This window comes from Dermacentor variabilis, chromosome 11, assembly GCF_050947875.1.
Source record: "Dermacentor variabilis isolate Ectoservices chromosome 11, ASM5094787v1, whole genome shotgun sequence".
Classification (NCBI taxonomy): Eukaryota; Metazoa; Arthropoda; class Arachnida; order Ixodida; family Ixodidae; genus Dermacentor; species Dermacentor variabilis.
The window spans coordinates 65,479,453-65,617,904 of record NC_134578.1 but is presented as its reverse complement, the minus strand read 5'-3'; the positions used below and the strand labels follow the sequence as shown (position 1 = coordinate 65,617,904).

General features: G+C 46.2%; 1 protein-coding gene across 2 annotated transcripts; it reads right to left on the bottom strand.

Moving 5' to 3' along the window:
- Positions 1–26,435: 26,435 nt before the first annotated feature.
- LOC142564942 (uncharacterized) lies at positions 26,436–102,337 on the bottom strand. 2 transcript variants are annotated; one of them, XM_075676156.1, is made up of 10 exons: positions 102,183–102,337; positions 94,041–94,105; positions 92,406–92,492; positions 85,175–85,235; positions 83,400–83,437; positions 80,171–80,260; positions 77,492–77,570; positions 75,572–75,648; positions 67,928–68,014; positions 26,436–26,545 (listed from the first exon to the last, which is right to left on the bottom strand). In XM_075676156.1, the coding sequence occupies exons 1-10, from the start codon at positions 102,229–102,231 to the stop codon at positions 26,471–26,473; spliced, it is 708 nt and encodes a 235-aa protein (XP_075532271.1). In that variant the 5' UTR covers positions 102,232–102,337; the 3' UTR covers positions 26,436–26,470. The 2 variants fall into 2 exon arrangements, with proteins under 2 accessions (XP_075532271.1, XP_075532270.1); XM_075676155.1 differs by lacking the exon at positions 26,436–26,545 and adding an exon at positions 65,034–65,130.
- Between the last annotated feature and the right edge of the window lie 36,115 nt (positions 102,338–138,452).

Genomic DNA, 138,452 nt, shown 5'->3' with positions numbered 1-138,452 from the left:
TCCGTTGATATTTCCAGAGATGACTGGGCATGCTTGCTCTGTTCACTCAATTGTTATGCTACGCCTCCATGACTACTGGTATCTCAAGAAAGGTGTACGTAAAATAACATATCGCGGAGATAGTTGGTACATGACGTTGTTCTTACTTCTTCTTTCGTGCTCGTTTGTTTCGCGCTAAGGTGCTGTTATTTATAGCATAAAAGAATTCGGATGTTGGTGAACGTTTATTGTATAGGAGGTATCCAAACTACGCTCCTAAGAACGGCTCCTTGGGAGACGGAAGTCAATTTCGAAGGCTACGCTTTCGTGTTGTGCAAGCGCCGGAAGCGGTTGCAAGAGCCGGAAACACGACGAACAGATGGCGTCCATCGACGAACAGATGGTGTCCAAAACATGGCGTTTATACTGTGTTTCTGGCTCCAAAATTGCTTCAGGCACGTGTAGTTTCTAAAAGCATAGCCTTGGACATTAGCTTTTGTTACCCAGAGAGGGCCGTTGCTGGGGCCTGGATTTGGGCACCGCCTATGGTCATTCCTGTAGCCAGACTGTCATCCGAGCTGACTGAAGCCAAGTGTCGCACTGATTCTAATCACAATTGCGTTAGCGAACATCTTGTACAACACGGAAGGCAAGCTAATAGACGAGCAGCTTTTCAAATTTGTATATTAGATTTAGGCGCTTGTTCAAGAGGCCTCGATAGTCAAAGCTAACCCGGATATCCTCACTATACGGACGTAAAATCTGCAGTGTTGTTTTGAAACGCTAACTCTAATCGGTAGGTGATCCTAACACTGCTGTCGTTAGCCGCGAGCGAGATTCGACAAGTCTGTGTTGTCATGCGCTGCCGAAAACGTTACTGACTGCCTTCGATACACGTGAACCCTCTGACAGAGCTACGTCCTCTGCATCTTGAACTTGTTGGCCCATAAATTCTTTATCGTGGGTGATCCTTGCGATTGGCTAATTTCTCCTTTGTTTTCTAGACGCTCAGTCAATTCCGGACAACGTACATGCACTGCATCAAGACATTGTTGTACACAAGTGAAACGCTCAATCCGGTAATTATCACCGTCACTACTATGTCGCAGCAACAATATGCGACAACTTGAATACATATGTTCAAGTTACAGTAGCAGCTTCTCTATACATTTTGTGACGCTTGTGGAGAGAGACACGTTGATTGTAAGATACTCAAGCACAACGTAATATCAGCTTTGACACTGCCCTTGCTTTCATTGTGCGCTGAGCAGTAACTTATGAAACACGAGCTTTTAGAGGGTAACAGCTACGGTAACAGAAAAAACATAATTTCTAGAATGATATGCTTGGAAGCAGTAGAGATACGAGAGTGTCTGCTGGCGACTGACCGCCTAATAAATTTCTCCGCTGCTTATCGATAATGGGTGGCTCTAACCGGAGAAAGGCCTCTCTTGTCAAACTGTACATGATTTATGGAACAAAATTATCAAATTATCGCGGTGGGCTCCGGCTTTAATAAGGGAACGCTGAATAGAAGCGGTAAATCACTTCAAACAGATGAAGCTTTTTCTAAAGTTGTATTGTCGTTAATTTCGTGGGTAAAAAAATGATTACTACAATTGAAAACGAAGGTTTCATTTCTTTCTCGACTTCGTGCCGAAACCCCAGCCCCAGTATGGGGGAACACTGTCGTATACGCAAGTGTGACTTCACAGATACTTTTGTTTTTCCTCTTTAGGCCGTTACATATCAGTAGAAGTTTATAAAACGTGCCAAGTCTTTGGCTCTATTGAAACACAATGTAGTCGATATTTACCGACAAAAGCTTAGCTAGGCCGACGCAAGCGCCGTCGGAATCCATGACGTCGCGGTGGCGTCGTGTGGGAACTTCGAGGCGGCGTCGACGCTTGTTTTTAGTTCTTGCGCTTTTTCTAGCTCATCAAGACCTTCCTCACGGTAAGAGTGACTTTTCTGGTACTCGAGAGAGAAAGAGAGCGAGAGGCTGGGAGGTTAACCCGAAGGAAGTCTCCGGTTTGCTACCCTGCACGTGGATCATGAGAAATCGGGTTAGAAAAAGAGGAAGGGGAAGAGAAAGCAGTAGCCTAATGTATCGTACTAATATCCTGAAATTATTCTTATCTCCGTGACCGCTGTTGCTAGTTCTTGTTTTCCTTTGTTTTGTACACAAATTTTGAAAGGGGCGCAGATCCTTGTCAAGGTAAATTGATTTTGGCCTTTTGTCTGTGCCACCTGTATCATGTATAGATGTGAAATAAATTTGATTTGATTTGATCTTTAGTGCCCCTTGACCGCACTATGGAAGGAAACCAACTGTAAACCGGTTTGTTCAATTTGACGATGGTCGACCGCGTTACGCCTCATCGCTTCCGAATGTAATTACAATTATTCTTCTTATTCTTGTGTAATGATTATTATTGGACATGCAAACATCGTTTTCTGACCTCACGCACTCTGCAAGCTGGAATAATTATTCCACACTTCCGTCACTTAGCGGAAGCAGTAGTCGTAGCAACGTCCCGTTTTTTCATTACCAGAATTATTTTGTGCACGAAGCTACTACCTTGTGTTCATAGAAAAAAGTTTCTGGGGCGTTGAACGCCAAAACCACGACCTAATTACGAGGCACGCAGCAGTGGGGGACTCCAGATTAATTTTGACCTCCTGGTGTTCTTTAACGTGCATACAATGCTCAGCACACGGACGTTTTCTCGCATTTCATCCCAGTCAAAATGCGGCCGCCGCGGCCGGGATTCGAACCCGCGTACTCAGGCTTAGCAGCGCAACGCCAAAGCCACTACGGCACCAAGACGGGTGCAGAGGCCACTAAGAGATGTAGCTTTTTAATGAAGAGAAAGAATATAAATTAGAGGAAAACAAAATGCCAGCCGCAATAGCTGTAGTAAGACTTCGTTAGCTCAAACAGGTTGCGTGACTATTTGTTGCCACTCCATTTCGCAGGGGACGTAATTAGAAATAACGAATCCTTGGAAGCTATCACATGACTTTTGTTCCCGTCTCGCGTGACACAGAAATTAGGATTTCGCTGTTTTGCACGATTCTGGCCTCTTATTTTTTTATGCTGACACATTTCACATTTTGGCTGATCCTACTTTCACGCTAGTGCATTCATTCGTTGCAAGAGTTTATGAAATCGGCTACCGTTCACTATTACTTCATGAATTGTTTGCAATATTGCCCATTTCAGGAAACGAAAGCCTGAGCAGCTTCTTAGAATTGGCTATAGCTTAGGTGTGCCGTGAAAAAGAACTTTTGGCAGGATAGCCGCCGTGGTGGCTCACTGGCCAAGGTGGTTTCGTGCTGAGCACGGAGGTCGAAGTTTCCATTCATTCCCAGCAGCATTCTGATGCCGACGGAATGCAATAACCCTCGTGCACATACACGCAACTTCCTGTCAAATAACTGCCCTCAGTAGAAATCATTCCGGAGCTCCTATCACGGCGTCCCTCATAGTTTGGTGATTCTTCGGAAGGTCATACCGTACATTTTTTTGACAGGAGGCAAGTTCTTATTTTTGTTTGCTGAACCCACCGCCATGTCACCCGAGGCCTATCTTTCGTTACGTGGAAGAGTGAACGCTGGTTCTGCTTTCTTCTTTTTTTTTGTCTGCAGGAGCTCTTCAGGCAGTATCGTGCAAACGTTACTGCAATATTGGGCGCGTCAGCGGTGAGTATGATCAGCCGTGACTTGACTGCATGCCGGCCATGACCAAATTCGTGGACACCATCTGAGGCTGTTCGTGTGAGCAATGTAACATATGAGGTTTGACAATATTATTTCGGGACTGAAACTGGTACCCTTAAAGTCAAAGCCACTTCAGTATACCGCAGTGAGGATTTTTTCCAAATAGCCTCCTTTATATTCTATGCGCAGCGCTTCCCGCTTACCGACGTCTCTAAAACTGGCATGGACATCATTCTCTAAAATGCCTTTGAATTGTGTCGTCATGTATTTGGGGATGTCCTGAACAGTTCTGAAATGCTCTTACGTTTATTTATTTACATACTCTCAAGGCCCGAGGGCATCGCAGATAAGAGTGGCGAGTACGTATGTTGTCGTTGGCAATCTTCTTGAAATTAGTGACGTCACAGATGGCAGCGATGGAAGCGGGAAGGTGGTTCCAGTCGCCGGTAGTGCGCGGTATAAATGATTGAAAATAAGAGTTGGAGTTTCACGGTGGTAACCCCACCTTCGTTTGATGATCGATGCGAGGTGGAGTGTAGGATGGGTGAAGGAACAACTTATCTTTACAGAACCGAATTAGTGTAGTAAATCTTATGAAAGAGGCATAAGCGCATGAACTTACGACGTATTGCAAGGTCTGGCAAACCGAGATTCAGTTGAAGGTACGCTAGCGGGACGTGCATAATTTGATAAAATAAAACTGGTGGCCCTGTTCCGAAGAGATTCAAGAATGTTAGATTAGCTTCACCGGGGTCCCAAATGGAACGCGCATATTCGAGCTTGGAGCCTACCACTGTTTCATAAAGTTGTGACTTAACGTGAACAGTGGCACTAGAAAAACTGCGACGCATGAAACCGAGCATGCAGTTAGCGTTATTAAATATGTATTGGAGATGTACGTACCACGAGAGATTACCAGTGATATGTATACCAATATATTTGCAAAATGCTACAGAGGCTAATGGTGTGTTATTGAGGGTATGGTTGAGAGAAATAGGGCAAGAGGGAAGTCCGTGAGAATCGCATGCTTTTACATTTATTAATATTAACGGTCATTAAAGAATCAGAGCACTAAGAAGTTGTGGCGGTAAGGTCGGATTGCAGGGCAGCATGATCAGACGCGTTAGTGATGACGTGGTAAACTACGCAGTCGTCGGCGAAAAGTTTTATAGAAGAAGTAACGAACTTGAGCAGGTCATTACTAAAAATTAGAAAGAGTAGTGGACCCAAAACAGACCCCTGAGATACAGCAAACAGAACAAAAGCGATGGAAGAGTCATGTCCGTTAGCAGATACATATTGGAAGTGGTTAGAAAGGAAGCATTCAATTAAGCGGAACGTATTGGTATCGACATTAAGTTTACGCAACTTAAGGAAAAACAATTTGTGAGACACAGAGTCAAAAGCTATCGCGAAATCCAAGAATATACAATCTATTGTTAATACTTTGTCTGCAGCGCTAAAGAAATCATTAGCAAAAAAAAAAAAACAATTGCTGAGTGTCACATGCAAAACATTTTCTAAAACTACGGTGGCAGTTAGTGAAAAACGAGTTTGATGCCAGAAAAATAAGATACGAGTAAATCACATGTTACGTGAGCTTACTGGGTACTTTGGTTAACGATGTGGGACTATATTTAAATGGAGAGTCAGCGGAACCTGATTTATGCAGTGGAATCACCTTCCCTCCCTTCCAATAATTTAGGCAGGGTGGATGATTTTAGTGACTGAGAAAAAATGTGCGAAAGTATTAAAGAAGAGCACGTAACCGTGTTTTTAAGAAAAGCGGAAATGATGTGATCAATTTCTGCTCAAGAAGATATCTTTAGCTTTGTAGTTAAACTAACAATACAAAAAGCATCAAAAGAAACAGGGCTCATAGGAACGTAATCAGCAAACCGGATGTCACGATAAGCATGGGGTGACAGAGCAGAAAAGAATGACACCAACACATTGTTTAATACTTCGCAGCAGGCATCGGGGGCTATAGTGACACCATTTTCATAACAAAATTCAATCGAAGATGACTTCTTGTCACTGACTATACTCGAAATTTCTGCGGGCTATCATGAAGAATTGAAGGCAGAGTACCTTGATAAAATTTGCGCTTAGAAAGTGCGATAGCTTGCTTGTATTCGCAGCCAGCAGTGACATAGGCGTGCGAACACTCTGCATTATTGGCTGCCTTTGTGTGCCGAAAAATGATCTTTTTATTTAGCAGACGTTTGAGACGTGTATTGTATCAGTTATCAGCGTCAGTTTTCGTTTGAGAAACGGTAAAAAGTAGGCGGACGGCAAATATGAGAAATAAGGTGCATAGCTGAACCTGCGAAACGTACGCTTCGCCAAGAACTGCGTCACAAACAGGGCTGAATAAAGAGCAGCGTTGCAATCAGGGATCAACCTGCTGCCGCGCTCTCGCAGGAGGGGCCTCACGCGATCAACGCATTTCATCAGTCGATCAAGAACATCGCGATAGAATGTACCGTCGATCGTTCCGCACTCAGGAACCCATTCTAATGTAATTATGTCTTGATGGTCGAAAAAAGATCACGAACACGCACCGCAGCCTTCTCTGAATGACTGGTTCACGGATGTCCAGTTCTTGGGTCATCGCAGACACCTTTGCGTCCGTCGCATAGATTGTGCTTGTCGGCCAAACATACGACCACTCGCGGTAAACAATTCTGATCATTTCTTCGGTCTCTGGCGCTCATTTTCCTAACATACAGCAAAGCTTGGTGTTTCTTTTTTATTTCATGCGGGAATCCATGACGAATGCTAGAGTAGTGCTTCTGATTATCGTTAGTTATAAAGTCGCAGATACTCTCGCTACAAAATAGTTACGCATCCTGGAAAAGACGAATATTGTAGCTTTAATCTGACACGTTCTTCAATTTCTTTTTTTTTTGCCATTCGTAACAGAATGCCAACATCGGCCCGGAAATTCATAGCCAAACATCTTGCATGCCCTCTGTTTTCCTTACGTAATCGTCCTATACTTAAGCGTATTACGTTTCGGCTTATTTCAATGTTGTGTACGTGTACATAATAGCAGTAGTTTATCAATTTGAGCCCTGTTCGTTCCATCCTTATGACCAACTACTGTAACGTGTACATATAGGTTGAACGGGAAGACGTTTTTACTGCCTACTGGCAAGCATTGTGTACAAATTGTAGGCAAAGGATGTTGATCTCAAACCTCACGTGGCTTCAGTCGCGTGCGCCCCATAGAAGAGGGAGAAAAATAACGCAAGCAATCACACAGCAAGAGGAGAGCACTTTCTATATATAGAAATACGATTTAAAATTTTGCCGCTTTAAAAGGCTATGCTGTCAACATCTAACGCACGTGGCACTTAACTATCAATGATCGTGACTAGCGCAATAAAACATAATCGATGACCACGCCTGGCTTGTTTCCAGGGATGCGCTGACCACATGGTTCCTCAAGACGTGAGGTATACGCTGGGAGTTCTCGGATTCTTCAAGGACTTCATATCTGGCTGAACATTTCTCTAACTCGGCTCACTAAATATGTGACAAGGACCAACCGAATAAAGCCTGCAGCTTTCAATTTTCGAGAGCCGTTTATTCAACTAGTAAAAAAAAAAGAGTCCCTACAGAACGCTGAGTTGATCTCTTTCTAAGCGCACGGCCGCGCTCGCGAACACAGGTGCAATGGCTTCTGCTACGTTGGAGCGCCGCCGTGGCAGAGGAATCGCTACTTTTGTTCCGTGCCAAATCACAATATGTGGCACGCTTGACCACGGCCTCAACGGATGCTTAACGATTTTTATTCCCTGATGTTGCGCGTTGTAGTTGCCTGTAATGCTATATAAATGTGCAGATGGAATTCGCAGACCAACCAGAGTCAGTACGGAGGCCCAGGCGACTTCCTCGTTCGCTTGTTTTGCGGTTTCGGACAAAAACCGCCGATTTCACGAGCCGTCCAGCTACACTGGTACCTAAAATTTGTCAGTGTCGCCGGGAGGTCGCAGCAGTGACAGCGATGCCTAGCGTTGCCCTTAATGTCCGCGGGTGGTGTTCTAACCACACGCGGGTGCGACATGTTGGAGCCAAGGGGCACGCAAGGTATCTCGTGCTGTGGAGAAGGAACAGCACCCTGGCACATTGTTATCCACACGCCAGGTGTCGCAACAATACAACATTTGTCGCACGGTGCTGCAGGGCGTGATTAGCACCTTCAGTCAGGGCGTACACGTTTTTGGACGCGACTTATTTTTGCCGTTACTGTGCAGTGGTTGCAAGGAATAGACAACTAACCTTAATCCTTGAGTCAGTTAAATGTTCTGCTTTGCTAAAGTACACCCATTTCACTTCTGAGTGAAATGTATCGGTTCAGAAGACCGCTTTGGTGAAGTGTTGTAATCGCACCGCTGGTACGAGTTGTTGGGAACTCGGCGCTGACGCCCGTTGTTGCACCTGGGTCGCAAGCCCCAAGGGTAGCGTTGGCCTGGCGGCCTGGGGTACAACTGGAAGCATCCGAAGGTCCCGGCAAAGCATGAGTCGACTGGTAACAACAAAACAACTTGTTTATTCTAACATCGCAAAGAGTTGGCGGTCAGGTTGACCGAAGTAGAGAGACGGGAGTGCACTTTACTCAACAGAAGAAATCGGAGCCCTCCTTTGGCGTCCGGGGGCAGCTGCTTTTATACTCTCGCAGTTGAGGGCAAGAAGGAACCCCTCTATAGACGAGCACGTGACTGTGCCGCTCGGGTACAATGGGATAAGGTGACGCATACTGTCGTGTCGCCGCCTGTCAGACCCCCTCGCTTCACAGTTGTTGGGAGCTCCTCTCCCCGGCTGCCGCGCTTCGACAAGCGTGGGCACAATGGGAAGAGAAGGAGGAGCAGCCGTCGTGTCGGCGCCGCTCGGACCCCCTTGCTTCACAGTTGTTGGGAGCTCCTCTCCGCGGCTGCCGCGCTTCGACAAGCGTGGGCACAATGGGAAGAGAAGGAGGAGCAGCCGTCGTGTCGGCGCCGCTCGGACCCCCTTGCTTCACAGTTGTTGGGAGCTCCTCTCCCCGGCTGCCGCGCTTCGACAAGCGTGGGCACCAATATGCACATACACTCACACACGCACATGAAGACACGTGGCATCGGAACATGCCTGGACGCGCTTGGCGGGGAGGCGTAGCGGCGACGCCGAACGGGCCAAAATGTCTGCCGCTTTGTTGCAGCCGCGCCGGCTAAACCGCGCGTCGTAGGCGAAACGTAACAGACCGCCCCGCCGGGGGAAGGAGATCCCGATGGACAGGGGACTGCATCCGCTGTCCGGAGGGATGTCGCTCGATGATGCTCATAACCGAAGTCGGGCGTCCCTCGACGTTTCTTGAGCGCAGCGCACAGAGAAGGCCTCGTTCTCTCGTTCAGGTTCGCACAGGACACTGCAAAGTGACTTCGGGAGAGTTCACATTTTTGTTCTCGTTCCCGGCAAGCGTTAGAACTACGCTGAAACTCAACCGCTCAGTCAGCAAGCACGGCACAACCCTCACTAAGCCCTGCCAGGCTCTTTCCCCTTCTATACCACTGCCTAGTTCCTTACAGTAGTCTAGCAGCACTTAGAACGCGTCCACAAATTGGAAAATTACACTAGAAAGCATGTCATCACTTTGAAACACTAAACAAAAGCAATATGTTAAAAATCCTGCCTCAGGAAGAAAAACATCAGTAACAAACAATTTTGAGGCTGATTCCTACGTTAGGGCTTCGACTTAAGCCATCGGCGTTACCGTTGAGACTCCCCTTTTTGTAACGCACCTCAAAGGAATATTGTTGCAAAGCGAGGCTCCAGCGCAGGAGGCGGCCATTTTTGGGAGAGATGGTCTGCAGCCATTGGAGAGGGCAGTGATCCGTCTCAATGATAAACCTCGAGCCGGCTAGATAGCATGACAATTTCTGAACGGCCCACACGAGACATGCACACTCTTTCTCGGTGGCGCTATACGCCTGCTCACGACTGGTCAGCTTACGACTAGCATACAGGACGGGGTGTTCTACTTCTCCATTTTCCCGTTGGCACAGTACAACGCCCATGCCTCGCTCACTAGCATCGCACTGAACAACGAACCCTTTTGTATAGTCTGGCGATCGTAGCACAGGCTGGCTTGTTAGGGCACTCTTTAGGGCGCTAAAAGCTCTTTCCTTTGTCTCGTCCCAGACGACTGTTTGAGGCTCTGTTTTTCTTAGAGCATCCGTCAGGGGAGCCGCGATATCAGAGTACCTGGGGATGTACCTCTGATAGTAGCCGGCGACACCTAAGAACGACCGAATATCGGTCTTCGTGCGCGGTTGCGGGAAGTCTCGCACAGCGGCCACCTTTATTTCAGAGGGGCGGCGACGACCCTGACCAATCACGTGACCGAGGTAGACAACCTCGGCCTGTGCTAACTGGCACTTAGGAGCCTTGACTGTCAAGCCCGCTTCGCGCAGGCGGGTTAGCACTGCCCGCAAGTGTGCCATATGCTCAGACCTGGATGCGGAGAATATCGCTACGTCGTCTAGATACGGTAAAGCGAATTCTTGCTGTCCCCGCAACACTTTATCCATGAGGCTTGAAAAACAGTATGGCGCGTTCTTCAAACCAAAACTCAACACTTTAGGACGGAATGTTCCCATTGGTGAAATGAACGCCGCACACCTACTAGCCTCTTCTGTAAGTGGAACCTGCCAATAACCCCTGACAAGATCTAGGGTGGAAATAAACTGAGCGCTACTAACTTTCTCAAGGCGCTCCTCGATGTTAGGGATCGGATAAATTTGATCCTTAGTGATGGAATTAAGCCTGCGGTAGTCGACGCAAGGACGAGGTTCCTTGCCCGGTACCTCAACTAAAATCAAAGGGGAGGTATAATCACTCTCACCTGCCTCAATAACACCGAGCTGTAGCATTTTCTTTACCTCAGCCTCCATAATATCGCTCTGGCGGGGTGACACCCGATACGCCTTGGATCGTACTGGCTCTGGGGAGGTAAGTTCTATATCATGAGTAAGGACAGAAGTCCTACCAGGCCTCTCAGAGAACAGACCTTGAAACTCTTGTAAGAGCTGGTGTAGTTCGATTTTCTGCTCAGGCGACAGCGATGCTCCACTGACTAAGTCACTAATGACCTGATCGGTGTCTTCCCTGTTCGTCACTGAGCCTAGTCCCGGAAGCTCGACCGGAAGCTCTTCAGGAACGTTTACCATCATGCACACCACTGCTTCCCTTTGTCTATAAGGTTTGAGCAGATTACAGTGGTAAACTTGCTGTGCTTTCCGCTTTCCTGGCAGACTCACCACGTAGTTAACGTCCGACAGTTTCTGAACAATTCGTGCTGGGCCCTCCCACTGCACGTCTAGTTTGTTGTTTAGCGATGTGCGCAATATCATGACCTCATCGCCCACCTCAAAACGACGGGCCCTGGCGGTGCGATCATAATAAACCTTGGCCCTCTGCTGGGCCTTTGCCATTGCTTCACCTGACAACTCCTGTGCCCTTCTTAAGCGTTCGAGGAGCTTAAGCACGTACTCCACCACGACTGGGTCGTCGCCCCTGCCTTCCCACGATTCTCGAAGCATGCGAAGCGGAGATCGCAGCGAGCGACCGTACACCAGTTCAGCTGGCGAAAACCCCATAGCCGCATGCGGCGCGGTCCGTAATGCAAACATCACCCCAGGCAGACACAGCTCCCAGTCAGTTTGATGTTCAAAACACAATGCTCTCAACACGCGCTTCATGACGGAGTGGAGCTTCTCAACGGAATTCGACTGTGGGTGGTACACTGAGCTGTGTAACAGCTTTACCCCACACCTTTCGAGAAAAGTTGTCGTCAAAGCGCTAGTAAACACTGTGCCCTGATCTGATTGGATTTCCGCAGGAAAACCAACTCGCGCAAATATGGACAGTAGTGCATTGACTATCTCAACTGAGCTGAGTTCTTTAAGCGGCACTGCTTCAGGGAACTTTGTCGCTGGGCAGATCACAGTCAAAATGTGTCTGTACCCCGTGGCTGTTACCGGCAGAGGTCCCACTGTATCAATAACGAGCCGTCTAAAAGGCTCCGTAATGATAGGTACCAATCTCAACGGCGCCCTCGATTTGTCCCCTGGTTTGCCCACCCGCTGACAGGTGTCACATGTCCTCACGAAATGGTCTGCGTCCCGAAAACACCCTGGCCAATAGTACTCTTGCAAGAGACGGTCCTTAGTTTTCTTAACTCCTAGGTGTCCGGACCACGAACCCCCGTGCGACAAGCGCAACAGATCCTGACGATAGCATTGAGGCACGATCAGCTGATCGAACTCCACTCCCCTGCGGTCTAGATACTTCCGGTACAGGACTCCACCTCTTTCCACAAAGCGAGCATTTTTCTTGGCGATACCTTCCTTGACATTGCAGCGTATGTTTTCTAGGCTGCCATCCTTCTTTTGCTCGGCTATCAAAGCCGACCGGCTGACTTTTAGCAACCTATTAAGTCCGTCTGACGTAGGCGCGATGAGCAAATCTGCAGATAGCTCTTCTAACTTTCCCGCATCGGGATTTTCCTCTCCAGTATCTGGTGCCTTTAACGTTACAGACTCAAGTTTATTCAGTTCGGGCGTGCTCCGAATATCAGCTTGCTGCGCCTCTGACCCTTTTTCATTGTTCGATAACGTCGGCCCCGCAACTACCGCCTTTGCAGCGAGCTCCCGAACCTTCGATCTGGTTAAGGCCTGAACGCTAGCCTCACCAAACAAAAGCCCCTTCTCGCGCAGGAGGAGATCGGACCTGTTCGAAAATAGGTACGGGTACTGGGGGGGCAGCATAGATGACACTGCCGCCTCCGTCTCAAGCGCTCCGAAAGGTCCTTCAATAAGCACTTTTGCTACCGGCAGACACACGCTATGAGCTTCCACGGCTTGCTTGATCCATGCGCACTCGCCCGTGAACATATGGGGTTCTACGTAAGACGGGTGAACTACATCCATTGTAGCTGCGGAATCGCGAAGCACTCGGCACTCTTTCCCGTTCACGAGGAGGTCTCGCATGTAAGGCTCGAGAAGCTTCATGTTCTCGTCAGTGCTGCATATTGACAAAAACACAACTTTTGGTTTTGTTTCCGGACACTGCGCCGAAAAGTGACCCGGCTTCTGGCACGTATAACAAACGCGCGCTTGCCTCATCTCGACCCGCTTTCTGTCCGGACACTGCGCCGAAAAGTGACCCGGCTTCTGGCACGTATAACACACGCGCGCTTGCCTCATCTCGAACCGCTTTCTGCGTTCGGCTTCGGCTGCCGCCGTCTCCTTAGGTTCGGTCGCACTGCTTTCACTCGCATCCGCACTACGTGTGTTCCCCTTGGCTCTCATGGGTGTGAACTTCGGCCTCTCAAACTTCGAGCCAAATTCACCCTTTTGACCGTCCTTAGCTCCGCGAGCCCGACGCGTCACAAACTCTTCGGCTAGCTCGGCGGCTTTAGCCACCGTACAAACGTCTGGCCTATCCAAGACCCAGTACCGCACGTTCTCAGGTAACCGACTATAAAACTGTTCTAGCCCGAAACACTGCAGAACTTTATCGTGGTCCCCAAACGCTTTCTCTTCTTTGAGCCACTCCTGCATGTTTGACATAAGCCTATACGCAAACTCCGTATATGACTCACTTCTGCCTTTCTCATTTTCCCGAAACTTCCGACGGAACGCCTCCGCTGACAGCCTGTACTTTTTTAGCAGACTCGATTTCACTTTGTCGAAATCCTCTGCCTCCTCTCTATCCAAGCGAGCGACTACGTCGGCCGCCTCGCCGGGTAACAAAGTGAGCAAGCGCTGTGGCCACGTTTCCCGAGAGAACCCCTGCTTCTCGCACGTTCGCTCAAAGTTAACCGAACAAACCAATGTCCTCTCCAAGCTTAAACGGCCGCATCAGGTCAGTCATTTTGAACAATACGCGTTCTCCTGCACCGTGTGCCTGACTTCCATTACGAGCGCGTTCCATCTCTACCTCGAGACGCTTCATTTCCAAAGCGTGTTCGCGCTCTTCTTTTTCTTTCTGCTCTTTAAGTTCGCGCTCCTGTTTCTCTTTTTGCTCTTTAAGTTCGCGCTCCTGTCTTTTTGACCTCTCCTCAATAGTCTCAAGGCATTCCGACAGCTCGTCATCCTCAGCCTCTAACTCAAGAATAGCCTTTAGCAGTTCTGGTTTTCTGAGTTTGTCCGAGACATCCAGACCCAACTCTCTTGCAAGCTCCAACAATTTCGGTTTGCGCAACGACTTCAAATCCATGGCTGCTCTGAATGCTGCTTTCTCTACTGCCTATTATTGTCTTGCCGCAATCTAACCCGGCAGCAACGACAACCACAATTACCAGCTCTGTTTCTGACACTAACAAAAGCCTGGCAAAGCTCAGAAGAAGAAAGTCCCGCACTCACCAAACCTCGCAGCCAAGAGTTCAGCGAAGTCGTTCCGCTGCAGGCAACCAGTCATCACACAGGGCTCGTTGCACTGCTCCCGGATCGTCGTTGAGCTGCTCAGCATACAGTCAACTGCATCTCTTCGCTGCTGGCCTCCGTTGTCGCGATCTCACCGCTGGCAGACAGTTGTTGTAATCGCACCGCTGGTACGAGTTGTTGGGAACTCGGCGCTGACGCCCGTTGTTGCACCTGGGTCGCAAGCCCCAAGGGTAGCGTTGGCCTGGCGGCCTGGGGTACAACTGGAAGCATCCGAAGGTCCCGGCAAAGCATGAGTCGACTGGTAACAACAAAACAACTTGTTTATTCTAACATCGCAAAGAGTTGGCGGTCAGGTTGACCGAAGTAGAGAGACGGGAGTGCACTTTACTCAACAGAAGAAATCGGAGCCCTCCTTTGGCGTCCGGGGGCAGCTGCTTTTATACTCTCGCAGTTGAGGGCAAGAAGGAACCCCTCTATAGACGAGCACGTGACTGTGCCGCTCGGGTACAATGGGATAAGGTGACGCATACTGTCGTGTCGCCGCCTGTCAGACCCCCTCGCTTCACAGTTGTTGGGAGCTCCTCTCCCCGGTTGCCGCGCTTCGACAAGCGTGGGCACCAATATGCACATACACTCACACACGCACATGAAGACACGTGGCATCGGAACATGCCTGGACGCGCTTGGCGGGGAGGCGTAGCGGCGACGCCGAACGGGCCAAAATGTCTGCCGCTTTGTTGCAGCCGCGCCGGCTAAACCGCGCGTCGTAGGCGAAACGTAACAGAAGGCACTACCTCTTTGACGGGAGTTATGAAGTTGGGTGTTTCTGTAGTAATCACGAAATATTTTTTCCCTTGTTGTAAAACTTGCAGCCAATAATTAACCTGCCCATGTAATTCGAGCGGATGATTCAATATTTTTATTAAAGAAATGCATCTTGACCTGCTGCATAATAAATGAGTATTTAAGTACTATGTAATCATGATGGGTCTCTATAAAACGCACAGAGTCATTCTCATCCCACCTTGGCTTGCTTTCTATGGAGTCCCCAGCGCCTTGGTATAAAATAATGTAAATTTCGCAAATTTATCGACAGCCGATTGTAATTCGTGACGGAAGGGGTTAGGTGCACCGCCAATGGCTTTGCAGGCATCGCACCTCTATGGCGCACGAGAACAGACAGACGGGAAACCGTTGACGTCAGTCAGCGCTAAGTGAAACATTAGATGACGTTAACTTGGCGTTTACTGCGCAGACCAGAGCACACACACGCACAGCAAGACAGCAGTAACGCTCGTGTGCTTATAGTGCAAGAGTGTGCCCAGCGCTCACGCTAACGGGGGAACGCAGACCGCTGCCCATGTTCCACTACAGAGCCTATTGAGCGTAGCGTTCACGGTGCTTCCACTTTGATTCGTGGTTTTATTGCGCATGCATTCTTTGGCTAGTACTCCAGCAAAACCTGTCCGTAACGCGAGACGTTTCACACCCTTCATCTGCGAAATAAACGCATAATTGGCGAAGTTACGATATGTAATTGTTATAGTGGTGTAAGTGTTGGCTATTGGTAACCTTAGAATTGATAAGAAAGAAATGGACAATGAAAAAAAAAAGAGATAGACGTTCTCGTCACGCCCCCTTGAAACCTTACTTTTCGTGAAAGCTTGCTTTTCCACGTTATTTGTGTGAGTGCAAGGAAACCTGCTTTAGGACACTGGAGTATAATAAATGATAGAATAGCTCATTATATTTAGGTGGGATATTAGTCTAATATTGGATGACTGGTAGCGCTTAAAAAAAGAAAAAATGGTGACGTCACCACGATCAGGTAAAAAAATAACAAATAAAATAAAAGGGGAAAAATTACAGTAATAAAATTATACTGAACACAGCAATAAAAGAAGATTGTAATCCCATGATTGTACGAAATAGAATTGTGCAGAGGACGTTATGATATGGTCTGAGCAGGATAGACACAATGGGCCAGAAAAATACTTCGGAAATTCTGAGAATCGTCTTCTAACGCGTAAGAATTCTTTGGCATCGGGAAAGCGACGGGTATACATGTGTAAGCCAGGCAAAGCAAATAAGCGAAAGCGAACAGCCGAGCCAAAGAATGTTTTCGCGTTCGTAGAAAATTATCAGAATTTGTGTAGCATATTTTTTTAGCAGCCAAAAGCCCTTCGCTTATCTGTAGACAATTTAACTTCGGGACGCGAGCCGCGCATGCGCTGTCAGCGGGACAGGACATCAGCAACAGCGAGGGTGCGGACAGCGTGATTATACGCTGAGGGCGTATGTATAATGCGGTCGGTATACTATATAAAATGATTCGAGATCAAAAAATTAACTCTTGATGCATAAACATGACACCGCTAAGTAGCTAGTGTACCGCACAAATAAGCGTGGAAGACCCTAGGAGTTATGCTAGTAAGAATTCGCGGTCATGTTAATATATTACGGAATGGTGCGTCGGTCTACAAGTATTGGCCTTCCTTCTTTTACCTCTCCGCTAACTGCCCGGAAGCATTGTAAGGAAACAGGCAGTTAGAGCAGGATAAATGCGCGACGGCAGAACTTGCAATATAGCTTTGTCAAACGCAGAAATTATTGTAAAAGTAGCGTTGGCAAGGAACGCGGTTTCTCTCTGCATTGACGATGCTATGCTGGCGGCTTGTGGCGTAGCCGACGGACGAAGCACGCGCGAAGCTCGCGTAATGCAGTCGTAATGACCATGAAAGTTTATTGTAGGGAACTCTATCCATGGTAATTTTAGGCATCAGCCTATGGGAGGCGCCACAAGGTGCAACGCATGCTAAGCGATTTTAGAGTTAAACTGTTAACGGGAGTTCCGCAGTGGTTCAAGCCCAGACCCTGCGTACGCTTGCAGACGCCTGCAAACTCATCTCTTGCGTAGAACTCACGGAGCAAGAATCGAGATTTGCTGAGACGTTTGGTTCGCAGTAGCTATGCCAGTTGTTTTTATTCGGTGCGCACTTGTTCGGCTGCCCTGCCGCGGCTCTGCCTGCATAGCGGGGAACATTAAATCTAACGACGCAGTATGACGTGTAATCACGTTTTGGGCCACCCAGTTTGGCTTCAATCGCGTTGCGGAATGCTTCTTCAGATCGTTTTCTTTTCTCCATGGCAGGCCCACAGATAGTCGTTTAGGCAGACATCGTTTCGTACTGAGTTATTGACAGAGCTTCTAAATGCTCAAGCATGGATGAATGTCTTGTTTTCAATTCAAGGTTATTAAACCATCGCAAGAGCGAAAGAAAAAAAAACGCTTTCTCGCACGACATAAATCTGTCTCACTGAGAGTTTCTTGTACATCGCCGTTGCCGCGTAGTCGGGCGCACCGACGCAAGGAATCCCGATGGCACGACAACAGAGAGGAGCTGCTGGTCACCGGGACTGCGCGCCGCGCGCGTACGAATTGTCTTGCGCCTTCTGCGCACACATAGGCGCGCTGTCGCGCGCTTGCGCGTTGTACGGAAGCGTACGTGTGGTATAGGTTCTACATGCGGTGCCGGTGAAGGCCGGCATGCGGCGGCGGAGTGGGTGCTGAATGTCGAAGAGCGGCCCGAGAACGCAATCTTCTTGTCAGCCGTGAATACGCTTTCGAACGTAATATCAGGGTTGTAATACTAGAGTTAGAAAATGAAGGTTCCGTTGCGTACACCTCACTCGAGCAGACATCATTGCGCATCATAATCTGTTACGAATAATTTTTGTTTCTCACGTCGCGTTATCTCGGTACCATGTTTGAGGTCATCAGTGAGGGCTCGAATCGATAAACATAATAGTGAATTTGAAAACAGGCACGTCCAACGTAGCCTGTCCAAGTGTAGGCTGCACCTAAAGACTAGCGTCTATACAGTGCGCTTGCGTTTAACGCAAACCGCTTTTGGTTCACGCTCGGAGGCCCCCTATATGTAAGCTTTGCGTAAACAAACATGGTGGCCCTCACCGCTGCGTCAGTTCTCGCCTAGCACCAAAACAGACCCAATTGCTCAGAAACTGGTAATGTTTGCGTCAATCAAATGCAGTCACATGGTATCGCTTTCACTCATTTCACGTACTGTAGGACAAATTGAAGAATAAGTCACGGCTATTTTCGAGATGCGTGTGGATCGGAAGCATGTAGGTCTAAAGCGAGATGTTTTCAGCTAACGTAGGCTAATTTGCATTGCCTTGGTTGATGACGGCAGTTGCTTTGCGTTTCTTCGGACAGAAGAAACAAAAAATGCCGGTGCTGCAAACGTCAATTCTGAGGACATGTTATTTAGCAAAGTTCTGCCTCTTTGGCGATTGGTAGAGTCGTAACGATAGTGTTGACAGGGCAAGAAAGTGGATGGCACGAATGCTAGACTCGGCTAAGACGAACGCTGGCAGCGTTGGTTTTGTCGCCGTTATTGCGTGTGCCATGAGAACGCTACAGTTATTGCTTTAGCGAAGGACCATACTTTTACCTATGAGTTGATTTTCCCGCGAACTAGTAAGCACTTTCGCCTAGAGCGTTACACCTCTAAGAAGTACACGTTTTGAAATAGTTTCTGCTTTTACTTCCTAGGTACAGCGTCGAGAAGTTCCTTCTGCAGCTGTAACCGCATTCAAGCGCTTGACGTTAACGCAAGCCCGCTACTACAGGGTGTCCTACCGCAGCCCTATAGTAACAAGCCTTATCTACGAGTAATCCGGGAACGCAATATAGTCCCTGTTTGGGTCACCCAAAGTTTGGGTGAGCCTATTATAATGCTCCCGATTATGCAGGTGTTGCGTCTAGGCCTTCTGGCTAAGATTCGTGCAGCCAGAAAAGAAACGGCATAAAATGTTGAACAAGAGTTTGAGACAATTTAATGTTTGGTTATTCAGGGTCCGAAGTGGCAGAATACAATTCACGGCGTCCTGCTAATATTATGTTGGCCTGGTTTATGGGCACCGCGATTCCTATGATGCTGCATTATTACTACAGCGGAGCTGTTTATATCTAGCCCCAGTCCAGGGGTGGGAGGGTACCCTGGGCGGCTTATCCATATCGGGGATACGGCGCGTGAACCAGAATGGAGACGGGCAGGGGAGAGGGGAAGGAGTGCGGCTACGGTGCCTGTGCTTGTGGCCAGCGCTTTTGCGGCTATGACGTCATACACGTCGGAGGTGCCGGCGCGGCTGCAGCAGCGGTCGCGGCAGATGCGTGGGAGGTGCGGTGACCGCGGCGGAACTTGTGTCGGTGTAGTGTGGTGCCGTATTAAAAAAATGCATGATTTCGTAATGTATGCAGCCGATGTATGCAGCCTACACAGCTTCGTTGGTAATCCCTCCGCATATGAATGTTGCGGCCCCAAGAATTTTTCGCATGTAAGTATACATATACCTGCATGTGAACTCCTGTGACACAATGATTGTGCTGACCAAATGCTACGATGCGCTTAAAGAATGCAAGCTAGAAGAAGTTATGAGTCATATACGGCCATAATAAACGTACATTTAGTAATCTGTGAATGCGTTCGTTCCGTACCATTCATTAAAGAAAGACTATTATGGAAGAGAAAGCGCAGGTACGAGAAAAAACTCAGGTATAGTGAAGCCTATGAATATGCTCGAGAATAGCGAAAAACTTGCACCGGATATACTACCTGATACATAAAGTGCCTGAAACACCGGCTATACAAGTCATATGTAGATTTCGGGCAGTCCTCTAGGACCTATGAAAGGTTTAAATATTCCTTTGTACAGCTTCGCTGTTTTTGCTTTACGAGTGGTTCGGATTAGCATACACCATCGAAGGTTTTTGTATCATGAACATTTTTTATGGTGGGAAAATATCCTACAGCTGGTATCGGAATTCACTCAGTTCATTTAGATTACTTGAAGATGGGAATAATTATTGAAGAATAGATCGCAGTATGACGTTCGGTCATTAGCGAAGGTTAAATAGGTAATGTTTGGTTGCCTGTTCTTAGGGCACAAATCGCAAGTACGGAATAGAAATATGGCGCTTAGTACCACTTTCGAGAAATATGATCTCAAAACCCGTGGGCATCGAACTCATCTGGCAGTTAACACTTGCCAATACACGCTTTTTTTCACCGGATCTCTGCAGTGAGGCCACGTGGCTCGTAAGCCCAGAAGGCGATACGTGCATAGCTGCCTGTTCACATTGAAAGCCGGTATAGTTTCAATGGGCAACTCCGGACGCAAGAACCTCCCAAGTGTCCTATTTCCTTTATTATAGAATGCGATTTGCGATTTTAGATTACCTGAACCCCTTTGGCGCCAACTTGGTTTACTAGATGTGTACCACTGGATATATCATCATCATCATCATCATCATCATCATCATCATCATCATCATCATCATCATCATCATCATCATCATCAGCCTAGTTACGCCCACTGCAGGGCAAAGGCCTCTCCCATACTTCTCCAACTACCCCGGTCATGTACTAATTGTGGCCATGTTGTCCCTGCAAACGTCTTAATTTCATCCGCCCACCTAACTTTCTGCCGCCCCCTGCTACGCTTCCCTTCCCTTGGAATCCAGTCCGTAACCCTTAAGGACCATCGGTTATCTTCCCTCCTCATTACATGTCCTGCCCATGCCCATTTCTTTTTCTTGATTTCAACTAAGATGTCGTTTACCCGCGTTTGTTGCCTCACCCAATCTGCTCTTTTCTTATCCCTTAACGTTACACCCATCATTCTTCTTTCCATAGCTCGTTGCGACGTCCTCAATTTCAGCAGAACCCTTTTCGTAAGCCTCCAGGTTTCTGCCCCATATGTGAGTACTGGTAACACACAGCTGTTATACACTTTCCTTTTGAGGGATAGTGGCAACCTTCTGTTCATGATTTGAGAATGCCTGCCAAACGCACCCCAGCCCATTCTTATTCTTCTGGTTATTTCAGTCTCATGATCCGGATTCGTGGTCACTACCTGCCCTAAGTAGATGTATTCCCTTACCACTTCCAGTGCTTCGCTACCTATCGTAAACTGCTGTTCTCTTCCGAGACTGTTAAACAATACTTTAGTTTTCTGCAAATTAATTTTCAGACCCACCCTTCTGCTTTGCCTCTCCAGGTCAGTGAGCATGCATTGCAATTGGTCTCCTGAGTTACTAAGGAAGGCAATATCATCAGCGAATCGCAAGTTGCTAAGGTATTCTCCATCAACTTTTATCCCCAATTCTTCCCACTCCAGGCCTCTGAATACCTCCTGTAAACATGCTGTGAATAGCATTGGAGATATCGTATCTCCCTGTCTGACGCCTTTCTTTATAGGGATTTTGTTACTTTCTTTGTGGAGGACTACGGTGGCTGTGGAGCCGCTATAGATATCTTCCAGTATTTTTACATATGGCTCATCTACACCCTGATTCCGTAATGCCTCCATGACTGCTGAGGTTTCGACTGAATCAAACGCTTTCTCGTAATCAATGAAAGCTATATATAAGGGTTGGTTATATTCTGCACATTTCTCTATCACTTGATTGACAGTGTGAATATGGTCTATTGTTGAGTAGCCTTTACGGAATCCTGCCTGGTCCTTTGGTTGACAGAAGTCTAAGGTGTTCCTGATTCTATTTGCGATTACCTTAGTAAATACTTTGTAGGCAACGGACAGTAAGCTGATCGGTCTATAATTTTTCAAGTCTTTGGCGTCCCCTTTCTTATGGATTAGGATTATGTTAGCGTTCTTCCAAGATTCAGGTACGCTCGAGGTTATGAGGCATTGCGTATACAGGGTGGCCAGTTTCTCTAGAACAATCTGACCACCATCCTTCAACAAATCTGCTGTTACCTGATCCTCCCCAGCTGCCTTCCCCCTTTACATAGCTCCTAAGGCTTTCTTTACTTCTTCTGGCGTTACCTGTGGGATTTCGAATTCCTCTAGGCTATTCTCTCTTCCACTATCGTCGTGGGTACCACTGGTACTGTATAAATCTGTATAGAACTCCTCAGCCACTTGAACTATCTCATCCATATTAGTAACGATATTGCCGGCTTTGTCTCTTAACGCACACGTCTGATTCTTGCCTATTCCTAGTTTCTTCTTCACTGTTTTTAGGCTTCCTCCGTTCCTGAGAGCCGGCTCAATTCTATCCATATTATAGTTTCTGATGTCCGCTGTCTTACGCTTGTTGATTAACTTAGAAAGTTCTGCCAGTTCTATTCTAGCTGTAGGGTTAGAGGCTTTCATACATTGGCGTTTCTTGATCAGATCTTTCGTCTCCTGCGATAGCTTACTGGTTTCCTGTATAACGGCGTTACCACCGACTTCTATTGCGCACTCCTTAATGATGCCCATGAGATTGTCGTTCATTGCTGCAACACTAAGGTCCTCTTCCTGAGTTAATGCCGAGTTCCTGTTCTGTAGCTTGATCCGGAATTCCTCTAGTTTCCCTCTTACCGCTAACTCATTGATTGGCTTCTTGTGTACCAGTTTCTTCCGTTCCCTCCTCAAGTCTAGGCTAATTCGAGTTCTTACCATTCTATGGTCACTGCAGCGTACCTTGCCGAGCACGTCTACATCTTGTATGATGCCAGGGTTCGCGCAGAGTATGAAGTCGATTTCATTTCTAGTCTCACCATTCGGGCTCCTCCACGTCCACTTTCGACTAACCCGCTTGCGGAAAAAGGTGTTCATTATTCGCATATTATTCTGTTCTGCAAACTCTACTAATAATTCTCCTCTGCTATTCCTAGAGCCTATGCCATATTCCCCCACTGACTTGTCTCCAGCCTGCTTCCTGCCTACCCTGGCATTGAAGTCGCCCATCAGTATAGTGTATTTTGTTTTGACTTTACCCATCGCCGATTCCACGTCTTCATAAAAGCTTTCGACTTCCTGGTCATCATGACTGCCTGTAGGGGCATAGACTTGTACCACCTTCAATTTGTACCTCTTATTAAGCTTCACAACAAGACCTGCCACCCTCTCGTTAATGCTATAGAATTCCTGTATGTTATCAGCTATTTCCTTATTAATCAGGAATCCGACTCATAGTTCTCGTCTCTCTGCTAAGCCCCGGTAACACAGTACATGGCCGCTTTTTAGCACTGTATATGCTTCTTTTGTCCTCCTAACCTCACTGAGCCCTATTATATCCCATTTACTACCCTCTAATTCCTCCAATAACACTGCTAGACTCGCCTCGCTACATAGCGTTCTAACGTTAAACGTTGCCAGGTTCAGATTCCAATGGCGGCCTGTCCGGAGCCAGGTATTCTTAGCACCCTCTGCAGCGTCACAGATCTGACCGCCACCGTGGTCAGTTGCTTCGCGGCTGCTGGGGACTGAGGGCCGGGGTTTGATTGTTGTATTCATATAGGAGGTTGTGGCCCAGTACTGCACCAGGGTGGCCAATCCTGCTCTGGTGAGAGAGTGTGTTACCGGTTCTGGTCACCGGGATCAGGCCGCACTCCAGGCCTGTTTGTGCAATTTTCTCAACACACGTTTTTTTTTGTATTTTCCGGTGGAGAATTGCGCTGCACCGGGATTTGAATCACGGTCCTTATGCACTGGAGACGGATACTCTACCGTCCCCGCAGGAGTTAAATTAAAAATTGGAGAATGGGGTTTTGCGTGACAAAACCACTTTCTGATTATGCACGCCTTAGTGGAGGACTCCGAAAATTTCGACCACCTGGGGTTCTTTAACGTGCACCAAATTCTAAGTACACGGGTGTTTTCGCATTTCGCCCCCATCAAAATGCGGCCGCCGTGGCCGGGGTCCGATCCCGCGACCTCGTGCTCAGCAGTCTAACACCATGACCACTGAGCAACCACGGCGGGTCCCGCAGGAGTTGTACGCCTCATTTAACCTACAGTGGTGCCCAATTTGATCAGTCAAGGTGGGACAATCTGAGCTCGGTTATACTGCATGGATGGCACTCGGCTAGAGAACCTGGTATTTATGACCTGCACATGTGTGGCCACACATAATTGAGGATATATAATTTTTTTTAGGAGGGTTTCCGTACAGTGATAAAATGAAGGAAAAGACATTAAAAAGAAAGAAAAAAAAGGGGGAGAAAAGGAACATAACTTGTGATTTGAACTCGTGATCCTTCAATGTTGCCCGGAAAGGTAGCTCAGTCGGTTGGTTCGTCAAGCCAGCGGTTACTTTCAAGCGCCATAGCTCCTGCTCCGAGCCTCATACTTATGTGGAAAGGGGCTGGTGTCGTCCGCGACAGTCGATTTTTGGAAGGAAGGCATAATTTCTTGGAAAAATCGCCGCCAGAGGAGCAGCGTGAACTCGAGCGGCTTTAGAGACTAGGAAAACTGCCTTACAATATTTAGACTTGTGGGAAAGCTTCGTTAACAAACTATAACACGGCAATCAGCACTCGAATACGACGAGAGAAATTATTGAGACGTGGAAAATTCCCTTGAAATAAATCTGGTTTGCGAGACAAATGCTTGTATGTATTGAATCTCTTAAAAGATGAGGGGGGAAATATGCGCTCACCGAGAGGGCATCGTCAGCACGAGACCACCACCAGGCACCTTACGGGGATGTGGAGAGCTTCGCGGCCGGAACGAAGCCTCCCCTCTCCGCCGGCCAGGCGTGGAAAACGCGCTTTCCGATCGCTCAAGGTTGCGCAGGAATAGTATAGCTCTAGCGTCTAGGAAAAGCTTTAACAGGTGCGAGGGCGGCACGCATAGCGTGGGAAGCTAGCCGCCGGAATAGCTATCTTCGAGAGCTATTCTATATTATATTATATTATACTTCGAGAGCTATGACTGATGCTTTTCTATATATATGTATTCATCTCATCTATGCGATCGCATGCGCGCGCTGTTTCTTTGTCTCTGCGTGTAGTAGTTAAGAGAGCCAGTTTAAGGGCGGAGAAGAGGGAAGGAAAGGAAAGCAAACTTGCAGCGCCGTGGTTTTAAAGCGCAACCGTGGTAGAGAAACGGAAAGGCGATTTAAGCATGCGTGGCCATGATACGCACACGACAAACTGCCTTACAATATTTAGACTTGAGGGGTAGTTTCGTTAACAAACTATGACACGGCACTCTTCAATATCAAACAAGTAACTGAATTGTCTTCGGCGCATAGAGAAATACAACGCTGGTCTTAGATATTAAGACAATCTTGTCTAAATACATATACATACACGCGCCACGTGCGAACTTCAAGGCGGCGCCGCTAGCTGGCGCCGCGTGCCCAGAGAGAAGCACGAGTGAGAACAGTGATGGCATATGCGCCTCACACATGACGCGTCTCTGCGGCGACGAAGGCGGCGTGTCCCTACATCTCTTCAATGCTAATCGCAATAACGTAGAAATTAATTTTGAAATGGGTTCTGCTAGAGGCTCGTTTCTTCCGAAACCCTAATCCAGTTGTTTGTTCGCGTTAAGTAACGAACCCAACTTGCGTATGCTTTCATCCTCCTGCGTTGTCTTCATCATGCCACGGCATCGCGCACAATAAGATACTTGAAACATAATCTTCATGCGGCACCTTGCACAACACGGAAACTAGCATACCAGACATTTGTTCGTCCACAACTCGAATATGCATCATCCATCTACTCATCTCACCAAATCTATCTAATCAACTTAGAGGAATCTGTGCAAAACCACGCTGCAAGTTTCATCGCTCGAGACTATAACCGTCGCTCCAGTGTGACTAACATGAAGACATCATTATCACTATCATCCTTGCAATCACGTAGGAAGATAGCCACTCTCTGTTTAGCGCATAACATAGTTGACAGCGTGCACTCAAATACCTTGCCACTTTCAAAACCACATCGCATATCTGGCAGGCTTCATAATCAACATAGCTTTACTCGTCTTTTCGGCCGTACCCAAGCCTTTAACACATCTGCGCTTCCACGTGCAATGGTTCAGTGGAATGAGCTCCCTGATGATGTCGTCTGTATTCATGTCCACATGGCATTCAGCAATAATATACTAACCATCAATGACTGTTCTTGCTAACCACATGATCACTTGAAGTCAAGTTTATGGATTTTATAGGGATATCATGTAGGCCCACTCAATTTTGCATGAAACCTACTAAGTATTCTATTGTTACATTGTTGCTCCATATTTACTACATTTTAGCATTGTATAATACCTGGTTCTTGAATTTGTTTTTGTTTGTTTTCCTGTTCTTGTTAAAAAGCATTGTCTACTCCCCCTCATGTAATACTGCTACATGGAGCCTGGGAGGTATTTGTAAATATATAATTTTTTTTTATTGCTGTCTTTGAAACGCAGAGATGCATACGAGCTGCGTATCGAAGACCGTACAAGAATAAATGACGGACTCGTTATTCTCAATCACCGCCCGCGCTGCGGCAAACAGAAGGACGCCTTTATTCCTTTCGCTGGCAATCCGAGGAACGGCTGCGTCCGTGGCAGCACCAGCCGGGTATACGCTTGTCCGGGTGCTGAAGAAGAGAAGCGGTGTGCCTCTGTTCGATTGAGGAGTATTGCAGGTCAGCGGCCGAACGCACAAAGCTTATCACAGACACAAATTAGCTCTCAATATCGTGCTAACCTCTAGAAATTGCCTAAAATTCAGTGAAGATTTTGAGTTAATGCGAGGCAAACGCGTTAGAATTACACGCACCTGTTGGAGGTACCGAATGTATGACTGTAACCGCGATCACCACATTGCAATGTGTTGTTCAGGAGCTTACTCGACACGGGTCCTGCCTCTCCGAGGCGCGAAGTGCGACTGAAGCTGGCCTAGAGCCGATCACCGTCAGTTGCGCTACATTTATACACCTCTATGTCGTGGCCGCCTTTCCACATTCCACACGCGCTCTTTTGTCCGCTTTGACGCTCCAAATGCTTTACGCGTAAACCAGGAAACGACCCCGACGGAATCGCGACACAAGCCCATACCTAGACAACTTAGGCCACTGGGTGCGGGGTAGGAGGCGTGAAGACGGGCGGCATGACGAGAGTAACATTATGAAGCTGAAATGGCGATGACGGAACGAAGACGGCGGTATCACGACCGGAAGGACATGGAAAGCAACATCTCGGAGTCACCGCTTGAGCTCTATTGAGCTTAGCATGTGGCACTGGGAATTCCCTTCTGTTCATGTAGTAATCTCTCGTGATTTCATTATATGTAAGTAATTCGTCCCTGTTCTACTCCTGTATAATATTAAGGTCTTGGTCACGTAGTGCACGGATAGTATGTCCTCGTACAGCTGCTTTAGCCATCTTGTTTAATTTCTTCCGAGATGGATCGAAAGACCCCAAGTGCGCGGGAAACCAACGGATTACGATGCCTTGGCTGTCCAACTCACCTATTAGCTGGGCAGCCCTTTTGGTTACAAAGCCACTGGTAAAGTGTCTAATAGCCATCTTAGAGTCACTGTAAATCCTTGTCCAAGTATTATTCCTTAAAGCCAACGCTATCGCTACTTGTTCCGCGACTGTCGTGTCTTGCGCTTCGGGTGTCCGTAAAATATTTCTCTCGCAATAAAATTATGCATATCGCACGCACTATGAGAATCAGTGTTACGCGAAGCATTTTGCAGATAGCTGGCTCTCCAGCATTGTTTGAAGTTGCCCAAAGCGCTGCCAAATAGATGGACATGTTTGCGTGAGGCGATCACTTTTGCAGGTAGGTCTCTTCGATTTGGCTGCATTTTCATCTGTTAGCAGCTTACAATACGTAGAAAGTGTGCTACGTTGTACCGACTTTCTGATGGTCCAAGTAATCACGCTTTAACATTTGTTCGCCGGAGTGAAAATACCATCGTTGTTTTAACATGCACCACATGACAACCTTAGGTATAAGCACGACGGTATAACACGTAGTAGCTGATGACGTCACAATAGGTGTTATTTTCGCTCACTATCGTTCACTACTTAGGTAGAGCCCCACAATTTCCATGTCGTAAGCTCGCGTCGAACGACCAGCGTAGAAATCATGCCACTGCTGCCATACGATCGTCTTCAACGTGGTCATTGTTGTGCTGTTGTCTTGACACACACGTTCGCTTGGGACTCCCTCCCCCTCCCCACCAAACACACACACACACACACACACACACACACACACACACACACACACACACACACACACACACACACACGCACACGCACACGCACACACACACACACACACACACACACACACACACACACACACACACACACACACACACACACACACAAACACACACACACACACGCACACACAAAACTACTCAATTTACCGAAACACGTCGGTCCACCTGGTATCGCTTTTGGAAAACCCCGAGACACGCTGGGAGCCGGGGTACTTGCAGAATGATTCGCATAACGTCGATTCCCATAGTGTGTGGAATTTGCATAATTTTTCATGCAATGTGTAATATCGTGGAGTCTTTATGCACTAGACAGGTCAGTGAGAAGCTAACTTTCATGGAATCTTTATTGTTTATGCATTTGAGCGTTCGCAAGATAGGCCAGCGTACAAACACCAGTTCAGGCGAGTGCACACTGTGAGACGTTGACATGGCGATGTTACGAGAGTGAGCAAAAATAGAGAGAAAGAGAGATAAAAAATAAATTTTATTATAGTATTCATTCCCTAGTCCAGAGTTCTTGCTTCGAGATGGTCATTGCCAACTAGGTATCTCCCATCTCGTTACGAGTGTGCTGGACAAAGGGCTGTCGACAACAGAGATATGGGTTCGGGGAGTGCGCCGATCACTCAGAGAGGTGGGATGTATGCTGCAGGGTGAATTATATTAAGTGATTGCTGGTACCAGGCTCTTGGGCTGTGAGTCAGTCTCATATGGTGCGCGTGAAACACGGCAAGTACCCGCAGTGAGGGTAAATTGGGAGACCTGGGCCTATAGATGTCCACTAAGCGGACTGTCCATTTCACCGCACCCTGATTGGATAAAGCTCGAAATGCGACTGTGACGACTGCCCGCGCCCTATCAGCCTCCCAATTCTATCCAATTCAAAGGCCCAAATCAAAACTCTGCGTCCTGCCGTTGCTAGGATTTAACTTCCTCTCTCAAGCGCGACAACTGTGATTCTAACTGGTGCAGTGGTTCTCATAAATGCATTACTACTTTTTTCACTTGCATTTGAATAGGGAAGCTGGGGTTGGTCAATAGGTAAGACCTTGTTAATTTTGTATGTACTCATATTTCTATTCTTGCCTGTTAACCGTGCACGTCACGTGCCAAGTGGGCAACTACTTTGGAATGAGACCATCTGCACGAGGCCGAACGCGACGCGTCGCGGACAAGGCTGAAAAAGAAAGAAGCAGACAGACGAATTTATCTAGGCTGCCAGCGAACGGATGCGTCGGGTCACGTATAACGTGTCTGAGCATCTAGTTAGGTGCATGACGTTTACAACCAGACTGCATCGAAACGTGCCATTCCCCTCGAGAGAGAAGAAATGCGCGAAAGCGCTAACAATTCAGCTGCGGCAGTGTCCTCCTCCAAGCTGCGTTATAAGTTTGTGGAACAGAGCATAACGCCACGTGTCTCATTCCAGGCCTCGGCGGTCGCGTTCTAATGCGTTTTTAGATCAGGCCACAAGTGACTTGCTGACCGGTTTTTATAAAACTATGGAGAATGTTTTGAAAAAAGACTAGGAGGGAACATAACGTCACGAAGCTAGCCTCGGCAAACCAACCTGCCCTGACGCCGATTCCCCTCTCCTTCGAAGCCTATGCGCGCGTTAAACCTTGAGAAATGGGTTATCTGTTGTTCGCATACCTTCCAAGAGATTTTTCTGTCTGGTTCGCGGTAGCATTTAGGAATGTGCTTGTCGCTATCGGCCCACGCCGATCCCCCCGCGCTCTTTGTGCTACTCTCCCACATACTTTCCTCCCACAAGGCGTTTGAAGATTATCGCTTGGCCATTGTGTGGTGAGGGCCCATTTCCCGTAAGCCTTTCGTTCACATTAATCTCTATGACATAAGCTCAGAGATCTTGTTGGCGTTGGAATTCCAGCGGAGGTCGGTGGGCCAATAGGCAATGGGGTGCAATGCGGTAAAATGACAAATGAGGCAGCGAAGAGCGACATTGGTTGGGACCTCTTTTGAAGACAAAGAAGCACAGAGCGAAATTTGCTTTGAAGAAAGAGCTAGGAAAAAAAGAAGCAAAAAAAAAAAAAGACACGGGTGGCTAAAGTGCACAAATATCTGCACCTCAAAAGGGCAGACGTGGAGTGGAGGAAAAGGTCATGGAAGTTGGCAACCAAGGACAATGCAATTGAAAGTGTCAATATAGACAACTCAGTGTCATGAAAACAAAAACTGAGAGACACAGAGACAGTAAACTGGGGCCCAATGTGGAAGCAAAAAAAAAAAAAAGAAAATCATGGAGACTTGCAAAGAAGACAAGACGACGCATCTACTTAATTGTGCTAGAGACGCGGACGAAACCCGTACAATCCGTTCCCGACTCTAGCACCGCCAAGTGAATTCGCCGATGTGTCTTCTACCAGCTCAATTCAAGATACGGCAAGAAGGCAACCGGAAGGCCAAAACCTGCACGACAAAACAAAGGACAGTGCCTTGCTTTTGGAGGCATGAGCGGGCTGCCTTAGTACAAAAACATACCGAAGAAAAATATTCTCAACAAGATGAGGCATATGATGAGGCAATAGATGAGGCAACAGTAGAGACAACAGTTGAGGAAGCAGATTAGGCAACAGTTGAGGCAACAAGATGAGGCAGATGAGTCTGCTTCAGAAAAAGTCGGGAAACGACTCGGTTTATTGTAACGTTACGCCAATGTATCCATCAGATAAGAACACAAGGAAACATCCGCCTTTTAGAAAGGCTTGAATTTAAAGCACAGAGGAACATTAGATGAGTAGCAGTCGAAATAAGCAAGATAAGCTTAGAGTATACTGGTCAAGAAAAGCAGATAAAGGATCAGTAGAGCTGGAGTTCTTATAGGAATGGACAATTGTACAATACAGAGGTAGAGTTTCTTATGAAGAGAAGTAAAATGAAGGAGACAATAGCAATATGCTAGATGGTAAGAAATGTGAAAACTGATTAGCTCAGGCGGGCGAGCTGACTGCTTTCCGCCACGGGGTTTCTAAATGTATGTCAATGTAAATCGTCATCGTGAATGTTATCGATTATTTTGCGAGCTGACTGCTTTCCGCCACGGGGTTTCTAAATGTATGTCAATGTAAATCGTCATCGTGAATGTTATCGATTATTTTAATTGCAGCAGCAAGTAGTCCTCGAGTGCAGATGGCACTTCTTCATTTTGAGGATTTGTTGCACTGAAATAAAACACACGAATAAAAAGGGACAAGAAAAAAAAGGTTAGTCAGCACTTCCGATTGCGAGCGTTGGTTTTCGCTGAGGACTGCGTTCTGTAACACCGCTGCTCGGCCAACAAACGCTACTTCCAAGTTAAAGCATAAGACGCAGTAGTTCCGGTTCGTTATTTCCGCAAAAAGTGCCACATATCTGTGCTTCCAGCACGCTTAGACGTACTTCCTTCTTTCTGCTCTTTTCCCTGCAACTCGCGCTTACGTAACGGGCAGTTATACTGTAGATTGCTGCTACTTGCGTTTTACGTGGACCCTTTGACCGCAGCAAAGGAGCGCCTAGATATTTGTTCCTGTTGACATCGTTCGCGCCGTTAGTAAAAATAAAGCAACATCCGACGCACAGCTCCACCAGAAAATGTGCACAAAGGGCTCAACTTATAAGCATCTTTCGCTAAAGTTACGAAAGTTTTAACGTACAGAATACATTCGTGGCGCCTCCCAGAGTTGCGAGGAAGTGGCGACCCGGAAAGCCCGGTAGCAAACGCAGTATCAGCTAAAGGTGGCCGCCCTTGGCTATAGTGGGACGCGTTCTATGAAGTTCAAGCATATTTCTTTAATATACGTAGATTTACTTCTCGCTTATGAGCTCATCAGCCACACTAGCGCCACTCGCCTGAAATTAGCATGAGACACATCATTTTAGCATAGTGTAGTTCGGGGCTGCGAAAGTGTGGGACAATTTAGGAGTGCCAGCTTCGACGCGCAAAAATACTCGTCATTTCAGAAGGTTACGCTCTGTCAGCTTAGCGATGTCGTGGGGGCGTGTGTGCAAGGAAATCGTGCGCCTCCAACTTCAATATTTATTTGTGCCGCGGCGTCGTACGCTGAACAAATGATGATCCATCACTGGGAAGGCATATATGAAGTGCATCCGGAACTGCGTAGTTGAATACATATTATTGAGCGCACACAACGGAAATATCTGCAGTCGAATACGCAAGCAGTAGTATGCCCGGAAAGGGAGGCGACGACCGTTTCTATCCATTATACATTACAAGACAGGGCTATTGAAGCGTTAAGATAGCATAAAAGCGATACGTTGTGTATAACTGAGTGATTTGCGTCCGGGATGAAGTGTCTGTGGCTTTTATCCATTGCCGTGGCCGTTTCTAGAAGTATCCGTCGGGAAGAAGAATACTTCCACTGGTGTGGAGACAGGCTAAGTATGTGAAATGTGGCGAAGCTGGATATCTTTTTTTCATTTTTTTCATTTATTAATACTGTCAGCCTCATTGAGGGGCTATAACAGGAGTGGAAAAAACGGAACTGAACAGTAAAATAAGTAGTACAGAACATATTGAAAACCATAGTTATACATTAGTTAAAGAAAAAAAAAAGATCATCTCGTGAAATGCACGCATAAACAAAAACAAAATGCATCACTCAGAAATCATCACTCAGAAATGCATCACTCATCACTCATTTGTGAACCGTGAAAGCTTCTCGTTCGTAAATCATATAGTAATCATTTGATAGTTCCGCGCAACGTTCATAAAAGTGCAAATTAGAAACTAAGCATTATTTCTATATGCCCGCATTGTTGTTTTTGTGGACGCTGACGTATGAGCAACTTAATGTTTATCAAAGCGTAAAGTGCTAAATAAAAGGTAATGACAATTCTTCCTGACAGGGTTTGAGTCTTTGTTTAAACTGGTAGTTACAAATATTGCAAAATGTTAATAATCAAATTTGCTGATAGGGAAGCTGTATTCACAGAATTTTTACGCAGGAAGGACCTCACAGTCTCTTCACAGTCTTTACGCAGAAGGACCTGATGTCTCTTCGAGCAAGAGTCAGGCTCTCGAGAGTCAGGACATAGGTCAGCAGAATAACCAAATACTCACTCATACTTGTGCAGGCTACACGCACTGCTCACACTCACGTGCCCTCAGATTCGCCAGTGCTCAGTCATCCTCGTACTCATACTCAGCAACACCCAACTCGAACTCACAGTTGTCTTAATTCACACTTGCAGGCACCAACTCACGCCCATATTTCCGTCAGCTCCCACTCACAATGGCCCTCACTCACATACAAACTCACACTCGTCCACGGTTATTCACGTTCATAAAACGTCAACTCAAACTCACTGTCACTAGCTTGCGTTCTTCCTTATGCTAGCCGGCACTTACCTCTGTCTATAGCCATGCCAGCACGCACCCTTCGCCACTCACTAACGATCCATCTCAGGCCGCCTGTGAAACGAGCGGTGAACGAATGTGAGTCGGTGTTTTCGTGAGTGAGTATAGCGACCTACTCTCCAGGATACCAAGCTCAAATCTAAAATGAATTGTCGATGGCAAATGATGCTTCAAAGTATCGTCTTTTAACACTACTCGGATAAACACAGTGATAGAGTTCTGCGCTCTCTGGACCTCGGTGAGACGGTTTCGATAGCATGTTTGCATTCCGCGGCTTGTAATGTTCAGAGCGTCGTCGCCGTCGAATCTCTGCGTCGGATGTTTCGTTCCTGCCAGATCCCTTGCAGCAGGCAAAAGCAATGCGACTGGCCACGGAGATAATGTATTCTTGCAAGGACCATATCATCCGGCTAAACGTCAGTCCAGCTATACTTCGGGTGAGTTGTCGATTGATTCGCCCCATATATGTCGCCATACTTGCTAGCCTCCTGATCAGCTCGTCTGGTAATGTGACTGTCCCGGAAAGACCATGGTGTCGGGTTCGGCCCACCCACACCATGAAGAGTTCTTAGCAGTTGCAAAGCGTTCTTTTCAGGGAATAATTGTAGGATTTTCTTTGTTGCTGGGTGCTCAGTTATCGATGAACGTCCATTTGCATTTGATAGTGATATGGGTCGATTGACTGCTTAACGTAGTGTAAACAGGCTCGGGAAGTGTTAACACGTGTCATGTTCTGCTTCTTCAACATTGAATAACAGTTCATTGTAATTGAAATGAGACTAAATGTAAAATGTGCTCGTAAAATGTACAATTAACCCTGTACTGCTACGACTGCTTTTTTTTCATTTACACAACTTCGATGTAGCAGTGCTACGTAGCGCAAAAATAGGGCTGAAAAAGAAAAGAGCGTTGCAAAACACTGTTTCACAGTCCACGGCTCTGAGCCCATATACAAGGAATCAACATCGTCCTTATGACCATCGTCTTCCGTAGTATAAGACGGCTTACTTTATACCTGTGGCGCTTGTGACGACGCATGTGGATTAATTTTGACCGACTGGCGTTCTTTAACGTGCGCGTAAACATAAGTAGACAAGAGCTTTTATTTTAATGCGATTAACATTGTTAGAGTCCTTCAGGCACTCTTCGAGCTATGTCCGCCTGTCTTCCTCCTTACGCCGACCCATTCGCCGAAGTTGTCAACTATCATGGGCCAGTTGGCTCTTGGTCGTGATACCGGCGTGGTCGTTCCATTGTCGTCATTCCAGCTTCGTGATCTCACTCTCGTTGTGCCGTCATCGTCATCCTTTCTATGCCAGCCCACCCGCCGTGGTTGATCAGTGGCTATGGTGTTGGGCTGCTGAGCACGAGGTCGCGGGATCGAATCCCGGCCATGGCGGCCGCATTTCGATGGAGGCGAAATTTCTGGAGTCCTCCACTACGGCGTACCTCATGATCAGAACGTGGTTGTGGCACGTAAAACCCCATAATTTATTTTTTTTTACGCCAGCCCAGGGACACAAGTAGTCATATAGTTTGGGTCACTGCGTATGTGCTCGCTATCATGATGCCATCGTTATCGCTGTATCTTCGTCATTCCAGCTTTGTCGTACGACTTTGACCAAGTCATCGACGTCACGTCATTGTCGTCATATAGCTGTCATGCTTCATCTGTGATATCGTTGTCGTGACACTGTCGTGGTCGTTCTATCGTTGTCACTTCAGCTTCGACATCAAACTCTCGCCAAGCCATTGTAGTTTCACCATCGACGTCATACACTCATCGTCATCCCGTTGTCCTCATGCTATGGTCATGCCGCCGTCTCCATCGCGTCGTCGTCATGCAGTTTTCACCATGAATTCGTTGCCATACTCTCGTCATGATGCCATCGCGGTCGTTTCGTCGATGCTACTCTAACTTCGTCATCCGCCTCTCGCCATGCTGACGTTGTCAAACCGTCGTCATCACACGGTCCTCATCATAACCATTTCCTCAGGCCGACGTCGTCACGCTGTGGTTTTACTATTGTCAGCGCTTGAATAACGTCGTCCCACTGTCGCCATGCCATTGTCGTCCTACTGCCTTCGTCGTTCCATCGAAATCAATTCTTCCTTGTAATTTTATCGTAATCATGCTGTTGTCGTTCGACCATGGTTATGGTGCCATTGTCATGTCAACGTCGTCCGTCGGGTCGTCGACAGACAGCCGCTACCATACATCCGTTGTCATCTTGAAGGGGCAGCGCAAAAAGACGATGACAGAAGGCAGGAACACGCAGGAGAGCGCTGAACTCACAACTAACTTTATTCGAAGGCATACATACACTCATATACACAACCCGTAGCCACTTGCTCTCCCATCCATGGCGTCATTATCAGTGCGCAGGCAAAAAACACGCAAAACCATTTAATCTAATGCTACGTTATGAAGCGGCTTAAATATTCAAATTTACTATCATGCAAATTTATCGATGGCATGCTTACACAACGCGACCCTTTTTTCCTGATATAGAAGGCCTAGATTATATCCCTCGTAGCCTGATTTTTGTGCGTGGAAAGTATTGTGGTGTCGTTATATATTGGGAGTGCACCCATGCTCAGAGCAATCAGGCTACGAGGGAGATAATTGAGGCCTATATCAGGAAAAAAGAGTCGCGTTGTGTAAGCATGCCATCGATAAATTTGCATGATAATGAATTTGAATATTTAAGCCGCTTCATAACGTAGCATTAGATTAAATGGCTTTGCGTGATTTTTGCCTGCGCACTGATAATGACGCCATGGATGGGAGAGCACGTGGCTATGGGTTGTGTATATGAGTGTATGTATGCCTTCGAATAAAGTTAGTTGTGACTTCAGCGCTGTCCTGTGTGTTCCTGCCTTCTGTCATCGTCTTTTTGCGCTGCCCCTTCAAGATGTTCAACCAGTACCAACTCGCCCAAATGTCGATCCGTTGTCACACCATCGTCGTAATGCTGTCGTGGTCGTGTCATCGTCATTTCAGCTCGGTCACGCGGTTGTGGTCATACTGTCGTCGCCACGCCATCGTCCTCATATACTCGTCATTATCCCACTGTCCTCATGTCGTCGTCGCCATGCTGTTGTGGTTAAACATCGTAATCATTTAGGAATCATCTGATTGTCACCATGCTGCCGTCGTCACACCGCCTTTGTCGTTCCGTGGACGTCATTCCTTCTTCGTCATGCCGTCGCCATCACTGCGTCGGCGTCATACATTCGTCGTCATGCCAGCCAAGCGCATGGCTGACTTTAGAAACGGAGTGCCGTAGCAGAGTGCGACAATACCGGAGTATGCCGCGTGAAGCCGGCGGAATGAGTCTCACAATGAGCACCGCCACATGTTAAGTGGGCTCGACTTCAGAATTACGGTGTGTTATGGTAATTACGGTGAATTACGGTCTTTAAATTTCTCCGATGCTTGGCGGAATGAGGAATAAGAGCATGCCATGCGCGGTCTTAATGGAACGTGTACGTGATGGTGCGGCGCGTGTAGTAAGACGCGCGAGAGAGGAGTCCGCCTGCGCACACGTTTCGGCGGTAGTAATACGCCTCGTCTCTAGTTGCTTCAATGCCAATCGCGCTAACGTCGCATTCATCGTGAGATGGGTTCTGCGGGATTTATTTCATGCTTCGCTCTCATCGAAATGCGACCGGTACGGCAGGGAACCGAACCGCGGTCTTGTTCTCCACAGCCGTGCTCCATGGCGACTTAGCCGTCGCTGCTTCTTTATTTGCGAATAGTTATAACTGAGCACTAACTTTGGCTTTCTTGAAGAGGAATGAAGGACACGAAAGTTGATCAAAAGATAGATAGATAGATAGATAGATAGATAGATAGATAGATAGATAGATAGATCGATCGATCGATCGATCGATCGATCGATCGATAGATAGATAGATAGATAGATAGATAGATAGATAGATAGATAGATAGATAGATAGATAGATAGATAGAAACTTTATTGCAATGAAATAGATTTGAAGGAGGGGTGGTCGGAGCTTCTCAGTCCAGGGCCAAACTGGCCTCTGCCGCCTGCCTGACCAGGCTAATTAAGGACTTTTGTCCTGCCAGGTCAGATAACTTCTGCTGACGGCCGAAACCGCAACCTGGGCGTGACGGGTGCGATGTTCGATTTCGATTGCTTTATACCGCGGTGATCGGGTTAGTTGGAGATGACCGGGATGACCGGGGTGGTTGGAGATGTATGGGAGAGGCCTTTGCCCTGCAGTGGGCTTAACCAGGCTGATGATGATGATGATACCGCGGTGGCCGAGTAGCAGCCTTTGTTCTGAACTCTATATATCTTATCCGGTTGGTGCAAGATTTTGGAAGCATATTATGACGTTTACGTTTTAGCACAGAAGTGGTGTCCAATAGGTATTTTTAGACGGAAGCAGTTTGCTTTCTAAAACGAAAGCGTGAAAGTGTGCCAAATGATCAGTACCCCGACGATGCGTGCCCCTCGTGCGGGGTCACGGCGACAGTCACACACGTGCTCTGGGAGTGCAGACACACTCCGCCCGACTCTACCTCGGACAAGTGGGAGATGACCCTACGAAGCCCGCTACTCCAAGACCAGCGATGGGCAGTCCAGAGCAGGCCCGCGCAGCGGCCACCAGGTCGTTGACCTTTGCTTGCCACCTGTGGGTCCGTGCGTGGGAGACGGCCGCTGCACTCTTACGTGCGTCCTGCAGGACCTTTAATAAAGTTTATCCGATCCAAAATGGCCAGTGTTGTAGGGGAGTTCTATTGTCGAGAACTAGGAATACGTGAGCTAAGTCTGCAGATATCAACATAACGAACGCTACCAAAGTTTAGTTGTAAAATTGTGTACGAACTGACCAGAAAGGGCATTTTCTCTTGGCAATCTGAAAACCCGGACTTGCGGAAAATTCTGCGCGTGTATGCATACTCCAAAAAACAAATGGGCAGATATGCACAAAAGTGTGAAATTGTAGCAACCGTGTGCGCTCGACTCGTATCGCTAAGGGCTTTTGCTGTAAGATATCGGCGTTGTAAAGCTATAATGCTGAATTCATGTGTTTCCCGCCTTTGCAGGAATCAAAACGACTATGCATCATGTTCCGAGTTTGCTTCGCCTACGGAAGTTACGCGAACAACGTGAGTATACGAAAAGCAATAGATGTTTCAATATACTGAAGCAATAACATCTGACATTTGCTTGTCACCTGAATATCAATGCGAGGTGTTTTCTGTGCCATAGGGAAATTAGAAAAAATTGCCAGAGACCAATAGCATGACTGTATCTTGAGGCGGATTATACACAAAGAGGCCTGTAATTACTAGGACGTGAAATTGAACATACGCTTTGTAATTACTTTATGGCACATGTTGCGATTCAGGAATTGTAGCTGGTGAGTTTGGAAAACATATCCACTTAGGAAAAATTACGAGGATGGCACCAATTTCTTAATATGCGCCATCAAAGTTGCGAAAAAAATGCACTGTTGTTTCATTTACACTTTTTTTTAAACAACACGCCGTGTTTCGACTTTAAGCACAGAAATAACTTGAACAAGCATGAATTTTGTCGTACACTTCGGCAATGTTATCTCGGAACTAGTGTCATCCTTAAAAAGCAGTGCTAAATGCACAGACGCCGTGCAAACTCGTAGGCTTTAATTCGTTAGGTAATTATTTACAAACTCAATTAGTTCAGGTTTACATATTAGTCAATTATGCATTTAGAGTTCTCGTGTATTTTCGGCTGCTTTGAGTAATCCATCACAAGAACTAGAATTATGCTATCTGTCACAGGCGATTTTTAAAAATTGTTCATAGTCTAACTCGCACAAACACACACACACACACACACACACACACAAGCGGCGGTTTGTTAAACTCCATAGCTCGGTTAGGAACGCCATTGTCATTATAACTCGCTGCAACCTAAAAGGAAGTTTGGCTCATATGTTGCTGCTAATGTGATAGCCTAAGCTAGATTTAAGATTAAATTTTTGCCCATCTAAACAACTCTAAGAGGCGTAACTGATAAAATTAATGCGAACATTTCTAACAGCGGTACGCCATTTCGCCCCTTTAACGTTTAGCGAATCTATTATATATATATATATATATATATATATATATATATATATATATATATCCTCGTCCGACGAGGCATTACGTGTTGAATTTGTAACTCACCTGGTTTCGTTCAAAACCGCTCTGAAGTCCACTAAAGAATGCATTTGTCTTACTCTACATCTTTCACAAGATAATTTATTTGATAATTCCAGTTTCATGCATTTATTTCCAGCTTCTCGACGAATTTGCCGCAGGCGGCAGCAAGTGCGTTCTCATCGAGGCGAACATTAAGAACGCTCGACTCACCACTCCTGCTGCTTATGCAACTCCATCATTCCTGTGGATCCGTTCTCACCACACCATCCTCAGTTCTCTGCCTTCCTCGGCTGTGCTTCCGTTCCCTAGACACCTTTTGTCTAACTCTTGTAGCCCACCGATCATTTTCCCTAAGCATTTTGCGGCCAGCCCATGCGCATTTCTCCCCTTAAAATTTTAAGGGCTGGACATACAAATACCCAGACAAATTGTTTATTTTCTATCGAAATATGAAAAAATCTATTGAGAATAAGCATAGTCGACGAAATGAAGAAGAGAATGTTGTGCTGAAACTTTTTCATCACTAGGCGGGAAACACCAGATAGAAAACTGGAAGCGGGCTTCACCCCAAACCACGCATGGCTTCGCTTGCAATTTGTACCGATAGCTCTCACCGTATGTGAAAGACGGGTGTACATTTCATTTTCTTCGCTTCATGCGTGCGATACGAGTGCAGCTGGATATGTTGTATCTGACTCTGTCCTCTTACCATGCTTGCCAAAAAAAAAAAAGCGTGAGACACACGCAAAACTTCCTTCTCTGCTTGTGCTCCGGCTCTAAACAGATGACGAACAAGTGACGCTTTCTGACTGTCACTCAGTGTTGGGCGAAGACATTTAGCCAGAAACTTTGTACTCAACATCGAAGTTCAGCAAGCGATGTTATTTTCAGCATGTTGCCTGTAGGGAATATTCACCTACGAAGTGTTAATGTAAATGAGAATATTGACTTTGCCTGTTTGCTCTCTAATGCACACCGCTATCTTCGTGTCTCTTAAGGCTACGCCTAATATTCTCTATTTCTTTTCACTCATTGACTGGTCCTTAGCTTCTCGTAGTTCATTATCATCTTTCAAGTTTGGGCTGTACGAATTACTACTGGAAAACTGCACAGATTGTACACTCTTTCTTTGGAAATACTGGCAGAACTGCTGTCTATGAATGTAGAGACAATGCCTGCTACATGCGGTTCAACCTATCTTTAGTTGTCTCTTAATTTCTTCCCCTTGAGCGGAACCCTGGTGATTTATACGCAAATGTAGATCTAAATAACTTCAAGGGACTGGTCCCCATCTTCGAAGGTTTGTCGTTTTGCTATAGTATTAAACATTAGCCTAATCTTTTGTATAAGAATATTCAAAATTACTTGTCTAGTTTCAGTCAGACTGGTAAATGATTTGTTGTAACTCGTCTTCAGCGTTTCTGAACTGAACAATGTGAGGTTCACACCATGCATTGTTGAGATAATAATTCCCCGTTGATTCTCGCATATAATTCAAGTCAATTTAGCACTTTGAATGCATCTGGTAGGCATACTGTGAATATCAACCAGAGTGCTTCTGGCGCCTTGCCTGACGTGCTTTGTAATAGGCATTATCCCGCTTTTCTTTGGAGGAATGTGGTGTCGCTGGAATATCCGTTGATATTTCTAGAGATAACCGGGCATGCCTTCTTTTTTCACTCAGTTGCTATGCTATCCCGCCGTGACTACTAGTATCTCAACAAAATGTGTACGTAAGAATTTATGTCGCCGAGGTAGTTGGTACATGACATTGTTCTTAGTTGACCCTTTAGCGGTCGTTGGTTTCGCGCTAAGGTGTGGTTATTTACAGCATAAAAATTGGATGTTGCTGAACGTTCATTGTATAGTTGGTGGCCAAACTACGCCCCTAATGACGGCTCCTTGGGAGACGGAAGTCAGTCTCGAAGGCTACGCTTTTGTGTTCTGGAAGTGCCGAAAGCGGTTGCAAGAGCCGGGAACACGGCATGGTAGGCCTGTTTTGAACGACACCGACCGGGGTGGCGGTACTTAAACGAAGACAGAAGGTATAAAAGCTTGTTTGAAGCCAGCGCCATGTCTTGAACCGTCTTAGCTTCCGTCGTCATTTCAGTGACACTCCCGCAATAGGTCGTGTCGAAAACATGGCGGCAATGCATTGTTTTCGGATTCTTAAATTACTTCCGACGCATGTAGCTTGAAAAAGCATTGCCTTTGAGATATGTTTACATTAGCCACAGGCACTTGTCCCTGGGGCACGAACTTGGACGTCACCGATACAATCTAGTTATTTACTATACAGAATCGAACATGCTTTCGACAAAACCCATAAGATGGGTCAGTTACATGCCAGAACCTTCTTAACTATCTTACGGACGGCAAGAATGCGACCCATCGACGAACAGATGGCATCCGAAACATGGCGTTTATATTGTGTTCCCGGCTTCAAAAATTGCTTGAGGCGCGTGCAGTTTGAAAAAGCGTAGCCTTCGACATTAACTTCTGTTACCCAGAAAGAGCCGTCACCGGGGCCTGGATTTGGGCACCGCCTATATTCATTCCTGTAGCCAGACTGTCATCCGAGCTGATTGAAGCCAAGTGTCGCACTGGTTCTACTCAAAATTGCGTTAGTAAACATTTTGTACAACGCAGAAGGCAAGCTAATAGACGAGCAGCTTTTCAAATTTGTATATTAGATTTAGGCGCTTGTTCAAGAGGCCTCGATAGTCAAAGCAAACCCGGAGATCCTCACTATACGGACGTAAAATCTGCAGTGTTATTTTGAGACGCTTACTCCAATCGATGGGTGATTCTAACGCTGCTGTCGTTAGCCGCGAGCGAGATTCAGCAAGTCTGTGTTGTCATGCGCTGCCGAAAACGTTGCCGACTGCCTTCGACACACGTGACCTCGCCAGCAGACCTACGTCATGTGCATCTTGAACTTGTTGGCCCATAAATTATTTATCAAGGGTGATCCTTGCGATTGGCTAATTTCTTCTTTGTTTTCTAGACGCTCAGCCAATTCCGGACAACGTACATGCACTGCATCAGTACAATGTTGTACGCAAGTGAAACCCTCAATCCGGTAATTATCTCCGTCACTATTATGTCGCAGCAACAATATGCAACAATGAATACATATATCCAAGTTGCAGTAGCAGCCTTTCTATCCATCTTGTGACGCCTGTGGAGAGAGTCGTTGATTGTGAGATACTCAAGCACAACGTAATATCAGCTTCGACACTGTTGTTGCTTTCAGTGTGCGCTGAGCTTATGAAACACGAGTTTTTAGAGGGTAAAAGTCACGGTGGCAAAAAATAATTATTTCTGGAATGGCATGCTTGGAAGCAGTAGTGATATGACAGTGCCTGGTGGCGATTGACCGCCTATTATTAAATTTCTCCACTGATTATCGATAATGGGTAGCTCTAATGAGAGGAAGTCCTCTGTTGTAAAACAGTTCATGCTGCATGAAACAAAATTCTCAAATTATCGCGGTGGGCACCGACTTTAATCATCGAACGCTAAAGAGAAGCCGTAAATCACTCTAAACATATGAAGCCTTTTCTAATGTCTTATTGTCGTTAATTTCTCGGGTAAAAAATATTGACTACTAGAAGTGAAAACGAAGGCTAAATTTTTTCTGTACTTTGTGCTGAAACTCCAGCCCCAGTATAGGGGCACACTGTCATATACGCCAGTGTGACGTCACTGATTTTAAAATACTTTTTTTCCCTCTTTAGGCTGTTAAAGATCAGTAGAAGTTCATAAAACGGTGCCAGTCTTTCGCACTTTTGAAACACAATGTAGTCTATATTTACCGATAAAAGCTTAACTAGGCCTGCGCTGGGGTCGTCGAAACCCGTGACGTCAAGGGGGCGTCGTGTGGGAACTTCGAGGCGGCGTCGACGCTTGTTTTCAGTTCTTGCGCTTTTCCTGGCTCACCAAGACCCTTCTCACGGTAAGAGTGACTTTTCTGGTACTCGAGAGAGAAAGAGAGAGAGGGACAAAGAGAGAGAGAGAGACTGGGAGGTTTACCAGAAGGAAGTCTCCAGTTTGCTACCCTGCACGTGGATCATGAGAAATGGGTTAGAAAAACAAGGAAGGGGAAGAAAAAGCTATAGCATAATGTATAATAATATCGCGTCAATCATTCTTATCTCCGTGACCGCTGTTGCTAATTCTTGTTTTCCTTTATTTTTCACACAAATTTTGAAAAGGGCGCAGATCCTTGTCAAGCCAAATTGATTTTGGCTTTTTGTCTGTGACGTCTACATCGTGTATAGATGAGAAAGAAATTTTTAGTGCCCCTTGACCCCACCATAAAAGGAAACGAACTGTAAACCGGGTTGTTCAGTTTGACGATGGTCGACCGCGTTATGCCTCATCGTTTCGGAATGTGAATAAAGTTATCCTTTTTTTCTCATTTTTATGTAATTATTAATGATGAGAATGCAAACATCGTTTTCTGACCTCACGCACTCTGCAAGCTGGAATAATTATTCCACACTTCCGTCACTTAGCGGGAAGGTTGTCATACCGACGTTCCGTTTTTCATTACCATATTTATTCGTGCACGAAGCTGCGACCTTGTGTTCATAAAAAGAAAGATTCTAGGGCGTTGAGTACCTAAAAACCATGCCATAATTACGAGGCGCGCCACAATGGGGAACTCCAGATTAGTTTTGACCACCTGGTGTTCTTTAATGTGCATCCAATGCTCAGCACACGAACGTTTTCTCGCATTTTGTCTCAATCAAAATGCGGGTGCCGCAGCCGGGACTTGAACCGAAGTCCTCAGGCATAGCGGCGCAACGCCAAAGCCATTACGCCACCAATGCAGGTGCATAGGCCACTAAGAGATAAGAGCTATTTAATGACGAGAAAGAATATAAAATAGAGGCAATACAAAATGCTAGCCGCAATAGCTGTAGTAAGACTTCGTTAGCTCAAACCGGTTGCGTGACTATTTCTTGCCACTCCGTTTCGCAGGGGATGTAATTAGAAATAACGAATCATTGGAAGCTATCACATGACTTTTGTTACTGTCTCGCGTCACACAAAAATTTGGATTTCGCTGTTTTGAACGATTCTGCCCCGTTTTCTTTTTATGCTGACATATTTCTCATTTTGGCTGGTCCTAATTTCACGCTAGTGCACTTAATTCTTGTAGAAGTTCTTGAAATCGGCTACCGTTCACGATTACTTTATGAATTGTTTGCAATATCCCACATTTCAGGAAACGAAAGCCTGAGCAGCTTCTTAGATTTGCCTATACCTTAGGTGTGCCGTGAAACGGAGCTTTTGGCAGGACAGCTCAATGGCCAAGGTGGCTCAATGGCCAAGGTGGTTTGCTGCTGAGCACGGAGGTCGAAGGTTCGATTCATTCCCGGCAGCATTCCGATGCGGACGGAATGCAATAACCCTAGTCCCCATACGCTCAGGTTCGTGTCAAAAAGCTGCACTCAGTCGAAATCAATCCGGAGCTCCTATCACGGCGTCCCCTATAGTCTGGTGATTCTTGGGAAGGTCGTACAGTACATTTTTTTTTGACAAGAGGCAAGTTATCTTTGTTTGCTGAACCCACCACCATGTCACCAGAGGCCTATCTTTCGTGGCGTGGAAGTGTGAACGCTGGTTCTACTTCTTTTTTTGTCTGCAGGAGCTCTTCAGGCAGTATCGTGCAAACGTTACTCAAATATTGGACGCGACAGCGGTGAGTATGATTAGCTGTGACTTGACTGCATGCCGGCCATGAGCCAATTCGTGGACACCATCTGAGGCCGTTCTTGTGAGCAATGTAACATACGAGGCTTGACAATAATGTTTCAGGAGCGAAACTGGTACCTGTAAAGTCAAAGACACTTCGCTAAACCGCAGTGAGGATTTTTCAAAGAAGTCTCCTTTAAAATTTAGGCACAGCGCTTCCCCCTTACCGATGTCTCTAAAACTGGTATTGATATATCTAAAATGCCTTTGCATTGTGTCTTCACGTATTTGTGGATATCCTGAATGTTTCTGAAATGCTTTTACGTTTATTCATTTTTTTTTACATACTCTCAAGGCCTGAGGGCATTACAGATAAGAGTGGCGAGTACATATGCAGTCGTTGGTAATCTTGAAGTTAGTGACGTCACAGATGGCAGCGACGGAGGCGGGAAGGTGGTTCCAGTCGCCGGCAGTGCGTGGTATAAATGATTGCAAGTAAGAGTTGGAGTTGCACGGTGGTAACCGCACCTTCATTTGACGATTGATGCGAGGTGAAATGTAGAATGGGTGAAGGAACAACTCATCTTTATAGAACCGAATTAGTGTGGTAAACCTTATGAAAGAGGCATAAGCGCATAAACTTACGACGTACTACAAGGTCTGGCAAACCGTTATTCACTTGATGCTACGCTTGCGGGAAGTGCATAATTTGATAATATAAAACGGGCGGCCCTGTTCTGAAGAGATTCAAGAATATTTGTTAGATTAGCTTGAGCGGGGTCCCAAATGGAACGTGCGTATTAGAGCTTGGGGCGTACCTCTGTTTCATAAAGTTGTGACTTAACATGAACAGTGGCACTGGGAAAATTGCGCCTTATGAAACAGAGCATGTGGTTAGCGTTAATAAATATGTATTGGAGATGTACGTTCCACAAGAGATTACTAGTGATATGTATACCAAGATATTTGTAAGATGCTACAGACGCCAATGGTGTGCTACTGAGGGCGTAGTTGAGAGAAACAGGACCAGAGCGAAGTCCTTGAGAAACGCATGCTTTTACATTTATTAATATTAACGGTCATTAAAGAATCAGAGCACCAAGAAGATATGGCGGTAAGGTCGGATTGCAGGGCAGCATGATCAGAGGCTCATGGTTATATTGCGCTCAGTTTTACAAACACGATATTAAGGAAGGACAGGACGTGGACGGACGTAGCGCAACGTCCGTCCAAGTCCTGTCCTTCCTTATTATCGTGTTTGTAATACTGAGCGCAATATAACCATGAACGTTCACCAACTAGCCCCCTTCATTGCTTTACTAAATGATCAGAGGCGTTGGTGATGACGTGGTAAGCTACGCAGTCGTCGGCGAAAAGTTTTATAGAAGAAGTAACGAACTTGGGCAGGTCATTAATAAACATTAGAAACAGTAGTGGATCCAGAACAGACCCCTGAGGTACACCAGACAGCACAAAAGTGATGGAAGAGTCATGTCCGTTAGCAGATACATATTGGAAGCGGCTAGAAAGAAAGCATTCAATCCAGCGCAAGGTATTGGTATCGACATTAAGTTTACGCAACTTAAGAAAAAACAATTTGTGAGACACAGAGTCGAAAGCTATCGCGAAATCCAAGAGTGTACCATCAATTGTCAGTCCTTTGTCTGCAGCACTAAACAAATCATTAGCAAAAACCAAGAGCTGAATGTCACGTGAAAAAGTTTTTCTATAACCAGGCGGACATTTAATGAAAAACGAGCTTGAAAATTATGGGGTTTAACGTGCCAAAACCACTTTCTGATTATAAGGCACGCCGTAGTGGAGTACTCCGGAAATTTCGACTAGCTGGTGTTCCTTAACGTGCACCTAAATCTAAGTACACGGGTGCTTTCATATTTCGCCCCCATCGAAATGCGGCCGCCGTGGCTGGGATTCGATCCCGCGACTTTGTGCTCAGCAGCCCAACACCATAGCCACTGAGCAACTTTTTTTAAAACACTTTTATTCAGAAAAGGAATGTACATACATAAAACCCACCTTGGTCTGTTTGACCAGTGTGGTTAATTAAAAATTTTTCATTAGTACCAACTCATCAAGTACCCAAATCCAATCTGGTGGCTCGGTTAAAGTACTATATACCTCGCGCATGTAGGTTATGCTCTCTATAAAGTTTTCTCTGGCTGACTTTGCCTTGGGGTCTGCGTGCCTGACTCCCATTCTTGTGATCCAAAGGCTATGTAGCCCCAGTATCATGATCATGTCATAGGGGAAGCTGTTTTCATTCTGTACTGAGAGATATCGAATTCCGTGTGGTGTTATCGGTAACTCTTTCTTCAGGGTTCATTGCAAAACATCCCATAAAAAAGGACTGGATCCAAACAATCAAAGAACGTGTGTTCGATTGTTTCTGGTTTCTTGCACAAAAGGCAGTTTGTTGTCCACGGTACAAATATTCCCTTTTCATCAAGCCATGTTTTTACAGGGAGTGTGTTTGTGTGTAATTTGAAAAAGAATGTTTTAACAGCTCCTCTAACAGTCATTTTTCGAACTCTTTTTTATACATCTTGCCCTGGGCCTGCAATGTTTGGCGATCTGTATAATGGTACTGGCATCATTACATCGATTAAATCTTTATATAGTTTCTTTCTTGGTACAAGGCTCAGGTACTCGAACGAGACGCGTGTTTTAAGTATCCTAAACGACGTGACTAATTCCCTGAAGTAACCTTTTACACCACAGTCGATTGCAGCCGCACTAGACACAACAAATTCGGGCAATACTTTCTTAAAGCGCATTTGCATCATCGCTCTCAAAAAAGGGGCTCTCGTGTCCCGCAGGAATATAAAACGCGACACAATTTGTCGGATGAACAGATGAGAAAGGCCGAGGCCTCCGTCTTTCACTGGGCGAAACAGATTAGTGCGGCTGATTCTCTCCCAGTTGGAGCCCCAAATAAAAACCGCAAATATTCGGTGCAGTTTCTGCACATTGACGCGTGACATTGACAAAAACTGCAACACATACCACACTTTGGCAATCAAAAAAAACATTGCACGCACTGGCCCTAGCAAACATCGATAATTCTCGGCCTTGCCACCCTCCAATTTTTTCCTTCACCCTTGGCGTCAGGTCATCCCAGTAATCTGCAGTTTGTTTATATTGCTCGAGAGGCACGCCTAAATACGTAGAAGGACTTCTTGCCCACGTGATGGTCGCAAATCTTTCTGGTTTAAAGTCCCATATTCCGTGCCAGAAACCGACACTTTTTTTCCCAGTTTATCGCGGAACCTGTCTGTTTGCAAAAATCTTTGGTGACGCTTATGGCTTCTTTTATGCTATTGCGGTCAGTGCAAAAGATTCCTACATCATCAGCGTAGGCAAGGATTTTCACATGATGCGTCTGAAGCCTGAAACCATGTACTTTTTCATTATTAATAAGACTGAGGCAGAAGGGTTCAAGATAAAGAGCGAAAAGCAGCGATGACAACGCACATCCTTGTTTTATAGATGACCGGACGTCAATACTCTGGATGAGGTTCTTGTTAACTATGATGCGTACAGTACAATCATTATAAGCCATGCTTAAACCTTCTAATAACACTTTGCCAATATTGACATGTTCAAGCACAGAGAAAAGAACATCGTGTGCAACACGGTCGAAAGCCTTGGCGAGATCGAGTTGTAACATAGCAACTCGTCCCGACATGGCATCACAACATTCCAGAACGCTGCGGGCTACATGCACATTTGTCCATATCGAACGTCCTTTTATTCCACACGTCTGGTGCGGTCCAACGAGAAGCATAATAACGCTTTGCAAACGTTTAGCTAAAACTTTGGCATAGATCTTATAGTGCACATTTGTAAGAGTTATCGGGCGATAGGCCCCTACTGATAACAGTCTAGTTGGATCACCTGTCTTCGGTATCAAAACAATATGGGCAGCGCGGAAGGAAGGCGGTAACCGTTTTTCCTCATAGGCTTTGCTAATAACGTTATGCAAAATTGGGCTGATTTCTTCAATGAATATTTTGTAAAAGGCTGCTCCTATTCCGTCCGGCCCAGGTGTTTTTCCTGGAGTTAATTCTTTTATGGCACTATTCACTTCCTCTATACTTATTGGCTGTTCTAATCGCGCCTTACATTATTCATCGAGCTTAGGCATTAGATTAATAACCTCGGTTCTCAGCCCAGTTCTGTCGCCTTTTTTATTTGCAAATAATTCGCTGTAATGTTCCACAAATGTCTGCTCAATTTTACTCCTGTCTGATGTCTGTTCGTTACGGTAGTTGATCTGTCGTATTTCGTTTTGAGCCGCGTATTTTCTTTCGTCACACATCGCTCGCTTGTTGGCCGTTTCACCCAACCATATCTTTTCGGCTCGTGCCCTTATCACTGCTGCTCTGTACTTTTCGGTTGCAATTACTTCTAGTTTGCTTTTCACATCGCGAATTGCTTTTGCATGCATGCCGGGATTGCCGCTTTCCATACATATAAGAAAATCGAGTTGGCACTGGAGTTCTTTTTCATTACACTTTTGCTTTTGACTAATAATGGTTCCTCTTTCAATCGAAATAATCTTGACGTCGTTCTTAAAGTTTTCCCACTCAGCTACCCACCCGTGTGGCATTTGTTTAATTGATGATGTCATTTGTTTAAGTCTTTTTGTCACACACTCCATAAATTTTTCATCTTGCAAAAGTTTCACGTTGAACTTCCACAAAGCCCAATCAAAACGATTTTTTCTGAGGTTGCTTCCTAGTGTAGTCGTGACAAGGCTATGGTCGCTGAAAGACACATGTTTGACTTCATAGTGGCCACAATCCCTTGCAAGGTCAACTGTGACATAGATTCTATCCAGCCTAGCACAGCTTCCGCGCTGGTAATGGGTATAGATAGGGCTACTTCCTCTTAACAATAAATAGCCGAGGTGTTCTAAATAATATTCCTGGAGCAGTGAAACAAGCACTCGCGAACTTTTATCTCGTACAGGGGTGTTCTTGGCTCGATCTTCAGCCAAACATACACAATTAAAATCAGCAAGCACAAGTAAGTATTTATCACTTTTTAAAAATTGTTCTAAGTCTTCAAACAAAACAACACGCTCATAATCGATGTTTGGCGCATATATACAGATAACACGCCATTGCCTTGCGCAGTACGAAAAGTCAACAACACGCAACCGTCCCGCCTCTGACGCAACTACTTTTTCACCTTCAATGCCCACGTTGTTCCTTATATAAACTGCACAACCCCCAGAGGTACCTATAGCATGGCTAACACAAACATTGAAGTGCCTTCGAAAAGTTCCCACCATTCGATCCGTCTGCTCCTCACTTTCTATCTCGGTCTCTTGCACGGCTACTATGTACAAGTTATTTTCCAGAAAAAGTCGATTAAGTTGATTTTGCCGTTTCTTAGTCGCCAATCCCCGTACATTCAAAGTGGCAACACGTAAGGGAAGAGCAAGTTTTTCGTCCTTAATTTGTGAAGAGCACTCGGATCGGGCAGTGTTTACCCCAGAAGTCAAGGATGCAGTGGAGTCTTCGCTCTGTTGTGGCAGTAGTGGGTCAGGATGAACTCGCTGTCCGTCGCCTGCTTCCTCAACCGAAGTTCGGTAGCTGGACGGAACAGCATCGTCTAGGCGGCCTCGCTTATTCGGTGCCATCCTGCTCACTCACCAAGGGGAAGCGGATCCCCGCCTTTATTTCGGCGGTTTATCCACCGGGCGTCTATCAGGAGGAATGTTTGGTTTCGGCTTTAACGACGTTCGTCTCGTGAACGCCGTTTTCAAAGGCGGCGCCCTGCCACCTGCACCACCCAGATGGTCCGCTTCGCCGACACTGTCGATGTGCATGCGCTGTGTCGACGCCTCTACAACACCTTCCATTGTTTGACACTGCACTGTCGGTGTTTCATTTGGCGACGTCACCATAGCTTCACTAGAAGGTTTCCCTTGATGACATTTTCCATTCATTTTGTTGTGCACGTCGTCACTGTTTGCACCGGCCAGATTTTTTTCACACGTTATTGTTTCAATAGCTGGCTCACGTTGTTGTACCGCTGCCGGAGGCGTTTCCACAGGTTTTGTTCCTTCGTCACCGTGGCAGCTGCTTCTTCAGCTTCAGCCTCGTCCATGATATTATCCAATATGTCAGCGTCCTTTCTGTGGCCCGTTATATTTGCGTACGTGGGCACGCACTCGCTTTCGTCGTGGCCGAATCGTCGGCACCGTGAGCATCGCGGAATCCGGCAGTCGCGGCGGATATGCCCTTTACCCTGGCAGCGCAAGCAAAGTGGCGCCTTGCCTGGAATAGCTACGAGAGCAGGCTCCCCAGCGACACGTACTTGATGTGGAATATCTTGAGTCGTGACCCCGGCCTTCAGCTCGAGGTTCAGCATGCGCGTTGTCGTACCTTTTTCAGAAATGCCAAGGACACGCCAGCGCTCCTTTGTCGTTTCCATAACCTCGCCGTATGGCTCAAAGGCCACACGTATGTCGTCGTTCGTCACATTAGGGAGGACCCAGTGGATTTTCACTCGGACATCTTGGTTGTTCGAGTCTACTACCAGACACTTTCTGCCTTTCACAGTAATATTCCCCGCAGTCAACAACTTCTTCATGCATTCATGGCTCTTGAACGCAACAGCCCACACATGATTCATCTGAAATGCTCCTAAGGCGTCAACCTCAGGCAGCAGTTCCAAACGTCCAAGGGCATCCCGGTAGTCTTCAACTCTGTACGGCCTTGCTCGTAGGTCACCGTGCAAAAAAAGTGTATTCAAAACAATACGACTTTTTGGCAAATGAGGCAGGAGCACTTGGTAGTCCTGGCTGTCTTCCATGTCGTCCCTGTTTCCGCGGCTAAACTGGGCCGCTAACACCGCCCCGTTGGAGCACATGAAAAACACGTCCGTAGGCTTTCGCGGCCGGAAGTGTAATGAGCCACTGGCAACCACGGCGGGTGAAAACGAGTTTGATTCAAGAGAAATAAGATGCAAGTAAATCACATGTTACGTGAGCTCACTGGGTACTTTGATAACAATACGGGACTATAATTAAATGGAGAGTCAGTGGAACCTGATTTATGCAGTGGAATCACCTTCCCTCCCTTCCAGTCATTTAGGCAGGGTGGATGATTCTAGTGACTGAGAAAAAATGTGCGACAGTATTGAAGAAGAGTAGATCGCCATGTTTTTAAGAAAATTGGAATTGATATGATGAATTCCTGCAGAAGAAGATATTTTTAGCTTTTTAATCAAACTAACAATAACAATAGCATCAAAAGAAACAGGGTTCATAGGAATGTAATCAGCAAACGGGATGTCACGATAAGCATGGGGTGACAGAGCAGAAAAGAATGACACGAATACATTGTTGAATACTTCGCAGCACTCATCGGGGGCTATAGTGACACCATTTTCATAACAAAATTCAATCGAAGATGACTTCTTGTCACTGACTATACTCGAAATTTCCGCGGGCTATCATGAAGAATTGAAGGCAGAGTAATTTGATAAAACTTGCTCTTAGAAAGTGCAATAGCTTGGTTGTATTCGCAGCCAGCAGTGACATAGGCGTGCCAACGCTCTGCAGTATTGGCTGCCTTTGTCTGCCGAAAAATGATCTTTTTATTTAGCAGACGTTTAAGACGTGTATTGTGTCAGTTATGAGCGTCAGTTTTCGTTTGAGAAATGGTAAAAAGTAGGCGGACGGCAAATAGGAGAAATAAGGTGAATAGCTGAACCTGCGAAACGTACGCTTCGCCAAGAACTGCGTCAGAAACAGGGCTGAATAAGGAGCAGCGTTGCAATCACGGATCAACCTGCTGCCGCGCTCTCGCTGGAGTGGCCTCACGCGATCAACGCAGTTCATCAGTCGATCAAGAACATCGCGATAGAATGTACCGTCGATCGTTGCACACTCAGGAACCCATTCCAACGTAATTATGTCTTGATGGTCGAAAAAAGATCACGAACACGCACCGCAGCCTTCTCTGAATGACTGGTTCACGGATGTCCAGTTCTTGGGTCATCGCTGACACCTTTGCGTCCGTCGCAAAGATTGTGCTTGTCGGCCAAACATACGACCCCTCGCGGCAAACAGTTCTGATCATTTCTTCGGTCTCTGGCGCTTATTTCCCTAACAAACAGCAGAGCTTGGCGTTTCTTCTTTATTTCATGCGGGAATCCATGACGAAGGCTAGAGTAGTGCTTCTGATTATGCAGATTCTCTCGCAACAAAAAAAGTTACACATCCGGGAAAAGAAGAATATGGTGGCTTTAATCTGACACGTTCTTCAATTTCTTTTTTCTTTGCCATTCGGAACAGAATGCCAACATCGGCCTGGAAATTCATAGCCAAACGTCTTGCATACCCTCTGTTTTCCTTATGAATTTGTCCTATGCTTACGTGTATTACGTTTCGGCTTATTCTGATGCTGCGTACGTGTAAATAATAGCAGTATTTTATCAATTTGAGCACTGTTCGCTCCATCCTTATGACCAACTACTGTAATGTGCATATTTAGGTTGAATCGGAAGACGTTGTTACTGCCTACTGGCAAGGATTTCGTACAAAATGTATGCAAATGATGTTGATCTCAAACCTCACGTGGTTTTAGTCGCGCCCAGCTTATACAAGACGGAGAAAAATAACGCATGCAATTACACAGCAAGAAGAAAGCACTTTCTGTATATCGAAATAAGCCTTAAAAAATTTGCCGACTTCTAAGGCCATGCTGTCAACATCTAACGCACGTGGAACTTAACTGTCCATGACCGCGGCTAACCCAATAAAACATAATCGTTGACCACGCTCGTCTTGTTTCCAGCGATGCGCAGACCACATGGTTCCTCAAGACGTGAGGTACACGCTGGGAGCTCTCGGATTCTTCAAGGACTTCATATCTGGTTGAACGTTTCTTCCACTCGGCTCACTAAATATGTGACAAGGACCAACCGAATAAAGCCGGTAGCTTTCAATTTTTGAGAGCCGTTTGTTCAACTAGTAAAAAAAGAAAGAGTCCCGACAGAACCTTGAGTTGATCTCTTTTTAGGCGCACGGCCGCGCTCTCGAACGCAGCAGCAATGGCTGCTGCTACGTTGGAGCACCGCCGTGGCAGAGGAATCGGTACTTTTGTTACGTGCCAAATCACAAGGCGTGGCATGCTTGACCACGGCCTCAACGGATGTTTAACGATTTTTATTCGCTGATTTTGCGCTTTGTAGTTTCCCGTAGTGCTATATAAATGTGCAGATGGAATTTGCAGACCAACCGGAGCCAGTACGGAGGCCCAGGCGACTACCTCGTTCGCTTGCTTTGCGGTTTCGGACAAACACCACCGATTTCACGAGTCGTCCAGGTACACTGGCGCCTAAAATTTGTCAGTTTAGCCGGGAAGTCGAAGCAGTGAGAGCGATGCCTAGCGTTGCCCTTAAAGTCCTCGGGTGGTGTTCTAACCATACGCGGGTGCGACATGTTGGAGCCAAGGGGCACGCAAGGTATCTCCTGCTGTGGAGAAGGAACATCACCCTGGCACATTGTTAGCCGCACGCCAGGTGTCACCACAATACAACAGTTGTCGCACGGTGCTGCAGGGCGTGATTAGCTCCTTGAGTCAGGGCGTACAGATTTTTGGACGCGACTTATTTTTGCCATTACTGTGCAGTGGTTGCAAGGAATAGACAGCTAACCTTAATCTTCGAGTCAATTGAATGTTCTGCTTTGCTAAAGTACACCCATTTCACTTCTGAGTGAAATGTATCGGTTCAGAAGACCGCTTTGGTGAAGGCACTACCTCTTTGACGGGACGTTTGAAGTTGGGTGTTTCTGTAGTAATCATGAAATATCTTTTCCCTTGTTGTAATACTTGCAGCCAATAATTAACCTACCCATGTAATTCGAGCGGATGATCCAATATTTTTAAGGAAGAAATGTAGCATGACTGACTGCATGATAAATGAGTATTTGAGTGCTATGTAATCATGACGGGTCTCTATAAAACGCACAGTCATTCTCATCCCACCTTGGCTTGCTTGCTATGGAGTCTGCAGCGTCTTGGCATAAAATTGTGTAAATTTCGCAAATTTATCGACAGTCGATCGTAATTCGTGACGGAAGGGGTTAGGTGCGCCGCCATTGGCTTTGCAGGCATCGCACCTCTATGGCGCCCGAGAACAGAAGAGGGGAAACCATTGATATCAGTGAGCTCCAAGTGAAACATTACATGACGTTAAGGTGGCGTTTACTGCGGAGACCAGAGCACACACGCGCACAGCAAGACAGCAGGAACGCTGGTGTGCTTGTAGTGCAAGAGTACGCACAGCGCTCACGCTAACAGGGGAATGCGGAACGCTGCCCATGTTTCGCTACAGAGGCGATTGAGCGTAGCGTTCGTGGTGCTTCCACTTCGATTCGTGGTTTTAATGCGCACGCATTCTTTGGCGAGCACACCAGCAAAACCTGTCCTTAACGCGAGAAGTTTCACAGCCTTAATCTGCCAAATGAAGCCACAATTTAATCATAATTTAATATCTTAACGCAGTAAAGATATTTAATCGGTATAATGGTGTAAGGGTTGACTATTGTTAACTTTAGATTCGATAAGAAAGAAATTGATAATGAAAAATAAAGATGAATGTTGTCGTCGCGCCCCCTTGAAAGCTTACTTTTCATGAAAGCTTATTTTCCCACGTTATTTGTGAGCGCGCAGGAAGCCTGCTTTCGGATAGTGGAGTATAATAAATGATAGAACAGCTTATTATAATTAGGTGGGATATTAGTCTAATAGTGGATGATTGGTAGCGTTTAAAAAAGAATAAAATGTTGACGTCACCACGATCAGGTCGAAACAAAAAAACTAACAAATGAAATAAAAGGGAAGAAAATACAATAATAACATTATACAGAACACAGCAATACAAGAAGATTGTAATCCCATGAATGTATGAAATATAATAGTGCATAGAACGTTATGATATGGTCTAGCAGGATAGACACAATGGGCCAGAAAAATACCTCGGAAATTCTGAGAACCGTCTACCAACGCGTAAGAATTCTTTGGCATTGGGAAGGCGATGGGTAGACATGTATAAGCCAGGCAAAGCAAGTAAGCGAAAGCGAACAGCCGAGCCAAAGAATGCTTTCGCGTTCGTAGAGAATTATCGAAATTTCTGTAGCATATTTTTTTAGCAGCCAAACGCCTCTCGCTTATTTGTAGACAATCTAACTTCGGGACAAAAGCCGCGCATGCGCTGTCAGCGGGACAGGACGTCATCAGCGGTGGTGTCGCCGACAGCGTGATTACGCTGTGGGCGTGTGTACATCTCTATAGTTTGCATAATGCGGTCGATATACTATATAAAATGCATCGAGATGAAAGAAATTTATGATTGCTGCATAAACATGACACCGCTAAGCAGCTAGCGTACCGCACAGGTAAGCGGGGAAGACGCTAGGAGTTATGCTAGTAAGAATTCACGGTCATGTTAATATATTACGGAACGGTGCGTCGGCCTAGAGGTATTGGCCTTCCTTCTTTTACCTCTCCGCTAACTGCACGGAGCCATTATAAGGAAATGGGTAGTAAGCGCAGGATAAACGCACTACTGCAGAACTTGTTATGTAGCTTTGTCAAACACAGAAACTATTGTGAAAGTAGCGTTGTCAAGGAACGCGGTTTCTCCCTGCATTGACGATGCTACGTGTGCGTCTTGTGGCGTAGCCGACGGACGAAGTTTGCGCGAACCTCGTGTAGCACCGTCGTAATGACCATAAACGTTTATTGTAGGGAACTCTATGCATGGCAATTTTAGGCATCAGCTTATGGGAGGCGCCGCAAGGTGCAACGCATGCTAGGCGATTTTAGAGTTAAACTGTTAACGGGAGTTCCGCAGTGGTTCAAGCCCAGACCCTGCGTACGCTTGCAGACGCTTGCAAACTCATCTCTTGCGTAGAACTCACGGAGAAAGAATCGAGATTTGCTGAGACGTTTGGTTCACAGTAGCTATGCCAGTAGTTTTTATTCGGTGCGCATTTGTTCGGCTGCCCTGCCGCGGCTCAGCCTGCATAGCGGGGAACACTAAATCTAATGGCGCAGTATAACGTATAATCACGTTTCGGGCCACCAAGTTTGGCTTCAATCGCGTTGCGTAATGCTTCTTCAGATCGTTTTCTTTTCTCCATGGCAGGCGCACAGATAGTCGTTTTGGCAGACTTCGTTTCGTATTGGAATTATTGATAGAGCTTCAAAATGCTCAAGCATTGATGAATGTCTTGTTCTCAATTCAAGGTTATTAAACCATCGCAAGAACGAAAGAAAAAAAAAACGCTTTCTCGCACGACATAAATCTGCCTCACTGAGAGTTTCTTGTACATCGCCGTTGCCGCGTAGTCGGGCGCACCGCCGCAAGGAATCCCTATGGTACGACAACAGAGAGGCGCTGCTGGTCACCGGGACTGCGCGCCGCGCCTTGACGCGTACGAATCGTCCTGCGCCTTCTGCGCACACATAGGTGCGCTGTCGCGCGCTTGCGCGTTGTACGGAAGCGTACGTGTGGTCTAGGTTCTACATGCGGTGCTGGTGAAGGCCGGGAAGCGGCGGCGGAGTGGGTGCTGAATTTCGAAGAGCGGCCCGAGAACGCAGTCTGCTTGTCAGCCGTGAATACACTTTCGAACGTAATATCAGGGTCGTAATACTCATCGTGATCATCATCATCAGCCTGGTTACGCCCACTGCAGGGCAAAGGCCTCTCCCATACTTCTCCAACAACCCCGGCCATGTACTAATTGTGGCCATGCCGTCCCTGCAAACTTCTTAATCTCATCCGCCCACCTAAATTTCTGCCGCCCCCTGCTACGCTTCCCTTCCCTTGGGATCCAGTCTGTAACCCTTAATCACCATCGGTTATCTTCCCTCCTCATTACATGTCCTGCCCATGCCCATTTCTTTTTCTTGATTTCAACTAAGATGTCATTAACTCGCGTTTGTTCCCTCACCCAATCTGCTCTTTTCTTATCCCTTAACGTTACACCTATCATTCTTCTTTCCATAGCTCGTTGTGTCGTCCTCAATTTGAGTAGAACCCTTTTCGTAAGCCTCCAGGTTTCTGCCCCGTAGGTGAGTACTGGTAAGACACAGCTGTTATATACTTTTCTCTTGAGGGATAATGGCAACCTGCTGTTCATGATTTGGGAATGCCTGCCAAAGGCAACCCAGCCCATTCTTATTCTTCTGATTATTTCCGTCTCATGATCCGGATCCGCCGTCACTACCTGCCCTAAGTAGATGTATTCCCTTACGACTTCCAGTGCCTCGCTGCCTATTGTAAATTGCTGTTCTCTCCCGAGACTGTTAAGCATTACTTTAGTTTTCTGCAGATTAATTTTTAGACCCACTCTTCTGCTTTGCCTCTCCAGGTCAGTGAGCATGCATTGCAATTGGTCCCCTGAGTTACTAAGCAAGGCAATATCATCAGCGAATCGAAAGTTACTAAGGTATTCTCCATTAACTTTTATCCCCAATTCTTCCCAATCCAGGTCTCTGAATACCTCCTGTAAGCACGCTGTGAATAGCATTGGAGATATCGTATCTCCCTGCCTGACGCCTTTCTTTATTGGGATTTTGTTGCTTGCTTTATGGATGACTATGGTGGCTGTGGAGCCGCTATAGACATCTTCCAGTATTTTTACATATGGCTCATCTACACCCTGATTCCGTAATGCCTCCATGACTGCTGAGGTTTCGACTGAATCGAACGCTTTCTCGTAATCAATCAAAGCTATATATAAGGGTTGGTTATATTCTGCACATTTCTCTATCACTTGATTGATAGTGTGAATATGGTCTATTGTTGAGCAGCCCTTACGGAATCCTGCCTGGTCCTTTGGTTGACAGAAGTCTAAGGTGTTCCTGATTCTATTTGCAATTACCTTAGTAAATACTTTGTAGGCAACGGACAGTAAGCTGATCGGTCTATAATTTTTCAAGTCTTTGGCGTCCCCTTTCTTATGGATTAGGATTATGTTAGCGTTCTTCCAAGATTCCGGTACGCTCGAGGTCATGAGGCATTGCGTATACAGGGTGGCCAGTTTCTCTAGAACAATCTGTCCACCATCCTTCAACAAATCTGCTGTTACCTGATCCTCCCAAGCTGCCTTCCCCCTTTGCATATATCCTAAGGCTTTCTTTACTTCTTCCGGCGTTACCTTCGGGATTTCGAATTCCTCTAGACTATTTTCTCTTCCATTATCGTCGTGGATGCCACTGGTACTGTATAAATCTCTATAGAACTCCTCAGCCACTTGAACTATCTCATCCATATTAGTAATGATATTGCCGGCTTTGTCTCTTAGCGCATACATCTGATTCTTGCCAATTCCTAGTTTCTTCTTCACTGTTTTTAGGCTTCCTCCGTTCCTGAGAGCATGTTCAATTCTATCCATATTATACTTCCTTATGTCAGCTGTCTTACGCTTGTTGATTAACTTCGAAAGTTCTGCAAGTTCTATTCTAGCTGTAGGGTTAGATGCTTTCATACATTGGCGTTTCTTGATCAGATCTTTCGTCTCCTGCGATAGTTTGCTGGTATCCTGCCTAACGGAGTTACTACCGACTTCCATTGCACACTCCTTAATGATGCCCACAAGATTGTCGTTTATTGCTTCAACACTAAGGTCCTCTTCCTGAGTTAAAGCTGAATACCTGTTCTGTAGCTTGATCTGGAATTCCTCTATTTTCCCTCTTACCGCTAACTCATTCATCGGCTTCTTATGTACCAGTTTCTTCCGTTCCCTCCTCAGGTTTAGGCTAATTCGAGTTCTTACCATCCTGTGGTCACTGCGGCGCACCTTGCCGAGCACGTCCACATCTTGTATGATGCCAGGGTTAGCGCAGAGTATGAAGTCTATTTCATTTCTAGTCTCGCCGTTCGGGCTCCTCCACGTCCACTTTCGGCTATCCCGCTTGCGGAAGAAGGTATTCATTATCCTCATATTATTCTGTTCCGCAAACTCTACTAATAACTCTCCCCTGCTATTCCTAGTGCCTATGCCATATTCACCCACTGCCTTGTCTCCAGCCTGCTGCTTGCCTACCTTGGCATTGAAGTCGCCCATTAGTATAGTGTATTTAGTTTTCACTCTGCCCATCGCCGATTCCACGTCTTCATAGAAGCTTTCGACTTCCTGGTCATCATGACTGGATGTAGGGGCGTAGACCTGTACAATCTTCATTTTGTACCTCTTATTAAGTTTCACAACAAGACCTGCCACCCTCTCGTTAATGCTATAGAATTCCTGTATGTTACCAGCTATATTCTTATTAACCAGGAATCCGACTCCTAGTTCTCTTCTCTCCGCTAAGCCCCGGTAGCACAGGACGTGCCCGCTATTTAGCACTGTATATGCTTCTTTTGGCCTCCTAATTTCACTGAGCCCTATTATATCCCATTTACTGCCCTCTAATTCCTCCAATAGCACTGCTAGACTCGCCTCGCTAGATAACGTTCTAGCGTTAAACGTTGCCAGGTTCATATTCCAATGACGGCCTGTCCGGAGCCAGTGATTCTTAGCACCCTCTGCTGCGTCGCAGGTCTGACCGCCGCCGTGGTCAGTTGCTTCGCAGCTGCTGGGGACTGAGGGCCGGGGTTTGATTGTTGTGTTCATAGGAGGTTGTGGCCAAGTACTGCACCAGGGTGGCCAATCTTGCTCTGGTGAGGGAGTGCGTTACCGGTTCTGGTCACCGGGATCAGGCCACACTCCAGGCCTGTTTGTGCAATTTTATGAACACGCGGATTTTTTTTTAAATCCGGTGGAAAATTGCCGGCACCGGGATTCGAACCACGGACCTCTTGCACGCGAGGCGGGTGTTCTACCTCTGCGCCACCGCTGCGACTCCTAGAGTTAGAAAATGAAGGTTCCGTTGCGTACACCTCACTCGAGCAGACATCATTGCGCATCATAACCTTTTACGAATAATTTTTGTTTCTCACATCGCGTTATCTCGACACCATGTTTGAGGTCATCAGTGAGGGTTCGAATCGATAAAAATAATAGTGAATTTGAAAACAGGCACGTCCAACGTAGCCTATCGAAGTCTAGGCTGTACCTAAAGACTAGCGTCTATACAGTGCGCTTGCGTTGAACGCAAACCGCTTTTGGTTCACGCTCGGAGGCCGCCTACATATAAGTTTTGCGTAAACAAACGTCGTGGCCCTCACAGCTGCGTCAGTTCTCGCCTAGCACCAAACCAGACCCAATTGCTCAGCAACTGGTAATGTTTGCGTCAATCAAATGCAGTCACACGCTATCGCTTTCACTCATTTCACGTACAGTGGGACAAAATGAAGAATAAATCACCGCTATTCTCGAGTTGCGTGTGGATCGGAAGCATGTAGGTCTAAAGCGAGATGGTTTCAGCGAGCTTACTAGTGCTACCTGAAAAGTGCTTACTAGTTTTCAACTAGTAAGCACTTTCGCCTGGAGCATTACACCTCTAAAAAGTACACGTTTTGAAATAGTTTGTGCTTTTACTTCCGAGGTACTGCGTCGAGAAGTATCTTCTGCAGCTGTAACCGCGTTCAAGCGCTTGACGTTAACGGAAGCCCGCTACTACAGGATGTCCTTCCGCAGCCCTATAGTAACAAGCCATAACTAAGAGTAATCCGGGAACGCAATATAGTCCCTGTTTGGGTCACCCAAAGTTTGGGTGACCCTATTATAATGCTCCCTATTATGCAGGTGTTGCGTCTGGGCCTTCTGGCTAAGATTCGTGCAGCCAGAAAAGAAAAGGCATAAAAATGTCGAACAGGAGTTTGAGACAATTTAATGTTTGGTTATGCAGTGTCCGAAGTGGCAGAATACAGTTCACGGCGTCCTGCTAATATTATGTTCGCCTGGTTGAAGGGCACCGTGATTGCTATGATGCTGGATTATTACTACAGCGGAGCTGTTTATATCTAGCCCCAGTCCAGGGTGGGGGGGAGGGTGCCCTGGGCGGCTTATCCATATCGGGGACACGGCGCGTGTACCGGAATGGAGACGGGCAGGGGAGAGGGGAAAGAGTGTGGCGACGGTGCCTGTGCACGTGACCTGCGCTTATGCGGCTATGACGTCATACACGTCGGAGGTGCCGGCGCGGTTGCAGCAGCGTTTGCGGCAGATGCGTGGGAGGTGCGGTGACCGCGGCGGCACTTGTGTAGGCGTAGTGTGGGGCCGTAATAAAAATGCATGATTTCGTAATGTATGCAGCCGATGTATAGAGCGCATGTATGCAGCCTACAGAGCTTCGCTGGTAATACCTCCGCATATGAATGTTGCGGCCCCAAGAATTTTTCGTATGTAAGTAGTACGCGTATAACTGCATGTGAACTCTTGTGACACAATGATTGTGCTGACCAAATGCTACAATGCGCTTAAAGAATGCAAGCTAGAACAAGTTATGAGTCATATTTGGCCATAATAAACGTACATTTATTAATCTGTGAATGGGTTCGTGCGGTACCATTCATTAAATAAAGACTATTATGAAAGAGAAAGCGCAGGTATCAGAACAAAGCTCGGGTATAGTGAAGCATATGAATATTCTCGGGCATAGCGAGAAAAATGCACCAGGTATACTACCTGATATATAAAGTGCCTGAAGCACCGGATATACAAGTCGTATGTAGATTTCGGGCAGTCCTCTAGGGCTTATGAAAAGTTTCAGAACTCCTTTGTTCAGCTTCGCTGTTTTTGCTTTACGAGTGGTTCGGATTAGAATACACCATCGAAGGTTTTCATTTCATGAACATTTTTTATGGTGGGAAAATGTGCTACAGCTGGTATCCGAATTCACTCACTTCATTTAGATTACTTGAATATGGGGATAATTCTTGAAGATTAGATCGCAATATGACGTTCGGTCATTAACGAAGGTTAAATTGTTAATGTTGCTTGTTCTTCACAAGTACGGAATCGCAAGTACGGAATTGAAATATGGCGCTTAGTACCACTTTCGAGAAATATGATCTCAAAACCCGTGGGCATCGAACTCATCTGGCAGTTAACACTTGCCAATACACGCTTTTTTTTCACCGGATCTCCGCAGTGGGGCTACGTGACTCGTAAGCCCAGAAGGCGATACGTGCATAGCTGCAGTTACCGTTCACATTGAAAGCCGGTATAGTTTCAATGGGCAACTCCGGACGCAACAACATCCCGAGTGTCCTCTCTCCTTTTTAATAGAATGCGATTAGCGATTTTAGATCACCTGAACCCCTTTGGCGCCAACTTGGTTTACTAGGTGTGTACCACTGGATATATACAACTCTTCAATATCAAACAAATAACTGAATTGTCTTCGGCGCATAGAGAAATACAACGCTGGTCTTAGATATTAAGACAATCTTGTCTAAATACATATACATACACGTGCCACGTGCGAACTTCAAGGCGGCGCCGCTAGCTGGCGCAGCGTGCCCAGAGAGAAGCACGAGTGAGAACAGTGATGGCATATGCGCTTCACACATGACGCGTCTCTGCGGCGACGAAGGCGGCGTGTCCCTACATCTCTTCAATGCTAATCGCAATAACGTCGAAATTTATCTTGAGATGGGTTCTGCTAGAGGCTGGTTTCTTTCGAAACCCTAATCCAGTTGTTTGTTCGCGTTAAGTAACGAACCCAACTTGCGTGTGCTTTCAGCTTCCTGCGTTGTCTTCATCATGCCACGGTATCGCGCACACTAGGATATTTGAAATGTAATCTTCACGCGGCACCTTCCATAACCCGGAAACTAGCATACCAGACATTTGTTCGTCCACAACTCGAATAAGCATCATCCGTCTGGTCACCTCACCAAGTCTATCTTATAAAATTAGAGGAATCTGTGCAAAATCGCGCTGCAAGTTTCATCGCTGTAGACTATAACTGGCGCTCCTGTGTGACTAACATGAAGACTTCATTATCCCTATCTTCCTTGGAATCACGAAGGAAGATAGCCACTCTCTGTTTAGTGGATAAAACAGCCGACAGCGCGCACTCAAATACCTTTCCACTTTCGAAACCACATCGCATATCTGGCAGGCTTCATAATCAACATAGCTTTACTCGTTTTTTCGGCCGTACTCAAGCCTTTAACACATCTGCGCTACCACGTGCAGTGGATCTGTGGAATGACCTCCCTGATGATGTCATCTGTATTCATGTCCATATGGCATTTAGCAATAATATAATAACCATCAATGACTGTTCTTGCAAACCACATGATAACTTGAAATCATGTTTAAAAATCTTTTAGCGATATCATGTAGGCCCACTCAATTTTATATCAAACCTACTAAGCATTCTATTGTTACATTCTTGCATCATATATACAACATTTTACCATTGTATAATACCAGCTACTTGAATTTGTTTTGTTTGTTTTCCTGTTCTTGTTAAAAATCATTGTCTACTCCCCCTCATGTAGTACTACTACATGGAGCCTGGGAGGTATTTGTAAATAAATAATTTTTTTTCTTGCTGTCTTCGAAACGCCGAGATGCATACGAGCCGCGTATCGAAGAGCGTAAAAGAATAAATGACGGCCTCGTTATTCTCAATGACAGCCCGTGCTGCGGCAAATAGGAAAATGCCTTTATTCCTTTCGCTGGCAATCCGAGGAAAGGCAGCGTCCGTGGCAGCACCAGCCGGGTATACGCTGGTCCGGGTGCTGAAGAAAAGAAGCGGTGTGCCTCAGTTAGATTGAGGAGTATTGCAGGTCAGCGGCCGAACGCACAAAGCTTATCACAGACTCAAATTAGCTGTCAATATTGTGCTGACCTCTAGAAATTGCTTAAAATTCAATGATGATTTAGAGTTAATGCGAGAGAAACGCGTTAGAATTACGCGCACCTGTTGGAGGTCCCGAATCTATGACTGTAACCGCGATCAACACATTGCAATGTGTTGTTCAGGAGCTTACTAGACACGGGTCCTGCCCCTCCGAGGCGCGAAGAGCGACTGAAGCTGGCCTGGAGCTGATCACCGTCAGTTGCCATATATATACACACACCTCTATCTCGTGGCCGGCTATCCACATTCCACACGCGCTCTTTTGTCCGCTTTGACGCTCCAAATGCTTTACGCGTAAACCAGGAAACGACCCCGACGGAATCGCGACACGAGCCCATACCTAGACAACTTAGGCCACTGGGTGCGGGGTAGAAGGCGTGAAGACGGGCGGCATGACGAGAGTAACATTATGAAGCTGAAATGGCGACGACGGAACGAAGATGGCGGTATCACGACCGGAAGCACATGGCAAGCAGGCCATACGCAGGGGACAACTTGGGCCATTGGGTTGGCATAATAGATAGATAGATAGATAGATAGATAGATAGATAGATAGATAGATAGATAGATAGATAGATAGATAGATAGATAGATAGATAGATAGATAGATAGGCTAAAATGGCTGAAATAGGCAAAGGATACCATTCGCATTAAAAAATCACATTCATATTTCATATTCCTATTAGAGTGCGGACGCAACTATCTGAAGTACATGCATACTTGCTTAAATATAGGGGGTTGGGAGTATTCGAAAATAGCGAATAACGAATCCAATATTGCCCTATTTGATTCGGTATTCAAATCGAACAAAGACTCTTCGTTATTGGGAATATATTTTCGAATACTTTTCTAATGTTTCGATACATCAATTGCACGCAATTAAGCTGAAGCAAACGTAAGTGAAATTTTCACCCCTGTGGGCATAGCATAAGCATAAAACATGAGAACATGAGTAGTAGAGCAGGCTACGTCACATAGATAGCCATACTTTACATGCTATACAGCGATCATTCCCACTCTCTGAAGAGCCCTGTACGCGCGAAGAAACCACTCATTTGCTTCTAATTCTCGATTAGGGGTTTTAGTAAACAATGCTTCATAACATGCTATGTAATGACACAAACATGCTAGCCTTAAGAATACTAGGATGTGCAGATGGTTCTATATTGATAGTGCCAACGGCTGTTCATTATTCAAGAAACTGTCCGATATTCGATTCGATTCGCTACGCTTCTGGCACTATTTGATTGGCATTCGATTTGGTCTCAAAAGTCAGCATTCACGCACCACTAAAGAAAGAAACAAACCGCACGTGCCCATTTGCCGCCGGCAGGGCACCGCATGACTACTGTCGACGAAACTCCTCTTCCCCGAGTAAAAGAGTTCCTCAGACAAATAGGATATTAGTTCGCAGGAGAGTCATTCCAGAAGTGGTAACACTGCCCGACGATGGTGTTGTGGGGCCATTGCCTCGCGTCTCTTGCTCCAGAGACAGAAAGGCCCCACAGCAATGAGAAAGCCTGCTAGATGACCACGCCAGCAGAGGTAATCACATTTATCTTAAGCATAAATGCAAGAATACATACAAATGCTGGGGGCACATAGAAAAAGCCACGAAGGCTTGACGGATTGTGCACCCAGTTTGTGGAACTTTGTAGCTTGCTTGATAAAAAAAATTGTGCCAATCCAACGCGTGTGCTGGAATCTACGCCTTGACGGGCTCTTAACAAAGAAGAAGCTTCAACATCGCACTTTCTTTGGATGCAATTTTTGTCAGAGAGCGGAAATTTCACATGTTAGCTTCGACATATGATGGGGCCATATGATAATCGTAAAACTCCAAAGAAATGGCTTTGTAAAACCTTTGAATTATTGGAGTTTCATGTTACACTATGCCACAATATTCGCTGCTGTACGAAGCAAGTCGTCGTGGAGGAAAATCAGCCACTGGGACCCTGTGGCCCGTAGTAGGAACTGACCTATATAGAGCCGCCGTCTGTGCATTATTAAAACTTGGTGCTTAACACTGTCAACATCATTATGAACATAATTCAGACACTATCAGGCACTGTGAACATGACTAGACACCTCAAGAGGGAGCGTACATAGGAGTACACGAAAGTTTCTGCTGTCGGAAGAGTACCGTTGGCTTCCGGCAGTGAAAGGTTAAATAAAAGCTGGTCTCAGAAGTAACACGCTCTACAAAGTTCTGCAAATAGCTGCTATATAAATTGATACCGCGCACAGTCTGCAGTTACTGACTTAGAAAGCGCGTTTTGTATCATAGCTGCCCGTTCGAGCTTTCATTTATTATGACATACGCACATACCTAGTGAAAAGTACACAGGCTATTCAGCTCATTCATGACACACGGGTGAGTTGCGCCATTTCCTTCGCGTTTCTGACACTCCAAACTTCTTGATGGTGAGTATATACGGGAGTTCTTTTCCATTTCCTAGGACATTCTAAGTTATGGCATACCGCAGTAACTACCAAGCCTGTAGTTGTCCCGGCGGTCGCAGGCTACGTAGCCCGTATAGTTTTGACGAAGAGTGCACTACGTCAACTGTAGGCTTAGTCACGGGTTTGGTCACAGTGCTTGCTATACGCTGCAATTGGTCTCGCTCGGCCAAACGCGAACAGCGTTGAGTCGTCACCGACAAGGCCCAGCTTACCTGGCATCTGCTGCTGTCTTCGTATACGCCGTAGTACCATTCGCTGTTCCTCTTGCAGTAGTGGTGGCAATCCCAGAGATAATTCTTCTGCATAAAAAGAGAGATATACATATGAGCCCACGAGCTTAAGAAGAGAATGTGCCTCGGTGTTGCTCATACCGGCCGCGGTGCCTCACAAGGTATTGCTTTACGCTGCTGATCACGAGGTCACTTGGGTCAGAAGATCGGTTGTGGCAGAGGGAGTTTGCGTGTTGTATTATAGTGTTGGCCTCGTTTATTCACATGGCTATGTCATGGTCATAAGAGTTTCAGGATGATGCGTCAGACGCGGCGCCAAGGTGCAGCATCGTAAGATGTAAACAATCATGTGTCAATGCCATCGTATTCTCCTAAGAGCTGATCCAGGAACGAGCGATATTATGAAGGCATCACTAATTTATCAGCGCATTAAAATCTTAACGGAAGTACCATTTGTGCTCGATGTATAAATTAATCGACGGTAAGCGAAGCGCGCCGTGCCCATCGGTTCATTCTTACGTACGGTATTCTCCGTGATAATTTGCGCTTGTAGTTAATTTCACAAGCCCTATTCATTTATTGTTATTTGACTATCACCTGCGATTACAGTTCAGTAGGAGTGGGATTTTCTCTCAGCTTTATTTATTATATTGTCGCACTTAGTAGACGGAATGACAGATTGAAAGGAACAGAACGGAAAACAATCATGCAGTTAGATTAACGAGTGCAATAAAGAACTCCAAGTATTCGAAATTAATTCGGCGCCCCTTGGGTACTGCATCTCTCACAGTTCGTGTGTAGCCTTGGGTGGTCAAACCTTATAATTTGACGTAGCTTGCGTATTCTGAGTGAACGGTTAAATAAAACACTGTAACGTCTGAGTTACAATGTAGGCATCCTTGCCCGCGTTTTGTTCTATACAAGATGCCGCAAAGCTGTGTGAACACGGGGAATTGAAGGCAGACCGATGATGCCGCTTTAATTCTGTGTCAAGAGGGAAGAGTACATTCAGGCAAATACTAGAAAAGGAGGCATTAAAAGGTTCCTCACCAGACCTAATCGGAAAGTTTGGTTAGACATCTGGAGTTCTAAAGCGCCGTCCGCGGATCATCTCACCGCAAGAAATATTATCCAAAGTAGTTCATTATTAGAGGTAAGAAATAGAAATGTCGGGTCCTCATACTGCCAGGAGCGGAGCTTCACTTCTAAAAAGGACACCATTTTCCTTCGCATCGACCAGCACTCGCAAAACTTACTCCTCAATCCGTGCCTTCTGCCGTACCAAGGCCGAGGAACTGCGCCACATTTACGTCACGATTCCCGTCGTCTCTTCGCCTAGACGGAAGCCAAGGCGAAACGCGAGGCCGTCAAGATAACAGTTTGTCGCCAATGCGCATGCACCCCATGCCCCCCGCTCACTTGCCGCTATTGGCTCAGCTACTCCTTGTTCGACGCTCACGTGCGCGCTCTCCCACGCGTCCACTCGCATGCCGCTACTGGCATGGCGCCTCCTCTCCTCGCTCCATTGTCCAGTACGGGTGAGCGCGCCACGAATAGAAGTCGCTCGGTTGCGCTAGCTGCGCTATTGTACGCGTGGGCCTCTACTCACAGGTACAAGAACGGGCACTCGAAAGGGTCTGGCGGAAGAAGATCGTAAGAGTGCAAAGTCTCTGGACAGACTACAGATGTATGCGATGCATACCGAAGGGGCGAAGCAGGGGAGGTAGGGACGGATCGATGCCATACACACGATGGGAGAGCGCGAGGAACAAGAGAAGCGGTGCGCGGTTTCCGAACAGCAGCACGCCAAGCAGCGCCGAGTGGAGGACCGCAACTTGTGGGACGCAGGCACGTACTCCCAAAAACACTTTGTCGAAGGCGAATTCGATGTGGCTTGTAGCGTCTGTGAACGCCTCTAGTTCCGATCGTACGCCGTCGGAGGGCGTCGCGGTCCGCGCATGCGTCGCTGCTGGAGGAAGCGTTGCCCCCAGGAGGACGAGAGTTCGTTCGGGCTTTGCGACACGTGCACGGGAGATATACTTCGCAATGGCTTAGAGAATCACGGATGATACATGATTTCTGCCTGAAACATTTTAGTCTGAATGACATTCTTGTGACATGGGCGAATAACAAGCAGACAATGATAATATTGAATAGCCTCGCAAGTGAAGAAGAATATATGATGGCCAATCAGTTTCTAGAGACTGTGCAGGAGTACGTTTATCTATATTTACTTACCGGTGACCTTTATCATGAGAAGAAAATTTACAGAAGAATAAAAAAAAAGGTTGAAGTACCTACATCAAGCATACCAAATTCTGAAAGAGCTTACCAATGACCACGGAAAAATGTGCATTGCATTCTACCGGTGTTAATATAGGCAGAAAGCTGGAGGTTAACAAAGAAGCTCCATAGCAAGTTGAAAGACCATGCAAGAAGCGATGGAATGAAAAATGTTAGGCGTAACGCTAGGATACGAAAAGAGCGGTGTAGATCAGTGAGCAAACGGGGATATCCGATGTTCTAGTCGACGTTAAGAAAAGGAGAAGGGCCTAGTCTGGTCATATATTGCGCAGGGCACATGAGCGGTGGACTATTGCGTTACAGAATGGGTGCTGAAGGAAGGGAAGCGCAGTCGAGGACGATAGAAATTTAGCTAGGGTGACGAAATGAAGAACATTCCAAGCACAAATTGGCATCAGCTGGCGCAAGACAGGCGGTAATTGGAGATCGTTAAGAGGAGCCTTCGTGCTGCAGTGGACATAAAACTGGCCTGATGACGATGATGATGTTCATTGTCCGCTTGCTGGTATCTATCTATCTATCTATCTATCTATCTATCTATCTATCTATCTATCTATCTATCTATCTATCTATCTATCTATCTATCTATCTATCTATCTATCCCGGATGCCAAGTCGACCAAACTTCGTCATTGGGTACGGGAGATTGGGCATGCGTGCTCTTCAATTAAACCATTTTACGCCAACTTGGGTAACCGGCCATCTGCCATTGGGTATATGCCGCTCTTAATGAACCTCTTTGACGCTAACTTGGGTAACCGGCCATCTGCCATTGGGTATAGACCGTTTTTTCGTAGGCGCCGCCATATTGTGAACGCAGTGGCGCCGCCTATGAGCAGCGCCATACTGGCTTGGGTGAAAGCGGTCTTTTGCATGGCAGGTATACGCTCGGCGGCAGGTTCTGGCGTTTGTTTTCGCGGTCGTGCGGTCTGTTTAGTATGACGTGCGTCTTCTACGTGGTAAACGGTTCTGTGAGACGTGCTAAAGTGGTTTAAGGCGTCATGACCGGAATTTGTGCTGGCGTTGAGGTGGACGGAACACGCAACGCGATGTGTACGCGCATATTCGAGTCTACAATCAGCCTCGGAGATGAATTGTGTATTTCTGAATGTTGCAGTCACTAATGTGACCTCATTGCAGTATTATCCTCTATTTATAAGCTGCGGTTTAGGAGCCATGAAACATACGCGACGATCGTAACAGCGTGAGCGTGGGTACCGTTCTGCTGCGATAGGAGCTGTGATGTTATACTTTGACAAGCGTTCAAACTGTTCGCTGCAGGTTACATTGCGTGACTACTTGGTTCGATGGATGAGGTTACCGCCCCTGAATAAAATAGTTTTGGCAAGTGATAGCCGCATACCTTAGAGTCTGAATTACGCTTGTCCAGCAAAGGGACTGTTTACGAACTGCGCGATCGTCCTAAGCAGTGGTAGGTGCTGGATTACATATATATTTGTTCTATACACCGCATGGTCCAAGCATACCGCATCAGCGGTTATATATTTATAAACGTTGTGCGGCGTAACTATGCGAGGCCCTATTGCGGCGTTAGCCCGTTTTCTCTTGTTTTTTCGGGAAAGAGGATGATAACCGAATTTCTTTTTCGGTTGTGTTCGTTCCGTTCTCTACGAGGCACTCACACGCATTACGGAAATTTTGTCCTCAAAAATAGGCATCGCATTCTTTTTATGCGATCCCTCATATATTATGGCTGTATGCAGGCCAAAAAGGCAATGCCGAAGCGCACAGCTTACATATGTACCGTGCTGGTTCACCAACCGCAGTGATCGCTGTTTTGAGCAGCGCCATCGGCCTCATGCAGGAAGGCTAGCGTAGACATATGGTAATTTGAAGCCTACTAGACCTGAAATGCGCGAGAACGATGCCAGTGCATCACAAATATTTGATTGCGCCTGCCGCTTAGATGTTTCGTGGTTGCCTTAGGTTGGCCGTGCACGAGCATGCGCTCTTATGCTTTATGTTTTACTCCCTACGCCAAGCGATTAGATATTGAGCAGATTTACCATTTCATGCTGCTAATACAGAGACACCGCTTTTCTTTGTTGAATTAAAACCGATATAAGCAAAATGGTTCACAACACATACGCACACCGCGACTGATAATGTGCGTACACCGCGGCTGATAAAACGCGTCACATTTTTGCGCCCCCAAAAGATATTTCCGCCTACTGTAGTCACCGATGCACCGAAAGGCTTCCCTGACGACCTTATATGAACGGACACGGCGTAAATTTCTCAAAGTACCATCTAAAACATCTCGAAATCGTTCCGCAGCACGCGACAGCAATACTTTCAAGCAGCGCCGCGCCGGATCACCCAAGCCAGAGAGGAGGAAAGGCTCTCCGCACGCCCTATCCTCCTCGCCCGATGAAACGGTCTATATGCCGCTCTTAATGAACCTCTTTGACGGTAACTTCGGTCAAGGGCATTTGTCACTGAGTGTCTTCCGCTTTAAATTACAAAAAAATTGGAGGACGCTTAAGCTTCGCCTTCAAGAGTGGAACGCGATAGCGTTATCGCACCCCGTTCGCACCGCCTACTCAAACGCGCTACGCCAGCCAAACGTTGCGATCGGCAAAGATAGCCGGGCCCCGACGCGCCATGAAGGCGGACGCGGTCATGGGGCGAGAGGCGCGCCACGTGTCGGGGCTGCGCCATACATTGCGAGGAGGGGGTCTTCTGTGTTTGCCGCAGGATGGCTCTGCGTGTGCGCAGAGCGCAGAAGAAGTTTAGCGGAAACGTACTTCGCTACTCGTGAAACTGCGACTTCTGTAAGTTACATGGTCATAATTACCGATATAAACCGCAGTATAACTTTCTACGGCACGTTTCTAAGGCAACACCGCATTCACTAGAGGCGATTTTGTCCCGTTTTGAAGACACGAACTCGTGGCTGAGTGGTAGCGTCTCCGTCTCACACTTCGGAGACCCTGGTTCGATTCCCACCAGGCCATCTTGCAAAATGTTTTTTATTTATAAAGTGCCTTTTGGGATTTATCGCTCACGGCCAACGCCGCGGACACCGACGCCGACGACACCGTCTTCTCTGCGACACGAGCTCCTTAACGCTATCGGGTTAAAAAGTTAAAAATTTCTTAAGTGCTTAATAGAATCGAACCCATGTAATATATAGCCACACAATCTTATCAGAAAATACGTTCGCAGACACGCTACGCGCTGACTTCGCTGCGGCACCGCTAGATGGCGCGGCCTAAAGAGAGTAGATTTTCAAGGGGAAAAAGATTAAGGAGACGTACAGAAAAATGCTACATAAGAACGTGTATAGCATACCAGATTAAATCAAGCAGGCTAGGTGACCTTGTGTCATGGCCCCTTTTCAAATGGAATGTCACTAAATCATCATCATCACCATATCCAATGTTGTAGTCACATAGGAGGCTAGGTGACAATTTGGCGCCGCCCCGGGTAAAATGGGATATCAACAAATAATAACCATTATCATCATCATTGATACACGTGGGAGAGGAGCCTGGTTGCAGACAAGCGTTATACATGACGCGTTTCGGCGGTGGCAGTACGGTGCGTCACCACATCTCTGCAATGATAAACGCATTAACTTCGACATTCCTAGCGAGATGCGTTCTGACATTATTTTTTCGTCTATTCCTTTGGAGTGCGCGGTGCACTTCCAGATGCGGTCTCGCGTTTCGAGGAATAAATTGCCGAAACCACGTGTCATAACCGGTCACGTTCAGGCAGCGCATCCGACGTAGAGGCGTTTATGAGTGTGACGTATGAAAGCCGCTCAGGACAATAGAGAGTTTTAGCCCAGCGGGTTTACGGCCAGCGGAGCGGAGCGGGCGAGCGGAGACACGACTGCGCATGCGCACAACGCTGAGGCGGCCAGCGGTTTTACGGAGCAGCGTTTACGCCCGCTGGAAAGCACTCCCCAGCGGAGGGTATACGCAGCGCGCGAGCGTGCGTAAGCGCGCGCGGGCGTGTATGGGAAATGGAAGATGGCAGCCGCGAACATGAACGCCGGCAGTTCTGCATCGACGACGGCGACTGCGGCGCTGACCCGTACATTAGTACTCAGTATATTATTAACAAATAATGTACTGAGAACACGTAATATATCTTTATTCAACAGTTCTTGCATTATAAAAGCAAGCGTCATTCAAATTCATTTCTCAGTAACTCCTATTCGGACCACTAGGTGGGGAAGCAGAGCGCCCCGCTCTCTCCGCTCGAGCGGGTGAGTGATCCGCCGGGCTAAAATTCTTTTTTAGCGAGCCGCTCCGCTGGCGCAACGGTGGAGACCGCGAGCGGAGCGAAACGTAAACCCGCTGAGCTAAAACTCTCTAATGTACAGGTTGTGTTCTCAGAACCTAGCAAGCTGGGTTGTTTTTGTAGGGCAGCTGATCTGACCGAGAAAGTATAGCTGCAAAAAGATGCACAAAAATGTGTTCTTTGAGCGCAAAGAGGGAGTCCTCTATCCCATTCCTCTGCGCTGAGGCCCCTGTTAAGTTGGGAAAACGGGACGGTGCTGAATGAACGGCTTAAGGAGCAGAACTACAAAATTACCGAAACGCCTTCAGATGGTTTCCTAGATACGCATTTCCATGCTTGTATGTGTGGGTCCCCATCTTCAATAAAACGAAGATAGTAGGAGGCGGCAAGTGTGAAATCACCCGTTCAATAATCGAGAATGAGCAGATTGACAATCCGATGGTTGCTGTATCAGCAAGACTTCTTTGGCGTTGTCCGACAAAGAGCTCAAATATTTGCGCATGCGTAACAAAATTTTAATTCTTCTTGTTTGTATGCTCTATCCTGTCACTTTGCTCCCCGGTGGCATCTTGGCTCACGTGGTCGGTGACGTGTATTTGAAGGCAGTTTTGTTCGGCTATGTCAAGCAGTTAAACTTCATGTTTGTAAGTAGCGAACGCGTGTGCGAATGTCTCCTTTTTTCGTGTTCGTGTTTACTAAGCGCTCCAGTATTAACATTTAGGATGAACCAACACGCCCATTTCGCCACACTCAGCTGTTTCTGCGACAGCTAGTGGGGCATGATCGAGACGAAGAGCGCCATGGCTTTCATCTAAAATTGCAGCTTTTTTGTTCAGGCAGTGAAGCGTTTGGATACTTTGCAGACGCGACCATCAGCGTCTGATCTAGCACTTTGGTTGTCTGTTTTCAACTCCCAAACGTGGTGAGGGGCTTTCTAAAGGTAAACAAGCTGACAGATGTGATGTTTCTACGTCGAACAAGAAAGCCATAGGCAGCAGCGTAGCATGGTAATTAGACATGAGTCTTGAAGCGAGACTGTGTCACTTACCGTGAGCTGTTTCTTGGCGAGACATCGGTGGTACTTGGATCCAAAAACCATCTCTCTGACCCAAGGGCTCCTCACCTCTGCATAGCGAGAAAAATTACGGATACACACACATAACGAGACAGTAGGGCTGCTCATGTTTTGTACCTGCACACGCAAATTTCAACACCGTTTTGCGACACTGTTATAGAAACGAAGAACGGGCATAGGGCATGAAAGCGTGCAGCTTCGCGGCGAGAAAACTGCCACAAGGTTACACCAAAGTCGATATAGGGTTGAGAACGTCCGGGTGCACAGTAGGCCGACATGTTTACAATCACGCCGAAATGAAACGCGAATACGAAAATGTGAGCTGAAGGTGGCAAATTTCTTATTTCACATTTACCGCTACGTGTGAACTCGGGATGATTTATTCAAGGAGTCGTAGTCGAGAGACCAGAGCGCAGTGAACACCAGACCGAACCCATATACACACTCCAATTGGAAATTTCAGGCGTACGAGTTGTCTTTACTTTTTCTGATTCGCGCTTTGTTCCAACCTGATAGCATGTTAATAGTTGATAGCATATTAGCTTGTTAGCGATTAGCACCATATCCACTTGAGTATTGGAATAAAAGACAAGATTTAGATAGAATCCTCTCTAACTAACGCATTGGAATAAGTGCTTCTCGCGTCAGTTCTTATTACCGACTGGCACATATTGGAAATGTGAAAGAAAAAAAAACAGTTGTTTGTTTTAACGTCGCAGTTTGATGCCAGATGCCGGGCCTACAAATACGTGGACGAAGTAACCATCTAATCATGTTTGATATGGTAAAAATTGCTTTTGTGGGCATAAACATAGAGATAGAGATTCAACGTGGCTTGGTGGGTCGCGATGTTGGCGCTGTATCTCGGATTGTCATGCATTCGAAGCACAGTTCATGGTTTGCATTCGTCGTCTGTGATGTCAAAATGGCCTATGTCAAATTGGTGCCAAAGCTCTAGAATGCTGGCATCTAGAACCATATCTGAACTACTTCCCTATACTACCGCAGGCATGGCTTCATATTCGAAGTGAATATTTTACGCAATCGTTTCTCAAATAACATTGAAAAGGATTGAAGCCAATGTGTAACGTTACGTGGGAAGAGCCGCAGGAGGATATGTCGAAAATCGCGTAACTGCCTTCTTACTGAGCCGCTGCTTCGTTAGTGATCACGTTTCGGGAAGTTAGTAATTCTCGGTTTAATTTATTGCCACGTTTGGAAGCAATACTTCTTTGATTCTTTATAAGTTAGAAGAACGCGTCGTCAGCGGAAGTGTAGTTCAAATAGTCGAGATTTTCTAACCAATGTGAATGTAGCGCCATCTGTCAATGTAATGGACAAACATGGCGCGGAAAGTGTTTCATCTTGGCTCACCTGCTAGCCTAAGAATGCTAAGAATGAGGCTGTTGTTGGGAGATGGCGCCGCCTCCCCATTCCCTGACACAATTGTTTTTTCTCGGCCCCGTACCAGGTGTCACCGCAAAGATGTGCAGTTGGGATTTGTCAGGGACGAAAAACGTAGGTGACGCTATTCAAACGTGGTATTACGCAACCTGCGCCGCGAAATATCTGGTCAGCGTGAAATTTGGGTGCTATCAAGTTAGCGCTTTAGGCGCAAGTACCAATCATGTGTACATGCTGTACCTATTCACGCGACATTTGGCATACGTAAGAATTTGGCAGCGCGTATGAACAATATCGCAGTGGAGGACTCGAGCATAAACCTTTGAGAACATATATGTGTCGACCAGAATGTGCTTTTTTTCTCTCTGGAAAATTTCATGTCATGAAAGTCTGGCCAGGATAGCAGACCTGGCCTGTGCGTATTGTCGCAGATCCCACCCTCAGCATTTGAACCATAACGGGTAATGTTACAGATTTGTGATAACTCACCCAAGTCATCGTGCTCAATGCATTGCCCAGCCTTGCAGACACCTGCAGCGCCAACAGGATTTCCTCGACTATTTATGTTCTGCAACCATGCGAGAAAAATTAGCCAACTGTACGTGACCCACAAACTTTGAGCGCAATGCTCTATCACGGATTTCCGAATATGGAATAACTGGTGTCCTGGCTTCGTATTATTCGAAATCCGAAAGCTACACTTGTGCCCGCACTTTCGGCGATTCTCTCGAGCATATGCAAAAGCAATGTTGTTGCAGCGTGATAACAGTAGCAGCCTTGCTTCCAACAGAAAGCGTACAAAGTGTATCAAACCACCAGCACTTCACTAGACCAATTCAGTCACGTTCATGTGCCCCGGGTCGTCTGTCGCACCTGCATCAGCGTCTGATGCCGCACGTGATTTCCAACTCACCTCTGTTTAAATGAATAATACACGATATCTATGATAGCTTTGCGTCCCTAGGCGACGCCATTTATACCTTTTCACACACACTGGCCAAGTATTAAGAACTGAAAAAAAAGGGTGGCATTGAACCGTAGAGTTTCTCACTATAACATCTAGAGGGAAATCTGGCGCCACTGTCTATGGGAGTTTCTTAATGGGCGCTGTGACGTCATGGGAATGACGGTATATGTGTCTGCTAGGCTCGTGTTGGCTGGTGTTGCACGAGGCTTCGCCTAAAATCTGGATATGGCTACACAATTCTTAAACTCTTCATAAAATGTTTCCATTCACGCAAATTGAATCTTTACTGGCCTACAATGCATGACGAAGGGAAGAAAATCAAGAACAGACGACAAACTGTTTCAAAGTGAGCGCGAATCTTGTCGTCTGTCCTGCAACTTTAGCGGCCCGCTGATAGTTTTTACGTATCATATAATTGTACATGCAATAAGAAGTTCTTATAGTTAAACATATTTTTGTTTAATAAGAGAGCTAAAACAGCTTTTTACGTGCAGCTTTAGTAGAAAATGAATGATTGTGACAGACGGAACCGTGCTTGCCTGGCTCTCCGAGAACGATGCCAATCCGAAGTCACAATATACCGGCATTCCCATGCAACAACAGCACAGCAGCACCACATTTCCCTCTAGGAAATATAGTGAGAAACTCTAGACATTAAATATGCAGCAGATCCAACGAGTTCGAATCTTTATACAGCGAAGCTTTGTGTAAGTGCACAAATAACCGAAACACGAGTTTGCGTTTATTGAATGCTCTCACAAAGTGACACGGAAGGCTTTATGCAGGCATTGTAGAGAGGCTAATGCGCTGCCGCCGCCGCTGCCGCGGAGGCGGGGAAGAGAGCGCCATCTGATGGTGGTGTGAGGAACCCAGCGGCGCGCACTACGTGCATCCTCCGCTGTGAGTGGTTGGCCTGTTCGGTCCAGAGAACCGCCACGCAGCACCCACGGTCACGCAGAAACGGCGAGGTACGGAAATAAAAGCTTCGCTTTTAAAAAGTCGCAAGAGTCAAGGTGCACGACTCCATGCTTTTTATAGCACTAATTCTTATTGCTGTACGCACCTCGCACGCGAAATGCGCTCGCTACCCATTGCAGGAGCAAAGAAAGAAAGAAAAGGTTACGCTAAGCCGACTAACATGCTGGGGCGAGCTGTCACGGTCAAAGTAATCAAGTTTATTTCAAATTATGTTGCGAACGGTCAGCAATGCAGCAAAATACTTACTTTTGCCCAATAGCTTTTGTCAATCTTTCTATCAGACGTTACAGACCGCATTTCGCAGAAATACTGCCAAAGCAGTGCATGAATTAGCGCACCACGGCAACTACCTCTTCCCCTGAGAATGTAATGAAACGCTCTTCGTCGCATGCTTAACGCACTGGGCAGCATCATAATTAGAATGTTTGTGACGAACGGAGCGGGCGACCGAGCACACCGCTCGCGCTGGGCAGACAGGCATAGCTTTACAGCGCAGAGACAGCAGATAAAGGACAAATGCTGCAGTTCATCCTCGGAAAAGGGCCGAGAAATCAGTTTGCCGGCGCCACAACTGAAAAGCAATGACAAGAAAGGAACGCCGTACGCGCACTGATTGCTATCAGACGACGCCAGGAGCAATCCACACTTAGTGCAGTGACGACGGCGACTCCATCCGATTTTGCTGGGAATAGTCTCCTGGAACATTCCGTATATACTGTTCTACAAACCTGCAGACTCGCGTGTCAAAACAATTGGTAGCGGAGCAGGTCGGCCGACAGAGTCAAGTTGTCACGCAACGAGAGCGTGCTCGACGTGGCAGCGGTTCCCTCACCCCTCCCCGCTGACGTCAGGTGCGAGAGGGTGTCACTCAGAGATCCTGAGGCATTGCCCATTATTTATTGCCTAGTACAGTTCTTCCGCCTCTCGATGTACTTGAATTTGACTCGTACTTGCCTATCGCATACGGAGTAATGTTTTCAACTTGCTGTGGTGTTCTGTACAGATCGTGATCGTGTTCTGTACAGGTGCACGTGATTTTGGCAATCAACCTTGCCATGAAGTCAGTGCTCGACATGTCAAATAATTTACGGAGCCCATGATGGTTTCATTTGCTTTCCTTTCTTTCCAATTTGCTGGAGAGTGTCAGTACGTAGTCTTTTAGCGCGACAAATGACGTTCTAACTGCTCACAAATGTAGTCCGGGAAATAAAGATACAACTTACAAGACAGGGTGTTCCGTCACGGTATGGCCTTAAGATGGGTCTTCCGTATGGGCCAGTACAGGCATAATTACACGTAGGCGCGTATCCAGACTGAAAAGAAAGAACAGAAAAAAAATAAATACCATCTTGTAGTGTCATAAGCCATGTCTTTGCTAAATACATGGGCGATACGTACTTTCGTTCCTAAAACAACAGCTGAGATCCTTTTAATGATCTGCATTTAGTATACAAGCGAGCAATGGTAGCGCGTGTTGGCAGCGCATTTCTATGTGGTCCGAGAGCACTGTTACATGAAGTGTAGTGAAACCACAAAGCTTCGAGGCACCATGTTTTGATGTTCCATGTTCAGAAACGGCAACAAATATATTTTAGCGGACATACATATCACACCCGGGAAACAGAAAAAGAAGTATAATGGTGTGACAGTGTACTGGAAGGCTCCCAGAATAATTGTGAACACCTGGGTTCTTAAAACTGAAGCATTCTTTGTGAACCCTCTCAGACTTTGGTAACCCTAGCTGCTACTTGTTGCTGCTGCTTTCTTGCGGAATAGGTCGTACACAGGAAAACACTAATATAACGAATCTGTGAGAGTGCCTTGGTAAGACGTCCCATGTTGTGTCGACACATGCGAGTATGCGGTAATTGACTCGAGCCCGTATCGGCGCAAAGTAGAAAGTGAGGCAGGTGCCCGTGCTGTGAAAAAAAGAAACAAATTTACTATGGTCATGACAGGAAATTTTGTTGCAGCATTGCACGCGCTGCCTCTATGTAATGTCGTCCTCTATGTAATGTCGGTCGTCACAAAACATTGCATTGGGAGCAGACTTTTTGTCACCATAGAATATTCAAAGTAGACGAAGCGGCAGTATTTTCTGTTACGAGCTTTGTGTCCAGCTCTTAGGACAAAGCAAAGTCGAAATACCCTCAAAAGAGATTATTCTTACCGTGAATTTTCCTGCCGTTATTGTTGACGGGTCGGGTTATGGCTTCTCCTACTACGTGCTCTTTTGAAAATATGCTCTCTACTGCGAGAAATAGAGGCCTTTAGAACAAATGTTGAGCCTTGTTACCTTGTTGCCATGGTGACGTTTTGTATAAGTTGAAGCTTGACAGAGAACCAGCTTCCGTTGCCCCGAGGTTCAAATTCTTTGACCCTTTGTAATTTTGTTTAATTCCAAGCGTTCTTTAAACCATGTGGTAAAGTTCGTGAGCCCTTCGACCTCAATGTAGTATACATTCTTGCTACTGCAAGAATGACGCGTGCATTCACCAAAGTTAAAATTTATCTTGGGTTGGCTACCTTTGAGTGTCGCGTCTGTGCATTAAGATGACCATTGCTGTGTCTACGCTGGTTAGAAACTCAAACGTAACGCATATTTGAGGAAACGTCATATGAAGTTAAAGGCTATGCGATGTTTATTGGGGCTTTACGGTGACGAGAGGTTCTTGAGAAAAAGTCTCCACAAAACATCCACAAAAAAGCAGTGTAGGAGGATTATTGAGGTAGGTAGCTTTGGAGCGCGGCGAACTAATTGACACAGAGACGCGCCAAAGTTGTAGGAGACCATAAATCTCGCATGCTTTGTCTTCTTAGTGAGGTGTTGCGTGAGAAAGCAATCAGAAAGCAATAACGACGACGCAAATAAACAAAGGAACTGGATGTATAGATTCACGTAGACTGATGTGTTCAGTGAAGGAGCTTAGGGCAATGCTATATAAGTGTGCATTTTTTCAAACTGATGAAAACGCAGTAAGATCACTGAATACAACTTGCAACGTATTGACGAGACAAATAAATAGGCTGCCGTAAAGCGAGGCATTCTTAATCAATGTGTAGAAATTAATGCCCAGAAATTAAGTGATGCCACTGTGCAGTGAATATGGATCTTTTGCTGCAGAATCAGTCGGAACAGTAACTATTTGCGTCAGCATTTCGCCTGCTAGACCTAAATTGTATTGTTATCCTTTGTATTTGAAGACCATGTCTAATGAACTTATTATCCGTCTGTATAGGAATGAAATAGCAATAGAAGGCTGTTTGCGGGGAGATTTGCTATTTGAATAACAAGGTGTGAATGCAGGAAACTTGTTACTCAATATCAAAATTGCTAAAGCGCGTTACTGACGGACTTTGACGAAGAAACAGGTCAAACAAGAACGACAATACTTCCAACTGGCATATAAAACTTGTTCTTTATTTCGGGACATATTGGGTTAACTCGCAAATAAATGCCAGCTTGAACTAGTGCCGTATTTGTTTTACCTGTTTATTCTTGAAAATCCTGTCTGTAACGCGTTTGAGCAATTTTTTTTATGGTATTTGTATCTTGAGGCAAGCAGCGCGAAGAAAGTTAATGTGACAGAAAAAAATACGGACACAGGGCGTACTCACAGTCATATGACTTTAATGAAATCACACAAATAAACAACCTAGAAAAAACACGTGGCAGGAAAGTGGTGCAAATGTAGACATTCTGTTGCACTGACATACCATTGCGACAGAAGACTTATAGCAGCAGCCATTTTACCCGACTAGCATTTAAAAAACCCTTCGGCAATCTCACCTGCCACCGTGTCTTCGTACCCAGAAATACAGGAAAACACCGGGGCGCCCCTGCATTGTTCGGTGCTGCTTGCCTCGAGAATCGAATGGGAATCTCTAATCTAGCGCTATCTGAAATTTTCAATGTTCGCGCCCCTTGCTTCTAGATTTGCATAGTAGTGGTAATGTGAATGTCGCAAATTGGACCCACGTTTGCAATATTTCGCTATGAAGAACAACCGTACGATGCCACATTGTGAGATTGAGCACGGCTGAAACAGGGCTATAGCTTCCATAACGAGATGAGAAGGGAAGCAAACGAAAACTCTGTGCTGGGAATTCCGCGCATCCATTTTGTTTAGGCATCGCGATGCCTTCGTATTGAACGGTACGCGTTAGCATGCCTGTGCAATGTCGTATTGTCGCGCCTGTAGAGATTTGCCCACTTACATCTCGTGCGAAGCAAAATAGGTGCTTATTTTGTAGTAGGAAAAAATCTGCCGAGAAATCACTACCATCTGTTCACGCGAGATTCTTCCTTGAACCTCGCGAAGGATAAAAGAGTCAAAATTCTTGTTAAAGGAAATTTTCTCCATGCCGGCGTTAGCGGCCATGGCTTCGTGCGTAGTAACATTGCATATCAGTTCTGACTAATGTATTCAAGTGAAGTAGTAGAAAACTTACCCCTTGGTAAACGCCATCGCACTCTCGTGGTTTCGGGCCTGAAAAAGACATTACCCTCAAATTAACAGTACCTTTCATCGGATACATATTAACAGCTGAAGAAAGATTCACGTCTTTTAGCACTGGCTGTAGTGACTGTTATCGCGCAGAAAAGGAAATGGCGACTGCTTTTAATAGCTTAAGCCTAGCAACTGAACCATTCCCTAGAACAACTTTACGCTTCTGTTGCTTCTAAAAAATGCCGCACCTTGGTGTGTCCTTGGCTGCAAAATGCTTGTATTCGGTTCCGAAAGGTGTAGAAGCAGACATTTCGTTTATGTCTCTACGAGCTATCGGTGTCAAGGTGCTGCGGGGGCTGCGAGATCTGCGAAAAAGCAATATTTTCGCAATATCCAGATATACACCTTCGAACTAAGAGCTGTCTTCCCTATTTAAGACTTGCAAGAACCAGAGTCGCCACCCGTATCGAGGACCATAGGCTGAAATGCATCCCTGTTCCGGAAACCCAGGCCCCGTGAACGCTGGACGCCAACGGCCACGCATTAACAATGACATCGTCAATGGTACGGCGGATAACTATTGATGAACTGGAACTGTGGCTGTAAGTCGTTGGTTGGAGTTGCGTTTTCCAATGCCGGCACCACCCTTAAAACAATGACCTGCGCCTTCTGTTTGGAGTTGTCTGTTCTGATATTCAAGTGTTCCTGTATTCATGTATTCTACGTGGTTACCTCTTTCCCTATAAGGACAACGGTGTCTTGGGGCAAACCTGGGCACGACATGGCCTGACTATCGCATACTACGCTCAACCTGCACCGTCCAGCCCTGTGAACCCGATCCATCGACCCACCATATATTCACGAACTGCGATGAAGCATGCTGTTCAAGATTTTTCCGATTAAAAACTCTGCAGGATTAAGCCGTCAGCAAACATCACTGATGCAGACACAATTTTCTTCAGCAGAGTAGACCAATTCTCTAATGTTTCAGTGCTTCAGCCATAACCCCTGTCAGAATAATAGCAAGGTCTTGGCTTGGAACCAGCAGCACAATCGAAACTATATGTTGCATACACGAGAACGACGCTTCTGACGCTGTTTAAACTTAAGAGAAATAGTGCATATATATATATATATATATATATATATATATATATATATATATATATATATATATATATATATATATATATATATATGCACCCTTTTTTAAATAATCAGTGCATCGAAATTTAGAATGCCAGTTAAACCCGTAGAGCTATGAAAAGTTTCTATTAAAATAGTTTCCTATTTTCATGTGTGTGTTTTTAGGTTTATTCACTGAAGCGCATCACAGTGCCGTGTAAGGTGTAATACACAACAAAGAAATATATCATGAAAGTGAAACACTATGTAAAATAACTTTTCCTAAAAGCTCTTCGGAATGTGGTTATGACGTCAACCCCGGCTGGAAGATTCAGTTCGATTTCTCTGTTCGCTTTGTAAAAGAATCGAAACGACTAAATGCGCCATCGGTAGCAAAGCATGCACCGCGTCTATCTGGAATTGAAGCAACTGTATTGAAAGTGAACTCGCCGCATAATTACCTCGATAAGCAATTATTATAGAACGAAATGTTCTTGATCAACTAGTTATTTCTCATCGCAAACGTGCAATAACAACTGCAGTACACCCAAGAGAAAATACGCACCGTTGTTTGCACATACAGAGATCTTCACTTTGACAAAAACGGCAAAGAAAGCCAGTTCAGTGCGTTGTAAATAACGTCATACTTACGGGAAACGGCGATGCACACTCCCCTGATGCATCGTCCTGAATGAGGGGGGAACGTTCGAAGCTGGAAGCACAGAGTTAAGCACAGAAGTGATAAAACAAACATAAATTCACTTATTAGAACGCAAAAACTCTGCTGTGCTTATGAGGCACGACTTAGTGGGCAACATCGGATAAATTTGAACCTCTCGGGGCTCTTTAACGTGTGCCTAAACCTAAGTACACGAGCTTTATTCCATTTTACCAGCACAAAAGTAAATTGGAACCCAGGACTTGAAAGCAATATGCTCGCTTAAATACAACAAAAGAAAAGTCGGGAACACTATGGAACGAAACCGATACGGGTCATGCCAGTGGTTTTACAGAGTTTCCGGAGTGTGCATAAAACGATGCGACAAATGGGCCACCCTACAACGATAGCAAAGAGAAACAGACAATTGACATAGTGTACCGAGTGTATGTTCAAAATTTTACTGCAGACTGGGAGGACGGTCCAGCAGACGGACCGGCCCAAATTCTGAGCACATGGCCTAACGCACGATCACTCGAAAAAGTTGCCTGGGCACGACTGACTGCCCTAAAATTAACAGGACAAGGAATAAGCCTACAGACAGACACCCTGGCTTTACTACTGTGCATGTGAACTCTTTCTTCTTCTTCCCTTTGATTTATTTATATCAATCCTTTGTTCTGTTTTCCCCGTGCAGGGCAGCGAAACTCTCGTTCACGCGGTAAACATCCCAGCATTTGGTTGCTTTTTCTAGATCTCTCTATGAAAATGGTAGTTGCCTATTTTTAGGTGAAAAAAGAAACAAACAATATAGGCATAACTTTTGTGCACATGTAAGTTATTTTGTCACTGATATTATTGGCAATTTGCTAAGGTCACGCTATACTTGCGCTTTCGTGCCGTCTTTGCGATCGCATTTTCTCAAACTTTTGGAGAAGAACATTTTCTTACCTAAAAGAATAACGTAGTATTCGTCGATTGATAAGCACTTAACTAGCTTCAAGCTGCCGCTGCAAAAGGTTGTCACGTTACGGCTGACAGGTGAAGGGTGTTCATTGTAGTACCGGCAGCAGCCTTTTTATTTGAGAAATTTCAGGTTTGCCCATATAGACCTCCACAATGATACAGACCTAGTCGGCAGTCCAGAAGTAGAGTAATTTGATGAAGTTTATATGGCTATTTGTCTCTACTAGCTCTGTAATCGGAAAGCCGGCGAAACGGACGCCTGCTTGCTCGCACTGTGCAGATATGTCTTGGGAAGTGAAGAGCGTACTCACTGCCTTTGCCGCGCCTTTACAAGTGGGGCGCTTTAAATGATAAGGCAAGCAAGTGATGACCTGTGCGAATAACGTTTATCTACAGAAATATTAGGGCGTATATAACGTATGCCTATGGGGGGAACCAGTGCCACCAACATCGCCTGTCAACAGCAGCGCCATCACACAAAGCCTAGCGATCAGAAGAAACTGTTCCGTAACACGTGATGCGATTTCGCGCCTGGTATTTACCGCTGAAGTTGGTGCAAGTGCGCTCCGCTCCTCACCTGACGAGGCACCGGCGTGCTAGAACGTAGGAGAGCATGCGCTCTCCGACGCGCCTAATCGTAGACAAAGTTTGGCCTAACGTATCGGGCTAAAGCTAAAGTTGGCACAGACACGCGTCTCTTGTCGTTAAATGTGTCGCGCCATCTTCGTGGATCACTCAATTTTAGTTGTACGCTCACTGATTTATTCGTATTTCAACAACGCATCCAAACTAACGCAAAGCCTCCTTGCCAGTGCCGTCTCCTCTTTGTCACGGCTAGCAGGAAGTCTGGAAAAAAGAGAAAACTGCTTGGGCGCACTTATCGCTTGGTTGGATGGTTGGTTTTCCTGTGTGTGTGACTGTTCGTTTGGTGTGTTTTGTTTTGCGTTTATGGGTCAGGCACAATACGGCTAAAGCTATATGGCTATTCAGGCGACGGTTGTTCAAACACTATTTAGGAAAAACGGTCATCTTCTCCCACAACGTACTCGTATTCTTCGGCGATGCTTCGTAAATTAAAACGGGTTGTACGTATAAAAAATCTACGTTTTGATTCAGCAGCGCCACTACATAACACGCGTCGCATGACGCCACTTCTCTGAAAGCATCCCGTCATGTTGAAGGTGAATACTAAATTGTGCAGATCAGACGCAAACGTTGGGAAGTGGCTTAGTTAATTCTCTGCAACTGTATGCAATGGGAGCAAAAATTTTTAACGCTGACACAACGATGCAACAAAGGCTGAGACTATGTATATCGTTTTCGAGGAAAGAAGGTAGTAAAATGTATAGTTATATAGAGGTATAAAAGTAAATAAAAGAAATATAGTTCACACAAGTAGGTACGTTTATGTACTCTATACTATCTGTGGCCAAGCAGCACGTATCTATTCTGGAAGGCTGGTCAAGAACGAGCATACACCTAGTGGTAAATCCTTAAAGGGCCAAGAACGGGTGATTCACATACAAGAAGCAGTTGAAAAACATGCTCTGTTACATTGAGTCAGCGGTGGGCTTTCATCTTCTATTATATAGAATACAGGTGCCCTCAATGGCGTTGCTTTGCCGTCACATCCCTTTTCCGCGACTGGTTTTTACCGTCGAGCCACTGTTACAAGATTTTCGGTCGGCGCAAGACACGGCTGCATGTACCTAAACTTTTGAGAACGTTGTTGATCTTCTCGCGAGAGTCTTATCTAACCAGATTGCGTTCGCAGTAAGCAATTTCTTAATATCGCCTGTGGTAGATAGCACTATTCTAGTCCTTGAGCTGGTCTACCTGAAAAGGCGGGCATTACTTTCACGACAAATCGAAACGCATAATCACCAAATAACATAAAAACTACTAGATCAGTTTTGAACTAGTTCCCTCACGGCAAATCTTGCAGTTTACAGATTGTAGCCAGTGAGCCTGCAAGGAATGTTGACTTGAAAATTATTCTCCGATTGACGTAATTTTGAAGATATGCGCCGTGAAAGTTCAGGTAAAACTGGATTGCCATTTCACTTTCCTTAAAAAAAAGAAAGCCACCATATTATGCCTTGAAGCACGAAAGTAAATGGACCGCCAATGTATTTGTCAAATATGTTTGTGAAATAATACCTGGGAACTGGTGTCATCCTGAAAATTAGCTCCAAGGAAAAGTGTGCAATCATTGCATTCTATCGGTGCTAACACATGGGGTAGAGTGAGTGAGTGAGTGAGTGAGTGAGTGAGTGAGTGAGTGAGTGAGTGAGTGAGTGAGTGAGTGAGTGAATAAACTTCATTGACACACGGGGCAGAAGCCAAGAGATTAGTTCGAGAACAAGCTAAGGACTGCGCAAAAAGGGATGGAGCAAAAAATGTTAGGCGTAACACTAAGACACAGGAACAGGGTGGTGTGGATCAGAGAACGAACGGGGGTAGCCCATATTCAAGTTGACACTAAGAGAACATGAATGTCCAGCGATTATCATACTTCCTAATGCGAAATTTGAGTGCAGCCGTATACGTGTTTTGATTTCGCCACATATTGAGGCAACTAATTTGGGTCCGAAATCACCGCACCGACTGGCAGTGGGCCAACGCCGTCAGCGCCTTCGCAGAGGAAAGGGCAGTGTGGGAACGCTGGCATAATGAGCATCACTGGAGCCAGCTGTCGAAGAAAACGACGACGGATGCGCGAGCAGTGGAACGAGAGCGTTCGCGCGGTTACGCTGATTGGCGGCGACGCTCAACCCGAGGAACGGGCCTCTGAGAGCTGCGCTCTAAATAGTAGAGCTGGGCAGGCCATTTATTACGTAGGGTAGATAACCGGTGAAAGACTAGAGTTACAGAAAGAGTGCAAAGCGAACGGAAGCGCAGACAAGGACGGAAGAAAATGAGGTGGGATGATGAACTTAGGAAATTTGCAGGAGTAAGTTGGAATCAGCTAGCATAATACTGTGGTAATTGGGAACTACTTGGAGTGGCCTTTGCCCTGAAACATGTGTAGTAAGGTAATTACAGAAAAAAAAACCATTGGCGAATTTTTGTTCATTGTTACATTATGAATTTCAATTTCTCACGCACATAATGCCCACCCGTTTGAGCAATACAGCTTATAGACCAGAACACGACAGTCTCGAACCGGATGAGCTGAGCGCATACTCCGAAAACTAGCGACCGGCCGCCATCCTTCCCTGAGCTGCCACGCGTTCGCGCGCATGTAGCGTGTGTGTGTTACGGGGAGTTCAATGTGTAAATACGTCTGTGCCCGCAACATCCAAGTACAGAACATCATCGGAGCGTCCCTGCGTCATATATGTATGTTCAAATCACCAGCGAAAATGAAGCAGATTGCAGAGAACCGTTTGCGACGAACACAATGTACGTCAAGAGCTGTGCCGCTGTGGCACACTCAGCCGTGCAAGTCCTTTGGCTCTGTATGTGTGTACCTGTGCGTGTCTCTCTATGTGTACGTGTCTGTCTACGGGCCTCGATTACACAAAGGCCTAAGGTCGGCTTCGTACAGCGGCTCTCGCCATAGAACTCCGCACCTGATTCACCAGTAACTGCCGCGAAAGTGTTCGCTCTGCTACAAAGTTCGGACACTCATGCCAATCGAACTCATGCGTAACAGATTGAATTACGTGCACTGGCGTTAGTGGCCACGAAATTTCGCAATACCTTTCAGCAACTATTTGAAACCTTCACGTGTGAAAGCTGGTTTGTGTTGCTTATTGTAACTACCGGCCAGAGGGCAAGAGCGGCGATGTTTGTTAATAAAGTATGCGTACATTGTACAGTACATCCGACACGGTTGAACTAATGTTCATTCATTCTTCCGCAGTCCTGAGACAAAAAAACGGACAAATCTGGGCATCCGCGCACGTGCGCTACGCTTACTCGAACCTACGGCATGCCGCCTGTTTTCAAGGTGTGGGCCGCGAGATTTTTCTAGGCACTACAACGCGGAGGTAAAGTATATCGCGTACTGCATGGCTTTTAACAGTTCATGACGTATTGTCAGACGTGCAAATCAAAGTGGAATATCCGCAGAACCAATGTTTCCGCATGCAAAGGTAACACGGACTAAACCGAACGACCCGCTCCGTCTGCAGACGTTGCGCTTGCCACAGGCATTCCGATTTGCAGCACAATATTGCCCATAAGCTGAAGTTCTCAAACTAAATTCGCTAGCTACAATTCACCATCCCGTCCTTCGTGAGAACTTCAAAGAAACGTTAAAGCGCAAGCACTGCGTCTACCTGCGGTCGGCTCGCTTGGCAGCTCGGAGCCATTGGAGCTGCAAGTAGCACCACTCAATTTTTTTTCTGCGTTCTGGTGTATACAAAGGACTATAGTTGTGCTCTGCGCCACACGCGATTTTTAAATATTACTGAATGTCTTCGCATAAACGCCCGGTATACAGCCCGCATTATTGATGTTAGATACTCAACTGTCCAACCAGGGCATAGATCAAATATAAGAAAATCGAAAGAGATATAAAATAGGCAGTTGAATATCCCGCTGTGTATCCTTTAGATACCCATTTGGGCTGACATGTGTACGATATGTATGTCGTCATTTAATGTTTCGTATTGGTAAGCATTCAGTACCATATTATCCAGTTTAGTAGACGCGATTAAAGTTGATAAATGCAAGCTGATATATCGGCATTCAAAAGACCGAGAAAGTGATGCACACTTCCTAAAGAAATGAGGTGCGCAAGAAAGCCCATCAAATGTAGAGCGGTTCGATGGAGCAAGGCATTGAAGGGAAGCGGAAGCAGAGCAACGTGTACTTTGGGCAGACATTCACATATATACGTTTAAGAGTAATGTAGGGATTACCAGTCCAAATGAGCAGTAAAAGAGGCGCAATGGATTGCCTGTACCTGTACTGATTACCTGTAGAAATATAATATGCTAAGGTGGTGGTGGTGGTGGTAACAACTTCATTGAGACTCTGCTCAGTGATGACCTGGCAGGCCCGAGTCCTAGAATGGCCCCTCACGAGGAGCGACCCTTTCGGCCCAGGCAACGAGGGCTTTTTGTACTTTTTCTTCCGGCGTTCTGAGCAGCTCTTCCCACGTCTGTTGTGAGGGAGCTGGCAGGAGCGACCTGGGAGGGGGTAAGCCCTCGCACCCCCAAAGAATGTGATTTTGGGTAGCCAATGTTTGATTTGTGCAATTTTGACATATTGGGTTCCATTGCCCGTTAGTAATTATGGCTAGCCAATGTGGGTTGGGGAACGATTTAGTTTGGATTCGACGCAGGATCGAGGCTTGCGCTCGCGTGAGGCTTGCGTTTGCAGGCGGGTAAATTCGCCTTTTTTGCTTGTAATAGTTTGTTATTTCCTGGTATGTCGTCGGTGCCTCATCCATGGGATCCGAGTCTGAGGGGCACATCTCCCGGTTGATTAGACCTCGGGCTACCCAGTGCGCCTCCTCATTCCCTTGATTCCCCGAATGGGCAGGGACCCACTTGCTCTTGTACGGAAACGAGTGAAGGCTCACAACTGAAAGTAACATGTTTCAGAGTAACTTTCTTAGAGCTAATATTTAAAGGAATTATGCTTAACTTAGCCGCAGCCAAGTGGAACACTGTTTTCTTCGTAGGTTGCCTAAATAAAAAGGCCTCGACTTAAATCGTCTTTCACAGTTGACTACGCCAGCCAATGACCAACGAAGAAACCTCTGAATCAGAAAGCGTTGCCAAGACTGTTTTCGTCGCGTAAGGTTAGTCTGTATGTCCACAAGAACAGTTCACATTTGGCCGCTTCTTCGGCTGTTTCACCAAAGGTAATTGTGTTCGTCTAAAGCGCAAAAATAAGTTAATCTTCATGAAAATGGAACAGACATTGCATTGTTTCTTGAATTTGTTGGTCCGCTTTTCACGTGTCGTACAGCATGTTGCTAGTCTTCCTGCTTATTTGTGCCTGGTTTCGGAATACTACAATTGTTCAACAGGATTATTTCACACACTGTGCGAACGCCATAAAAATAGATATTTCATGAAACATGGCTCTGTCTTGTTTTACTAGCTTCGCCTCTGATTCTTGCATTGTTTACTACTATGCTGGATTTAGTTGTACCTAGCATGTCATGATACACTTTTTTATAGAAACTGGAATTCCACCTGCTGTTTGCTTACGGCTGCCGTAGCTACCCCGGCTCAGTTTGGTTGTACTGAGGTAAGGCGTGGAGAGAACTGAATATGCAATTTGCTGTGAACTCACCGGGCAACGTGCGCCATCTGGTAACGTGCCTCGGAACGAGCCCTCATACGTGTAACAGAAGTAACCGCATTGGGACTCTAGTGTCGGCTGGAATGAAAAAAAAAGTGAATTGGGTTGAGTTTTCTTTGCAGTTCTCAGTGTTTCCCATAATAATTTGACATGGATCTTCAGCTTAGCATTTCTGCGTACTTGTGTAAACAACTGCATGCTAATTGTAGGTGAAAACACCTTCTACAATAAGCCAAATGTAAGTAAATAAGGGGGACTGTGAGCCCAGTGTGCGAAATCAGTGCTGGTGCCTCGTTTATTCTGCATTTCGCGAGAGGAAATATTTTGCGAGCCTTTCTTGCAGATAAAAATGCGCCACTTCCGCAAGATTTCACACACACACACACACACACACACACACGCACACGCACGCACACGCACGCACGCACACACACACACACACACACACACACACACACACACACACACACACACACACACACACACACACACACACACACGCACGCACGCACGCACGCACGCACACACACACACACACACACACACACACAAGACGTGCTAGCAAGCACGCATGACGAAAGTGGGCAACATCGTCTTACCTACTTTTAAGTATTCTGGCTCGCTCCACTGTGTAACGTCATTTTCAATTAATCTCTACCTGTACTAACGCTCTAGCTTCCGGAGCGGTTTGATGATTTCAGTGGGACCTAACTGAAGTAATCCAACTGCTCAGAAATCTGGGGCGGTATCTCGACATTGTTCAAACTTTCCGAAGATGTTCACAAATTGCAACAATTTTTGCAACAGTATTGCTCATTGAGTTGATAGCGCTGTGCGGACGCCTACTGAGAGAGGGCGCTAGGCGTCACTCGCGCCTGAATCCGCCTGGAGGGAATCGCAGAAGTATTCTAGGCTACCTGGCTCTCACGGACCCGCCGTAGATTCACCCACGTCGCCACACAATGCTTCCACTTAGTGACAGTTCAGGATGGGCTTCTTATAAACTTTCCCACATATTCTAGACGCATTGAAAAACTTGATGAATGAATTCATACTGGCATAAGTGCTATTGGAGACCCCGATCGTTCCTGTGAACGTTTGTATGCAAATTATGCCTCTTCATTGCACGCAGTTTTATGCTTCTTCATTTTCGTAGTCTGTGTAAGCTTGTTTCTTTAATATACATCTTTCACAGATTGAGTCCCGCTTTGAAATTGTAACATGGTTGTAGTGCCTTATTCTTATTCCCTAGTGTAATACTGCATAATATGTATCCTAAATAGTAGTCTATATTATTCGGCTCTTTCTTGGACGTTTAATAATATGTTCTCCCTTAGTCAAACTTAGCATGACGAATAAGTCAATAAAATACAATTGCCATTCTTCACCTGAAAGCTCCAATGATAGCAAAAACCGGCTACGAAATTTTATCTGACGTCATCTCTAGCCTTATAGAGGCAGAAAAGTGGTTGGAATATGGGGAGATAATAGGTGCACTGGTGGTCTTTGTCGTATCCCTATGCTCCTGGGCTTTCGCTGAAAGTTCCTGAACTGTAGCAAGCAAAACGACACGGAACGTATGCATTCCGTGACGCAACTGATCGCAGAACGCTGAAACGCACTCACGCCAAAGAAGAAGCCACTGCACAGGTGTGGAAAGAAGTCTCTCGGGGAAGCATCACAGAAGCTACCTGTTGGAGAGAAGACGAAACATTGCTGTATTACTTGCATTGGATGCGTCGCGTCCAGGCAATGCCAAGGAAAGATGAAAGTATGCCCTGAGAGATAGAGAGAAATAACAGACGCACTTGACCCGTCGGTAAACGCAACTTCGCGAATGCTTCTAGTTTTCACGTTCGCGTCATTTCTCAAACCTATAGATGTGGCGCAAGCATAAGCACCACGAAAAGCCTCCCTGTATCCTCCCTCTCTGGTATCAGGCCGCAAATATTTCCGTATGTGCTTGTTTAACAAAATCTGCTACCGATTCTCCTTTCATGTCCTACCACTCGAACTTACGTGTCGACTAGAAATCACAATGTATAAAAAATGTTGGGGTTCGCCACTGTGTCGGAAAACTATAGGTAAGTTGTTCGCTCCAAGAACATCACTCGAATGAGACCACTTTACAAGATCCGTACTTACCATTACCAAATGTCATTTACTATTAGCTCTTGCTATTATTGTACACAGTGACATACTGAAGTGTGCATCTGCTAGCCTTACTAATGCTTTCGGCCTTGGGCATTACTGAAATTTAAAAAAAATGGCCATACGGGAAAGTTAACACAGTATTTTGCTGAGTAGTTAGTGCGTACTGGATGGTCTGGTCAGCATTACGCTACACAGAGACGGCCGAAAGGAGACATGAACACCCAGGTATAACGTATAATACATTTTGCTCATATTTCTATCTAACGCCATGTTAGGCGCACCAATAGAAAAAGGGAGCCCTTTGAGCGCATAGGGAGTGGCGTTCGTTTTCAACAAAGACAACATGAAGGGTGGTTTTCGGCCACGTTCGCTGCTGCAACCTTAAGTGCCGCTGGCTATCACTCTCATAGCTGGATACTCTACGCACACACAAATGACCAAGAATGTAGACGTTGGAACGCTGCTGCAGTAGCATAATTGGTAGTGCAAAGCACGCGTAATGCGGAGGTTGTGGGCTCAGCTCCCGCCTGCGACACGTTGTATTTCTTGTCTTTCGTCCACTTTCATCCACCTTTAGCTTGGTACGCGCACGCTTCCTTTAAAAACAACAAATAAGGTTCCTTGGCTTTGTATGGTCATGATACAGCCCAAAATCCCCTCTGTTACTGTTCTCGTTCATTCAGTATCTCTCATATATATATATATATATATATATATATATATATATATATAACCAATGCTGGTTAATCATAAGAAATCCGGAAGCAATGAAACCACTTGTTTGTACCTATTAACTGAATTGAAAGGAGGATACATTAATAGAAATTGAAGTGGATAAAAAACAACTGGACCCACGCCTTCGTATTATGCGTGTGATGCTCTTACCAAATGGGCTACCGCGGCACTGTTTTCCCATCCACTTTCTGAGGCATTTGTGTTTTATCACTAGGCCTGACCCTGGCTAAGACTCCAAGGGCTAGTTATAGTAGTAAAACATAAATACCCAACAATGTGGATTGGAAAACCATCCACATTTAACTACAATTTCCCCCAGTGTTGTCCTTGGTGTCTTTGTTGGATGGCTACTCAATGACCAATAAGCATCGGGCCCCTTGATTTTTTCTCCTCTCGTTCATTACATTACGAGGGTCCCGAAACTAGTAGCATTCATGCCTTCAGGCGGCGTGTAGGGATTAAATTGACCAGCTTCCGTCACCCAAATAGATCACTTACTCGTGACGCCTGCGAGAGAAAGGAAGTTCCACGTCCGCAGCCAAGATTTGTGAGTGGCGGCGCTGGATAACACTCCGACGGTTACTTCTAGCAGTAAAACATTATTGCCCCAGAAAGCGGATGAGAAAACGGAGCCGCGGTAGCGGAATTGATTGGTGTTTGGTGAAACGGTGTCTGTGTTGGCTTCTGATGACATGTAATAATAATAATAATAATAATAATAATAATAATAATAATAATAATAATAATAATAATAATAATAATAATAATAATAATAATAATAAATCAGCCTGGCTACGCCCACTTCAGTACAAAGGCCTCTCCCACACTTCTCCAACAGCCCCGGTTATGTGTTAATTGTGGCCCTGTTGTCCCTGCAGACTTCCTAATCTCATCCGTCCACCTAACTTTCTGCCGCTCCCTGCTACGCTTCCATTCTCTCGGAATCCAGTCAGTAACTCTTAATGACCACCGGTTATCTTCCCTCCTCATTACATGCTCTGCATGACAATATAACTGTACATTCCCGTCATTACATGGCTGTCATTACAATATATATTGTAATGACGTAGCAGGGATCATAATAGAACAGCCGACCCAGTCAATGGGTGTTTCTGTTCTCTTATTTACAATGGCGCAGTCGGGAAACACAAAGACATCTGAAGACCTCTGTCTGTCTATGTCCACGGCCCTTCGAATTGGACGAGTACTTTCCCACTCGCAGCCACAACCATCCGGGGACGGTGTTTAAGCCTTCACGGCGGCTCCTCGCAGGACTTCGATGCCGAAATTCCCTGGAACCTTTTCTGTGCTGGCAGAACAACTGAGCACCGTGGCAAGTTCCTATACTTCCGGAATTGGATGCGCTGCACTTAGAAGTTACAAAGTTACGTGCGTATAAGGAAGACTCACCACCACGGTCTGCACTATCGACTCTGCTGCCAATCCGTCAAGATTTCCATCGCGGAAGAGCGTCACCGAGGAGCGACTTAAGTGTGGTATCACTTCCGAGACTTGCAATATGTCTCGTGGCCAACTTAGAACGCAGCCCTGACGTCCGCATTTGCACGACTTCCGAGTGCTTTCGACGCTCGGTTCATGGTGATGCGGTGGCGCGGACAAGCCGGAGCTGAAGACATCGTAACCTGCATCTACGACAAGCTACTCATCTTGCAAGCTTGCGACATGGCCTGGACCTCTCCGGCAGCAAGACAGTATGTGTTCAACGGAATACATGCCTAGAGGCGCGCGGCCATCCCGTCCCTGAAGACGGTCCAGGATGACATCGAGACTTTTGTCCGGTGGAAGGCGAAGTTGCACGACACTGCTAGTCGGCGCGTGGCCGCAGGTTGCCTACAGGAGCCCACTACATTGCAACGCGAATTATTTTCGTGTGGGCGCTTCGGATATGGTTATAAGAACTGCCCACAAGCGCAACATCAAACCATCCAATACCTATCGCGGCCACTTCCAGCAGTCCAGGTCCGCGTCGACGGCCTCGCTGAGGTTGTGGATACCGGGGCCCAGCGTACGGTCACGCTTCGACGCCCCACCCCAGTCAATCTACAACCTTGGAACAAGGCACTCCTGTGGGGCCTCAGTGGTAGCGTTTTGCCATTTCGGTGCGCTGGACCTGCAACACACCGACTGGGAGCACCGGGAGCAAGTTCCTTTGCACGGTTCCCGTTTTCGAGGACATGCCCGCTGATACGGCTCTAAAAGCACACTACTTCCTCTCTGGGGAAGTGCAGCTCACCGTAGACGGCAGTAGCGTCAAATTCCGCTCCACGGTTCCGAGTACGCCCCCGGCTCAAGGTTCCCAAATTGAGCCGGCAGCGCTGCACCCCCCCTCAGCTGTACTGGAAAGGCATGGATCGCTTTTTGTTGATACCACTACGTAGCCTCCCCGGACTAGTTTGCGTGAGCGCCATATATGCACTGACAATCACCCACCGGTGTCCGTACCATTGCGACGATATGCCGAAAGAGAGCCGGTTTTAATTACCGAACAAGTACAAGAAATACTACACGCTAGCGTCAACAGGCCATCTTCCAGTCCATGGGCAACAACTTTCGTTTTACTCTGTAAAAAGGACAGCAATCTACGATTTTTCGCGGACTACCAGGAGCTAAATAAGCTCGCCATGCCTTACTCACACGAGCTGTCACTTACGGATGGCGCTATGGACACTCTGCGAACTGCAAGATTCTTTTCGTCTCTAAAGCCGGTTATTGGCAAATCGACGTGGCTGAAGAGGGTGATTACAAGACCTTCCGTACACCTTCAGGTTTGCACAAGTTTAACCGAATGCCTTTCGGACTGCGAACAGCCAACAAGTACGTTCCAGCGCACTATGAACACAGTGCCAGCGAGGCTTGACCATCTCCGCGTTTTGTACATCGATGACACCCTGGCTATCGGTACAAGGGAAGAACATCTGCAAAATCTTTACAAAATACTGATGAGGTTACGTGACGCCGGATTCCGACTGATGTGCGAAAAATGACGATTTGGAAAGATTTCGATCTGTTATCTCGATTATAAAATACCTCAATACGGCATACAGCACCATCCTGAAGAAATAGAGGCAGTAATTAACGATCCCGTTCCAACTTGCATTAAACAGCGGCAGGCAGCTGAAGGTATTTCTCGGAATTGCATTCTATTTGCGCAGTTTTGTCCCTAACTTTGCGTCAAACGCCGCTCCGCTCATGGAACTGCTTAAAGATGCAGCTGAATTGCCCTGGGGACCAACGCAGGACACAGCCTTTCCAAGCCTCAAACACCGGCTGACGCATAGTCCTGTTCTGTGCCACTTTAATGAAGATTGGGCGACAGAAGTGGACACCAATGTAAGGCAGGTTGGCGTAGGGGCAGTCTTGCTTCAACTGGACCCGGGCGGGCATGAGCACATCGTCGTCTACGCCAGTCACAATGTCTTGGACGCGGAGCGCCAGTACCATTCGAAATGAACTGGAGTGCTTGGATGTCGTTTGGAGCGTAGACGAGAAGTTTTGTCGCTACTCGTTTGACCGGCGGTTCACGGTTTTAACGGATAATCCTGTTATTGTATAGATGTTTCAAAAAACAATACCTGAAGCACAAGTTGGCGGGATGGATCGTTCAGCTATAAGACTGCACTTACCACCTCCGTCTCCATGCTGTAGCACAAAATTAGCTTGCGGATGCTATATCACGAAACCCAACTGAGGAAAGCTCCCCAAGAAACCGAGAAGCTTGGATCATTTTCTGTCAGCAAGACATGTCGAATGCCCAACGCGCCGACAAGGATTTGGTGCCTCTTATGGATTCCCTTACATGTACGGAACTTCATTCCAGGTTTGTTTTACGCTGAGGTACGTTTCATCGTCGCCACTGGGCGAACGTGACTGCATCGGCTGCATCGTGAATGGCGACGAAGATGCGGCAGGGCGTTCTTTATCTCATCGGCAGCGCTCGCCCAGCAGCATGCATTTTCGCCGTCATTCAACTGGAGCCGACCGTATTCACCGAACGCATGCTTGAGAGCAAAGCATGATGGTACCAGCATGATACCACTGAATGAATGAATGTGCGGTTTTTATTGGCGCAAGGGCCAGGTATGGCCAAAGAGCGCCACGAAAGCAATGCTACAACAGCGCAAGCGCTCCATCACGTGGCTTTTTACATATTTCGCGGGGTTTCTTTACAACCCGGAAAAAAGGAATACGTGACTCGTACCGTAAAGGAAACAACTCGATCGGTAATTTATGAAGGTGCTCTACAAATCTGCGTATCATACTTGGGGTTCTTAGGCAACAATTAAAAAAAGTTGGGTAATTAAAATTAATTTCTGAGGTGTGGGGAAACAGAAAAATGACTAAGTTACTATAGGCTATTGCGAATAGTATGCGTAGACTCAATGCGCTTCCGACGTGCCTTTCATTTTGATATTCTTGGCCTCTATGTACATATATATATATATATATATATATATATATATATATATATATATATATATATATATAAAGTCAGAGTGTGTGTGTGGAACTGGGGCCCCTGAGGACGTGCCCATTTTTTGGCCATTCGGCCACAATGCGTGCTGCACTAGGATGCAAGGCGTCTGACGGCTTAAATGTATTAAGGCGACGTTTTCATTGCCTCTTCCCAAGGACTTGGCATTCGCCATCGTTTCGTCGCCTTGTTGGTCACGTTATCGCTAAGAACAGCTGAGGATTACCAGTCAGAACTTAGTGGCGGGTTCGTGTCGTGGGACCGAAGCGCATTCTGACTGCCGAGGAAGTAGACTGCAAGAAGAGGCACCTCACTGAGCAGGCAGGTCAACCTTATGCCGCGGAACGAAAACGTACAGTTGCACGAGGGTGGCAAGCCAGCTTTCGAAGCCAACCCCGACGTGCAATGTGCGATGTTGGGAAGTGAAAACGGCACTGCCAACACGTAAAGCAAACATCTATGCAGCGCCTCACCAGTCAGACTCGGACAACTCGTACGGTCCTTCCATAAAGACGTGCGGCAATGTAAGCGTGAACGTCAATAAACTCAAGTGGAAACATAGCACGAAGCTTCGCTTCACATACCCTCGAACACATGTGTCCGATATGTATGATTTTTATCATGTGTCTCTGCAGCCAGTGCTTCGAGTCTTTGCTATCCCGCGCTACATACGAACACCCGGACAACACCTGCGGGAACGCCTATCGCGCAGTGCAAGATATGCTTCGTAAAAGACAAAGACTCGCCTTGGTGGAGCGCTTGTCCCCCATAGAAATGTGCGCTTTCTCGGCCACCGCGTGTGACTTCGCGGCCACACAGGTGTTCTATCGTGTACGAGCTGTTGGTCACGCACACAAGTGGCGACACGTCCTTATTGTAGCCTAGGCACACTGTTCTTTGTTTCTTGATATTGTCGCTGAACATTGCCCTTGCTCAAAGTACGTCTCGTGGTTTGCAGGAACGTCGATGACGTGGCCGCACTAGCAGCTAAAGAATCATCCATGGCTGGTCGATGTACGTGTTGTTAATGGAAATAAAATTTGTTTGCGACCCTGCCAAGGCCATGCAAAGGTGACACGCGTTGGCGCCGTGCACAGGTTCGAGTATATATAGTTCCTATTGATGGGAGCACCAGGACGCACTCTGCGTTACGCTTTTGCCGTCTCCTGAGGGAGATACCGAGAAGGAACGCGATGGAATCACTCCCTTAAGGGACTCCAAAGCAGAACTATTTAATCTAATTTCACCAATCACAGGGCTGTAGAAGAAATACGTTTTTTCGCGCAGTTTCAACTGGTAACGAATCATTATTAGGGAAAAAAATAAAACGACTTCCCATCATTGAACTACATATCCTATTTGCCCTCCCTCTCCATCCACTCGAAAAAAAAAAGCTCCAGAAAATTGACGGATTCAGTTGAGTATGCGTATTAGAATTTAGGCAGTATCTACAAGTGGGGGGGCGAAATTGATACAGTCACTTGGAGCTTTGATAACGATATAATGTGGTGACGTCAGTTCCTGTTGCTTATTCTATATTTCTAATGTGCGCAACTCTTACGTACAGCACGAAGTACTTATTTGCAGTTACACTCTTCGCGTGTAACTACAAGCTACTACTCTCTTCAAAATTGATATGCATCTTTCTATTTCTCCAGAGTCAAAAACTGGATAAAAGTTACATCTTAAGTTTATTTCACTATTGCACAGCAGATGGGATTTCACAGATTACTGAATGCATCGGCACCAATGGAGACGCTCGAAGCGACGACTTTCTCTAGAATGTCAAAACCTTCAACGTCATAAATCTACAAACAGAGCATGCGCAACACATGCGTATTCACATGGAAACATAGGCACAAAAATGGCGCGGTCACTTAGCATTAGGGTAGGCCCCCAAACGGTATCTGTTACGACGACGGGGAATTATGTTACATCGATGAAGGCAACGAAAGTATTTTAGTTGATAGATTTGTGAATTTTCACCAAAAGCCGTAGTTAGAGTTATGATTTTGTCCCTGAGCACAAACAGAAAGCATACAAGTTCGAGTACGCACGAACGACACATTTCATGCGCATTTCTCGTTCACTTCCTGTCTGACTTTGGTTGACAAACGAGGAGGACTTAAGCAACCGGAAGCGAATTCTCTCACTAAGTAAACTAACGTGGAGAAAGTTTCATGTTGATAAAACATACAGCGTCGTTTTGTCGCGTATGACACAGGGGTTCGTAACCTCGTTTGATGCTGTTATAAAGCATTCGATTTCCTTTCTTGGACGCCCATACTAAATCTGATTGCAATGAATGGCAATGCAATGCAATCCTGATTGCAACGACGAATAAACTAACGAAACCGCAATGTTGCTAACAGCTAACGCGTGCTTACCAGCCAGCGCCAAAATGACGCATGCGAGGTAGCGCCCGGCTTGTTCCATTTTCGGTCCGCAGCAGACGTCGCAGTGCTATCAGACTGTTTCTCCGACTTGTGCGTACCTTGAGGACTGTTTCTCGCGCAAAGCGCTGCTCTAAAGAATGAGCATTGTTACGCGGACAAAAAGAAAAAAAGAAGCGTCGCAGTGACGCTATGCCACAATGCACAGCGAAAAGCAGTTATTTCGAAGACGCGGATGACAAAAGTGCGTTCATCATAATTGCTACGGCTCCAAGCGTAACAGCCTACACCAAGATCTGACGGACCACCAATATTCATGTTAACATACTTTAATGCGATAAACAACACCCTACGAAAATATCGCCCATTATCATCAAGTGACGAACGTCTGAACGTCATAGGTACCGAGGGTGACCTATCACCGCAACAGAAACTTAAAGTATACGTTACGGCGCGCAAAAGTCAGCCAACATCATTCCCCCGTAATAAAGGCATATTGTTGCCCCAGGTGCAAAGTCTGCAGGCACCTTCAAAGGGATGTTAAAATTAAAACCCCCGCAAATAGTTATACACAAGAAGTGAAAGGTACTTTTACTTGTAGTAGTTCGGAGGTGATTTATATGCTGCTTGAATGTTCTTTTTGTGAGAAACAATATAGCGGTGAAACGGGACAGTCAATGAACTTTAGATTGAACGGAAATCGCGCAGACACCGCTAGAAAGCTGCCCAAAGCCATCGCCGAGCATTTGAACCTACCAGTTCATACCTTTGATGAACTTAAGCTCTACGTCTTACAGTCAAACTTCCGTTCTAGAGTACGATTTAGTAGCAGTACGATTCTAGAGAATCGTACTGCTCGAGAACAAGATACAGAGCATTGTAGCTCATCCGTAAGCTCAGGACATTTCGATGAATAGACATAAGCCTTTCAAAGGGAGCTTTAGAATCCATTCGCTGTGCTTAATGTCAAGCTATAGCCAACAGCACTTAGTTATTTTCATTTGGTTGCTTAGTGTTCTTTTAGTTTTCTTTTCTTTTATCCCTGTATTTTTTCTTTACTTACACATTTATTGAATTTTAACATTTTTTCCGCGAGCGCCATTTGCTGCCGCTCCTTTTATTATCTCTTTCAGAGAGACTACAATCTATCACTGACCTCCAGCGAAACAGATAATCCCCTTCCCCCCGCCTCCATGCAGTCGTCCAGGCCCTTCCCTGAAAAAAATTGGCAGTGGCTTAGTTCGGCTACGCCAGGATATACGTAGCGAAGGCTAAGGCATAGCATGGTTCGCCTTAGTTAATCTTGATTGCAAGTGTAGGTTAGTCTGGTTGTCTAGCTATGTTACGGCGTTTAGCCAGTCGTTCGGCGCGCTGTTCATCTGTTTCCTGAGCGATTAGTTTCCTCTTCATCTCGTTCCGATGTCGATTCCAGGCCTCCTCCTGGTTATCAGAATTGTGGCCGTCCATATTGCCGCCTCAACATTGCTTGCGGCGCACGCGAGCTCTCCTTTTCAATCCTCCGACATGGTATCAGGCATGCGACGCAGCTGGCGAAGCGAGCAGAGGCGATCGCAACGACGAGGAACGCGCTGTGGCGAGGAACGCGCTGTGGCGAGGAACGCGGCGTGACTAGGAACGTGGTGTGACGTCTTGCGCTTCCTCGGAGCACGGCCACAGCGAAATCGCAAGTTCGCGGCCCTAGTAAAGCTTTCGCTTCAAAAAGAAAAAAGGAAAGAAAAACATGGACGACGGCCATGCCACCGGTCATGTCAATAGCATCACTTTCTTTTCAATTCTACAGCCTCCCTGCTAACACACCTTCGGTCATTGCCTCACCCACCCACCTTGCCCCCTCTCCCCTTCAGAAGAACTCTACCGATATCTACTGGTCCAAGGAAATCATATGTCGCCTTGAAAAAGACAAGTCCACTTGTAGAAACTGTGGCTCCCGCTTGTACCTTGTTCTCGTTTTGCTCATCGTCTTGAATTTCCATCTTCCACCTTGCCCGCGCTCTATGGTGGGTCATGTAATCCCTTGATAAACGTGAACGGGTAAGAAGTAGTACGATAACACATTCCCGAGAATATTTAAACATAACCTAGTGTAGCCCACAGAAATTACTTCCAAGAGAATTTGAACATGAATACAAGTAATTTCTTAACTAAGAGCAAGCTAAATACCACCGCCGCTCATCGCTATACGATCCCATCAATAAACAAAATAATAACGCGCTTCAATAAAAATTTCAGAATAACGAAAATACGCTTAAAGCAATGTTTCTCTCAGAGGAATGGCATGAACCGAGGAAAAATCAATTGCAGAAGGCAGAGAAGCATGCTTGTTCAGCACACTTGCAGCATTGGAATAAAAAGTGATATACCATGTAATCTTAATTGCCCGTCAGCCTTGGCGCATCCCTAAGTGGAAGCAAGTGGCGGAATGTCAACGTCATGCCTACTGCTACTGCCGCGTGTTAAACACAGGCACTGTCCATAGGTGCGTCGTGCATGAATATTATTTTTGTTTAAGAATAGCTTTTTTTCGCTGCAGTTTGAGACATGGTGATTTTTTTCGAAATTATCAAAGGTGCCTTCGAGCAACACGGATACCGCGCGGGAAGTCCTCACTTATAGAGATGCGTACAATCTGTACTATTCCTTTAAAACAGGTAAACTAAGCAATAAGAGAAGTGTAGTTATTTCCTGAGAAAGCTCCCAAGCATTGTGTGCGTCCTATGAAGTCCTTAGCGAACGACTCCAGCACTTCTGCTTTAACTGCCGATAACTTAGATTCAGTGTGTTGCCAAAGCTCTTTATGTATCAGAGATGCTTCGGAAGATCAAATTATTACAACGGAACCTGTATCTTATTTCGTTTAGACGCTAGCGTAGGAAATTACTTCGGGTAGTTTGTTTTTGCACCATTTCCTGTATACTAGATACCTGTTCAGTGAACCAATCCGTTGTTTCGAATTTTTGAAAACATTTTTAGGTCCTTTCTGTATGTAGCATAATTTAGATTCAATGATTTCTTGGCCCGTTCTTGATGGCTTTAACGTCAACAGTCAGTTCTGTCTTACTTTTCAAACTTTGCAATGTGCGAGAATGCTCGGCTATAGGCAAATACAAGAAATCATTTGGTGAGCTGGTCCATTAGGTAATGTTTCAATGTCCGATCGCGCTGGAGAGCGCTTGGGATATCCCGAATGCCTGATGTTACCTGATACCGAATACGTGATGTTATTAGCCACAGAGCCATAGAGAAACATTCGCATACAGCCTACAAGACCCGTGTGCACGGGAACAGTAACAAACATCAATTGTCACTTCTTTTAGCGTATAGTGAAAGCGGGTACACATCTGCACAGTGAAAGTACGAAGCCTTTCAGCCACGCTATGAGCACTTGGACCGTGTCGACTAAATATTGGGTTGACGCGCTATGTTTTTAAGCCGGTTACCGGCGGTAATGTATCCGTCGAGTCACCATCTTGGACGTACATTAGCTGTTCCAGTGAAGCAAAGTCAACATATCACTGGAAGCAGGGAGCACCACACTTGTTTGGAACGATATTAGCATTGTACGGTGTTATGGGGAAGGAAGCCTGGCCACCGCATGAAGCCGAAGACCAGGGGAAAATTAGCGCGAGCGCAGCCTGCACGCTTAAAAATATGCCTTTTAGACATGCCCTTATCGCTGGTCCCGTGTCCACTGATTGGTGAGTTGACGCACCACGTTCTGAAGCCAGTTGACGGCGGTAATGCATCCGTCGATGCGCCAGACTGGCCCTTTGCGAGTTGCTCCAGTGAAGCACAGTCGCTTGAAGTAGGGAACACGTACAGGTGATTGCCATACTTTGAAGAAGAAACAGTAATACAGCAGTACGCCTTCCGTAAACACCGGTCAACACAGCTTGCCCTGTTGTATCAAAAAGAATTTATCCTCAAAAACAACGAAGAGCGCTTGCTCACACTTGCAGTGTTAATATATTTTACGAAAGCGTTCGACTGCATTAATAATAAACTTCTACTCAATAAATTGTTTAACTATCGAATTCATGGCGTTGCCCTTGATTTAATTAGATCATATGTGAACTCCAGTTTACACACGTAAATGACCCTCTCCTCTCAGTTAAGAAACACAAAGATAGGAGTGCCGCAATGGAGCCTACTTGGCCCTCTCCATTTCAATATCTGTGTTAATGATGTTGTGAATAATGACAATGACACCAAGTACCTCATCTAGGCTGATGAAGCTGCACTACTGCTTTCCTCTCATCATACCTCAGACTTGTTAAGGACTGCTAATGCAGTACTAGATAAACTACATGTGTGGTCTGTTAAAAATGGTCGCATAATTGACACTACTAAAATTAAAGCCATATTATTCCAAGCGAAGAACAAAAACGCCACGCTGCCTGCTGACATCACATTTGATTCGGAGAAAATTGATCTAGTGCGCTCAGTAAACAGCCTAGGGATCATCTTTTACCACATGTCATGGAATAGCCACATATTATCACTTGTCACTAACCTTTCACAGATAGTTGGATCGTTTTTCTCCCTTAGGTAGCTTCCACGCAATGTAAAAAGTGCTTATATATAGCACCCTTTCCTTCAGACTTTTGAATTATTGCGGCCGTGTCTAGGGTGCCCCATCTGTCACAAATACAGGTAGATTATTCATCCTTCAGAAAAAAATTCTCCTCGTGATATGTGTTGTACCATGGGACTCCCCAAGTGAACCTCTTTTCCAAGAACTGAAAATACACGAAGTGCATAGCTTATACACTTACAGGTTAGTCCGTGCATACGTTAGGGAGTGTAAATCGAATAATTGTTATATCCGTTCCACCACCACCACCACTACCACCACCATCATGACCATCATAATCATGATGATGATGATGATGAATGGACAGTAAGCTGATCCGTTCCATAGTTAACCTTAAACAGAACATACGCCATTGTCAAACAGGATCTTGGAACAGGAATAATGGTACGTATCGCACCCGCGCACTAATTCCGGATAGCAAATGATTGCTTATATGCTGCCTGTCCCGCTCAACAAACTGATTGCAGATGATATTGATGTTTTACAGTCTTCGTTAACTTGTCTGTACAATTGTTATTGCTGCTAGCGCTGCTTTTATGCTTAACACTTTGTACTTGTAGACGACAATATTACTTTTGCTACATCTTCTGTTATTAGTACACATGGCTGCTCTGATTGTCGTTTCTTTTCTCTCCATATTGCATATTTCTTAATATTATGTAAGCTAAGTAACTTGCTTTGGCTTATTAGTTTTGTGTTTGTTTCTCTTGTGTTATTTTATTCGGCTTATTCTGCTTTATCGTTACCATTTCCTCATGCACTGTTGTTCCCCTTGCTGCTACCATAACATGGGTTTTAGGACTTAGTCAAGCTGCTGACGTAACTTTTTTCCTCAAGACCTGTCCATATTCAAATTTAAGTTGTTTATGGGAAATAAAAGCACTTACTTACTTACTTACTATTGGGTAGCCTTGATGTGAGTTTGATTATAGCAGGTGAATGATACCTGCCATATGATGTGTCCAGCACTTCCCATTTAAAATCGGTAAATACATCCGGGGAGCAAAATGCTAAATCAAGGCATCTAAGAAGGCGCATGGAGTTTCTATAGGAATATCGGGCGTGGACACTGTAGACTCCTGAAAGCAGTATGGCGCCGCCCGCTACCGCGCCTCACTGGCATGGCTTACTTTTGGGTAGTGGCCTAGCCTTGTTTTCGCGTCATAGCATGACATCTTTTCCTTTACAGTGAGTGCCATTATTTCTATTTCTCTGTTCCAGCAAGGGCGCCTCCGTGAGTAAGCTGGCTGATCGCCCTGGCAATTGACACATTGTGCGGGAGCATTCTGTTATCATAAAGGTGGTCATTGGCACTATACTTCGCGCATCTTTTTTTGCCTCTTCTTGATTGTGATGCATGCCCGAACATCTGGCACTTGAAGCACTGCCTCGGGGTTCCGGATGTACGGTTAAAAGTTGATTTTCAAATATCCCGTGTCAAGTAAACTGGGTGCAGTGCTGGTACCAAATGTCAATATCACATGTTTCGCGGGAATCTGTTGGTCATTTCGTTGCAGTGTGATTCTTTGTACCTTACTTACGTTTTGCTCCTAAAATTATTTAAGGAGCTCTTCGCAACTGAGGTTCAGGAAGTCTTCTGATACAATTCCCCTGCTTTTGTTGAGTTAGCAATGTGGAGAGATTGTTATTTTAATGTCACCGATACTGGTGAGTTCGGCGAGCTTTTCAAGTTGATCTTTCTTGGTCAGTTCGAGGAGGAGGTCTCCGCCAGCCATCTTTGAGGCTTTGTAGCCAGGTACAATTTCGTTGGCTAGACATAAAAAATAGAAATGGTGACACTTTTCTTAAGGTAGTGTTGCCTTCACTGTGACGAACATGGTACTTTGGAAAGATGTCTTCGTTTTGTTTCAAAATCAACTGGAAAGTTTCTTTGGTGCGATCTCTTTTCAGAGGCAGATTTGAAAGTCGGGGGAACGCTTCTGCCATAAGATGGTTATAAAATTCGGGGATGGTCTTAGCCACCCACCACCAAGCCCAACAAGGGGACGCTACAGGTTCCGATAAACCTGCAGACGCCAGCTATACACCGCCACTATAACCTAATGTATATGCCCAAGACTGAATGTATTACACGCGGTTAACCCTTGCCGCCCGAAAATTCGGAAGTAAAAATAAGTGAGTAGAAGACAGGAAAGATGCAAAGGATAGTGTTGAAAACGAAGATTGGAGAGGAGGACCCGAAAAGGTGGCTGACGACTTCCTCTAGGTGGGTCAGTCTGGAGATGCTATCTATGTGAAGCAGAGGCGAAAGCGGTGGGTTGCCTCCACCGAAGGCCTTAAAGTTTCGAACACCCGGCATCGGTTCAACCCCCGGGTTCCCTTTTCCGCAGACACGGCTAAGCCGCGCACGGCTACGCGCGGGGGGCTCCAACCCTCCTGTGCTCGGGTACGTGGGGCCGCAACGCACGAAACCCCTGCTTACGCAGATGCCCCTGCGGGGTTATTACACTGCGCATAAACTTGATTCAGTATTTGTGTCTACACGCAACTTATGAACGCTGTGTTAATATAAAAATGCATAAAAGCATTTGGCATTAGCCATCTCACGATGACTGTCAATGGTAATGTGTGTAACATTGAATCAGTATAGCCACACAACCTATTGTCCCCATCAAAAGTAGTTAAAATTAAGCCCGTACTGCAGCCGGACACTATTTCCCGCTTACATAAGAACACTCGGTACCATCTAGAGGCGCCGCCGCGAAGCCTGCACGTGGTTTCCTAAATGCGTGTTGTGCTGGTGCATGCAAACGCTGATAAACGCGTTACGTGGCAACCAGGCTTTTTTCTGCAAACGCTGCGACATCTAGTGCTACTGTTGAGAACTCAGTGTGCGGCGTCCGAGACGAAAAGCGAGACATGTCGGTTTATGCGAACGCTAAGAACTGTTCCCTCGCTTGTGGCACCCTCAGTGGCACATAATCAGTGACTCAAGTTGGCGAGACGTTCTTTAAGAGCTTGAAATACCCAGTGCTTTCATGGCGCAGATCGCTAAAACGTTGGTGTGGAAGGCGGTAATCGAAATGCGGCGCATACGCTGTGCATTTGTTGCACAGCCTGCTAATGTGCCGGGTGGCTGTACTTGACGAAACCTTGTCACCAAGGTTTGGTTTCACTCAGCATCGAAGAAACTTCCAGGGTCGTTTATTTTAGAGCGGCAGAATCCAGTGGTACATACCTAGTTTTCCAATTTGGTATCATAGACGTTTGATGAACAGCGGCACACGATTACTGGCCCATATCCTGTGATCCAAGCTAGCATCCAAGAGTTTCATTATAGACCAGCCCAGACCAAGTGGCACATGCACAGCACTCCAACTCAGCGTAAAAGAGTTTCTTCGGTCAGTGGTACCTACCCAGTCCCGTGTAAGAGTGTAAATAGGTCTGTTAAGAGCGGAACGTATGCACCCCATGTCACATGCCCATAGACCCAGGTTGATGCGATGGTTGGTTTCTGACGCGGTTACTTGAGCACAGGTAACCACGAACCACGAATTGGACCACGAACTACCGAGCGAGCTAAGTAGGCGTGAAAGTGGTTAGATACCAGCATACATTGAAAGAAATGTAGATGGATAATACCTACATACAAACCTACGTACAGAGCCCCGTAAAGGGCATGAATTACTCTATGAAGGCCACCGCATTGTAAAAATAATAAAAAACGTGTTAAGCGCCCTTAGTTTAGTACACGATTAACCACTTCAGTGCAACTTCTTATCAATTTTAAAGTTTCCTTAGCCTCTCTCACTCTCTCTCACGATAAAGTTTGCTTTCGTTCTGTATATTTTCTGTCGACGCGTGCTTCCTCACAGATCCCTATCTGCAACGTATTGCTTTAACTAGATTAGTTGCGTAGCCAACCGGGGCCAAAAGCTAGTCAGCTACCTTGCCTCGTTCCTATCTCCGTCTAAGCGAAAAGGGCAAAAGTATTGAGCCGTATTGGGATGTGTAGAGCTCTCCCGAACCCGAGATTCTGGAACCATTGTAATGCACATCGTTCGAACTCGGCGCTTGCTCCGAACTGCCAACTCGGAGCTTGGCGCACTGTCCACTACCCCAACGGTTAATGCACTGAAGTCTCGTGATGCATCCCGCACCTTGGTTCATGTACACCACCTCCCATCCACGAGGACAATGGAACTCGTGCCAATCGCCCACGCGTCTGGTAGTGGTGATCGGTCGAGCGGGCTATATATACCAAACAGTGCCGGCATGACCCTATGCAAGAAGGGCAGCTTCGCGGGAGTGCGAAACTGGGTTTGCTTTCTTGAAGCGCTTCCGCAATTAAGAGGGCATACAATATGTGCGCAGGCAATGGATATGCCCCAAATTAGGCGCTGTAATTTTTTGTTTGATTTGAATCTCAAGGCTACCGACACGGGACATTACTTGAGGAGTGTAGTCCATTAGTGCAGTGAGCTCCACGTGCAGATAATGGCACATACTGATCGTTGCTGGCCGGCAGCGTTTCAGGGAGTATTTTTTTTTCATTTCATTTTCTTCTTATTGCTACTCTTGCCATAAAAATGATCAAAACACTGACTGAACCCATAGCCAGAGGCTAGTGTGGGGTTCAGAAAGAAAAATACACGATGACAATGACACAGCACTTGTGTAAAATGAAAAGCCCAAAATACAGCGAAAGACCAAAATACAGCATACAATGCGAAGAAAATAAAATAATGTGCATTTTACAGCAGAATGAATAAAGAACTGTAATGAGCAACATGGTACAACAAACACAAGCCGAAAACGACTGTCACAGAGATCAAATAAGGCTCATAAAGTATGTTCTTAATGTCTTATTTGTTTCGTGGGACTGTTTTATTTCTGGGGGTAAAGCATTCCAAATCATGGCTCCTGAAAACTGCACCAATCTTTCCCTGTATATGTTATTATTCGGTGGCAGGTCAAAGTTACTATGTGTGAGCTTTCTCGTGAGTGGAGAAGGACAGCGAGAAAGAGAGGCATTGAAAGGTTGGTCATATTTTACTATGTTGTTTAGACACACCGCTATTTTTAAAGACCGCAAAAGGTCAAAAGAAAGGATATTTAATAACTGGAAAATTGGTTTACTTGCTTCCGTATACTTGCTTTGTGTTATAATTCGGATAGCCCGTTTTTGCAATCGCCGGAGAGGATCGAGGTAAGTGTTGTATGTCAAATCCCATAATTCTACACAGTGTGGTAATTGACTGTTAATAAGGGCAAAATAAAGGGTACGCAGTGTATGTGTGCTAAAACAATTGCGGGTCTGTAATAAGGCATAATAGCCAGAAGCAAACTTCGAACAGACGGCGCTAATCTGATTTTTCAAGTGAAGCTGTTCATCAAGAATGACACCAAGATGCTTAAATGAGTGTGTTCGTTGGAGTGATTGGTCGTTAATGAAAATGTTAATTTGGAAGCTGTCCATGACTTTTGCTCGTGAGCTAAATACTATATATTTGGTTTTGCTTGAATTAATCGTCAGCTTGTTGGTAAAAAACCAGTTTGTAATTTTTTTTCAATTCAGCGTTTGTTTTTGCTTCTAGATCCTCGTGGTTGTCAGCTGTTACTATTATCGCAGTGTCATCTGCATACATTCAAATATCAGAGCAACTTAGGACCTTCGGCATATCATTCAAGAATAACGAAATAACATGGGCCCTAAAACGGATCCTTGAGGAACCCCGGCCTGTAAATATTGAAGTGATGATATGATGTTATTGATAACTACTCCCTGTTGACGGTTTTCAATGTAACTGGAAAGTAAGCTGTTAACTTCACCGCGAAATCCATAGTGGTTTAGTTTGCTGAGCATAATAGCGTAATCCAGGGTATCAAACGCTTTCTTTAAATCAACAAATACAACGGCGGCCAGTGTGTTTTAATGTAATGCTGTGCTAATTAATTGAGTCAGGTTTAGGAGTACAGATGCCGTTGAATGATGTTGTCGAAATCCATGTTGCTGTTGACAGAGTAAATTATAGTTTTCTAAGAATTTGCGAATATTATTGGATAAAATATTTTCGTAAATATCAATAATAACACTTAGGACAGAAATGGCTCGGAAGCTTGACGGGTTGGATCGGTCTCCATCTTTGTATACCGGGACAACCTTGGCAATCTTTAGTGCAGAGGGGTACTTTGCACATTTTAATGAATGATTAAAAAGTTTGCATAAGGAGGGGGTACCAAGATATCAGTGTTTTCCTTAAGTATGCGTGGGTAGATTCCGTCCAGTCCGGCAGATTTATTGCCTGGTAAGCTGAAAATAATTGATGTAATTTGATCGGGTTCGATTTAAAACATTACAAAAGTATTGAGAACTGTATTGGATGCAGCGTTTTGTCGTGATTCAGGGAGTTGAGCGGCCAATGACGGGCCGATATTGGTGAAAAAGGAATTAAATCTTTCGGTAGTATTGCAATCTATTTTTTCCGGGAGAATACGGCGCAAATGGGCTTTGCCAGCAACTTCATTTATTATTTTCCAGACCTTATGCGAATTGCCGGAAGCCTGTTCAACGAGATCCGCGTAACATGCTTTCTTTCGTGCCCTCATCATCGACACGGTTCTTTTGTGTAGGTTCATAAATTGGTTTAGATAGTAAACATTATCCTTGTGTTGCTTCCACTTGTGGTACCATGAATCCTTCTCTTTTAGAATGGCGAGGATTGCCTCATTCATCGTAGGGCATAGTGGTGCTTCGTAAGAGCGAACACTAATATTTCTGCTGCATGTAGTAACCATTTGCGAAGCCGTGTCTATTAGATTACTACACTCTGTACCGACGCCATCATGGTATATTACACTAGATTTTCACGCAGTAGGGCATAATCTATTTTAGATACATACTTCTTGCTCTCACGCTCTGGTTTTATATCAGTGTCAGCAGCAACAAAAAGTGGGAGGTGATCGGAAATGGGTTCGCTGTAAACTCCAGCGTGTATCCCAGTCGGTATACTTGTGAATTCATGATCAATAATAGATGAAGAGGAGGTAGTTACACGCGTGGGTGTACTAATCATATTTCGGAAATTGTACGATGTTAACAGGTTGACGTAGTCTTTGTGGCATTCAGTACTTGTATTAATGTTAAAATCGCCAACAATAATTATGCGTTCTGAGTGTGTACTAAGCGTTTCAAGAATTCCTTCGAGCTTATCAAGAAAGGACGAAAGGCGTGAACTTAGTGGACGGTAAATAACTCCAACAGTGAATGAATGGGGCAGTTTTATGAACAGTGTTTCTCTGCCTGTATGACTGAAGGTGACTGGTGCCAAAAACGAGAAAGGTAGGCCATATTGGAGAAGAAAGGCAACACCACCACGGTTTTTTCATTCTCTCGGATGAGATAGCATAACATAGCCAGGAAGCATAACTTACTCATCTTTTTGCAGCCAGGTTTCTGTAAGTGCTACAATATCAAAAGATTGGGAATATCTTGTCAAGGAAATCACTAGAAGGTTCAGGTTCTTCCTCACAGTGCGGATATTAGAGAAAAATATTGACGTATTTTTGTCACTGCTTAACAGGTCATCTTCACCTATGGCAAAAGACATTGTAAGAGTATACAGACACTAAAACACAAGAGCTTTGGTAATCAATCAATTTTTTCCAGGTAATCATCACAGGTTATGTGCATTACTCTCGAGCTTTCCGTTTTTCTCATCAAGATTTTGCCTTCAGACAACCATGCGAACTTCCAGCCTCTGTCACGCTTTATTCCAGTAGCTTTGCTGACCATAACCTTTTTTCTGGACACAAATGTTCGTTGACAAAAACGGGATCGTTCTCTGTGCGCATGAAAGCGCCAATTAAGAAATAGCAGATGTTCGGCGCAGAATTTTACCCGCCCTGGACAAATTCAAAGGTGGTTTTCGGTCTTTTTTCGGGACTGTCAACATCTCCATCACCATCTTTGCCAGTTAACTTCGCTATAATCTCAGGGTGTCTGCCCACCCTCGCGGTCACAAAAAGCTAAAAAAGATGCGAAATGCTCAAGGGAAGAATAGTTCTTTTTATCCACTTTTATTATCTGACAACTTATCATTTCTGCCCCTTATTTAAAAATTACGGCAGAATCCATTTCGCGATGACTCTTGACGGTAATGCACTAGCACTGAATCAGTATAGCGACACAACGTATTGCCACCGTCGAAGCGAATAATGTGTGACGCGTGTACTGCGGCAGGCCTCCAGCCTGAGCTTCGGATGAATGGATGGATGTTATGAGCGTCGCCTTTGGAATGGGGTGGTGGGTTGCGCCACGAAGCTCTCGCTATTATACTGCCTAATGCCATGGGCAGTCCATCGGGCCCGCGATGCGGCCGAGAGGTTAGGCCATTCGGTCCCGCCGTGGGAGTGGGCTGCTTCGACCTAGGTTAAACAATTAAAAAATGAAAAAAGACCCACTATGAACTTCCACAACCAAATTTTCTGATACACTATTGAGAACTATGCTTTTGTACGTCCCCTTTTTTTGTCGTTTGCCTATTTTTATTCCACCAATCCTCCAATCACCTTTTACTAATCCCTATTGCGGACATGTTTACTTTTCCACTGCTCTCACTTAACTCAAGGGCTTCAAGGAGGCCAGTGGGGCATAAATCGACCGCTGGGTAGACGTCTTCCCATTCTAATAAAACGTGCTCCATAGGTTCCCTAGCTTTACTGCATCAAGCACATGCTTCTTCTTCCTTTTATATCTGGCTTTATAGGTGCGTGTTCTAAGGCATTGCGATCTCGCTTCCGAAAATAGTGAGCATCCCTTTGAGTTACCATAAATTGTTTCTTTCCTGATTTCATTTTTCCTCTTAAGTAGTTACTCATGGCAGATTTCCTTTTCATTTCCGCCACCCATGAGATTATTTCGATCGGCCTCTCTGACTTTCCACTTGGCGTTCTTTGTTTCTGCGTTGCCCACCCTACAGGCCGCATACTTGCTGGTAAGCTTCCTATTTCTTTTCCTGCGCTGTGAATCAATGTTTTTCCTGTACAGGTATCTCAACACTCTCCCAGCCCATTTACTTTCTCCCATATCTCTAAGCTTCTCTAAGAGAATTCAGCGCCATCTAGCGCCGCCGCCGCGGAGCCTACGCGTGGTTTAAGAAGTGCTTGACGCGTGAGTGCGTTCAATCGCTAAGAAACGCATAATGCGGCCATTGGGCTCCTCTGTCGCGCTTATATCTGGACGCGCTGCGTTATTTAGTAGCACTGCTGGTGGCATAGCAGACTTAGAACACATGCTCTTGGGGTGCTCCGCGTTACGCAGCGTTAAGGACAGCACCAAGGAGCGGTGGGACGGGGCTCTCTGTAGCCCCGACCTAGAAGAACAGACATGGGCAGTCCATCGGGCCCGCGATGCGGCCGAGAGGTTAGACCATTAGGTCCCGACGTGGGAGCGGGCTGCTTCGGGCTAGGAAGCTAGTGTGACCTGAAGGACCTGTATAAAGTTTTCATACTGTACCATACCATACTGCCGTGAAGTCCGAGCGCTGCCTCCGAGACGAGAGGAGCGGTACGCCGGCGCCTCCGAACGATGAGAATTGTTCATTCATTTCCCAGCTACCCATTTGCGTATACTTAGTCGTTCAAGCTTTCGAGAGGTTCATTGAAGAGCGGCGCACACCCTGTGTATTCATAGCGCAACTTGCTAAAGTGTTGTCCCGAAAGCTGTTCATCAAAAAGCGGCACATATCCGTGCCCAAGTTGATCTGATGGTTGGTTCCGAACCCTGCTACGTCAGCACAGCAACCCGATTCGCTAACCATTCGACCATGGATTACCCAATGACCCTGTAGGCGAGGAAAAGGTGAAATACAAAGATAGGTAGAGACATAAATGGACAGATAGCCCTGGGTATAGTGCACGAAGTGCTCTAAGAGCGCCAACGCATAAAAAAATTAGACCCTCGGTCTTCACTCTTCTTGTAAATTGGTGGAAGGTTGCTCAGAAGAAAATAATTTTGTTTCCTAAGCATCCTCGAGGGGTATTCTGTAAGTGTCCGCTTAGTGGACTATGCGTTTCGGCAGAAGCTAAGGTGTTGATTGGCGGGAACTGTACCAGCTCGGAGGTACGCTCGGGCGCCTTCCGCCTTCACGCTGATATGATTTTCGCTGGAATGATTTTCTTCAGAGTAACCTTCCAACAGTTTACTAGAAGAGGGGAAATGGAAGTGTCAATTCTTTATTCCGCGAATCAGCGGACGCCGCATTTGCGAACGATGAGCTACCACCTAGGAGGGAGTCTTCCGCCATGTTGTGGCTGTGCTGACTGCATGTACGAATTTAGCTAGTGTCAAATTCAATAATTGTTTGTTCTCTTTAAGTGCAAATTGGGATCTACAGGGCAGCGTTATACTGATCTTTATCTTTGCAAGCTTCATTCGAACAAGTCGAGAATGCTATTTCAAGTATGATAAAGCCTTAATGTATATTTTATGAAAGAAGTGGCTGGGTTCAACGTGGCTTGAAGCTAGGTATACGAGCGAAAGCACTGTTAGGCATGGTTAGACACGGTTCTTCAGTGCTTCTCGGTGAGTGATATCGGCAGGGTGCTCAGACTCAGCTTGGCGCCTTCGGCGAAGAGTTGACGAGCTCGCAAAGGTGTGTGCTTCATCCATGGCGAGACTGAGTGACCAAGCACTGGCGAATGAGCTGTAAACCCTTGCCTAGTGACGTGGTACATAGCGGTGAGACTCAAGCAAGCGTAGCTGCGACGCTTTTTTGCGGCGGATCACGTTGAGTAACGTCACACCTTCACACGTTTGAGCCGGCGGCTGAATGTCATACTCTCGCGGAGATTGACCTTGAGAGTTGTACGTTGAGGAGTAGAGTTTACGCTCCATAAATAAACGAAGATAGCGCAAAATACCACAGGAGTAACCCGCCGAGAAGCTTCGAAGTTAACACCGGCAAGCAAGAGCCCTTATTGAGGCCATTAATAAAACAACGAATTTCTAACCATGGCACTACATGTTGGTTCGCGAGAATTTGAGCTCGCAGGCTTGGTATTTCGCGCTCTGCGGCAAATAACTGATGAAACGGAGCATAAAAGTGAAAACTTGTTCCAATTATTCTTAAAAAGAAAAGAAAACGCCTTTCTATGCATTAAAGTTGAAAACTTACTGCAGCTATAGTGAATTGCATCGCAAATTTCGGGAATGCATATCTCAAAACTGGTGCCCTCAGAATCCATAGTAATTCGTAAATTACATGAGCTGTTATGTATTTAGCGTAACATGTAATTAGTGGTACTTTGTTATTGACTGAAATACGCATTTTCACTTCTCATACGAATAAAATCCACCCGAGAGTATTATAGTTCAAGATTTCAAGATTTAGAATCGTGTTATGTGGCATGGCTGATGGCCACATCCACAGGGCATAAGTGTGATGCCTTGAATAGTGCTTGAGCCAAAATCCTTTTGCTTTGATTAGCCATAGAGTGAAGTTGGTCGAATGCATTTTTTCTCAAGGATCATTCGCGGTTTTGTTACGAGAATTTTCCAATATCACCGCACCGCCCAAGTGGAAAAATCCTGTTTGCCACGACTCACGACACCGCATCATCTATTCCGGAGCCCCTTATTTCTTTCGGCCGACCTTCTCCGGGCCAGCTCAAAGATTCTTGCGGGGATTTCGAGCACATGTTAGAATTAGGCATTATCCAGCCATCCGCCAGTAAGTAGGCAGCTATACGCCATATGGCGCCGAAAAAATCGGGTGACTGGAGGCCATGTGGAGATTATATGTCTCAATACTGGTAATTTTCTGGATTGGTACCCTTTGCACAACATAGAAGATTTCATTGTTGCTCTGCATGGTGGCCAGATCTTTTCGAGGATGTGCCTTGTCTGTGCCAACCACCAAATTCAAAATTCCTGTGGCTGAGCAGGACATATTCAAATCGGCCATTTCAATGCCGTTTGGCCTCTTCAAGTTTCTGCCAGTCCCGCTTGGTGTCTTGTATGCCGCCCAGTCATTCCAACTTTGTTAATAGTGAGTAAATCCGTCGAAGAGCATTTACAGCATCGATGTCTTAAAAAGCGAGCTTGGTGTTGACAACATGGAGATTCTAGGACATAATCTTGACGCCATAGACATTCGCCTATTTTCATCAAAAATTGAGACAGTAGACAGCTTCACCAAGCCCAGAACTATCACGAAGCTGCGACATTTCTTCGGCATGGTTAATTTTTACCACCAATTTATCAGGAACTGTGCTGCCATAGTAGCGGCTCTGGATCACCTCCCTACCAAAAAGAACAAGACGCCCTTGCTGCATCGGGACGCCGCCTAGGGAAACGCCTCCATCACATTCAAGGGCGCACTGGCAAATGCGCACTTCTTGCACATCTTAAACCCACGGCATCACTGGCCCTTATGAGTGGTGCGTGAAGCACAGCCGTGTGAGTGGTTCTCCAGCAGCGCATCGATAATTCATGGAAATAACTAACGTTTTTCTCCAAGAAGCTCACTTTAACCCAGGCTCGCTACAGCACTTTAAATTGAGAGCTGCTTAGAATTCGCCTCGCCATTCGCCACTTTCGCCATATCGTCGATGGCCTACTCTTTACCATCTTCACGGATCACAAGCCTTTGACGTATGCGCTTTGCGGAGAACCGTCGACACATACGCCTCGAGAAATCCGCCATGTAATCTTTATATTTTAATTCTCCAATGGCATTCGACACGTCAGTGGCACACAGAATGTACCCGCTGAAACCCTGAGCCATATGAACGCCGTGACCTCACCTGGACGTCCAGCGCCACTCGATGTGCAGACATTCGCCACGCACCAATTTAATGATCCTGGGCTCCTTCAACTGCCCTCATCCAAGACAGCACTGCGGTTGGGAATCTCCTGCTTGATGGTGTCACACTCGTCTACGACACTTTTGCAGGCACACCGAAACCATTTACTCCCCGCAAGTTTCGCAAGCAGCTTCTCGACACACTGGCTCAGCTCGCTCACTCCGGTGTTCCTGCCAAACAACGCATTATTTCACTGCGCTACGTATGAGCCCGGATGAAAGCCGATGTACGCGACTGGGTACGTGCTTGTGCCCCCTTGCCAATGTGCAGAGCTGGTAGGTATCATGTTGCCCCAGCATTCCAGTTTCTTCAACCTGATCATCATTTTGACGTGGTTCACATTGAAATCATTGGACCCCTACCACCGTGTAAGCATTGCACTACATGTCCATGTCTATAGACATGCTTATACATTGACCAGAAACACCGCCACTTCAAGACAGCTCTGCCTCAACGGTCGCGGCAGTTTTTTCACAAAATGGGTTGCGCGCTTCGGATGCCCTACCACAACTGTTACTGACAGAGGAGAGCAATTCGAGTCGGCTCTCTTTTAAGAGCTGCTGCTTTTGCTTGGTACGAATTGTCTGTGCAGGGCCATCTACCATCCCCAAACAAATGGCGTTGTCGAACGCTTTCATCGACATCTGAAGTCAGCGCTTATTTCTCATGACACGCCATTGCAATTGGTTCAACGTAGACCACTGGTACTTCATGTATCCGGTGCGTTTTGAAGTCGGACGGCTGTTGCTCGAGCGCCGAGCTCGTCTACGGCACTCCGTTTCTTCTTCCCAGTGACTCCTTCTCCCCACAACCACCTTAGGCTACTCTGTTTACTCTCGGATATGTGCGCTTTCTTCGCGACCTCTTCCGGCATATAAAGCCCCGTCCGACGCGTCCAGTTCTAGCACGAATACGTTGTATTTCAACTGACCTTGCGAACTCAACTCACTTCTTCGTGAGCTATGGACCCGTTTGGCTTACTCTCCACCTACTCTACTTCGGCTCCTTTCCCGTACTGAAGAGAAGCGAGTCCGCATGCATCGTGGGCATTCATGGCAAAACTGAAGCTATCGCACTTGACTGGTTGAAGTCAGCCTACTGCTAGGCAAATTCCACATTTGCATCTCACAATTCCACCCCGGACGTCTCCTTTCCGGTCGGCGATCACGCTACTTCAGTCCACCGAGTTCCATGGAGCTGCTGACATCGTTCGCAGACCATGCTGTTGTCTAACGGGGGAGCTATGTAGTGTTAGCGAAATTACGTGATGACCCAAGGAAAGAAGACGAGGTCAGGCGAGGCCAAGAGTGGAGCGGGAGATTAGCCGGCACTATGGACCAAAGAAATAATAATATTTAAAAAAAAACATTTGAGAGTGCGCTCCGGGGCTGGAACAGTGTCTCGCTGCATTTTTCTCTCATGAGCTCCCTCCACAAGTATACATTAAGAAATAAATATTCTTCTTAATTGTACGATATGCGGCAGAAATCGTCATAGCTGCGAATATTATGATGCAATATCAAGCGCTTTCAGTTTACCACTTTTCATGCTGGCTGGTTTTGCTGTAGAATACATGTGTCAACAAAACGATATTGTTTGTATGTCGGAAAAGCTTCATTACTTTCTGTGGCCAACAACGTCAAGAAAAAAATAAAAACAAAATAAAGACAGGCGGATTATGGATTATGGGCGTCTAAGTGGACTGTGTGCACCACTTGGATGCCTTTCTTACAATTTTTATGCCGCTTTCATTGCGGAACGTGAAAGACGCACAGAAAAAATTGGCCAGGCTGTAAATATGTGCTTATTACCTAGGCAGCCGTCTGGTTGACTACCCTTTACGAGGGAAGGAGGCTGAGATATAAAAAAAAGAACGCGCATGCAAACTGTGCAGCAGCGAAAGCGGGGCGGCTATTTGGTACGCGGTCTTCAAGAAAGGCCTTAAACCATGCCATAACGAGCAGTCGAGAACAAGAAAATGAATGAGGTCCCACAAGAATTGGGCGCCGATTTCGAATGAGGTTAATGTGCAGGGAAATACATATATCCAAAGAAATCCAAGAAAAATGAAAAAAGCACATATCACAAAATGAGAGTATGAAGGAGAAGAAAAGGGGTTAACCTAGGGGCCCTATTTTTATTAATAATATCATAAGAAGCGAACAAACCGACACCAAGGACAACACAGGGGAAATTACTTGCACTTACTAACTGAATTAAGGAAATGATAAATTAATAGAATTGAAAGTTGACGAAAAAACACAATCGCTTTCATTCACTTTCAATTCCATTAATTTATTATATCCTTAATTCAGCTAGTAAGTAGAAGTAATTTGCCCTCTGTTGTCAATGGTGTCTTTGTTTGTCGGCTTTTTATGATTAAATGAAAATGTGAAAGACATGGGAACTCTAAGCACGTGAAAAAGAAGGTTAGAAATTAGGCACACGTTTCTTTGTCCAATAAATGAATGAACGCTGAGCTGACGCGCGAAGTGCCTAGCTTGACAACTATGACGGCCGCGATGACCTGGCTTGTGCGCTCATCTGTGTGCCTCTTAATGACCGTGACTTCAATAAATTTTGTGACATCATTGAATTAAGCCAAGGTACAGTTGAATCAGCGACACATTTTCAGTGACACGTAGTCGTTACCGAATTCGGCGTGAAAGAAATCCATTCAGTAGCGACGCACTCCTACTGGCACAAACCAAGTGACCCAAGTTAGTATCAAAAAGGTTCATTATATACCAGCACAAACACACTGACACATTCACAGTGCTCCAAATTGGTGTAAAACATTTTGTTCGAGCACCGGCACCCACCCACTCCCCCGTGTACACTGACTCATCTTGGCGTGATAAAGGTTCACAGCCTCCGGGAAGCGCATGAAGTCAGCTTCTTTAAAGCTTACCTTCACATAAACTTTGTATGCGTGTGGTTCCGCACAGATCCCTACCTCCGACGTATTGCTTTAACTAGATTAGTAGCCTAATCAACCGGGGCCAAAAGCTTGTCAATTACCTTGCCTACTTCTCACTAGCATCTAAGCGAAAAAGTAGTGAGCCGTATTGGGATGTGTAGAGCTCTCCCGAACCCGAGATTCTGGAATTATCCTGATGCCCATCGTTCGAACTCGGTGCTTACTCCGAACTGCCAACTCGGAGCTTGGCGCACTGTCCACTACCCCAACGGTCAATGCACTGAAGTCTCGTGATGCATCCCGCACCTTGGTTCATGTACACCACCTCCCATCCACCTGGACAATGGAACTAGAGCCAATCGGCCACGCGTCTGGTAGTGGTGATCAGTCGAGCGGGCTATATATACCATAAGTACCGACACAACCCTACACAAGAAGGGCGACTTCGAGGGAGCGCGAAACAAAGGCGCTCTCGACCTTCCCATGAGAACTTCTAATCAAAGGCTCATCGAACTGGGGATGACTAACACGTTCGGAGAACTTGGAGAACCGCACCTGAACAACCAGTATCTACGGTTGAGTAAGTCGACTGCGCTACAAAGCACTGGCGCCATGCGCTACAAATCCACCATCTGCCCCAAAACATGGCTAAGGGAATCCACGATGGCCGCCGCTTTGCATGCGTGGCGGCCCTCAGCGAACGCTATGGATCGCGCCATGGGGTCTCCTATACGGACGCTGCCGGCCCACACCACGGGTGGTGGTACACGGTGGCAGTGATCCATCAAAACGAACAGGTTAAGGGCCTCACTCTTTGTGACCCCAATATTACACATGCGGAGGAAGTCACCATAGCACTCGGCGCAGCAGATACCGACTCCAGAGTCATCATCACCGATTCCCGGGGTTCCTGCCGAAACATTGAAAAAGGGCGCATAGCCAGACGCGCCGCCAAAATATTACGAGAATGAGCGTACCGGGACTGTCGCGGGCCGCGTATAGTCATCTGGACTCCAGCACATACACGTTTAGAAGGAAATGAGGCTGCTGAAGCCTCAGCCCGCGCGCTCAACCACCGGGCATCGCTTCAACAACCGGCGTCTGAGGATCTAGAACCAAATCCGGCCATTGCTTTCCGCGAAATCACTCAGCTGTACCAATCCGCTCATGGTCGCTTTAACCCCCCTCCCCACGTTAAAGTTTTCACCAAGGCAGAGGAGCGCTGGCTCCTCCGACTCTATACTAATACGGTACTGTGCCCGGTGGTAGTAAATTACTTTAACTCTGCTTTCTCCGGGTAGTGGCTACTGTGTGGTTACGCGTTCTCGGACGTTTTCCACATGGTGTGGGCTTGCCCTTCTAACTCGGATAAAAGCGGCACATGCCCGTACACTTGTTGCGCAGCCTACTAAAATATAGGGTGGATGCGCTTGATGAAGCAATGTCAAATGGTTTCCATTTGGCTTTGTAGCGGAGAATTTCAATGGTCCTTTTTCGTCATTTTAGGGCGACGCTTTCTCAGTGGCGCATAAGTAGATTCCCAAGCTGACGGCAAATACGTTTATTGATGAGCACCACAAACGGGTGCATATCCAGTGACCTAAGTTTTTAACAGAGATATTTATCGAAGACCAGCACAGACAGAATAGCAGATACACAGTGATGAATCCGGCATCGAAAAGCTTCTTCGAATTTGGTGCGTAACCAGTCTCGCATGTGCAGTAACCCATGCCGACGTGATGAGTTTGGGTAATGAGAGGCTCGGCTGAACCTACTGGCACGTACTCAGTGACACAAGTTGATTCTATGGTTGGTTTCAAACACAGAGCGCATCGCAGCAGCCGTATACGCCAACCATTTGATCACGCATTACCCTATGGCCCAGGTAGGCGAAAAAAACGGTGAAATACAAACATAGGTACAAACATAAATGGGCAGGCAGCCCTCGGTATAGTGCATGACGTGCACTGAGAGCGCCAACGCATCAAAAAATTAGACTCTTGGTTTCCACTCATCTTGTAAGTGGCTGGAAGGTTGCTCAGAAGCAAATAAATTTGTTTCCTACGCATCCTCGAGGGGTATTCTGTAAGTGTCAGCTTTGTGGACTATCCATTTCGGCAGGAGCTGAAGTGTTGATTGGCGGCAGCTGTTGTACCAGTGAGGAGGAGGTACGCTCGGGCACCTGCCGTCCGCACGCTGGTATGATTCTCCCTGGAATTATTTTCTTCAGAGTAACCATTGTTAGGATCGGCCTGCAGGGGTACTGCTATGCAAAACTAACTCAGCCCGCTGCAGGTGCTTCGATTGACCCGCGGTGATGGCGCCCTTCAGAGAACCGGCGAAGACGGCAGCGCTAACTGACCATGGACTTCCTTCGGAGAACTGGAGACTACAGCAACGTTAATCCACCCCGCGCCATGGCAGCAGGGCTGGCCACGTTTGGCGGACCGTGTATTGTTGGTTGATTTGCCGTGGCCTTCGTGGTATATTTGCAGCAAGAGCTTCTCTAACAAGAGGGTGCTTTGCGGTACGTTTTTCTTCGGGCCCCAGGATTCGTCACAGTCTGCTGACACTCATGGCGACTACAGGAGAAAGCCAGCTCTGGAATTAAGAGGTGCCGGCTGGGGCAAGCGTGACCATCTGGCTACGACGACCCGCTCAACTCGGGATCTGGGAATCTAAAGTGCGTATGTGAGTGTGTGAGCGTGACCATCTGGCTACGAGGACCCGCTCAACTCGGGATCTGGGAATCTAAAGTGCGTATGTGAGTGTGTGAGCACTCCCCGTCAATGGCAGGTCGACTACGCCCCAACGACTGCGGACGGTCCGATTGGACTGAGGTTGGACAGCAGTTTTCCCTCCCCTAGGGATCTAGGGAGGACAGATGCTTTTTAAGCGGCAGTTTGTCGGCTGCTAGAGTGTGCTTGTGCCCGACACACAGGGTGCTTGGAGCTTGCAGCTCGTGTGCGGTGTACTTTGTCTTGCGTGCTCCATTTGGGAGTCGTGCTAGACGGTTCAAACGTATCCCTTGTACTAGTGTAAATATTGTAACGTAGATTGAAGACGGAGTCTTAAAAATAGACACTTCGCTATAATGGCGGGGCAGAAGAAAAGCGTGAAGTTTACGTGCTTCGTCGTCTTTCATGGCGCCGGCCTTTGCGCGCGCCATCCCGGGGTGCGGGAGCCCCACATCATTCTGTCAATTGCCCCCTATGCGAAAAGCGACTGTCTCGGTCGCATGAAAGAGTTCTTTCAGCGACGACAAGAAATGAAGCTCCTCAGGTGCATCTCGGCGTTCACGTACGCGCATAGTATTGTTTCAATCACACTACATGAACAACTTCAGCGCGAAGACGACAATGGGGCGAACCGGGGTCAGAACTGCAGGGGACGACTTCGTAGGTTACGTCACTGAGTTGGCGTGTGACCTTGTAAGGACCAAAACAGTGGCGGAGCAACTTTTCCGAGAGTTCACGGCGACGGATGGGCGTCCAGACACACACGAAGGTGCAGGTATTGTAATGGACGTCGCGTCGACCCTGATTATATCGAAGGGTGTCGGTATGCTGTTGGCTCCGGATACGATGCCGAGCAAACTGGCCTGCTTCTTCGGCTCTTTGTGCTAACTCGTCTACGTGTTCGCTTGTCGGGCAATTATCAGCCAGAGATAGCATGGCGTCAAGAGTGGACGTGACGTGGCGCCCATATACAAGTTCGAATAGCGTAAACTGTGTATTCTCCTGTTATGCAGTGTTATACGCGAAGGTCAAATAGGGTAAAATCCTGTCCCATGTCATGTGCTCTACGTCAATATACATGGAGAGCATATTAGCCAGCGTTCTGTTCAGACGTTCCGTTATTCCATTGCTTTAAGGGTGATACGCAGTGGTCTTGCGGTGAGAGCGATGCGTGAGCTGGAGAATGTCCTGCATAAGTTCGGCTGTAAATGCTGTACCGCGGTCGGTGATGACAACAGATGGTGCACCATGTCGTAGGACGATGTGGCGTACAATAAACTTGGCCACTTCATACGAGTTTGCTTGATGAATAGCTTCGGTTTCGATGTACCGGGTTAAGTAGTCGGTAGCGACGACTATCCATTTCTTGCGCGATGAGATCACTGGGAATGGCCCAAGCAGATCCATTCCTATTTGTTGGAACGGTACTTGAGGAGGGTCCAAAGGGTGGGGAAAGCCAGCCGGTTTAACTGGTGGTTTCTTGATGCGCTTACAATGGCGGCAGGTCTTCACGTACCGTTTCACAGAAAAATAAAGTCAGGGCCAGTAATACTTCTGTCGTATCCTTGCTAATGTCTTAGCGAACCCCAGGTGTCCCACGGATAGCTCATTATGGCAGGCTTGCAAAATGTCTTGGCGCAGCGCCGACGGCACGACAAGGAGGTACGTATTGGGACCTCTTCGACAGTTTTTCTTGCAAAGGACGTTGTTCTGCAAGTAGTACGATGATAAGCCGCACACGAGTGAGTGGGGTAAAACACCTTCAACTCCTTGAAGGTGCTCAATCAGCGGCAGCAGCTCAGGGTCAGCGCACTGGTGCTCTGCTATCTTTATGCTGTCGATAACGCCGACAAATGGCAAGTCATGGTCAGGGTCCGATGACGTCGTAGGGAGTGGTGTACGTGACAGTCAGCGTCGCTGTGCTTCCTCTCAGATCGGTAGAAAACTGTTATGTCGTACTCTTGTAAGCGCAGGCTCCAACGGGCTAGTCTTCCTGAAGGATCCTTGAGGTTAGCAAGCCAGCATAGGACGTGGTGATCGCTGACAGCCTTATAAGGTCTACCGTACAGGTAGGGTCGGAATTTACCAATTGCCCACACAACCACTAAGCATTCTTTTTCAGTGGTTGAGTAGTTTTTCTCAGCCTTGGTGAGACTGCGGCTTGCATAAGCAATGGGGCGTTCCGCACCAGCTTGCCACTGCACAAGAACTGCACCGAGACCCGTATTGCTGGCGTCAGTATGGATTTCAGTGTCAGCGTCTTCGTCGAAATGAGCATGTGTTGGGGCCGCTTGCAAACGCTTGCGCAATTCATTGAACAACTGCTGCTGCCCTTCGCCAGGCACATCGTCGCGTGTAAACCGTGTCAGATCCTCAGCAATTCTCGAGAATCCCTCGACGAAGCGCCTCTAATATGCGCACAAACCAAGGAACCGTTGGACAGCCTTCTTGTCTGTGTGTGGCGAAAACTTGGCTACGGCAGCTAATTAGAGTCTGGTCGAGCGCCTGTAAGACCAACGACATGGCCAAGAAATTTGAGCTCTTGGAACCCGAAGGTAGCATTTTTCAGGCTTGATGGTAAGGCCGGCAGTACGTAGAAGTGATAGGTAGGGTAAAGTGCAGTAATCATAGATTAGTGAGGGCAAGGATTCACGTCAATTTCAAGAGAAAGAAGACTAAAATTGGTCAAGAAGAAACAGGTCAATGTAGAGGCATTAACGGTAAAAGCAGACAAATTCAGGCTGGTACTTACCAAGAAATATGCAGCTTTAGAACAGAGGGATGAAGATAACATAGAGGTAATGAATTAAACCGTAACTAGACTGGTTTCAGAAGCAGTAATGAAGTGGGAGGCAAGGCACCAGGCAACCAGTAGGCAAGCTCTCTCAAGTAACAAAGGACCTAATAAAGAAACGGTACAGAGAAAGTGTCCAACTCAAGAGATAAGACAGAGTACGCGGAACTGTCAAAACTGATGAACAAGGCGAAAGTAAGTGACATTAGAAACTATAACGTGAGAAAGACTGAAGGAGCCGTAAAAAATGGACGCAGCCTGAAATAGGGGAGAAGGAAACTTGGCATAGGATAAGCAAAGATGTATGCACTGAAAGAGAAGCAGGGTAATATCATCAGCGATCTCGAAGATATAGTAAAACTAATCGAAGAATTCTATACTGACCTGTACAGTATCATGAGGAGCATTTGAAACAGTGTTGAGCAGGTTGCAGAGATTCTTCCTATAACTAGCGATTAGGTCAGAAGGGCCTTGTAAGACATGAAACGGGGAAAATTGGCAGGAGAAGGTCAAATAACAGCAGATTTAATCAAACATGGAGGAGACATAATGCTTGGAAAACTGGCAGCTGTCTATACGAAGTGTCAATCGACTGCAAGAGTCCCAGAAAACTGGAAGAATGCAAACAATATACTAATCCAGAAAAAGGGAGGCGTTAGAGAACTGAAAAACTATAGGCCCATCAGCTTGCTCCCAGTATTATACAATATATTCATCAAAATATTCTCGAATCGAATAGCGACAATACTGGACTTTATTCAACCAAGGGAACAGGCTGGCTTCAGCAAGGGATACTCTACAATGGATCACATCGATGCCATTATTCAGGTAATCGAGAAATCAGCAGAGTACAATAAACCTCTCTATATGGCTTTCATAAATTACGAAAAGGCATTTGATTCAGTAGTGATACCAGCAGTCATAGAGACATTACCTTATCGAAGATTACAGACCGCTTACATAAATACCTTGGAAAATATCTACAGAGATTCCACAGCGACCCTAATTATACACAAGTAGGAAGATACCTATAAAGAAAGGGGTCAGACAAGGAGACACAATCTCTCCAATAGTATTCACTGCGCGCTTTGAAGAAGTATTTAAGCTATTAAACTGGGGACGCTTAGGAGTGAGGATCGACGAAAAATATCTCAGAAACCTTTGATTTGTCGATGACATTGTTCTATTCAGCAACACGGCAGATGAGTTGCGACAAGTGACAGAGGACCTTAACAGAGGGAGCGTAAGAATGGGGCTGATGATTAATATGAAGATGACGAAGATAATGAGGAATAGCCAGATAAGAGAAGAATTCAGGATTGCCAGTCAGCCTCTAGAGTCGGTGAAAGAGTACACTTACCTTGGTCAATTAGTCAAAGGAAACCCTGATCATGAGAAGGAAATTCATAGAAGAATAAAAATGGGTTGGATCGCATACGGCAGACATTGTCAGCTCCTGACAGGAAGCTTGCCATTATTATTGCAAAGAAAGGTGTATAATCAGCGCATTTTACCGGTGCTGACATATGGGGCCAAGACTTGGAGACTGACAAAGAAGCTTGAGCACAAGGTAAGGACCGCGCAAAGAGCAACCGAACGAAGAATACTAGGTTGTAGGATTCGGAGTTGGGCATAAAATTTGCGGTGGCTGGCCCGTGCCGTCGTCCAACTCAACCATGCTTGGGACGTGGTTGTAGGGAGGAACTTGCTCTCATAGAGAACTAGGATTACGGGATGTATTTACAATATTTACATTAAGACAGGAGATACATTTCAACAGTCTAGCATGTCTCCCAATTGGAGCACGAAAGACGAAGCACCAAGAAGGAAGCAGCACGAGCACCCAGCACGACGAGCAACCGAAAACTGTTGCTTAAAAACCCTCTGTCCTCCCTAGATCCCTAGGTGAGGAAGAAGTGCCGTCCAACCTTCATCCAATCGGACCGTCCACAGTCCTTGGAAGCGTAGTCTACCCTCCTTTGAGGGGGAGGGTTCACACACTTACATCTGCACTTTGGATTCCCCGAACACACTGAGCGGGGAAGGCCCTCGTAGACATGGGTTGTCACACTGGACCCGAGCTGGCGTCTCTTGACTCCAGAGTTGACTCCTCAGGTAGCCGCCGCGACTGTCAGCAGACTGTGACGGATTCTGGGGCCCGTGAAAACGCACCGCAAAACACCCCTTTCCAGGAGTTCTCTTGCTGCAAGTAGGCCGTGATGGCGACAGCGAACCAACTAACAATACTCGGTCCGTCGAACGTGGCTAGCCTTGCTGGCGCCGCTGGCTGTCCGAAGGGGGTGCATTGTTGGCTTTACAAAGCGATTTCTCACAGCGGGCTGGGAAAAGTTCCAAGGTCCCTACGCTCGCAGGTCGATCGAAACAGCTGCAGTGGGGTGGAAAGGTTCGCAGGTCAGTACCCCTGCAGGCCGATCGTAACAAGGTATAGCGTTAAGCGACAGAAAGAGAGCGGTTTGGATCAGAGAGCAAACGGGTATAGGCGATATTCTTGTTTGACATTAAGAGAAAAAAAATGGAGCTGGGCAGGTCATGTAATGCGCAGATTAGACAACCATTGGAACATTAGGGTTAAAGAATGGATACCAAGAGAAGGGAAACACAGTCGAGGACCGCAGAAGACTAGGTGGCGCGATGAAATTAGGAAATTCGCGGGCGCTTGCTGGAATCGGTTGGCTCAAGACAGGGCTGTTTGGACCTCGCAGGGAGAGGCCTTCGTCCTGCAGAGGACATAAAATAGGCTGGTGAGTATGATGATGATGACTGACCAAGCCACACTCAATGCCTTGAAGGCTTGCTCCCCCCTGTGATTTCATCAAGAGATGCAGGTGCCACCCTGAAGCTTATGCTGTCTTGATTAATTGGCTACTTGTGACATTCATAATTACAAATACGAGATGCCATTGTGGCACTATATTTAATACATCATTGAGCTGCCGAAGTCAGATCTTACCTACGACCCTCGCAAAGTGCCCGTGTTCGAGCATGCCCAGGACAATTCATATCGTTGTTCCTTTAATTTGGTCCTGGAAAACATTAACTGATGATTGCGACATTCGTAATTGGGAAGTTTGAGCGTATGGCGCTTGACAGCAGTCGCCAGAGACCCCCCGCCCGCTCATGCAGCATACGCTGCCGACGGCATGCTAGCCGATCGGGTGGCGTCCGCTTCGCCACCGTCGTTCGCGCCGCGCTCACCGCACTAGTTTTAACGCGAGAGCGTTAAGGAGCTCGTGTCGCAGCCGGTGTCGTCGGTGACGGCGGCGTTGACCGTGAGCAAAAAATTCCGGAAGGCAATCCATAAATAAAAACAACTTGCAAGATGGGCTGGGTGGGAATAGAATCAGGTTCTCCGGAGTGTGAGACGGAGACGCTACCACTCAGACATGAGTTCGATGGTTCAAAGTGGGACAAAAGTGCCTCTATTGCATGCGGTGTTGCCTTAGAAACCTGCCGTAGAAAGTTATACTGCGGTGTATATCGGTAATTATGAGCATGCAAATGACAGAAGTCGCAGTTAAACGCGTAGTGAAGTACGTTTCCGCTACATTTCTTGTGTGCTTGCCGCACACGCAGAGTCATCTTGCGGCAAACACAGAAGACCCCCTCCTCGCAATGTACGACACTGCCCCGACAGGTGGCGCGCCACTCGCTCACTTCTCACTTTCGTATCGTTTGAGCGTATTGGGGCTGTGCGGGGACCGGTGCGGTGGCGCGTCGCGGCGCCGCTGTCCGTGCCGATCACGACGTTTGGCTCGCGTAGATCGTTTCCCCTTCCCAGACAACGAGTTATTTGGTTTGTTCCGCTTGCTCAGGCGTACGTTTCGTTGCCGCGCCGAACGCTGCGTTGCTCGACGCTCACCGCGTGATTGGTGGGTGCAAAGACCGATGCGGGGCGCCCCGTAAGTGATCGCTGCGCTGTAGCGTATTGTATTACACCACTTGTCGGTTCGACGGGAACGCTTTCCGTTCCACTCTTGAAAGCGAAGCTTAAGCGTCCTCCAATTTTTTTCCACGAGCGCTGTTATCAAACGACGCTTGATAGTAAGAGACATGCTTCCCTCGCCCTGTTTATCCTCGGCGCTGGCGAGCATCGGCGCTCGCCGACGATGGCAGCGCCTCGATAGCGCAGCGCAGCTGCTCCCCGGCCATTCAGAGCAGGTTGTTTTTTGGCCAAGACTGTGCATGTTGCGGGACCTTGTCGCACTAATATTCAGCGCATACCAAACTTTGTCACCACGGCCAAGCTGCTTCTTGCAAACTTCGTTACAAAGCAAAGCACGGTGAGCGTGCCTTAAAATTATGCTAAAAATAACGAAATTATTACAATAACGTTGGGCGTCAGATAAATCATCATGAACTTGTCCTAGTAAGATTTTGCCCATGACAAACTGCGTCACGTAGCCGAGCTGCTTTTCGCTGTGTCAAAAAGCCGCGTGCTTCGAGCATGCCTCATAATCATCAAAAAGTTACGAAATTTCAATAATGTTGGCGCTCCCAGAAGGCGTCACGAACCTGTCCCAGTAAGATTCAGTACACACGAAACTGCGTCAAGCGGCCGAGCTGCTTTTCGCTAACTACGTCACATAGCCAGACGCGGCGAGCGTGCCCAAAAACTAGCGAAATAAGTTACAGTAATGTTGGGGACCATAGAAAGCGCCGCAAAGATCTCCCAGTACGAGTCCTGATATCAAATCAACTGCGCCAGGATGACCTGGCTGGTTTTCGTTAACAGCATCACACGTGTCGGTTCCGTGCCGCAAGCTAAGATAGCTTCAGATGCGCCGCATACTGTGAAACAAAATTTCTCACCTCGCCGCAGTGCAATAGTGCATTGGTACCATGTCGAAGTGCAGAAGGAACGAAACACGCCGGGAGCCCGACAAAGCAGAATACATAAAAATGGTAGTGGCTTAGCTCGGCTACGCCAGGATATACGCAGAGAAAGGTAAGGCATAGCATGATTGGGCTTGGTTAATTTTGATTGCAAGAATAGGTTAGTCTGGTTGGCTAGCTATGTTGCGGCGTTTAGTAAGTTTTTCGGTGCGCTGTTCGTCTATTTACTAGGCGATTCGTTTCCTCTTCATGTCATTCCGATGTCCATTCCAGCCCTCCTCCTGCTTCTCAGAATTGTAGCCGTCCATAGTGCCGCCTCAACTGTGGTTGCGGCACACGCGAGTTCTCCTTTTCAATCCTCCGACATGTTATCAGGCATGCGACACAGCTGGCAAAGGGAACAGAGGCGAGCGCAACGACGAAGAACGCAGTGTGACGTCATACCAAACGGCGGCTACGGGAAGGCGCGGCGCTGCGCAACGGCGGAACACCAGTGGCTCGGTGCTACTAGTGGCGCATGCGCAGTAGTGACTAGGGAGCGAGAGAAGGAGAAATATCCGCGGCGAGGCGCGCGTTGGGAGGTCATGTGCCTCCTCGAAGCACCGCCACGGGAAAATCGCAAGTTCGCGGCCAGCAAACCTTTCGCTTTGAACACAAGAAAAAGAGACGGCTCGCCGAACAGGCGAACTTCAAATCCGCAGCCGGTCCCGCTTGCATCAGTGGCGTGTGTGGAGCGTGACGAATGCTTCTAGCAAGGTATATGTATATTGGTAGCGAAGTTTCCATAGAAGCCCACTTCAAGAAAATGGCGGCTCTTTGCAACCAAGGAGGTTATATAACTTCCTTCGTTGTAATCATCGCTATCTAGGTACCGGAGGGGACAACAGCACGCAAAAAAGTAAAAAATAGAAAATAAGACTGACATCCCAACCGGAAATGGCAGTGACGTCAACATAGTGTGCCGCTTGCTCAAATGTTTGAATTTTTTTATCTTCCGGCGTTTTGACCGCTACGCCAGCATTTACTTTTCTCTTGAGGCTGAGCTGAGCTTGGGACTCGTCTCAGCTGAAGTGCCAGTGTGTCATTAAACTACAGGAATTGCGTATCTCTTAATGGGAACATAATTAGGCTGTTATTAGGTTCCTTGGGAGGTTTCTTAGAAAGGTGAGTTATAAGGATGGAAATAAAAGAGAGTGTTTCACAGATGTTTCAAAAGCAATTTCAGTTTTATTAATCTAGAATAATGCAATCAATATAATTGAACAAACAAAGCATGTTTCAACGGATGAAAACTACTATGACCAGCACACAGTCGTAATGCTTAGCAAAATATGCAAAATGTTTCAACAGAATCATTTGCAATTAAATGCCACACAATGTATTCATAATCAACAGTTATCGGAAAAGACAACAATGCCCGATATTATGATGTAGAAAAGAGGCGACTAATTTAGCTGCACGTCGGTCGCTCAGTGCCTGTGTTACGGAGAGTGAACGACCATAGCGCGACGTTTCTTCGAGAAGCGTTCCGCATTTATTGTTACCGCTAGACACAGCGCGTCAAATGCGGCACGATAACAAAAAGCTGTACTCTCATCTTTCGCTAATGAATGCCGTGGGTTAGGTGACGCAAAATTTGAAGTGAAGTGCTCGCGGCACTTTCAACAAACACGCAACGAAATGACTCGGATGAAAGCGCCACGCCATTCTGCATGACATAATAGCTGGTTTGCACAGTCTTGGCAAGTCTTGCACCAGAGTTACTGTTCCATTGGGGTTCATCATTATCAGCCTGGTTACACCCACTGCAGGGCAAAGGCCTCTCCCATACCTCTCAAACTACCCCGGTCATGTACTAATTGTTGTCATGTTGTCCCTGCAAACGTCTTAATGTCATCCACCCACCTAATTTTCTGCCACCCCCTGCTACGCTTCCCGCTCCCTTGGAATCCAGTCCGCAACTCTTAATGACCATCGGTTATCTTCCCTCCTCATTATATGTCCGGTCCATGACCCCCCCCCCCCCCCCATTTCTTTTTCTTGATTTCAACTAAGATGGCATTTACCCGCGTTTGTTCCCTCACCCAATCTGCTCTTTTCTTATCCCTTAACGTTACACCCATCATTCTTCTTTCCATAGCTCGTTGCGTCGTCCTCAATTTCAGCAGAACCCTTTTCGTAAGCATCCAGGTCTCTGCCCCACACGTGAGTAGTAGTAAGACTCAGCAAAAACGATATACCATATTGGGAAGTAGATTATTTTTTTTTTTGTTTTAGCAGAGCAAAGATATTTCAAGTGGCGCATTTACTCGTGTGACAGTACTCCGAATAAAAATTTTCGAACATCTTTCCCACGCATAAGTTTGCTTGTTGCAGTAATTGTCCCCTCCTCACCTAGTTGCGCTTCAATTGTGCACCGCTAACTGATATCTCTGGCAATAGGTTTCGACACACTGTTCGTTCCAAGGTTCGCGACCTGTTTTAATGGACCTTGCATGCGCGCGTCTGGTGTGCCATTAGCTTGTTGGTCGCTAAAGCAATATATACACATGTATATACGTCGCAAACGATAAGTTTATTTAGACGCAAAGCTTTTTAGATTTAGTTTTAGGGAAAAAGAATAAAAAATTAAACCATTATCTGTAAGTTTATTCCACATTCAAATTTGCTGGTGGTCACGTCAGCTAACGGATGAGGCGAACACTTGGCATGACGTGTTTTTTGTTGCCAGTTTTCACACAGCGAGATCAGGTGTTGTGATAGCAGCGGCAGAAAATCCACGCCATGGCTACTCTGGCACACACACACAAAAAGGCATGCTTCTTCAGGACGCTTTGTGACACAGTCTTTGAAATACGAAGTAGAACGACTATTGTGCAGACGGCGGGAGCAGAGGATGCGTCACGACCACTCGGCCAGCGTGCCACACGCTTACACGGGAGGGTGGCGCCATTTCTCGATCCCTCTTGTAGCATCCACGTGTACATGGTGCGCTCGCTGGCGTTCAGTAAGCGTAGCCGCTTTCTTAACCAGAGTCTATGAAACTGTACCGCTCTCCTTCTGCAGAGTTCCAAGCGTGCCTAACATCAGTTTATTCGTTCTGGGTACAAGTGCATCGTGGGACGATACCACAGCAGCAAGTCAGCAGACGCCATTTTTGGGAACGACGAAGGACTACCCAGGAGGGAGTCCTCCACCGTGCCATGGCGACTGCGTAATGAATTTAGCTAGTATAAAATTAAGTTATTGTTTGTACTCTTTAAGTGCAGATTATTATCTACAGGGCAGCGTTGTATAGATTTTTTTCTTGAAAGCTTTCATTTCAAGAAGCGGAAGATTCTATTTTCAGTATCACAGAGCTTCAACAAATATTTTACGAAAAAAATTAACTGACGATTACAATACTTTCTATTACAAAATTTGAACGCAGCTCTATACGTGTTTTCAGTCCGCAATATACTGGCTGGCGCGGACAATCTGCATCGTGCGGCATGTTGCAAACTAAGCGAAGTGTGGAGCCGCTGCACCGCTAATTGGGAAATCGTGGGAAGCAGCTCGTCGGTGACGCCTGGGAGCGATTGACAGGAGTCGCTGCAGACAGACAACGCACCCTACTCTGGCGCCATCTCGTAGCCATCGTCGCCGCAGTGCTGGTCTTGCAAGGCACTTCGCTTTCCTTCTCGCGCTTTCGCCACGCCCTCCCCCTCCACTTTCCTCCTCGCGCTCTCTTCGCTCTCGCTACTTCTTCCTTCCTCGGTGCGCTCCGCCTTCACTCTTCTGCTGCGTTCATTCGCTCGATTGCGCAGGGTATGCCGACGCTCGACGCAAGAACGGCCGCCTAAAAGCTGCGCTATAAACCAAAGAAAAATGTCCCAAAATATTACAACAGTGGCCTGCAGAGAACTTTCCAAGTAAACGCCTGGGAGCAAGACCACGTCTCGAGGACATTATTCGAGCAACAGCTTTCGAACAATGGCAGTACACCTGTATTCGCAAGAATATGCATGCGTCACAGTTTTCGCTCTGCTGCAAAGAGCTGCTGAAAATGAGTATGAAAGTGAACAAGTGTTCCCAATACTTAAAAAAATGCCGTTTCGCTCATCTATCCTAGGAAATTACTGGAACACCAATGCGTTTCGTCACCAACTTTAGGAAAGGATATTTCGCAACTGGTACCGTCCTCTGAATGCGTAGAAAGTGGACATGACTTTCTAAGTCACCGGCTGCAGGTCCTAAACTACATGTGCCGTAAAGTATTTAGCGGAAGAGCTAATTATTAAAACCTTGCTAGATACTCATATATTTATTTTTACTTCTCATGCCAATAAAGTCTACCCCTGAGAGTATTTTAGCTCAAGATGTAGAATTGATTACCATTACCGCACGTATTATTAATTTATGTAATAATATTATTACCTGTAATATTCATTTTATATGCCACAGTGGATTTTTCAAAATTCTTTTAACAAAATAGCACCCCACAAGCAACAGCTTCATTTCACTTCTCATGGCCGCATCAATCCGGCACATGTGGCATGCCTTGAATTATATTGCTTTAGCCAAAATCCCTCTTGCGTAGCTTAGCCAGATTGTGAAATCGGTCGAATGTATATTTTCTCAAGATATCATATAAGCAGAACCGCAGGCACTAGTCAGAAGTCGCTCAATCATGGCGCTCTGTGTCTAAAGTTGATAAGCACTAAACTCTAAAGACATGGCCGTTGCTATCAGTGAGGATGAATGTGCTGAGAAACAAGTGAAACTCGTTTGTGCTTTACTTTGCAAAAATAGGCAAGAGCATATATTATTAAGAGATAAGTACTGCTCTTAATTGTGCCATATGTGACAAAAATCGTCACAGCTGCGAATACTATGATGCATATCAAACATTTTCTGTTTCACACACTTCGTGCTGGTTAGCAGTGCTATATAATACTTGTTTCCAGAATAAGATATTGCTTGTGTGGCGGAGGACCTGGTTTCTGTGGCAAACAACATCAAGCAAAAAAAATATAGGTATGCGGAATGTGGAGGTGTCGTAGTTAGGCGGTTGGCTTTCCTTGAGAAACACTAAAGGAGATACAGAGAGAAAAAATAGACGAGAATGAGAATGTGCACTTATAAATTAAGCCACCATCTATCTGGTTGGCTACCCTGCGTGAGTGAAGGAGGCTGGGAGATAAAAAAAGGCAGATGCAAAACGTGCAGCAGCCGGCACAGGGTGTCTGTAGCATACGTTGATTTCAAGAAAGCCCATAAGGTATGCTATTGGAAACAATGACAGAAGAAAGCAATGAATGAAGCATGCCATGCATGTAGAGTGCAGAAAAGGCCAGTGGGCGTCCTGCTTGAGGGTCCCGACCACATCAACTCCGACTTCTCTAGGCAAATAAAGTTTACCGAATGACGACAATGAAGCAGGCACCCCACGAATTGGGCTCCGATTTTCAACGAGGTTTATTGGGCAGGGGCCATATATATGGCCACAGAAATAAAGAAAAAGAATCACTTAAAACAA

Excerpts from the sequence above, each read along its gene's own strand:
- LOC142564942 (XM_075676156.1), bottom strand. The coding sequence starts at position 102,231 with ATGGAACAAGCCGGGCGCTACCTCGCATGCGTCATTTTGGCGCTGGCT. Across the intron at positions 83,438-85,174 it reads AGTGTGCATCGCCGTTTCCC|GCCCGAAACCACGAGAGTGC; the intron begins GTAAGTATGACG and ends TGTCTTTTTCAG. Across the intron at positions 80,261-83,399 it reads GCGATGGCGTTTACCAAGGG|TCTGGATACGCGCCTACGTG; the intron begins GTAAGTTTTCTA and ends CTTTCTTTTCAG.